At 48.7% G+C, this 144,179-nt stretch overlaps 1 protein-coding gene across 1 annotated transcript; it reads left to right on the forward strand.

The window, feature by feature from the left end:
* Positions 1-1,623: 1,623 nt before the first annotated feature.
* syt13 (synaptotagmin XIII) lies at positions 1,624-92,756 on the forward strand. The gene is made up of 6 exons (XM_086007563.1): positions 1,624-2,135; positions 38,319-38,541; positions 64,184-64,318; positions 70,285-70,595; positions 77,961-78,084; positions 83,643-92,756. Exons 1-6 carry the CDS (start codon positions 1,947-1,949, stop codon positions 83,945-83,947), a joined length of 1,287 nt encoding a protein of 428 aa, XP_085863689.1. The 5' UTR covers positions 1,624-1,946; the 3' UTR covers positions 83,948-92,756.
* The last annotated feature ends 51,423 nt before the right edge of the window (positions 92,757-144,179 follow it).

Raw genomic sequence — 144,179 nt, forward strand, 5'->3', positions numbered from 1 at the left:
CCGTGTTGCCCGTGTACTGTACTCTGTCCTGGAGTACAGAACAGGATCTGTTTACAGTACTGTGTCCTGGAGTACAGAATAGGAGGGGTTTACTCTACTGTGTCCTGGAGTACAGAACAGGATCTGTTTACTCTACTGTGTCCTGGAGTACAGAACAGGACCTGTTTACTATACTGTGTCCTGGAGTACAGAACAGGATCTGTTTACTGTACTGTGTCCTGGAGTACAGAACAGGACCTGTTTACTCTACTGTGTCCTGGAGTACAGAACAGGACCTGTTTACTCTACTGTGTCCTGGAGTACAGATCAGGGTCTGTTTACTGTACTGAGTGCTGGTGTACAGAACAGGACCTGTTTACTGTACTGAGTGCTGGTGTACAGAACAGGATCTGTTTACTGTACCCTGTCCTGGAGTACAGATCAGGGTCTGTTTACTGTACTGGGTCCTGGAGTACAGAACAGGACCTGTTTACTGTACTGAGTGCTGGTGTACAGAACAGGACCTGTTTACTGTACCCTGTCCTGGAGTACAGATCAGGGTCTGTTTACTGTACTGAGTGCTGGTGTACAGAACAGGACCTGTTTACTGTACCGAGTGCTGGTGTACAGAACAGGACCTGTTTACTGTACTGAGTGCTGGTGTACAGAACAGGACCAGTTTACTCTACTGTGTCCTGGAGTACAGATCAGGGTCTGTTTACTGTACTGGGTCCTGGAGTACAGAACAGGACCTGTTTACTGTACCGAGTGCTGGTGTACAGAACAGGACCTGTTTACTGTACTGTGTCCTGGAGTACAGAACAGGATCTGTTTACTGTGCTGTGTCCTGGAGTACAGAACACGACCTGTTTACTGTACTGTGTCCTGGTGTACAGAACAGAACCTGTTTACTCTACTGTGTCCTGGAGTACAGAACAGGACCTGTTTACTGTACTGTGTCCTGGAGTACAGTTCAGGACCTGTTTACTGTACTGTGTCCTGGATTACAGAACCGGATCTGTTTACTGTACTGTGTCCTGGAGTACAGAACAGGATCTGTTTACTGTACTGAATGCTGGAGTAAGGAACAGGATCTGTTTACTGTACTGTGTCCTGGAGTACAGATCAGGACCTGTTTACTGTACTGCGTGCTGGAGTCAGAACAGGATCTGTCATCTAATTATCTGTTTTTCCATTCCCATCTAATGGGATGGAATAGTGAACAGTTAGCTTGGAACACGACCTCTTTGGTCCCGGCTCCACTTCCTGAACCCTGCTTGCATCCCACCACTGTGGCACACAAGCCCCACCAAATTCATCAGGGGGAAAAAAAGTACTTCAGCTGCTATTTATACATCATATTTTACGGTAATTGCCAGGGCCAGTTAAGGAGTTAATGAATAATAAAGTTACCTGCTGCACCATTGCAGTTCGTTTCCCCTGCCAGTTTTCCTTCCTCTGCCAACAAGTGAACAGATCATCAACAAACAGTTGTTCTTCACAGCTCGTCAGCATGTTTGAAATGTTAAATGTGAACAATGATTGTCATTTTGTCGTGGTATTTTAATAACTAAGTTCATCGTTCTCTTTCTTATTGGTTGCCCCAGTTACCTCTTTAATATTGCATCACAAGCCCTGCCTCTCCCACTGACATCAGAGCTCTCTCTGTTCTGAATGAAACAAGCCTTGGGTCCACACGAAGTGCTGCTGCCTCAGTCTCCATCCTACCCACCTGCTTCTGACGGACTCGATGATGGCGGTCCCCAGGATCTCCTCCGTAATATGCTGACTGTCTGTTTGTTTTGTGTGAGGACTGAACTCTCAGATCTGAGCAGTGAAGGATAAGTTCTGCCTTTGGCCAGTTTGCAGGAGCCAAAGGATGCTGCAGATTTCTCCCTGAATGTGAAAGGTAAACGTTAAGCAGAGCAATCCGCAGCCTGCTCTCGAACCGTTGAACCCCTTGCATTATGCAGGTGTCACTTTCGCTGACTGCTCTCGGGACCACACTTGGTACAGCCGCTGGGCTGTTCGCCATCTGTGCGCTGGCCTTCCTGTGCCGCTGTTTCAAGAAGAAGAAAGGAGTCTCCGAAAACCCAGAGAATGAAGGTCCGGAAAGTACTGCGAAGCAGACAAACATTGTGAGCACGGTCCAGCAGGTAAACGAAGGAACTTTTTTGTGCTTTGGGGTTTTGCTGTGTGCGGTCAGCAGTCGCTGAGCTGTTGTCTCAGTCTTTGCAGATTGCCCGAGGAAGGCTTTGAAACTAGATACAAATTGGCATCTTAAAAGGTTTGCTCAGAGAATCCAGTAATTACTGAAGTATCAGAGTCGCTCTCAAAGGCTGTCTGTGCAACAAGCCAAAGATGCATGTTAGTCAGGGGAGTGTTATAGAGAGGAGGCTTCATATGGTTTCTGTGCCCATACAACAGCTGTAAGCTGTGCATCTCACTCAGTGACTCCCATGCCGAGGAACATGCCAAGTTTACACGGTGTTTGTATTACTGATAGAGCCATACTGAGTATGGTTGTCAGAGGTTGTAACCCACCTCAGTGTGTTATAGAGGGACTGTGTTATATGGTTTCTTTATTAGAGTGCCATACACAAAATTGAAGTCAGACAGAGCACTTATGAGGAGTTGCAGACATGGGGCTATGATTCAGGCGGGATTCTATCCCTGCCATGACCCCCAACCCTGCCTTAACCCCCAACACTGTCATAACCCCCAACCCTGCCTTAACCCCAAACCCCGCCTTAACCCCCAACCCTGCCATAACCCCCAACCCCACCATAACCCCCAACCCTGGCATAACCCCCAATCCTGCCATAACCCCCATCCTGCCATGCCCCCCGACCCTGGCATAACCCCCGACCCTGGCATAACCCCCGACCCTGTCATAACCCCCAACCCTGCCATAACCCCCGACCCTGCCATAACCTCTGAACCTGCCATGACCCCAACCCTGACATAACCTCCGACCATGCCATAACCCCCAACCCACCATAACCTCCAACCCTGGCATAACCCCCAACCCTGCCATAACCCCAACCCCACCATAACCCCCAACCCTGGCATAACCCCCAACCCTGCCATGACCCCAACCCTGCCATAACCCCAACCCTGCCATAACCCCCAACCCTGTCATGACCCCAACCCTGCCTTAACCCCCAACCCTGTCATGATCCCCAACCCTGCCATGACCCTCAACCCCACCATAACCCCCGAACCTCACCATGACCTCCAACCCTGCCATGATCATGAGTTTCGCGTTCATGGCGGGTTGCTTGCGGGATTCCTGCCCACAAGCGGCAGCCCACCAGTGGCCCCCCAGGATAATGCAGGCGATGATGAAATACGACTGGAAGAGGCAGGAAGAAAGCTTAAAGGGGGCCACAGCGTGTCCGAAGTCTGGGAGAAGTATTTCACTAAAGACCCCGCTGAGACCAAGGCCTTCTGCAGGCAAGCCATTCCGGGTGAATTGCAGAGAAAGGAGACCTTTACTAGGCCCTCTGCCTCCACTTACAGCATTTTGGGGCCATTCCTGCTGCTACCCCAGGCCTCCTGCCACCTTTCATCAGGCTGTCAGCGGGGCAAACGGAAGTGAAATGGGTCAGGAACCCAGGCTCTGCCCCCACCCCATCCCCTGCCAGAATTTTCATATAGAAATACATAGAATTACTTAGAATGTACAGCACAGAAACAGGCCATTCAGCCCAATTGGTCAAGCCAGTGTTTATGCTCCACACAATCTTCCTCCCAACCCTCTTCTTCTAAGCTTATCAGCATAACCTTCTATTCCTTTCTCCCTCATGTGTTTATCTAGCTTCCCCTTAAATGTATTTATGCTAGTTGCCTCAACTACTCCTTGTGGTAACAATTCCACCCAGTACTCGGGGATATTATTGTATAGAATCACAGATGCAAAACAGAGCTACTTCCTCCACAGAGTACCTGCCCCTGACACCCAATTGCTATCAAGACCTCATCAGACCCTGCCATTCTTTCGGTGAGAGGGAAGGGAGTGCAGGGGTATAAGGCATTCAACATTCAGCAAAGGTGTCACGCCCAGCAACCATTACAAAATGTTGTCATCCAGTCATAGAACTACAGTGACCTGTGAGGAGGTTTCCTCCTTAATAGAAGGAAAAGAAAATTAAATATTAGAAGGAAGTCGGGTGGGTAAGAGAACAGTAACTTCCCATGCACGATGATGGAACTAGAGTGAGTGAAGAGCAGGAGTCAGCCAGCACCAAGACACTCTACTGATTTCTGTTGCTTTGAGGTTTGCAGTTGGGTTGGTCCCGGTACAGAAAGTCAGCTTCAGCACAGTACTGTATCGCTAACAGTTCAATAAAACACAAGCACACTGACTGGGCGTAGTGATGGCCTGGCACCAAAATATCGGACTATTTAATACCTGCCAACAGCAGTGGACAGCTGCAAACTAACAAAGAGGTCAAAGGGCCTGTTACTTGCCAACTGCAACAGTGCTGCCTGTATTGAAGACAAGAAGGGGGCAGGATCCAATTTCTGCCAACAGGGGACTGAGGCAGTGTCAGATGGAACTGAAGGAGGCTGGGTAAAGTACCTGCCCCAGCAGCAATGGCAGTGCCCCCTGTAATGTGGGTCTGAGGGGGATAAGGTGCACGCTTATCTCATCTGCCTATTAGATCATCAACTGGCAAAGTAAAGTGAGTCAATACAGTCTGAAAAGGCAAAGTCATATTACAAACATACGAACAATGACGGACAGAAAAAGACCCTCTGGTCCATCCTGCCCGTCCCACACCACTGCGATGCCTTGTGCATCACAATACATATTGGGCAGCACTGCTGAAAAATAAATGATCAATTTACATTTTTCACAGAAAAGGCTATAAGTAATTCGCTTCGTGGTTCACTACTTTTGAACAGACCCTATTTTAATTAAACAGGTCAATGTGAATCTGTGATATTTAACGTCCTTATGTGGTAAAAAAGATGCAAATATGTAACTAGGACAAATACTGCCCCCTCCCCACCCCAATTTTAACTTTTATCGGCAGGCGTAAAATGGATGATAGCAAATTGAAAACCCATTTTAACCTCAATTTTCTTTTCCATTGAATAAAATCGGTCAAGGTGTAAAAACAGGTGGCCGATTTGCTATCAGCTGTTTTTCTTCATATGATAAAAGTTAAAATTACCCCAACTGAGTGGGAACCACAAGGTGCTAACACCCAGTTCATCCTGTGTCAAGTACAGCACATGCCAAATGCAGAATTAAAGCTCCCATTATACTTTCACAGTACTGTACCTTAACCTTTAAGAGCAACTTCTATGGGTAATGTAGTGTATGTACTTTGCAGAAGGAACTATATTCTGCAGCCCCTGTATACTGCAGTACCAGTAGTGACCACCCCTGTATATAAGCCTGTGCAGTAACTTTGCATAGTAGTTCCAGTTTTGTCTCCACTCAGTAAACACCTGTTGTAACCAGCTCCTGCAGTCCGTGTCTCAATTACACACGGACATAATACTGGCGACGAGCAGATCCGAACTTACCTACAGTCTGCACCACCTCATGGGGATCCATCCCTGAAGCGAAGTTGTCAGAGGTCGAGGCCAGAAGGAAGAAGGAACGAAAAAAAAACAAACAAACAGCAGAAACGAGCGTCGACCGTGGGCAACCACCTCTGATTCATCGGATTTGAAGATTGCAGGAGAGGCTGTCGAGAGCGGGGCTTGGTTATCCTGTCTATGGTGTTCCAGCTAATCGGGCTGGTGGCAGGTAGTACACTGATACTTCCTGGGCTGCGGCGGGCTAGAGCTCGATCGGGTGGCTTTTCAACGGGGCCGAGCAGCGTTGTCAGGAAGAGGAGAGAGAGAGAGAGGGTGGAGCACACAGGGCGCGGCCGGTGCTACAAAGCCGGGCAGCATACAGACCCGAGAAGAGGGAGGAAAGTGTCCCGTAGGGTTTGCTCTGACGACGGGAAAATAAAAGAAATTAGAAGCACAGAAAGCCGCGAGGAGCTGCAGTTTGCCACGGGGACCGCGGAGAGCGGCGTTAGCAGCAGCGCGGGGGGAAGTGCGCGAAGACCATAGGGCGTCACCATCAAGGCATAAAAACGCCAGCAACAGCGCTAGCAGCAGCGGGGAAGACAGAAAGCGTGGGAGGCGCCATTTTAATCCAGCGGGGAAGAAGGAAAAGCGCGGGAGGTGCCATCTTAGATTTCCAAGATGCCGAAGACTGGCAATATCACTGCCTTCGATAATGCAATAGAAGACTGGACCACGTATGTGGAAAGAGTCAAAGTATATTGCAAGGCAAACGAAGTAGCCGATGAGAAAAAGGCATCGGTATTACTAAACTTAATGGGCGCAAGAACGTATGGCCTATTGCGGAACCTGATCACTCCAGCCAAACCGACGGTGAAGAGTTTTAACGAAATTGTTGATATCCTACAGGAACACCTAAATCCTACACCACTGCTGATAGCAGAAAGATTTAAATTCCACAGGAGAAATCAGCATAAAGATGAGAGCAATGCTGATTACCTTACGGAACTACACAAGCTATCAAAGCACTGCCAGTTCAGAGCAGAACTGACAGACACTCTACGGGACAAATTTGTCTGTGGACTCCTGAGTGAAGGAACCCAGAAGAGGTTACTCTCAGAGAAAGAGCTGACGCTGGATAAGGCTTTCAGCTTGGCAGTATCGTACAAAGCAGCAGCAAGGGGAGCTGCGGAAATACAGCAAAAGCCACAGGAATACGGCACCCATGAAATGACACGGGGATTTGAAAAATGTTATCGCTGCGGCAGAACAAATCATGACCAGAAGGACTGCTGGTCCAAGGACAAAATATGCAGGCAATGCGGAAAGATGGGACACATTGCACAAGTTTGCAGGTCTGGAAAGAAGACTAACGACAACAAAAAGGCTACTAAGGAACAGTACAGGAAAGTACAAAAGATGACGGACAGTAGTTCCGAAGACCAGAAGAGCGATAGTGAATCCGGGAACAAGAGACTAAGCTGTCTCAAACTTCACAACGTTATCGCGAAAGAGGATCACCAAACCATGTGGGTCACCCTCACAATAGCAGGGTCCCAAGTCAAAATGGAATTGGATACAGGATCAGCCCTGACCGTCATGAATCGACGAGACTACGAGCGGCTATTCTCACACATATCCTTGAAAGAGACATCCATTGTCTTGAAGACGTATACGGGGCAGAAAGTATACCCCAGAGGGATAATAAGGGTGCCTGTCGAATACAAAGGCAAAGAAATACAGAAATTGTATCTGTACATACTGCAAGATGGTGGACCACCGTTATTGGGACGTGAATGGATCAGAAAGATAGGTTTAGACTGGCATTCCATTCAGGCACTGACTGTGGCTGGTAAAAAGGATGACGATGTCACACCTGGACGATTGTCAGAAATCTTAGCTAACGCTAAAGAGGTATTTCATCAAGAACTGGGAACTCTTAAAGGCGTAACCGCCTCGATAAAAATAGAGGAGAATGCAATCCCCAAGTTTTTCAAAGCAAGACCGGTACCGTATGCAATTCGCCCAGCTGTCGAGGCAGAGCTGGAGAATCTGGAGAATGCAGGCGTGTTATCTAAGGTAGACTGGAGCGAGTGGGCGACACCCATCATTCCTGTCATGAAAAAAACGTTAAACAATAAGTCTGAGGAGCCAAGGAAGGTTCGTATCTGTGGGGACTTCAAGGTGATGGTGAACCCAGTCCTTCACACAGTACAGTATCCTCTTCCAAGGATAGAAGATATTTTCGCCTTACTATCTGGAGGGAAGCGTTTTACAAAAATTGACCTAGCACAAGCATATTTGCAGATGGAGGTTGACGAATCCTATAGGAAGTATCTCACGATAAACACTCACAAAGGTCTTTACCAGTATAATCGACTGGTATTCGGAGTAGCATCAGCTCCGGCGATATGGCAAAGAGCGATGGAACAAGTCCTGCAAGGGATTCAGGGGACCCAGTGTTACTTGGACGACATCCTAGTGACAGGTGAAAATGACAGTGAACACCTTGCCAACCTAGAGCAGGTGCTCACTAGACTAAGAGAACATGGGCTACAAGCCAATCGCCCCAAGTGCGAGTTTTTTAAGAAACAGATATCGTATTGTGGCCACGTGATTGATGAAGAGGGGTTACATAAGTTCCCTGACAAAATTGAAGCAGTAGTTAAGGCTCCAGCGCCTGAAAATGTGTCGCAACTGAGGTCATTCCTAGGATTGGTGAATTACTACCATAAGTTTTTGCCGAATTTGTCCACAATTCTGCACCCACTGAACGCCCTACTACAAACTGGAGTAGCTTGGAAATGGAGCAATGAATGTAAGCGGGCCTTTCAGAAGAGTAAAGACCTAACCACTTCAAGAGAAGTATTGGCTCACTACAACCCATCACTACCGATAAGACTGGCGTGTGATGCGTCTCCCTACGGTGTTGGGGCGGTACTGTCACATAAATTCCTTGATGGTTCAGAGAGGCCGATAGCTTTTGCATCACGCTCGTTAACTTCAGCCGAGCGTAACTACGCCCAGATTGACAGAGAGGCCCTCAGCCTGGTGTGGGGGGTGAAGAAGTTCAGTCACTACCTGCACGGTCAGAAATTTACTCTACTAACTGATCATCAACCTCTTGTCTCCATTTTCAACCCTCAGAAGGGCGTCCCGATAATGACAGCACAACGGCTACAGAGGTGGTCCCTTTTCCTAGGGGCACACCAATATGACATCGAGTACAAAGGAACTAAACAGCATGGGAATGCTGATGGATTGTCGCAACTACCGTTGTCGACGGTGGAAGAAGCACCTGCAGTGGATCCTGTGGAGCTTTCCACTCGACCATAGTCGAATGTCTACCTGTGACGAATGCAAACATAGAAAAGGAAACACGAAATGACCCGACACTCTCCAGGGTCTATGATTTAACGGTGAAGGGATGGCCAGCACATGGCGAACCACTGCTGCCAGCATTCTCGCTGAGAAGAGAACAGCTGTCAGTGTGCAGAGGAACCTTGATGTGTGGATCCAGAGTAGTAATTCCAACCAAATTGAAGGATAGAGTGCTCAATGAGCTTCATGAGGGTCATCTGGGAGGGGTAAAAATGAAGAACTTAGCCAGAGCGTTTGTGTGGTGGCCGGGAATCGATAGAGAAATCGAAGAGATGACCAAGAGCTGTACAGGATGCCAGAAGGTCCAAAACGCCCCACCACAAGCCCCTCTACATCCATGGGAGTGGCCCTCATCTCCATGGCAAAGGGTGCATATTGATTTTGCTGGTCCATTTATGGACTCGATGTTTTTAATTGCGGTGGATGCACATTCAAAGTGGCCAGAGGTAATAAAAATGTCCTCAACCACCACAGAAAAAACTATCACAGTCTTACGAACCATATTCGCCAGAAATGGGCTGCCTGAACAGATTTGCTCTGACAATGGACCACAGTTTGTGTCTGAAGAGTTCCGGAGGTTCTTAAAGAACAATGGTGTTAAGCATTACACATCTGCCCCATATCATCCAGCCACCAATGGATTAGCTGAGAGGTTCGTTCAAACATTCAAGAAGGCTATCAAGGCAATGTGTAATGAAGACATACCCCTACAACACAAGGTGGGTAACTTCTTGTTTGCCTACCGGAATGCGACACATGCGGTTACCAACCAAACTCCAGCCATGATGTTCTTCAATCGAAGACTAAGATGCCGCTTGGATTTGGTTAAGCCAAACATCAGAAGAGATGTGGAGAACAGGCAGTTTCAGAATATGAATGAAAGGCCAACCAGGAGTTTCAAGATAGGTCAACCAGTTTTGGCCCGGGACTACCGCACAGAGAAATGGCAGCCAGGAACGATCTGCACACGGCAAGGACCTCTAATGTATACCGTGGACGTTGGAGAGAGCATTGTAAGACGCCATGCTGACCAGATTCTAGAGTCACTGGAAAACGTCAATTCCACACCACGATCCGATACACCTGGTGATGAAACCGAAGTACCAATTGCATCTACCTCAGAATCGGTGATATTGGAAGCAGACAAACCAAACAATGACGTTGATCCCGAATCAACTTTGCCAGAAGAACCGGATACCCCAAAGAGGCGTTATCCAGACAGAATCAGGAAGCCTCCTCAAAGACTGAACTTATAATTGCTTAACTTCAGCTAATGTATCTAGCAACTGTAATTGTAAATATGTTATTTAATTATTAATCGAATGTTATGTACTGTTTAGCTAAAAGGGGAGGAATTGTAGTGTGTGTACTTTGCAGAAGGAACTATATTCTGCAGCCCCTGTATACTGCAGTACCAGTAGTGACCACCCCTGTATATAAGCCTGTGTAGTAACTTTGCATAGTAGTTCCAGTTTTGTCTCCACTCAGTAAACACCTGTTGTAACCAGCTCCTGCAGTCCGTGTCTCAATTACACACGGACATAATAGGTAAGTATAATTTTTTCATTTCCCTCACCAGCCATCCTTCTGAGCTCATTAATGGCTAGTAATTGCTCAATGGGATAAGTTCAACCCACAGGTAAAGAGAGCGTTAAGCTGGAGGAAATTCGGGGTTTAGCAACAGCCCAGCTTTTGATGTTTTGGGTGTGTATCCTTCATCATACCTGCACATCAAGGCCCCACAGACCTGCATCTTCACACCAAGGCCCCACAGACCGGTACTTTCACACCAAGGCCCCACAGACCTGTACTTTCACACCAAGGCCCCACAGACCTGTACTTTCACACCAAGGCCCCACAGACCTGTACATTCACACCAAGGCCCCACAGATCTGTACTTTCACACCAAGGCCCCACAGACCTGTACATTCACACCAAGGCCCCACAGACCTGTACATTCACACCAAGGCCCCACAGACCTGCATCTTCACACCCAGGCTCGACAGACTGGTACCTTCATACTAAGGTCCCGCAGACTGGTACCCTCACACCACAGCCCCACAGACTGGTACCCTCACACCACAGCCCCACAGACTGGTACCCTCACACCACAGCCCCACAGACTTCCATCTTCACATCAAGGCCCCACAGACCTGCATCTTCACATCAAGGCCCCACAGACCTGCATCTTCACATCAAGGCCCCACAGACTGGTACCCTCACACCCAGGCCTCACAGATGGTACTTTCACACCCAGGCCTCACAGATGGTATTTTCACACCCAGGCCTCACAGACCTGTACTTTCACACATAAGAACATAAGAATTAGGAGTAGGAGTATCTGCTTCGCCATTTAATAAGATCATGGCTGATCTTCGACCTCAACTCCACTTTCCTGCATGATCCCCATATCTCTTGATTCTGCTGGAGGCTCAGCGCGGCGGCGGCGGCAGCAGACCTGCAAGGAACCAGGCGGCGAGGTTTAAAAGCGGCAGCGAGGCTCAGGTAGGCCTCAGAGCGGCGGCGGCGGCAACGGACCTGCAAGGAACCAGGCGGCAAGGTTTAAAAGCGGCAGCGAGGCTCAGGTAGGCCTCAGAGCGGCGGCGGCGGCAACGAACCTGCAAGGAACCAGGCGGCAAGGTTTAAAAGCGGCAGCGAGGCTCAGGTAGGCCTCAGAGCGGCGGCGGTGGCAGCAGACCTGCAAGGAACCAGGTGGCGAGGTTTAAAAGCAGCAGCGAGGCTCATGTAGGCCTCAGAGCGGTGGCGGTGGCAGCAGACCTGCAAGGAACCAGGCGGCGAGGTTTAAAAGCGGCAGTGAGGCTCAGGTAGGCTTACTAGTCTCCAGTCTCCGTACTCAGAGGGGGGGAGAGAAGTAAAAAGTAATCGAAGTGTGACATCACCAAAGAGCAGGCAAGTGATTGGTTGGTGAGTATTTCTCTCTTTTTAAACTTAAACTCTGTGGTTTATAGTTTCTAAGCTCTCTGTGGTGTAGCGGGGACTGTTGGTAAACCAGGGCCCTTATATATACCATTTAACTGTAGTGTAATTGGTGGGATTGATTTCATTTAATTTAATTTCAATTAATTAAAGGGTAAGTCATGACAGGAGAGCTCTGTGCCGTGGTATGCACCTCCTGCACTATGTGGGAACTCAGGGACACTTCCTGTGTCCCTGACAACTATGTGTGCAGGAAGTGTGTCCAGCTGCAGCTACTGGCAGACTGCATTGCGGCGCTGTAGCTGCAATTGGATACATACTGGACCATTGGCGATGCTGAGGACGTCGTGGATATCACATTTGAGCAGTTGGGCACACCGCAGGCAAAGGTTGCACAGGCAGAAAGGGAAGGGGTGACTAACAAACAGAGTAGTAGGTGCAGGCAGGTAGTGCAGGGGTCCCCTGTGGACATCCCCCTCTCAAACAGATATACCACTTTGAATACTGTTGGGGGGGATGGCTTATCAGAGGAAGACAGCAGCAGCCAACTTCCTGGCACCAGGGGTGGCTCTGCTGCACAGAACGGGAGGAAAAAGTGGGGTAGAGCTATAGTAATAGGGGATTCTATTGTAAGGGGAATAGATAGGTGTTTCTGTGGCTGCAAACGAGACTCCAGGATGGTATGTTGCCTCCCTGGTGCAAGGGTAAAGGATGTCTCAGAGCGGCTGCAGAACATTTTGGAAGGGGAGGGTGAACAGCCAGTTGTCGTGGTGCATATAGGTACCAATGATATTGGTAAAAAATGGGAAGAGGTCCTAAAAGCTGAATATAGGGAGTTAGGAGGTAAATTAAAAAATAGGACCTCAAAGGTAGCAATCTCAGGATTGCTACCAGTGCCACGTGCTAGTCAGAGTAGAAATAGAAGGATATTTCAGATGAATACGTGGCTAGAGGAATGGTGCGAGGGGGAGGGATTCAAATTCCTGGGACATTGGAACCGGTTCTGGGGGAGGTGGGACCAATTCAAACCGGATGTCCTAGAGGGAGTGTTTGCTAGTGCTCTGGGGGAGGGTTTAAACTAAAATGGCAGGGGGTTGGGAACCTGAGCAGGGGGACAGAGGAAAGGGAAACAAGGATAAAAGCAAAAGATAGGAAGGAGAAAAACATAAGTGGCAGTCAGAGAAACCAACGGTTTAAATCAAACATGGCCACAGTAAAATAATAATTCTAATAAGTCTAAGAGTGTTAAAAAAACAAGCCTGAAGGCTTTGTGTCTTAATGCGAGGAGCATTCGTAATAAGGTGGATGAATTAGCTGCGCAAATAGAGGTAAACGAATATGATTTGATTGGGATTATGGAAACATGGCTCCAGGTTGGCCAAGGCTGGGAACTCAACATCCAGGGGTATTCAATATTCAGGAAAGATAGGCAAAAAGGAAAGGGAGGTGGGGTAGCATTGCTGGTTAAAGAAGGGATTAACACAATTGTAAGGAAGGATATTAGCTCTGATGATGTGGAATCTGTATGGGTAGAAATGAGAAATACCAAGGGGCAGAAAACGTTAGTGGGAGTAGTATATAGACCTCCAAACAGTAATGCGGAGGTTGGAGGTGGCATTAAAAGGGAAATTAGAGAAGCGTGCAATAAGGGCACAGCAGTCATCATGGGCGACTTTAATCTACATATAGATTGGGCTAACCAAATTAGTAACAATATTGTGGAGGAGGAATTCCTGGAGTGTTTACGGGATGGTTTCCTGGACCAATATGTTGAGGAACCAACCAGCGATCAGGCCATCTTAGACTGGGTATTATGTAACGAGAAAGGATTAATTAGCAATCTTGTTGTACGAGGCGCCTTGGGTCGGAGCGATCTTAATATGATAGAATTCTTCATTAAGATGGAGAATGAAGTAGTTGACTCAGAGATTAGGGTCCTGAATTTAAATAAAGGAAACTACGATGGTCTGAGGCACGAGTTGGGTAGGATTGATTGGGGAATGTCACTCAAAGGGTTGACGGTGGATAGGCAATGGCAAACATTCAAAGACCGCATGGATGAACTACAGAATTTGTTTATCCCAGTTTGGTATAAAAATAAAACAAAAAAGGTGACTCAACCATGGCTAACAAGGGAAATTAGGGATAGCATAAGATCCAAGGAGAGGACATATAAATTGGCCAGAAAAAGCAGTAAACCTGAGGATTGGGAGCAGTTTAGGATTCAACAAAGGAGGACAAAGGGATTAATTAAGAAGGGGAAAATAGAATATGAGAGTAAGCTTTCAGGGAACATAAAAACTGACTGTAAAAGCTTTTATAGATATGTGAAGAGAAAAAGATTGGTGAAGTCAAGCATAGGTCCCTTGCAGTCAGAATCAGGGGAATTTATAATCACAGAAATCACAGAAACCTCACAGTACAGATAGAGGCCATTACGGCCCATCGAGCCTGCACCGACACATATCCCACCCGATCCCCGTAACCCCTGCACCAACACATATCCCACCCTATCCCCATAACCCCACGTATTTAATCACCCTAACACTAAGGGTCAATTTTTTATCATAGCCAATCAACCTAACCCGCACATCTTTGGACTGCGGGTTAGGTTGATTGGCTATGGGGAACAAAGAAATGGCAGACCAATTAAATACATATTTTGGTTCTGTCTTCACAAAGGATGACACAAATAACCTCCCAGAGATGTCGGGGAACATAGGGTCTGATGAAAGGGAGGAACTGAAAGAAATCAGTATTTGCAGGGAAATGGTGTTAGGGAAATTGATGGGATTGAAGGCCGATAAATCCCCAGGGCCTGATAATCTACATCCTAGGGTACTTAAGGAAGTGGCCCTAGAAATAGTAGATGCATTGTGTAGTGTATGTACCTTTAAGAGAGAACTACTTTTACAGCTCCTGTATACTGTAGTGCCGGCAGTGACCACACCTGTATATAAGCCTTGAGCATGCCTCTGTACCCAGGTCTTGAGATTACCCTACTTCAGTAAATACCTGTTGATTGTTCAGTTACAGCATCCGTGTGGTTATTGAAAAACATCATACTCTCAGAATCATGGATCTAACAGTGGCGACGAGTGTTGATTCGAATCTACCTGCAACTCTGCATTTCCCTTCGAGGATTCGCTCCGGGCGGGCGGTGGAAGAAAGTCGAGGCCAGAAGCACGGGCGTCGACCACGAGCAACCGCCCAGTCATCCGGCAGAGAGTGAACATCGCAGGGGAGACTGTGGAGAGCCGGGCTTGGTTCCCCAGCCACGATGATCAGCAATAGACTGACGACAGGTACAGCGCAGACCCTTCCTGGACAGCGGCGGCTGGAGCCAACCGACGGCGGAGAGAAAGCCGAGCAGCGTCGACGGGGTAAGACAGAGGGTGAAGCGCACAGGGCGCAGCCGGGGGTTGAAAACCGAGCTGGGTCGAGGAAAAACAAAACAGAGAGAGAGAGGGTAAAGCAACAGCCGGGTTCAGGACCGAGCGGCGGAAACGGGAAAGGCGCACAAAAAAAATAAAATAATAACGCGCAGAGCACAGCCAGGGCTGAAGGGCTGAACAGTGTCCGCGGGGAGAAGAAGGAAGAGCGCGGGAGACGCCATTTTTAGAAGCCGCAGCGGAGAAGAAGGGCGAGCGCGGGAAGGAAGCAAAGCACGGGAGACGCCATTTTGTGCCAGCGGAGAAGAAGGGGAAGCGCGGGAGACGCCATTTTTGACAGTTAAATCACACCCAGGGGTGCCGAAGAGTGGCAGCATCTCTACGTTCGACAATGAAGTCGAAGATTGGGCGACATATGTGGAATGTATTGAGGTGTACTGCAGGGTGAATGAAGTGCCAGATGCTAGGAAAGCACTGGTTTTGTTAAATTCCATGGGTGCAAAAACTTATGGGTTACTGCGAAACCTAATAACCCCAGAGAAGCCTGTGAACAAGAATTTCGAAAGCATAGTAGAAATCCTACAGGACCATTAAACCCCACACCGCTGCTGATAGCAGAACGATTTAAGTTCCATAAAAGGAACCAACACAAAGACGAAAACAATACTGAGTACCTAACGGAACTGCGCAAGCTATCGAAACACTGCCAGTTTGGAGCGGGACTAGCAGGTACGTTAAGGGACAAGTTTGTGTGTGGGCTGCAAAGTGAAGGAACCCAGAAACGGCTTCTATCAGAAAAGGATCTTACGCTGGACAAGGCTTTCAGTATGGCAGTATCACACGAAGCAGCCGCAAGGGGCGCTGCAGAGATACAACGGAGACCGCAAGAATATGGCACCAATGAAATGTCCTATGGAACAGGGAAGTGCTATCGCTGCGGCAGAACAACACATGACCAGAAGGATTGTTGGTTCAAGGACCAAGTGTGAAGACAGTGTGGAAAAGCAGGACACATAGCAAGAGTCTGCAGGTCTGGGAAGAAAACCAACAGCAAGAAATCTCCACAGGAGAAGTACAAAAAGGTACACAAGGTGATGGACAGTAGTTCAGATGAACAGAAAAGTGACACAGACTCCAGAAGCAAGGAGCTGGGTTGTCTGAAACTACATAAGGTAACCAAAATGGAGGATCACCAGACTATCTGGGTTACACTCAAGATAGACGGAGTCCAAGTGAAAATGGAATTGGACACAGGATCAGCCCTAACAGTCATAAACCAAAGGGACTACAAGCGGCTATTTTCACATATACCCTTGAAAGCTACAGAGATTGTCTTGAAGACGTACACGGGGCAAAAAGTCTACCCCAAAGGAAAAATAAGGGTGAAAGTGATATATAAAGGCCAGGAAATACCTAAAATGGATATATATGTATTGCCAGATGGAGGACCACCACTGCTAGGACGTGAATGGATCCGGAAGATACAATTAGATTGGCATTCCATACAGGCACTGAAGGTTGAGGCCAAAAAGGATGATGACGTCACATCTGGACGACTGTCAAAAATGCTGACTGACGCAAAAGAAGTGTTCCAGGAGGGACTCGGAACACTAAAAGGCATAACAGCAACGATTAAAATAGAGGAAAATGCAAGCCCAAAGTTTCTTAAGGCCAGACCAGTGCCTTATGCGATCAGACCAGCTGTCAAAGCAGAGCTGGAAGGGTTGGAACGTTCAGGAGTACTGTCCAAAGTAGACTGGAGCGAGTGGGCTACACCCATCATTCCTGTAATGAAGAGGTCGTTGAGTAATACGCCTGGGGAACCAAAGAAGGTCCGCATCTGTGGGGATTTTAAGGTGACAGTGAACCCAGTCCTTCACACGGTACAATATCCACTTCCACGAATTGAGGATATATTCGCCTCGCTATCTGGAGGTAAACGCTTCACCAAAATTGATGTAGCCCAGGCGTACTTGCAAATGGAGGTAGAAGAAGCCTCGAAACAATACCTTACGATTAACACTCATAAAGGTCTTTATCAATACAACTGGCTGGTGTTCGGGGTAGCATCAGCTCCGGCTATTTGGCAAAGGGCGATGGATCAAGTCCTGCAAGGGATTCCAGGGACCCAGTGTTATTTGGACGATATCCTGGTCAAGGGCGAAAATGACAGTGATCACCTCGCCAACTTGGAGAAGGTGCTCACCAGATTAAAGGAATATGGGCTACGAGCTAATCGCCACAAGTGTGAGTTTTTCCAGAAGCAGATCTCGTATTGTGGCCACGTCATCGATGAAGAGGGGTTACATAAGTCCCCATAAAAGATTGAGGCAGTTGTCAAGGCTCCAGCACCGGAAAATGTGTCACAACTGAGGTCGTTCCTCAGGCTGGTAAACTACTACCATAAGTTCTTACCAAATTTGTCCATGGTATTACACCCACTGAACACCCTACTGCAAACAGGGGTACCATGGAAGTAGAATGCCGAACGTAGATGAGCTTTCCAGAAGTGTAAAGAATTGATCACATCAAAAGAGGTGTTGGCCCATTTCAACCCAGCACTACCAATTCGTTTGGCATGTGATGCATCACCCTATGGTATTGGAGCGGTGCTGTCGCACAAATTCCCAGACGGGTTGGAGAGGCCAGTAGCCTTTGCGTCTCGGTCACTAACCTCAGTCGAGCGCAACTACGCCCAGATTGACAGGGAGGCCCTCAGCCTAGTATGGGGAGTAAAAAAATTCAACCACTATCTGCATGGGCAGAAGTTCACCTTGCTGACAGACCACCAACCACTTGTCTCCATCTTTAATCCTAAGAAGGGCGTTCCAGTGATGACTGCACAACGGTTACAAAGATGGTCCCTGTTTCTAGGGGCAAATCAATATGAAATCGAATATAAAGGCACGAAACACCATGGAAACGCTGATGGGCTATCGCGCCTGCCACTGCCAACTGTGGAGGAAGCACCAGCAGTGGACCCTATCAAGATATTTTATTCGCCAATAATTGAACGATTGCCAGTAACGAACGTGGATATAGAGAAGGAGACCCGCAATGATCCGACGCTGCTCGGGTATATGATTTGACGGTAAGGGGATGGCCAACACATGGCGACTCACTGTTGCCAGCATTCTCATCCAGAAGAGAACAGCTGTCAGTATGCCAGGGGACAGTGATGTGTGGATCCAGAGTGGTGATTCCACCCAAGTTAAGGGAGAGAGTGCTAAATGAGCTACATGAAGGTCATCTGGGGGGAAGTGAAAATGAAAAGCCTTGCTAGGGCTTATGTGTGGTGGCCAGGAATCGATCGACAAATCGAAGACCTAACCAAGAGCTGCTCAGGATGCCAGAAGGTCCAAAATGCACCACCACATGCCCCTCTACACCCATGTGAGTGGCCCTCCTCTCCATGGCAACAGGTGCATATTGATTTTGCTGGTCCATTCATGGACTCAATGTTCTTAATAGCAGTGGATGCTCATTCGAAGTGGCCTGAGGTGATAAAAATGTCCTCAACCACTACAGAGAAAACGATTGCAGTCCTACGGACCATATTTGCCAGAAACGGCTTGCCAGAGCAGATTTGCTCTGATAATGGACCACAGTTTGTGTCTGAAGAGTTTCGAAAATTTATGAGAAGGAATGGGGTAAGGCATTACACATCCGCCCCGTATCATCCAGCCACAAATGGATTGGCTGAGAGGTTCGTACAAACGTTTAAGAAGGCGATAAAGGCCATGTGCGATGATGAAATTCCACTACAGCATAAGGTGGACAATTTCTTATTAGCCTACCGAAACGCGACACATGCAGTTGCCAACCAGACCCCGGCCATGATTTTCTTTAACCGAAGGTTGCAGTCTCGTCTGGACTTGCTTAGACCAAATGTGCGAAGAAATGTTGAGGATAAACAATTCCAGCACATCAATGAGAAGCCGACAAGGAGCTTCAATGTAGGACAACCAGTCTTGGCCCATGACTACCGAACAGAGAAATGGCAACCCGGAACGATATGCACACGGCATGGGCCATTAATGTACACAATGGATGTCGGGGAGAACATTGTGAGACACCACGTTGATCAGATCTTAGCATCACAGGAACAAGTCAACCCCATGTCTTGCGTACCTGGGGATGTACCCAACACACCGGTAGCATCTACCTCCGAACCAGTAGCAGTGGAACCCGATGAACTAACCGATGAAAAGGGGCCAGAATCGCCTCCGCACCAAGAACAAGAACCTCAGGAAAGGCACTATCCTGAAAGGATCAGGAAGCCGCCCCAAAGACTGAATCTGTAAATGGACTATTGTTGTTTAATGTACATGTTAAAGTGTTAATTGTTATTTGAATATTATGGGTACTACTAATCTAAAAGGGGAGGAATTGTAGTGTATGTACCTTTAAGAGAGAACTACTTTTACAGCTCCTGTATACTGTAGTACCGGCAGTGACCACACCTGTATATAAGCCTTGAGCATGCCTCTGTACCCCAGTCTTGAGATTACCCTACTCCAGTAAATATCTGTTGATTGTTCAGTTACAGCATCCGTGTGGTTATTGAAAAACATCATACTCTCAGAATCACGGATCTAACACATTGCTGCTCATCTTCCAACATTCGATGGAATCTGGAACGGTACCCATGGATTGGAGGGTAGCTAATGTTACCCCACTATTCAAAAAAGATGGTAGAGAGAAAGCGGGGAACTACAGACCGGTAAACCTGACATCGGTAGTGGGGAAAATGCTAGAGTCCATTATAAAAGATGTAATAGCAGAGCACTTGGAAAACTGTGACAGGATCGGACATAGTCAACATGGATTTACAAAAGGTAAATCATGCTTGACTAATCTACTGGAATTTTTTGAGGATGTAACTGGTAAAATAGATAAGGGAGAACCAGTGGATGTGGTGTATTTGGACTTTCAGAAGGCTTTCGATAAGGTCCAGCATAAGAGATTAGCGTGTAAAATTAAGGCACATGGGACTGGGGGCAAGGTATTGACTTGGATAAAGAACTGGTTGGCAGACAGGAAGCAAAGATTTGGAATAAACGGGCCTTTTTCCGAGTGGCAGGCAGTGACTAGTGGGGTACCGCAGGGATCAGTCCTTGGACCCCAGCAATTCACAATATATATTAATGATCTAGACAAGGGAACTAGATGTAATATCTCCAAATTTGCAGACAACACAAAGCTGGGCGGCCATGTGTGCTGTGAGGAGGATGCCGAGAAACTCCAGTATGATTTGGACAGGTTGGGTGATTGGGCAGAAACATGGCAGATGCAATATAACGTGGATAAATGCGAGGTTATCCACTTTGGTGGCAAAAACAGAAAGCCAGATTATTCTCTGAATGGCAATAGATTGGGAGAAGGGGGAGTGCAACGAGACCTGGGTGTCGTTGTGCACCCGTCGCTGAAGGTAAGCATGCAGGTGCAGCAGGCGGTTAAGAAGACAAATGGTATGTTGGCCTTCGTAGCGAGAGGGTTTGAGTACAGGAACAAGGATGTCTTGCTGCAGTTGTACAGGGCCTTGGTGAGACCACATCTTGAGTATTGTGTGCAGTTTTGGTCGCCTTATCTGAGGAAGGATGTTCTTGCCATGGAAGGAGTTCAGCGAAGATTCACCAGGCTGATACCTGGGATGGCAGGAATGATGTATGAGGAGAGATTGGGTCGATTGGGCTTATACTCGCTGGAGTTTAGAAGAATGAGAGGGGATCTCATTGAAACTTATAAATTTCTGACAGGACTGGACAGACTAGATGCAGGAAGGATGTTCCCAATGGTCGGGGAGTCCAGAACCAGGGGTCACAGTCTAAGGATAAGGGGTAAGCCATTTAGGACAGAAATGAGGAGGAATTTCTTTACCCAGAGAGTGGTGAACCTGTGGAATTCTCTACCACAGAAGGCAGTAGAGGCCAATTCATTAAATATATTCAAGAAGGAGTTGGATATATTTCTTAAGGCTAAAGGGATCAAGGGGTATGGGGAGAAAGCAGGGACTGGGTACTGAATTTGGATGATCAGCCGTGATCGCATTGAATGGTGGAGCAGGCTCGAGGGGCCGAATGACCTACTCCTGCTCCTATCTTCTATGTTTCTATGAGTCCAAACATCTATCTATCTCAGCCTTGAATATACTCAAAGACTCAGCATTCACAGCTCTTTGGGGTAGAGAATTCCAAAGATTCACAACCCTCTGGGTGAAGAAATTCCACCTCATCTCAGTCTTAAATGGCCGACCCCTTATCCTGTGACTATGACCCCTAGTTCTAGACTCTCCAGCCAGGGGAAACAACCTCTCAGCATCTACCCTGTCAATCCCCCTTAGGATCTTAGATGTTTCAATGCGAGCACCTATCATTCCTCTAAACTCCAGAGAGTAAAAGCTCAATCTACTCAATCTCTTCTGATAGGATAGCCCTTTCATCCCAGGGATCAGTCTAGTGAACCTGCGTTGCACCGCCTCATAGGCATGTATGTCCTTTCTCAGGTAAGGAGAGCTAAACTGTGCACAGTACTCCAGGTGTGGTCTCACCAAAGTCCTGTACAATTGTAGTAAGACTTCGAGGGGGATAAATTTGGTTGATTAGCGCCTCCTGTTAGTGCCCTAACAGGGTTTGACCTTCCTTGCATCGATTTAGAAGAGACTATGGGGGCTGCACTGATTCGGGGCATCGTCCTGCACCTGCAGAATCGGAGGCATCAGAGACGCAGACAGAGAGTGGCAAACATGGCCAGAGGGAGGAGGGCCAACAGGCCTCTGCACAGGAGACCTTACCCTCCCAGGGTATTCTGGGAGCAATTCTCCTACATTCATATGTCTGAGGAGCAGTGTTTGCGCAGGTTGCGCTTCAGCAAGGAGGTGGTCACTGAGCTCTGCCACCTGCTGCAACCAGATCTGTAGCCTCAACTGAGGACCAGGATGTCTCTGTCGGTGGCAGTGAAGGTGACAGGGGCTCTGAATTTTTATGCCAGCGGCTCCTTTCAAGCATCTACTGGGGACATCGCCAATATCTCCCAGTTCGATGCCCATTGTTGTATCCGGGAGGTGACAAATGCCCTCTATAAAAGGAGACGGCAGTACATCTCTTTCCCCATGACCCGGGCCAAACAGCATGAACGTGCATGTGGCTTTGCTAGGATAGCGAGCTTCCCCATGGTGCAGGGCGCCATTGACTGTACGCATGTGGCATTGCGGGCACCGCATGAAAATGTAGAAGTATTCCAAAACCACTCCTTAAATGTGCAGTTGGTCTGTGACCACAGACAGCTCATACTCGCCAGCAATGCCCGCTATCCTGGCAGCAGCCACAATGCTTTCATCCTTCACCAGATTGGTGTGCCAGACCTTTTCCAGGCACCGCATGACCCAAGTGGATGACTCCTCGGGGACAAGGGTTATCCACTCTGCACCTGGCTGATGACACCGCTCCATAACCCCAACACCCCTGTCGAGCTGCGGTATAATGAGAGCCATATCGCCACCAGGAACATAATTGAGCAGACGATCAGCGTGCTCAAGCAACAGTTCTGCTGTCTGGACCACTCAGGAGGAGCTCTGCAGTACTCTCCTGAGCGAGCCTCCCTCTTCATAGTTGTGTGCTGCATGCTTCACAACCTGGCAATCCTGAGGACCCAGCCAATGCCACCAGGGATTGGTGCACCACCTGAGGAGGAGGAGGAGGAAGAGGAGGAGGATCAGCAGCAGCACCAACGTGGGAGGGAGGCGCACAATATTGCCACTGCAAGGTCTGTCTGTCAATGGCTGATAACAAGCTGCTTCTAGGCCCCTACTCAGAAGATGGCTTCTGGCATGGAGAACAACATTATGGAAAGCAACCCGCACCCCCTATTGCCGGCCAAAGCGGGAATGATTCCAAAGGCCAAAAATGTAAATTTTGAATACAACTTTTTTCTTGAACAAACTCTGTGTGTGTCATTTATTCAGGACAAACAATTAGAAACAAACACAACAAATCATGAATTAACAGAACTGGTTCTCACAAGATGGAGATAAACGCCAAAACAGTAAACAAATGTAATCACATGAACCTCAACCTTTACTTCAAACATTCCCACCATTTATTTAGATCTCCTACTGTTTGCCCTTCGAGGGTGATCTCCATCCCCTGCACACTTCCCCCCTTCCCACCCTACTGCTCCTCCGTAATGGGGCCCCAGTGGCTGCAGCAAGGCTGCTGAATGCCAGATGCTGAGACTACAGATTTCCTTGAAGGACTCCCTCGACCAGCTCTGGGCCTGGAGGCCCCGGCTGCAGACCGCACCAACTGTGCATGGGCGGCAGCAGTCTGGGCTGGCTGTGTTGCAGGCAGTGGCAAGTGCAACAGGGAAGTGCCAGTGATGGGAGCAGGAATGCTGTCATCCTGAGAGAGGACAGCACCTTCCTGCTCGACCGACACACTGGCACTCCCAAGCGGCACCATGAGAGTCCCGGGGCAATGTAGCCGACCCAATGACGATGGCAGCAATCAGTGCTTCAATCTGACATCTGACATGCATGAGAGCAGTCTGAGACTGGATGGCAGCAGCCAGTGACTGAATTGCAGCACTAAGCTGTTGCGTTGCATCGGCCTGTGCTGCAGCAGAATGCTCCACACTCCTAGCCAGTCCATCAATGCTTTTGGGCACCTTTGCCATTGCACCCATGAGCTCAATGTGCATGCTCAAGGTCTGGCTATTCATTTCCGCGATGACGCGCTCCTCCTCTGCGTCCTGTGCAGCAGGACTCGCTTGCCTACTCGCCCTGGGGGGAGATGGCCCCCGAGCTTCCTTATCCCCATGGCATTGCTACAGCCCGCTGGGTCCCGGAGCTTTGTCCTCATCAGACCCTAACTCCCTGCTCCCCTCCAGGAAAGGCATGGTCCCAGTGTGGTCATGGGCTCCCTCGGGAGACGCAGGCAGTGAGGCTCCGGCGTCCTCTTCCTCCTCACCTGGGGTGTCGCTTCCACTGGTTGGTTGAGGGACAGGCTGGTCAGCTGGTGTTCACTATCTGAAAGCAGGGAGGTACAAGAGTGGCTTTTGCATCAGGACAGGGGGGCAGTAAAGGAACAAGGACTGGAGACCTTTAGTAAGTTGGATTGAAAATGTATAAGGCTGGTGTTGTGAGGGGCAAGTGGAATAAGAGAGGAGAGAAAGCTGATGAACAGACCATTGCTGTCCCCAAGGGATTGACCTCTCCAACGGCCACACCATCAATCACCTGGCTGACAGCGATCCTGTGCACGTGCGCCTCCAAATCAGTGAGGGTGTGTAGGTCCGCTGGTCCTCCTCCCGTACGTTGCTACTGGATCCTATTATGAGATAGCTTGGCCTGCAAGAAAAAGGACGGCGTCTGAGTGAATGTGCAGCCATGTGCTTGCCTGATGTGCCTCCCATATTTGAATAGCCCTTAATATATGCAGCTATGTGCTTGCCTGATGTGGCTCACATAGTGGAATAGCCCTTAATATATGCAAGGTGTCGAATGTGCGTGTGTGTTTTATGAGATGGCCATAGATCTTGAATGAGTGTTGGGCATTTGGGGTTTTTAATCCCTCTGGGCACAGAGTGAAGTTGAGATGAAGGGATGCAGAGGTATTGAAAAGCAGCCACTCACCCTGACTGTTGTGTCCGTCAGTAGTAAGACACAAGACTGCACGAGAACGGTACAACAGGTGTTTACTCAACGTGGCTCACTCTGGAACTGAACTGTACAGATTACTACTCAGTGCTATATACAGGTGTGGTCACTGCCGGTACTACAGTATACATGAGCTGTAAAAAGTAGTTCCCCCCTTAAAAGGTATATACATTACAATTCCTCCCCTTTTAGATTAACAGTATCATAACACTCATTTAACAATTAAATATCAAACTAATTACAATTAACACTTTTAACATACAACGTTAGCTGAAAACAGTCCATTTATATATTCAGTCTTTGGGGAGGCTTCCTGATCCTTTCTGGATAGTGCCTTTCTCGAGTGTCTCGCTCTTGGTGCGGAGGCGATTCTGGCACCCTGTCGTCGGTTGGGTCATCAGCTTCCGATGCTACTGTTTCTGGGGTAGATGCGACCTGTACGTTGGGTTCCTCACCAGGTACGTATGGGCAAGGCATGGGGTTGACTTGTTCCTGTGACTCTAGGATCTGGTCAGCATGGCGTCTCACGATGTTCTCCCCAACGTCCACTGTGTACATTAGTGGGCCATGCCGTGTGCATATCGTTCCTGGCTGCCATTTTTCTGTTCGGTAGTCGCGGGCCAAGACTGGTTGCCCTACATTGAAGCTCCTTGTTGGCTTCTCATGGATGTGCTGGAATTGCTTACTCTCAACATCTCTTCGTACATTTGGTCTGAGCAAATCCAGGCGAGATCTTAACCTTCGTTTAAAGAACATCATGGTCGGGGCCTGTTTGGTGACTGCATGTGTCGCATTCCGGTAGGCGAACAGGAAATTGTCCACCTTATGCTGCAGCGGAATGTTGTCATTGTAATAGCCTTTATTGCCTTCTTAAAGGTTTGTACGAACCTCTCAGCCAATCCATTTGTGGCTGGATGATACGGGGCGGATGTGTAATGCCTTACCCCATTCTTTTTCATAAACCTCCGGAACTCTTCGGACACAAACTGTGGTCCGTTGTCGGAGCAAATCTGTTCTGGCAAGCCGTTCCTGGCAAAGATGGTCCATAGGACTGCAATAGTTTTCTCCGTGGTGGTGGAGGACATTTTGATGACCTCAGGCCATTTCGAGTGCGCATCCACGGCTATTAAAAACATTGAGTCCATGAATGGACCAGCAAAATCAATATGCACCCGTTGCCATGGAGATGAGGGCCACTCCCATGGGTGTAGAGGGACATGTGGTGGTGCATTTTGGATTTTCTGGCATCCTGAGCAGCTCTTGGTCAGGTCCTCGATTTGCTTATCGATTCCCGGCCACCACACATAAGCCCTGGCTAGGCTCTTCATTTTTACCCCTCCCAGATGACCCTCATGAAGCACATTGAGCACTCTATCCCTTAACTTGGGTGGAATTACCACTCGGGATCCACACATCAAGGTCCCCCGGCTCACTGACAGCTGTTCTCTTCCTGTCAAGAATGCTGACAACAGTGAGTCGCCATGTGCTGGCCATCCCTTCACCGTCAAATCATATACCCAAGACAGTGTCGGGTCATTTCGGGTCTCCTTTTCTATACGAGCATTAGTTACCGGTAGGTATTCAACTATAGTCGAATGAAATATTTCGACAGGATCCACTGCTGGTGCTTCCTCCGCAGTGGCCAGTGGCAGGCGTGATAGCCCATCAGCATTTCCATGCTGTTTCGTGCCCTTATATTCAATCTCATAGTGGTGCGCCCCTAGAAAGAGTGACCATCTTTGTAGTCGTTGCGCAGTCATCACCGGGACGCCCTTCCTCAGATTAAAAATGGAGACAAGAGGCTGGTGGTCAGTCAGCAAGGTGAATTTCTGCCCGTGCAGATAGTGATTGAACTTTGTCACTCCCCACACTAGGCTGAGGGCCTCCCTGTCAATCTGGGCGTAGTTACGCTCGACTGAGGTTAGTGATCGTGACGCAAAGGCTATTTGCCTCTCTGAGCCGTCCGAGAATTTGTGCGACAGCACCGCTCCAATGCCGTAGGGTGACGCATCACACACCAACCGAATTGGTAGTGCTGGGTTGAAATGGGCCAATACCTCTTTTGATGTGATTAGTGTTTTGCTCTTCTGGAAAGCTCGTTTACATTCGTCACTCCACTTCCATGGCACTCCAGTTTGCAGTAGGGTGTTCAGTGGGTGTAGTATTGTAGACAAATTTGGCAAGAACTTATGGTAGTAGTTTACCAGCCCGAGGAATGACCTCAGTTGTGACACGTTTTCCGGTGCTGGAGCTTTGACTACTGCCTCAATCTTTTCTGGGGACTTATGTAACCCCACTTTATTGATAACATGGCCACAATATGAGATCTGTTTTTTAAAAAACTCGCATTTGGGACGGTTAGCTCGGAGCCCATATTCCTTCAATCTAGTGAGCACCTGCTCCAGGTTGGCGAGGTAATCACTGTCATTTTCGCCCGTGACCAGGATGTCGTCCAAATAACACTGGGTCCCTGGGATCCCTTGCAGGACTTGTTCCCTTGCCCTTTGCCAAATAGCCGGAGCTGATGCTACCCCGAATACCAGCCGGTTGTATTGGTAGAGACCTTTATGGGTGTTGATTGTGAGGTATTTTTTTGATGCTTCTTCTACCTCCATTTGCAGATACGCCTGGGCCAGATCAATCTTAGTGAAGCGTTTCCCTCCAGATAGCGAGGCGAAAATATCTTCAATCCGCGGAAGTGGATATTGCACGGTGTGAAGGACCGGGTTCACTGTTACCTTAAAGTCCCCACAGATGCGAACCTTCCTTGGTTCCCCAGGCGTGCTGCTCAATGACTTTTTCATCACAGGGACGATGGGTGAAGCCCACTCTCTCCAGTCTACCTTGGACAGTACTCCTGAACGTTCCAAACTCTCCAGCTCTGCTTCGACGGCTGGGCAGATCACATAAGGTACCGGTCTGGCCTTAAAAAATTTTGGGCTTGCGTTTTCTTCGATTTTAATTGTTGCTGTCATGCCTTTTAGTGTTCCGAGTCCTTGCTGGAACACTTCTTGCGCGTCGGTTAGGATCTTTGACAGTCGCCCAGGTGTGACGTCGTCATCCTTTTTGGCAGCCACAGTCAGTGCTTGTATGAAATGCCAATCCAGCTGTATTTTCCGGATCCATTCACGTCCCAGTAATGGTGGTCCTCCATCTTGCAATACATACAGGTCTAGTTTTGGTGTTTCCTTACCGTTATATATAACGGTCACCCTTATTTTTCCTTTGGGGTAGACTTTTTGCCCCGTGTACGTCTTCAAAATATTTTTTGTGTCTCTCAAGGGTATGTGTGAGAATAGCCGTTCGTAGTCCCGTCGGTTTATGACTGTTAGGGCTGATCCTGTGTCCAATTCCATCTTTACCTGGACTCCTGCTATCTTGAGAGTGACCCAAATGGTTCGGTGATCCTCCGTTTTGATCACATTATGTAGTTTCAGACAACTCAGCTCCCTGCTTTCGGAGTTGGTATCACTCTTTTGTTCGTCTGAACTATTCTCCGTCACCTTATGTACCTTCTTGTACTTTTCTTTTGGAGATTTTTTATTGCTGATTTTCTTTCCCGACCTGCAGACTCGTGCTATGTGTCCTACTTTTCCACACTGTCTGCACACTTTGTCTTTGAACCAGCAATCATTGTGGTCGTGTGTTGTTCTGCCGCAGCGATAGCACTTCTCTGTTCTGTATGACATTTCGTTTGTGCCATATTCTTGCGGTCTCTGTTGTATCTCTGCAGCGCCCCGTGCTGCTGCTTCATATGAAAGCGCAATGCTGAAAGCCTTGTCCAGCGTAAGGTCCTTTTCAGATAAAAGCCGTTTCTGGGTTCCTTCACTTTGAAGCCCACACACAAACTTGTCCCTTAAGGTATCTGCCAGTCCCGTTCCAAACTGGCAGTGTTTCGATAGTTTGCGCAGTTCTGTTAAATATTCAGCATTGCTTTCATCCTAATGCTGGTTCCGTTTGTGAAACTTGAATCTTTCTGCTATCAGCAGCGGTGTGGGGTTTAATTGTTCCTGTAGTATCGTCACTATGTCTCCAAAACTCTTTTCCACTGGCTTCGCTGGGGTTACTAGATTTCGTAATAAGCCATACGTCTTTGCACCCATTAAATTTAACAATACCGGCGCTTTCTTGTCATCTGACACCTCATTTGCCTTGCAGTATACCTCTATTCGTTCGACATATGTAGTCCAATCTTCGACTTCATTGTCAAATGCGGTGATAGTGCCACTCTTCGGCATTTTGGGTGTTGTTTAAAATGGCTTAAAATGGCGTCTCCCGCGCTTTTCTTCCTCCCCCGCTGCTGCCAACGCTGCTTTCGGTCGTCCTCGTGGCAATGGCGGCGCCCTGTAGGTTTCGCGCGCTTCTCCTGCGCTGCTGCCAACGCCGCTCTCGGCGGTCCTCGTGGCAATGGCGGCGCCTCACGGGTTTCTGAGCGTCTCTCTCCCTCTCCTCGACGCTGCTTGGCCCCTGAACACCGGCTGCACCCTGTGCGCTCTGCCCTCTCTCTCTCTCTCCCGTCGACGCTGCTCGGCCCTTTGCTGTGCCGCTCGGTCGGGCGCTAGCCCGCCGCTGTCCGGGAAGGGTCTGCGCACTACCTGTTGCCAGCCCGTTTCGCTGGACCACCGCAACTGGAAAGCCAAGCCTGGCTCTCAACAGCCTCCCCCGCAATTCTCGAGTATCTGCTGGATGACTGGGCGGTTGCCCGTGTTCGACGCCCGTGTCTCTGGCCTTGACCTCCAATCTACTGGTCTCCAGGAACGAATCCCTGGGAGGTGATGCAGAGTTGCAGGTAGGATCCAATTAGCCTTGTCGCCAATGTTGTGTCCGTCAGTAGTAAGACACAAGACTGCAGGAGAACGGTACAACAGGTGTTTACTCAACGTGGCTCACTCTGGAACTGAACTGTACAGATTACTACTCAGTGCTATATAGGTGTGGTCACTGCCGCTACTACAGTATACATGAGCTGTAAAAAGTAGTTCCCCCCCTTAAAGGTATATACATTACACTGACCACCCGAGTGAGGTCGTTGAACTTCTTCTAACATTGGGTGTGGGTCCTGGGCACCATGCTCCTGGAGGAGACGTGCTGCGCCACCTCCCTCGAGACTCTTCTGTATTCACGTGGCAATGGCCTCCTGCCACTCTGTGGGTAGAGCAGTGCCCGTCGCCGCTCCACAGCGCCAACCAGAGCCACCAAGGCCCAGTCGCTGAAGCGCTGAGCACTTTCCCTGGGCCTCTCCATTGTTGGTTCCAGCAGAATTGATGTACAGGTCTCTCCAAGCCGAGATTCAAGGCTGCAATGAGCAGAGTGTGGCCGGAGAGCAAGATCGACCTTCCTCTTTACTAACTGGCCGGCGTCAGTCTGTCTGTGTTCCATAGCTAACTGACATCACCTGATCTTCGCCGGCGCTCTGAGGTAGCGCCTCACTCCTCGGTGTTAGCACCTTAAGACAGGTGTATAGCGCCTGATTTAGCGCTCCAATCACCTCCAGAAGCAATAGAGGCCAAGTTTGCAGTCGGAGGCAATAATTAGCACCAGGCGCTAAACTTTGCGCCCGGCCGATAATTGTGCCCCAAACGGGGCGATACTGAATTTCTCCCCCATTACTTGTACTCCAACCCCCTTGCAATAAAGGCCAACATGCCATTTGCCTTCCTAATTTCTTGCTGTACCTGCATGCTAGCTTTCTGTGTTTCCTGTACAAGGACACCTAAATCTCTCTGAACAGCAACATTTAATAGTTTCTCACATTTAAAAAATATTTTGTTTCTCTATTCTCTATTCTTCCAACCAATGTGAATAGCCTCACATTATACTCCAACTGCCACCTTATATCCCACTCAGTTAACCTGTCTATATCCATTTGCAGGCTCTTTGTGTCCTCCTCACAGGTTACATTCCCACCTAGCTTTGTATCATCAGCCAACTTGGATACATTGCACTCGTCGCTTCATCCATGTCATTAATATAGATTGTAAATAGCTGAGGCCCAAGCACTGATCCTTGCGGCACCCCACTAGTTACAGCCTGCCCACTGGAAAATGACTGTTTATCCCTACTCTCTGTTTTCTGTCCGTTAGCCAGTCCTATATCCATGCTAATACATTACACCTAACTCCATGAGCCCTTATCTTGCATAGCAACCTTTTATGTGGCACCTTATCGAAGGCCTTTTGGAAATCCAAATATACTACATCCACTTGTTCCCAAGGCCCCACAGTCCTTTACTTTCACAGCAAGGCCCCACAGACCGGTACTTTCACACCAAGGCCCCGCAGACCAGCCCTTACACACCAAGGCCCCACAGTCCTGTACTTTCACACCAAGGCTCCACAGACCTGTACTTTCACACCAAGGCCCCACAGACCTGTACTTTCACACCAAGGCCCCACAGACCGGTACTTTCACACCAAGGCCCCACAGGCCGGTACTTTCACACCAAGGCTCCACAGACCTGTACTTTCACACCAAGGCCCCACAGACCTGTACTTTCACACCAAGGCCCCACAGACCTGTACATTCACACCAAGGCCCCACAGACCGGTACTTTCACACCAAGGCCCCACAGATCTGTACTTTCACACCAAGGCCCCGCAGACCAGCCCTTACACACCAAGGCCCCACAGACCGGTACTTTCACACCAAGGCCCCACAGGCCGGTACTTTCACACCAAGGCTCCACAGACCTGTACTTTCACACCAAGGCCCCACAGACCTGTACTTTCACACCAAGGCCCCACAGACCTGTACATTCACACCAAGACCCCACAGACCTGTACTTTCACACCAAGGCCCTACAAACTGGTACTTTCAAACCAAGGCCCCACAGACCTGTACTTTCACACCAAGGCCCCACAGACCTGTACATTCACACCAAGGCCCCACAGACCGGTTCTTTCACACCAAGGCCCCACAGACCTGTACTTTCACACCAAGGCCCTACAAACTGGTACTTTCACACCAAGGCCCCACAGACCTGTACTTTCACACCAAGGCCCCACAGACCGGTTCTTTCACACCAAGGCCCCACAGACCTGTACTTTCACACCAAGGCCCCACAGACCGGTACTTTCACACCAAGGCCCCACAGACCTGTACTTTCACACCAAGGCCCCACAGACCTGTACATTCACACCAAGGCCCCACAGACCGGTACTTTCACACCAAGGCCCCACAGACCGGTTCTTTCACACCAAGGCCCCACAGACCTGTACTTTCACACCAAGGCCCCACAGACCGGTACTTTCACACCAAGGCCCCACAGACCTGTACTTTCACACCAAGGCCCCACAGACCTGTACATTCACACCAAGGCCCCACAGACCGGTACTTTCACACCAAGGCCCCACAGACCGGTTCTTTCACACCAAGGCCCCACAGACATGTACTTTCACACCAAGGCCCCACAGACCGGTTCTTTCACACCAAGGCCCCACAGACCTGTACTTTCACACCAGGCTGAATGTCCTTTGCCATTCTGTCTCCATCACTGTCACTGAACGCAAATGTACTTGTGTGGCTGAGGAGGATGTTATATGTAATGCTCTTCTCTCAGGCTACCTCTGACCAGCAGTTTAAATTTATAAGCATGGGAAAAAAGGACGACTGTCAGATACCAGTCAGTGGGCAGTTATCTCTCTTTATAACATTTCGCATTATGAGGCAATTTAGATGAGTACACGTCAGCTTTAATGCAGGTCCCCTGCACAGGAAAGATGCTGGGCAGAAACTGGGTAATTGAGTGTAATATCTGATTGCCTCAGGCTTAGTGCACAATGGTTAATCTTTACCTCAAAACACAAATCACTTTTAACACAACAGGATGAACTGGGCAGATCTAATTTGCTGGATCAAAATCTTGAAGCTCTGCAGTGAAATTATATTTTATTTTCCTATTGTGAAGCCAAAGTTTACTTACGGCTCCCTCACCCATCGTCAACATCAGCAGTTCCTAGAAAAGTTTTCTTTTCACAACCAGTTCCAGGACAAACATCTCTCACACCCTCTAAGTAAGGGTACCGCTGCTAATGAGACTAAAATATTATTAAAATATTTTGATCTCAATGGAAATGAAAATCGGGAGAGATGTTTAACGGGCGGCTGATCCAATATCTCCCATTTTACACCATCACCCAAAGTCAAAATTATCCTCACTGTTTTTCCATTCCTCCTTATTCCTGCTTTGCTTTTCTCCTTCCCGTTTGTTATTCTCACGCCCCTTCGTCTTTCTCAGCTCCTTCCCCTCTCACGCTGTTGCCGCTCCAGTCCTATTCCCTCCCCTCCCCTCACTGGATGTAGATGATGCTCAAATGATGATTGCTGCACTGCTGAAACAATTCGACCTGTCATGTGTATGATGTTCCGGGTCAGTATTGGACAGTGTGGGGCGTGAGATTGGATTAATATCCTGCAGGTTTTACTTGATTCGCTCCAAGTTAGGGAGAAGTTTAACAGGGCCGTACTTTCTGATTGATTTGCCTGAGGATTGGTTGCCTCGCTCAGGAGATTGAGTGGGTTTGGTTGAGTGTGGAGTATAGCAATCTGTCCATGGCCAGTGGGTGGGGGAGAGAGGCTGATGGCCCATGTGGGCTTTTATTTGTTCAAACTCGCTTTTGCCGTTAGTAGAATCACTGATTCCTCAATGGTCTGACTGTGTGGGTGAGCACAAGTGTTCAACTGCTGCGAGGCCCTGTGCTCTCCCTTGTCCTTACACACTGTGGGTGCTCTCCCCCTGTCCTTACACACTGTGGGTGCTCTCCCCCTGTCCTTACACACTGTGGGTGCTCTCCCCCTGTCCTTACACACTGTGGGTGTTCTGCCCCTGTCCTTACACACTGTGGGTGCTCTCCCCTGTCCTTACACACTGTGGGTGCTCACCCCTGTCCTTACACACTGTGGGTGCTCTCCCCCTGTCCTTACACACTGTGGGTGTTCTCCCCCGGTCCTTACACACTGTGGGTGCTCTCCTCCTGTCCTTACACACTGTGGGTGCTCTCCCCCTGTCCTTACTCGCTGTGGGTGTTCTCCCCCTGTCCTTACTCGCTGTGGGTGCTCTCCCCCTGTCCTTACACACTGTGGGTGCTCTCCCCCTGTCCTTACTCGCTGTGGGTGTTCTCCCCCTGTCCTTACTCGCTGTGGGTGCTCTCCCCCTGTCCTTACTCGCTGTGGGTGCTCTCCCCCTGTCCTTACTCACTGTGGGTGCTCTCCCCTGTCCTTACACACTGTGGGTGCTCTCCCCCTGTCCTTACTCGCTGTGGGTGTTCTCCCCCTGTCCTTACTCGCTGTGGGTGCTCTCCCCCTGTCCTTACTCACTGTGGGTGCTCTCCCCTGTCCTTACACACTGTGGGTGTTCTCCCCCTGTCCTTACTCACTGTGGGTGCTCTCCCCCTGTCCTTACACACTGTGGGTGCTCTCCCCCTGTCCTTACACACTGTGGGTGCTCTCCCCCTGTCCTTACTCACTGTGGGTGCTCTCCCCCTGTCCTTACTCACTGTGGGTGCTCTCCCCTGTCCTTACACACTGTGGGTGCTCTCCCCTGTCCTTACACACTGTGGGTGCTCTCCCCCTGTCCTTACACACTGTGGGTGCTCTCCCCTGTCCTTACTCACTGTGGGTGCTCTCCCCCTGTCCTTACACACTGTGGGTGTTCTCCCCTGTCCTTACACACTGTGGGTGCTCTCCCCTGTCCTTACTCACTGTGGGTGCTCTCCCCTGTCCTTACACACTGTGGGTGCTCTCCCCCTGTCTTTACACACTGTGGGTGCTCTCTATTATGTCCGTGTATAATTGAGACACGGACAGCAGGAGTTGATTATAACAAGTCTTTACTGAATGGAGACAACCTGGAAACTAAAACTACAGAAGCCTGCTAGGGCCTTTTATACAGGGGTGGTCACTGCCGGTACTGCAGTCTGAGACCAGTTATTCCCTTAAAGGTACATACACAACAATTCCTCCCCTTTTAGATAAACAGTACTTAACATTCATTTAACAAATAAATAATAACTAATTACAATTACGGTTGCTAGATACATTGGTTGAAGTTAAGCAATTATAAGTTCAGTCTTTGAGGAGGCTTCCTGATTCTGTCTGGATAACGCCTCTTTGGGATATCAGGTTCTTCTGGCAAGGTTGAGTCGGGATCAATGTCGTTGTTTGGTTCGTCTGCTTCCAATATCACCGATTCTGCGGTAGATGCAATTGGTACTTCGGTTTCATCGCCAGGTGTATCAGATCATGGTGTGGAGTTGACGTTTTCCAGTGACTCTAGAATCTGGTCAGCATGGCGTCTTACAATGCTCTCTCCAACATCCACGGTATACATTAGAGGTCCTTGCCGTGTACAGATCGTTCCTGGCTGCCATTTCTCTGTGCGGTAGTCCCGGGCCAAAACTGGTTGACCTATCTTAAAGCTCCTGGTCGGCCTTTCATTCATATTCTGAAACTGCCTGTTCTCCACATCTCTTCTGACATTTGGCTTAACTAAATCCAAGCGGCATCGTAGTCTTCGATTGAAGAACATCATGGCTGGAGTTTGGTTGGTAACCGCATGTGTCGCATTCCGGTAGGCAAACAAGAAGTTATCCACCTTGTGTTGTAGGGGTATATCTTCATTACACATTGCCTTGATAGCCTTCTTGAATGTTTGAACAAACCTCTCGGCCAATCCATTAGTGGCTGGATGATATGGGGCGGATGTGTAATGCTTAACACCATTGTTCTTTAAGAACCTCCGGAACTCTTCAGACACAAACTGTGGTCCATTGTCAGAGCAAATCTGTTCAGGCAGCCCATTCCTGGCGAATATGGTTCGTAAGACTGTGATAGTTTTTTCTGTGGTGGTTGAGGACATTTTTATTACCTCTGGCCACTTTGAATGTGCATCCACCGCAATTAAAAACATCGAGTCCATAAAGGGACCAGCAAAATCAATGTGCACCCTTTGCCATGGAGATGAGGGCCACTCCCATAGATGTAGAGGGGCTTGTGGTGGGGCGTTTTGGACCTTCTGGCATCCTGTACAGCTCTTGGTCATCTCTTCGATTTCTCTATCGATTCCCGGCCACCACACAAACGCTCTGGCTAAGTTCTTCATTTTTACCCCTCCCAGATGACCCTCATGAAGCTCATTGAGCACTCTATCCTTCAATTTGGGTGGAATTACTACTCTGGATCCACACATCAAGGTTCCTCTGCACACTGACAGCTGTTCTCTTCTCGGCGAGAATGCTGGCAGCAGTGGTTTGCCATGTGCTGGCCATCCCTTCACCGTTAAATCATAGACCCAGGAGAGTGTCAGGTCATTTCGTGTTTCCTTTTCTATGTTTGCATTCGTCACAGGGAGACATTCGACTATAGTCGAGTGGAATAACACCACTGGATCCACTGCCAGTTCTTCTTCCACCGTCGGCAACGGTAGGCGTGACAATCCATCAGCATTCCCATGCTGTTTAGTTCCTTTGTACTCGATGTCATATTGGTGTGCCCCTAGGAAAAGGGACCACCTCTGTAGCCGTTGTGCCGTCATTATTGGTACGCCCTTCTGAGGGTTGAAAGTGGAGACGAGAGGTTGCTGATCAGTTAGTAGAGTAAATTTCTGACCGTGCAGGTAGTGATTGAACTTCTTCACACCCCACACCAGGCTGAGGGTGCTCTCCCCCTGTCCTTACACACTGTGGGTGCTCTCCCCCTGTCCTTACACACTGTGGGTGCTCTCCCCCTGTCCTTACTCACTGTGGGTGCTCTCCCCCTGTCCTTACACAATGTGGGTGCTCTCCCCCTGTCCTTACACACTGTGGGTGCTCTCCCCGTCCTTACACACTGTGGGTGCTCTCCCCCTGTCCTTACACACTATGGGTGCTCTCCCCCTGTCCTTACTCACTGTGGGTGCTCTCCCCCTGTCCTTACCCACTGTGGGTGCTCTCCCCCTGTCCTTACCCACTGTGGGTGCTCTCCCCCAGTCCTTACCCACTGTGGGTGCTCTCCCCCTGTCCTTACCCACTGTGGGTGCTCTCCCCCTGTCCTTACTCACTGTGGGTGCTCTCCCCCTGTCCTTACCCACTGTGGGTGCGCTCCCCCTGTCCTTACACACTGTGGGTGCTCTCCCCCCGTCCTTACCCACTGTGGGTGCTCTCCCCCTGTCCTTACACACTGTGGGTGCTCTCCCCCTGTCCTTACCCACTGTGGGTGCTCTCCCCCTGTCCTTACCCACTGTGGGTGCTCTCCCCCTGTCCTTACACACTGTGGGTGCTCTCCCCCTGTCCTTACACACTGTGGGTGCTCTCCCCCTGTCCTTACACACTGTGGGTGCTCTCCCCCTGTCCTTACACACTGTGGGTGCTCTCCCCCTGTCCTTACACACTGTGGGTGCTCTCCCCCTGTCCTTACACACTGTGGGCGCTCTCCCCTGTTCTTACTCACTGTGGGTGCTCTCCCCCTGTCCTTACACACTGTGGGTGCTTTCCCCCTGTCCTTACACACTGTGGGTGCTCTCCCCCTGTCCTTACACACTGTGGGTGCTCTCTTCCTGTCCTTACACACTGTGGGTGCTTTCCCCCTGTCCTTACACACTGTGGGTGCTTTCCCCCTGTCCTTACACACTGGGTGCTCTCCTACAGCTGATTTTTCTGCTTTTCTCATCTTTCTTGGCTGAAAGTCTCTGATGCTCTTCCCTTCTGCTGTCCCATCCATGGTGCTCCATCCTATATCCCATGGTATCCCATCCTGTATCCCATGGTGCTCCATCTTATATCTCATGGTGCCCCATGGTATCCCATCCTATATCCCATGGTGTCCCATCCTATATCCCATGGTGTCCCATCCTATATCCCATGGTGTCCCATCCTATATCCCATGGTATCCCATCCTGTATCCCATGGGGCTCCATCCTATATCCCATGCTGCCCCATGGTATCCCATCCTATATCCCATGGTGTCCCATCCTATATCCCATGGTTCCCCATGGTATCCCATTCTATATCCCATGGTGTCCCATCCTATATCCCATGGTATCCCATTCTATATCCCATGGTATCCCATCCTATATCCCATGGTATCCCATCCTATATCCCATGGTATCCCATTCTATATCCCATGGTGTCCCATCCTACATTCCATGGTGCTCGATTTTATATCCCATATCTGTGCTATTGTTGGTGGATTTACACTTTGTACCAATAGCAGAGCAGAGAACAACCCACCCCCTCCTCACCAGCCTCCGGGACCACTTAATACAAAGCGGTAGAACCGGGGCGGGGGGGTTAGGAAGTAAGAAGAAAGCGGCATCATGGGCCAGCAGCACATATTCACAAAAACGTGAAAAACAAGATTCCCAAATATCACCTGGTACCCATAACATGCCAGACTGTTATAAAATGAGTTTCTTAAATGCAAAAGAAGACCTGAATGAAGCTCTTTTTCTTTCATTGCTGTCACAGTTTAGAGTGAAGAAGACAACGGAGCCAGTTCAGCCGAGGACCCGGTTAACATCACCTAAAATCTACAGCCCTAAACCAATGGTAACATCACCGGAATTCATTAATTACACCGACTACACGTTGGGAACGACAGATGAACCTCTGTCAGCTGATAGGGAGGAGGCCGACGTCTCCAGCTTAACGATGGATTCATCCGAAGCACTGTTTGTTATTTCCAAGAATGGTAAGGTGGCAAACTAGAGAGTGAATGGGGTGTTGGGCTTCTCCATTCTTTAACACATCGCAACAACATCATCAATTTTGGTTTATAGTCAGGCCTAAAAAGACTGACTACTTGGTGCCGTGTGTGCACCATCTCACCCAGTGTAAAAGCAGGTGTATAAAGCCATGATTTAAAGTTCCAATAAATTCTAGGGTATGACTTATAAGTGGGTGTAACCTTTTTAAAAACCGAAACAGTAACTGTAGAATTAGATACCGACGTGGACTGTACAACAGATTTTACAAAATGCTGCATCATGTTAATCCCAAGGTGGTTTGCTAGATCCTGTTTTGTCACTAAAGGTTGCCCAGTGCTGCAGTGTGTCTGTGTACTATCAGTGCCATGGTGTGATTCTAACACGCTGAGTTTCTGATTTCAGTTGGGCCGTCATTGGAGGAGCTGCTCAGCAGAGGTGAGGTGCCACTGCTTCCAAGAAGTGAAACAGGGGTTAAAATTAAAGAGAGGGGTTAAAATTCCTTTAGACCCGTTTTCGGGCCTGAAACGAGGAGTCCCAAACTTGAGCTGCAAGCCCGCAGGCCTCATTAATATTACTTGGACGATCTGCCGGCGCGTGTCTCGCCTCCACAGGCAGCGGCCCGAAAGTAAGTCCCAGAAGGGAAGGGATGGAGTGCCATCAAGCTGGCCAATCAGGTGTACTAGGCTGGATTTTAATGGGGAAGGTGGGTTGGGGGCGGCTCCGAGATGGTTGCACCATGGATAAAATGCAGCTCTTCTGGAGTCAATGGCACTGGTTTTGTAGGGTAGACATGTTACTCTCTTTTCTTTACAGTTTTCTCCCCTTATTTACCCCTCAACATTACAGCCAAGAGGGCGGAGCCGGTTCGCCGTTCCCAGGTCACTGTCAAAGTTTCTCTTACCCTGTCACCGTGAGGTACACAAGAATGGCCATGGTAGTGCTGGAATTTCTTTGTCTGATTTTTTCCCCTCTCTATAGCATTACAGCTGAAACTGAAGTTTCTGCACAATGGCCGATTGTATCTGCTGGGCATCATTTCATGGTACTGCTCTTTGGTACTCCAATGTGTTACGCCAACACGTTCCCTGACACTTGGCTCCATTCATGGATAGGACTTGCGAGCCAAATGTGCTCACTAATTGCACAAATATGGAAATTACTGAAATAATTTCTGCCCTCCCCACTCCCAACAGCTTCTACTTGTCTTCTGCCGTTATGTTTTGTTTAAGCTTATTCAGAATATATTCACCTGACATATGGGCCTAGAAATTTAGCCACACAGTGCCCATTTTTTGTGCACTAAATGGCCTCCAGAGCCTCCAATATGGCAGACAGGAAACGCACGCTCATTACGAGTCAGGAATATGCCGCCTGACATATTAGTAAAGGTCACAAAAATCAGCGTGAAGTACCCATGCTTGAAACAGGCATAAGACCATTTTCATATCTAAATAAGGGGCCGAACGCCTGTATGAGGCCCGTCTTCAAGATCATCTGCCCTGAGGCAGCCGGCGCAGGTTGCACTCAGAGGACTACATGTGGCCTAACAGGTAAGGATTTAAAATATGGCTGCCTTTAGTGACACTGGTGTAATTAAGAAGAAATGTAGTGGCACCGCCAGGAAGTGCGAGGGAAATTCTCACCCAACACTCCGCCTGGAATGTGTAATTTGATCCAGTCAGACAGTAGACTGACAGTAAAAGCAGAAAATGCTGGAAATACTCAGGTCAGGCAGCATCTGTGGAGAGAAAAACAAAGTTAATGTTTCAGGTCGATGACCTTTCATCAGAACTGGCAAAAGTTAGAGATGTAACAGGTTTTAAGCAAGTACGGAGGCAGGGGGAAAAAGAACTAAAGGGAAGGTCTGTGATAGTGTGGAAGGCAGAAGTGATTAAATGACAAAAGGGATGATGGTGCAAGGCAAAATGGGGTGGTAATGAGACAATAAGCAAAAGATGGGTCTAGAGGAGCTGTAAATGGCAATAGTAGAACCATTACCAGCACCCACCTGCTGTCTGAAAAAGTGGGAGCAGTGGTTATGATCTGAAATTGTTGAATTTAATATTAAGTCTGGAAGGCTGTAAAGTTCCTAATCGAAACATGAGGTGCTGTTCCTTGCGCCTCGGTTGAGTTTCATGAGCTTCCCCCTGTGCTGCAATGGAAGCTGCCAGATCGCCCATCACATGCGGCATCAGGTCTGGGTCACCACGGTTTCTATGAGAGTCCACTATCCTATGCACAGTGGAAATGATGGGCTCCATGGTGTGCGCAGAGCTCTGTGCAATGTTGGAGGCGGACTCCTCCACGCTCCTTATCATTGCCGAGAGGCTCTCGGGCACACTTGTCATTGCACCTATCATCTCCGTGTGCATGCCCATCACCCTTCATCTAAACGCCTCCCCATCGAGGTCCTCATCTGAGTCCTGTGCAGCAGAACTCGCGCGTGGACACACACTCCAGGGAGCTGGCCCCCGAGCTACCCTTTCCCCCTGGCCTTGCTACAGCCCACTCATCCCCATGCCTCACCCTGTGCAGATCCCACTACTATACTAGCCTCTAAAGAACACTTAGTGCCAGTATCTGAGCTGGTGCCTGCGGGTGAAACATGCAGTGATGTGGTGTGATGTTCCTCCTCCTCTTCTCCCGCCTCGCTCTCTACGGTGCCCTCAGGGACAGGCTGCTCAGCTGCTTGCTCATTATCTGAAAGCATAAAGGCACAAGAGTCGGGTTAAGGTGAGGGGAGGGGGCAGGAAGGGAGAAATGCAGGCTTACTGCATGATTAGCTGGAAAGTGCAAAACACTTGTGGGGTGAGGGGGAAGTGGGATGTGAGAAGAAGAAGTAGGAATGAACATACCGTTGTTGTCCCCAAGGGAATCAACATCACCGGTGGCCACGGCGCCCACCACCTGGCGCCCAATAATCTGCGGCACTCTATTTTCCAGCGCAGATGATGGTTGGCTGTCAGCTTGTCCCCTGCCTGTGCGCTCCTGCTCCCTCCTGTTGTAAGCCACCTTAGCCTGCAAGAGAAAGGAGAGTATGCGAGTGAGTGTGGAGCAATGTATTTGGGTGATGTGCCTGCCATAGTAGAATAGCTTTCATTGTGTGCAAGGTGTGAGATGTAGGTGTGAGTGTTCGTAGGTAGAGATTGTTGGTAGGTGAGTGCTGGGGGTGTGGTGCTTTGGGCAGCGTGAGAAGACAGTGGTTCAGATGGTGGTATGTAGCATTTGTTGAAGCATTCACTCACCCTGACCACCTGAGTGAGGTCATTAAATTTCTTACTGCACTGTGTGTGGGTCCTGGGGACCACAGTGCTGCACGAGACATTCTCCGCTACCTCCCTCCACATGGTGCGGAAGACTTGCGGCAAGGATCTCCTGCCACTTGCCGGGCAGAGTACTGCCCTCCGTCTCTCCACAGCGAACACCAATGCCTCCAATGTTTGATCACAGAATCTGTGGGCTCTATCCCTGGAGCGTGGATCTGCCACGAGTACAGCTGCTTCAGTAGTCCGGCTCGAACAGCCAGCAATGCTGAGAATTAGGTCCTGCAGCATCAATGAACCTCCCCTGAAAAAAGCCTGTGGCAATCATGACTTGCAATTAGACTGCACCAGATATTGGTCCACCCTTTGAGTGTAACGACAATCAGCTTGGGCTTAAAGACTTGAATTGGGACTCCAATCGTTTCTTTGAACAGTGAGCACGAATTTTACATGCAATCTAAAGCATTAGCGTCTGGCACTAATTCTCCAACTTTTCTAATGATACCGCCCATTCCTGGGCTATAATGAATTTCTAGCTCTCTGAGAGTCCTTACAGGAAGCGGGGTGGGAGGAAGTGTAGTCAAGGTAGCTGCGGGAGTCAGTGGGCTTATAGTAGCTATTGGTTGACAGTCTATCCCCAGAAATGGAGATAGAGAAGTCGAGGAAGGGAAGGAAAGAGTCGGAGATGGACCATGTGAAGGTGAGGTAGAGGTGGAACTTGGAAGCAAAGTTGATGAAATTTTCCAGTTTGGGGCGAGAGCAGGAAGTGGCACAGATACAGTGATCAATGTACTGGAAAAATAGGTGAGACCCCGGACCCGAGTAGGACTGGAACAAAGAATGTTCCACATATCCTACAAAAAGTCAAGCATAGCCAGGACCCATAGGGATTCCCATAGCAACAACTTTCACTTGGAGCAAGTGAGTGGAGTCAAAGGAGAAGTTGGTCAAAGTAAGAACAAGTTCAGCCAGGCAGAGGAGGGTGGTGGTGGATGGGGACTGGTTGGGCCTCCGTTCAAGGAAGAAGCGGAAGGCTGGAGGCCATCCTGGTAGAGGATAGAGGTGTAGAGAGATTAGACAGTAATGCACTGAAGTTCACTACATGCCTAATTTTACTGTGCAATTTGATTCAGTCATTGGCAGGAAGGCTACAGAGCTGCAGAAGAACAATGTATAGCGCTGCAACATATCACAGCACTAACATTAGAGTTCAAATAAGGCACAGTCTTACAATAGAGTTCAAACACAGCACAACGCTAACACTAGAGTTCAGACAAGGCACAGGGGTAAGAGTGGAGTTCAGACAAGGCACAGTTTTAACACTTGAGATAAGACAAGGCACAGCGCTAACACTCGAGTTCAGACAAGGCACAGCGCTAACACTCGAGTTCAGACAAGGAACAGCTCTAACACTCGAGTTCAGACAAGGCACAGCATTAACACTCGAGTGCAGAAAAGGCACAGCGTTAACACTCGAGTGCAGAAAAGGCACAGCGTTCACACTCGAGTTCAGACAAGGCACAGCGTTCACACTCGAGTTCAGACAAGGCAGAGCGCTAACACTCGAGTTCAGACAAGGCACAGTCTAACACTCGAGTTCAGACAAGGCACAGTCTAACACTCGAGTTCAGACAAGGCACAGTCTAACACTCGAGTTCAGACAAGGCACAGTCTAACACTCGAGATCAGACACGGCACAGTCTAACACTCGAGATCAGACAATGCACAGTCTAACACTCGAGTTCTGACAAGGCACAGTCTAACACTCGAGTTGAGACAAGGCACAGTCGAACACTCGAGTTCAGACAATGCACAGTCTAACACTCGAGTTCAGACAAGGCACAGTCTAACACTCGAGTTCAGACAAGGCACAGTCTAACACTCGAGATCAGACAAGGCACAGTCTAACACTCGAGATCAGACAAGGCACAGTCTAACACTCGAGTTCAGACAAGGCACAGTCTAACACTCGAGTTCTGACAAGGCACAGTCGAACACTCGAGATCAGACACGGCACAGTCTAACACTCGAGATCAGACAAGGCACAGTCTAACACTCGAGTTCAGACAAGGCACAGTCTAACACTCGAGATCAGACAAGGCACAGTCTAACACTCGAGATCAGACAAGGCACAGCGTTAACACTCGAGATCAGACAAGGCACAGCGTTAACACTCGAGATCAGACAAGGCACAGTCTAACACTCGAGTTCAGACAAGGCACAGTCTAACACTCGAGATCAGACAAGGCGCAGTCTAACACTCGAGTTCAGACAAGGCACAGTCTAACACTCGAGATCAGACAAGGCACAGTCTAACACTCGAGTTCAGACAAGGCACAGTCTAACACTCGAGTTCAGACAATGCACAGTCTAACATTCGAGTTCAGACAAGGCACAGTCTAACACTCGAGTTCAGACAATGCACAGTCTAACACTCGAGTTCAGACAAGGCACAGTCTAACACTCGAGATCAGACAAGGCACAGTCTAACACTCGAGTTCAGACAATGCACAGTCTAACATTCGAGTTCAGACAAGGCACAGTCTAACACTCGAGATCAGACAAGGCACAGTCTAACACTCGAGTTCAGACAATGCACAGTCTAACACTCGAGTTCAGACAAGGCACAGTCTAACACTCGAGTTCTGACTAGGCACAGTCTAACACTCGAGTTCAGACAATGCACAGTCTAACACTCGAGTTCAGACAAGGCACAGTCTAACACTCGAGTTCTGACTGGGCACAGTCTAACACTCGAGTTCAGACAATGCACAGTCTAACACTCGAGTTCAGACAATGCACAGTCTAACACTCGAGTTCAGACAAGGCACAGTCTAACACTCGAGATCAGACAATGCACAGTCTAACACTCGAGTTCTGACTAGGCACAGTCTAACACTCGAGATCAGACAAGGCACAGTCTAACACTCGAGTTCAGACAAGGCACAGTCTAACACTCGAGTTCAGACAAGGCACAGTCTAACACTCGAGATCAGACAAGGCACAGTCTAACACTCGAGATCAGACAAGGCACAGTCTAACACTCGAGTTCAGACAAGGCACAGTCTAACACTCGAGTTCTGACAAGGCACAGTTGAACACTCGAGATCAGACACGGCACAGTCTAACACTCGAGATCAGACAAGGCACAGTCTAACACTCGAGATCAGACAAGGCACAGTCTAACACTCGAGTTCAGACAATGCACAGTCTAACACTCGAGTTCAGACAAGGCACAGTCTAACACTCGAGATCAGACAAGGCACAGTCTAACACTCGAGTTCTGACTAGGCACAGTCTAACACTCGAGATCAGACAAGGCGCAGTCTAACACTCGAGTTAAGACAAGGCACAGTCTAACACTCGAGATCAGACAAGGCACAGTCTAACACTCGAGTTCAGACAAGGCACAGTCTAACACTCGAGTTCAGACAATGCACAGTCTAACACTCGAGTTCAGACAAGGCACAGTCTAACACTCGAGATCAGACAAGGCACAGTCTAACACTCGAGTTCAGACAAGGCACAGTCTAACACTCGAGATCAGACAAGGCACAGTCTAACACTCGAGTTCTGACTAGGCACAGTCTAACACTCGAGTTCAGACAATGCACAGTCTAACACTCGAGTTCTGACTAGGCACAGTCTAACACTCGAGTTCAGACAATGCACAGTCTAACACTCGAGTTCAGACAAGGCACAGTCTAACACTCGAGTTCTGACTGGGCACAGTCTAACACTCGAGTTCAGACAATGCACAGTCTAACACTCGAGTTCAGACAAGGCACAGTCTAACACTCGAGATCAGACAATGCACAGTCTAACACTCGAGTTCTGACTAGGCACAGTCTAACACTCGAGATCAGACAAGGCACAGTCTAACACTCGAGTTCAGACAAGGCACAGTCTAACACTCGAGTTCAGACAAGGCACAGTCTAACACTCGAGATCAGACAAGGCACAGTCTAACACTCGAGATCAGACAAGGCACAGTCTAACACTCGAGTTCAGACAAGGCACAGTCTAACACTCGAGTTCTGACAAGGCACAGTTGAACACTCGAGATCAGACACGGCACAGTCTAACACTCGAGATCAGACAAGGCACAGTCTAACACTCGAGATCAGACAAGGCACAGTCTAACACTCGAGATCAGACAAGGCACAGTCTAACACTCGAGATCAGACAAGGCACAGTCTAACACTCGAGTTCAGACAAGGCACAGTCTAACACTCGAGTTCAGACAATGCACAGTCTAACACTCGAGTTCAGACAAGGCACAGCGTTAACACTCGAGATCAGACAAGGCACAGTCTAACACTCGAGATCAGACAAGGCACAGCGTTAACACTCGAGATCAGACAAGGCACAGCGTTAACACTCGAGATCAGACAAGGCACAGTCTAACACTCGAGTTCAGACAAGGCACAGTCTAACACTCGAGATCAGACAAGGCGCAGTCTAACACTTGAGTTCAGACAAGGCACAGTCTAACACTCGAGATCAGACAGGGCACAGTCTAACACTCGAGTTCTGACTAGGCACAGTCTAACACTCGAGTTCAGACAAGGCACAGTCTAACACTCGAGATCAGACAATGCACAGTCTAACACTCGAGATCAGACAAGGCACAGTCTAACACTCGAGATCAGACAATGCACAGTCTAACACTCGAGATCAGACAAGGCACAGTCTAACACTCGAGTTCAGACAAGGCACAGTCTAACACTCGAGATCAGACAAGGCACAGTCTAACACTCGAGTTCAGACAAGGCACAGTCTAACACTCGAGATCAGACAAGGCACAGTCTAACACTCGAGTTCAGACAAGGCACAGTCTAACACTCGAGTTCAGACAAGGCACAGTCTAACACTCGAGTTCAGACAAGGCACAGTCTAACACTCGAGTTCAGACAAGGCACAGTCTAACACTCGAGTTCAGACAATGCACAGTCTAACACTCGAGTTCAGACAAGGTACAGTCTAACACTCGAGTTCAGACAAGGCACAGTCTAACACTCGAGATCAGACAAGGCACAGCATTAACAGTCGAGTTCAGACAAGGCACAGCGCTAACACTCGAGTTCAGACAAGGCACAGTCTAACACTCGAGTTCTGACTCGGCACAGTCTAACACTCGAGTTCTGACTAGGCACAGTCTAACACTCGAGATCAGACAAGGCACAGTCTAACACTCGAGTTCTGACTAGGCACAGTCTAACACTCGAGTTCTGACTAGGCGCAGTGACGTAGTAAAACTCACTACGCACTTGGTTTGAGCATAAAGCATTAATCAACTTGTTTCAGAACATGGAGGTCTAGTTGTACTTCACTAGTTCCTTGCCTTACAAAATGTCCCTGCTAAGCTGGGGCCGACGCCCGAGTATTTATATTCCTTGGACGGCACCACCAGCTGGCCATCCAGCGTTATTTCACGAGTAGATTCTTGATGAATGATGAGATTTATAACATTCTTCCTGCCTAAAAGATTTGGAAGTCTGACGACTTCCTCTTAGGCGGGTCAGGCAGACCACGAATAGCCGCAGTCTTTTAGATTTTTGTTTATGGCCAGAAGGTACGTCTCCCCGGACTGTGTCTTAGTCCCTGGGCCGCTTGATCCGTACCGGTGGATCGACAGGGCCCGTGTTGCTCTGATCGACCCGAGGGAGGCTGGGGAGATCGTGACTCTAGGTGCGGGTCCCCACAGGCGCAGAACTGGCTTCAACCTGTTGGATAACCGGGGATTGACCAGCGTCCTGGCTTCGGGTGGCCATCCCACGGGGAGCGCTCGGCTCCCCGAGTGGATCCGGTGGGGCAGCTGGCAGATCTCTCGATACCCCAGGTATGGCGTCATCTTCGGGGGAGCACAGAGTGTCGGCATCATCCCCGTGGGTCCCTCTATCGGTTGGGTCCATGGAACTGGCCGGACAGGGAGCCAGGTCCCAGAGTGAAACGTTGGACTCCCGGTCATCAGGGTACCGCACATGCGCGTACGTGGGGTTGACGTCCGTGAGTTCTACCTCATTGACGAGAGGATCGGTTTTAGATGATTGGACGAATTTTCAGAGCAGCACGGGGCCGGGAGCTGCCAACCATGATGGTAGAGACGTCCCATGGGTGGAGCGACGCTGGAAGTTGAAGAATTGCTCGTGAGGTGTGACATTGGTAGACGTAGAAAAGGAGAGACCTGATGGAATGCAACGTGTCAGGGAGCATAGTTTCCCACTGCTGGTCTGGTAGGTTGCGTGACCTCAGCGCAAGACGAACAGCGTTCCAAATGATAGCGTTGTATCTCTCAACCTGTCCGTTACTGATGGGATGGTATGGTGTCGTTTTACTTGTGGCGATTCCCCGTTGGGAGAGATAATTTTTGAGTTCGCTTGACATGAAGGAGGGACCCCGATCAGTGTGGATGAAATTGGCCGTACCGCAAAGGGAAAAGACTTGGTCAAGGCATTTGATCACTGTGGAAGTAAGCATATTGGGACAGGGGAAAGCAAAGGGAAAACGTGAGTATTCGTCCACCATAGTCAGTGACGTAATAAAGACTCACTACGCACTTGGTTGTACATAAAGCAAGGCTTTAATCGACTTGTAGCAAAACATGGAGGTCTAGTTAGTAGTCACTAGCTTCCTGTTTCCAGATCGTCTCTGGCCAAGTTGGGCCCACGCCCGAGTATTTATACTCCTCGGACGGCGCCCTCAGCTGGCCGTCCAGTAGTACTTCCTGAGTTGCTTTTTGTAGAAGTTGCGATTTATGACAGTCAGTAAGTAGATGTTTTGCGTTGAGGAAGGCAATGGCCCTTTAAAGTCAATGTTGCATAGGCTGCATAGCGTGTATGAGCGAGCCATCCGATGGATGGAAGAATTGCGGTTTAATTCCGCACAAATTCTACAGGAGGAGCACGTTCTTTTCACATCTTCCGTAGAAAATGGGAGATTTTTAGATCGCACAAAGTGCAACATACGGGTAACGCCAGGATGGCATAAGTCAGTATGAAGATCCGCCAGAGTCGAAGTTGACATAGAAGAGCAGAATGCCCGCGTGAGGGTATCTGGGGCCACATTCTCTTTGCCGGGTCGATAATGTATGGTGTATCCAAAGGCAGCCAATTCCATCCGCCAGAGTTGTATTTTGTTATTTTTGATCTTAGTGCGTTTCCGGTTATCCAGCATAAAGGCCACGGAGCGCTGATCGGTTATAAGTGTGAAATGGCGACGAGCGAGAAAATGACTCCATTTATGTACCGCTTTGATGATGGCCGTAGCCTCCTTCTCGACAGGAGGATAATGGAGCTCGCTACCCTGCAAAGTTCTGGACAGAAATGCAACGGGTCGACCACCTTGATGCAAGGTAGCAGAGATTGCCACATCCGATGCATCGCACTCGACCACGAAAGGAAGATTTTCATCAATGGAACGAAGCGTGGCTTTTTCCAGTTGTCGCTTGAGGAAGTTGAAAGCTGAAATAGCCGTTGCCTCTAATGGAAATGACTTTGCGTGAAGCAGGGGCTGGATCTTGTCGGAGAAGTGGGGTATCCATTTCGCATAATAGGCGAACATGCCGAGTGCCCAACGAAGAGAGCCGAGATTCGTAGGGGGAGGGAGCTCCTGAAGCGGACGAAGTCGCTCCGGATCCGGTTTGATGACACCGTTGCCCACCCAGTAGCCAAGGATGTTGACTGATGGTACTGATTTCACAGATTTGGACTCATTTAAGGTTAAGTTGCGACGACGGAGAACGTCAAAAATTTTTTGGAGGTTGGCATCATGCTTCTTCTGGTCATGACCAGCAATGATGATATTATCCAGATATGGAAAAGTGTCCGTTAAGTTCTCCTGTTTTACTAGGCTATCCATTGCCCGTTGAAAGACGGCCACCCCATTGGTGACCCCAAATGGAAGGCGACAAAACTGGTAAAGCCGACCATTGGCCTCAAAGGCCGTGTACTTTTTGTCAGAGTCCTTTAACGGCACTTGATGGTATGTGCTCTTTAAGTCAAAAGTTGAAAATACCTTGTAGTTGGCAAGATTATGGACCATGTCATCGATGCGTGGTAGTGGGTAGGCATCCAGGTCGGTATACTGGTTAATAGTTTGCAAGTAATCGATGCAAAGACATTTCTTGCGTTGCTTCAGAGGATTTTTAACAACGACGACTTGAGCCCGCCAGGAAGATGAACATGGCTCAATGATACCGTCAGCTAGAAGGCAAGAGATTTCTGTCTCGATAAAGGATCGATCATCTTGGCTGAAACGTCGTGATTTAGTGACTACGGGCTTGCATCGGGGGGAAAGATTGGCAAACAAGGAGGGCTCATCGAGCGAAGCCGCCACACAAAACGGTACTTTAGAAATAGTAAGCTCCGGCTTTGACCCTCCAAACTCGAAAGTGAGTCTTCTGTGTTGTTTCTGGAAATCCTGTCCCAGGAGCACATCACTGCATAGGTTCTTGGGCACCCCGAGCCGGGTGGAGAAATAAGTGTGGCCATTGAGAATAAGGTCGACAAGACAAAAGCCGGAAGAATTGGTGGTCAGTGTCGTCAGAGCCATTGCAATTTCCCTGTCCGAGGGGTAAATATGCAGTTTTAACTTACTTACCCACTCACTAATGAAGCTGTCAGAGCTGCATGAGTCAATTAGTGCACTCAAAATGTGTCCATTTGCCAAAACCTTCGTGGCTGCATGGGACAGACTTTGGGGAAAAACAGCTGTGATGGGAGGAGGGGCAGTTTTACTCTTGACAGCTGTAACCTTAGTAGTGGTTCTTGGGGGAGGAGCAGTTTTATAGATTGCAGCTGTAACGTTAGTAGTGGCTCTTGGGGGAGGAGCAGTTTTATAGATAGTAGCTGCAAAACTAACAGGCGCTCTCCACCGGTATACCTTAGAAAGGTGGCCTTTCTTACTAACAGCAGCTCTTGACTGGCATACCTTAGAAAAGTGACCTTTCTTGCTGCAATGATTGCAGGTCGCGTTACGAGCAGGACAAAATTTCCTATAATGGAACGCACCTCCACAGAAGAAACACTTCCTTCCAGATTGCCAAGATGCCGCTAGGGTGGGGTCGTCATCAGTGTAGGTTTCTGGGGTAGGGTTGTCATCAGCCGGGTTGGAGTCATCATCCGTGAGGGCTTCCACTCCAGGCCTATCGAAAGAGTCACTAAAGGTGATAGCAGCATCCCATGCACGTGGTGAAAGATAGGTGTCAGCATTCCTCTTTGCTAAGTCCAGAGAACATGCCTGGTCATAGGCAGCCTGTAACTTGAGGGTTTTATTCTCCAACAGACGCTGACGTATGAAGAGAGACGCAATCCCATTAATAAAGGAATGACGAATTAACTCCTCCTGGTACTGCTCAGCTGTAACAGCTTTAAGATTACAATCCTTGCTGAGCCTGCGAAGTTTCTGAAGGAATTCGTCAAGTGATTCCCCGGGCTGTTGTTGAGTTGTGGCCAGTAGATGCCGAGCAAATATTTCATTTGGGGACTTGAGATATAGCTGCTGTAGTATTTGGATAGCGGCGTCATAGTCTACACAGTCTTCGGTATAATCAAACACATGAGGGGATATATAATTAGCAAGCATTCGTAACTTGTTAGGAACATTCTCACCACACTCCTCAAGGAAGTTGTTAAAGGTACGATACCAGTGTTTCCATACCTTAGCGGCTGTAAGTGAATTTGGGTCCAGGTCGAGACGGGCAGGTCTGAGTAGTTTCTCCATGATGGATCGATTACTTGTCTGAGTTCCCTTCTACGGTTCGAGTCGTAGCTGGCTGTTCCCAAATCACCCAAAGCGTGGAGTCGATATCAAGTTGATTAAATTGACGTAATAAAACTCACTCCGCACTTGGTTTGAGCATAAAGCAAGGCGTTCAACAACTTGTTTCAGAACATGAAAGTCTAGTTGTACTTCACTAGTTCCTTGTCTTACAAAATGTTCTTAGAAAGATGGGGCCGACGCCCTAGTATTTAAACTCCTTGGACGGCGCCTCCAGCTGGCCGTCCAGTGTTATTTCACAAGTAGTTTCTTGATGAATGATGAGATTTATAACACACAGTCTAACACACGAGTTCAGGCAAGCGACAGACTAAAACTCGAGTTCAGACAAGGCACAGTCTAATACTCGAGTTCAGGCAAGGCACAGTCTAACACTCGAGTTCAGACAAGGCACAGCGCTAACACCCGAGTTCAGACACGGCACAGTGTTAACACTCGAGATCAGAAAAGGCTCAGTCTAATACTCGAGTTCAGACAAGGCACAGTTTAACACTCGAGTTCAGGCAAGGCACAGTCTAATACTCGAGTTCAGGCAAGGCACAGTCTAACACTCGAGTTCAGGCAAGGCACAGTCTAACACTTGAATTCAGACAAGGCACAGCGTTAACACTCGAATTCAGACAAGGTAGAGCGCTAACACTCGAGTTCAGACAAGGCACAGGCTAACAATCGAGTTCAGACAAGGCACAGTTTAACACTCGAGTTCAGACAAGGCAGAGCGTTAACACTCGAGATCAGACAAGGCACAATCTGACACTCGAGTTCAGACAAGGCACAGCTCTAACACTCGAGCTCAGACAAGGCACAGCATTAACACTCGAGTTCAGACAAAGCACAGCGTTAACAATCGAGTTCAGACAAGGCACAGAGTTAACACTCGAGTTCACAAAAGGCACATGTCTAACACTCGAGTTCAGACAGGGCACAGCATTAACACTCGAGTTCAGACAAAGCACAGCGTTAACAATCGAGTTCAGACAAGGCACAGAGTTAACACTCGAGATCACAAAAGGCACATGTCTAACACTCAAGTTCAGACATGGCATAGAAACATAGAAAATAAGAGCAGGAGTAGGCCACCTGGCCCCTCGAGCCTGCTCCGCCAGTCAATGCGATCATGGCTGATCATCCAATTTCAGTACCCGGTCCCTGCTTTCTCCCCATACCCCTGGATCCCTTTAGCCTTAAGAAATATATCCTTCTTGAATATATTTAATGTATTGGCCTCTACTGCCTTCTGTGGTAGAGAATTCCACAGGTTCACCACTCTCTGGGTGAATAAACTCCTCCTCATTTCTGTCCTAAATGGCCTACCCCTTATCCTTAGACTGTGACCCCTGGTTCTGGAGTCCCCGGCCATCGGGAACATCTTTCCTGCATCTAGTCTGTCCAATCCTGTTAGAATTTTATAAGTTTCAATGAGTCTCAATGGCACAGTCTAACACTCGAGTTCAGACAAGGCACAGTCTAACACTCGAGTTCAGACAAGGCAGTCTAACACTCGAGTTCAGACAAGGCACAGTCTAACACTCGAGTTCAGACAAGGCACAGTCTAACACTCGAGTTCAGACAAGGCAGTCTAACACTCGAGTTCAGACAAGGCACAGTCTAACACTCGAGTTCAGACAAGGCAGTCTAACACTCGAGTTCAGACAAGGCACAGTCTAACACTCGAGTTCAGAAAAGGCACAGCGTTAACACTCGAGTTCAGACAAGGCACAGCACTAACACTCGAGTTCAGACAAGGCACAGTCTAACGCTCGAGTTCAGAAAAGGCACAGCGTTAACACTCGAGTTCAGACAAGGCACAGTCTAACACTCGAGTTCAGACAAGGCACAGTCTAACACTCGAGTTCAGACAAGGCACAGTCTTAACTCGAGATCAGACAAGGCACAGTCTAACACTCGAGTTCAGACAATGCACAGTCTAACACTCGAGTTCAGACAAGGCACAGTCTAACACTCGAGATCAGACAAGGCACAGACTAACACTCGAGTTCAGACAAGGCACAGTCTAACACTCGAGTTCAGACAAGGCACAGTCTAACACTCGAGTTCAGACAAGGCACAGTCTAACACTCGAGTTCAGACAAGGCACAGTTTAATACTCGAGTTCAGACAAGGCACAGTCTAACACTCGAGATCAGACAAGGCACAGTCTAATACTCGAGTTCAGACAAGGCACAGTCTAACACTCGAGATCAGACAAGGCACAGTCTAACACTCGAGTTCAGACAAGGCACAGTCTAACACTCGAGTTCAGACAAGGCACAGTCTAACACTCGAGTTCAGACAAGGCACAGTCTAACACTCGAGTTCAGACAAGGCACAGTTTAATACTCGAGTTCAGACAAGGCACAGTCTAACACTCGAGATCAGACAAGGCACAGTCTAATACTCGAGTTCAGACAATGCACAGTCTAACACTCGAGTTCAGACAAGGCACAGTCTAACACTCGAGTTCAGACAAGGCACAGTCTAACACTCGAGATCAGACAAGGCACAGTCTAACACTCGAGTTCAGACAAGGCACAGTCTAACACTCGAGTTCCGACAAGGCACAGTCTAACACTCGAGTTCAGACAAGGCACAGTCTAACACTCGAGTTCAGACACGGCTCAGTCTAACACTCGAGTTCAGACAAGGCACAGTCTAACACTCGAGTTCAGACAAGGCACAGTCTAACACTCGAGTTCAGACAAGGCACAGCGCTAACACCCGAGTTCCGACAAGGCACAGCGCTAACACTCGAGTTCCGACAAGGCACAGCGCTAACACTCGAGTTCAGACAAGGCACAGTCTAACACTCGAGTTCAGACAAGGCACAGCGCTAACACTCGAGTTCCGACAAGGCACAGCGCTAACACTCGAGTTCAGACAAGGCACAGTCTAACACTCGAGTTCAGACAGGGCAGAGTCTAACACTCGAGTTCAGACATGGCTCAGTCTAACACTCGAGTTCAGACAAGGCACAGCGTTAACAATCAAGATCAGACAGGGATCAGCATTAACAATCGAGTTTAGACAAGGCACAGTCTAACAATCGAGTTCAGACAAGGCTCAGTCTAACACTCGAGTTCAGACAAGGCACAGCGCTAACACTCGAGTTCAGACAAGGCACAGCTCTAACACTCGAGTTCCAACACCAAAAATGCTTATGCTTGGATTTCTAGACCGAGCTGCAAAGTGTTTACATTTTCTAGTCACTGTCCATAGATTTCTGTTTGTTGTATTCACTGAGATGACTCTAAATGTAACTGTTTTGTGTCAGGGTTGCTCTTTGTGACATTCACTTGTTACATTATTCGGGTAGTTATTCATGGATCAGCTTTGCACTGGAATGCTTTTTATAGGCACTGCCTTTATTCCTGGGAAAGGAAGCAGCTGAAGTGTCACTCTTGGTGCGTTGGTGTCCTTGAACCAATGTGTTTGACACACAGAAAAAATTGTTTCCTAAGCACTCTCCCATATATCTTGTGCTCTTTAAGATCATCCATTCAGACATGACCCAAAAAATGTCCAGATCTGCTCTTGAACAGGACATGGACGCAGCCTGTCACAAGCCACTGCTTTAATTACTGTGGATTGGGTTGTGGTTTGTAGCTCCACACCTTTAACTGAAATTCATATCTTCAAATCACTGGCAGCTGTAGGTGGTGCCAACATTGACCTCTTGCCAACCTTCCAGGGCGTACATGATGTGATCAACCACCCCCTAGACCGAAAAGTGTGTTGATGCGGGAACAGGAGGCCACAAGTACAGTCACAAGATTGGTCTATGGAAAACAGCAGTTAGCTGTGTTTTATTTTTAGACAACGGGGAAAAGGTTCACGTCTGGCAAAATCCAAAAAACATATGACGTTCAAACAGAACAAATAAGCCAGGGTTACTTTACCACTGGATCTTTCTCAGCCAGTCCAGGGATCACACCAGGCTCTCACAACCGAACAATATTCCACCCGGGTTCATCAACCCTCTCTGTGGCAGCTGCAAGCCGGTCCTCAACGGCGGCCCTCGGCCCTCGGCCCTCGGCCCTGGCCCCTGGCCCCTGGCCCCTGGCCCCTGGCCCCTGGCCCACTCCTCAGGCACTGGCCCCAGGTACTGCACTAGTTTGCCTTTTAAACTCCTGAGCTAATGGGTAGATTTGCCTCAGGTGTGTTGGAGGTGGGTGTTGCCTTTTTTTAAATTCATTGATGGGATGTGGGCGTCGCTGGCTAGGCCTGCATTTAGTGCCCATCCCTAATTGCCCTTGAGAAGATGGTGGTAAGACGCCTTCTTGAACCGCTGCAGTCCATATGGTGTAGGTACACCCACAATGCTGTTAGGAAGGGAGTTCCAGGATTTTGGCCCAGCGACAGTGAAGGAACGGCGATACAGGTCCAAGTCAGGATGGTGTGTGGCTTGGAGGGGAACTTGTAGGTGGTGATGTTCCCATGCGTCTGCTGCCCTTGTCCTTCTAAGTGGTAGAGGTCGCGGGTTTGGAAGGTGCTGTTGAAGGAGCTTTGGCGAGTTGCTGCAGTGCATCTTGTAGATGGTACACACTGCAGCCACAGTGCGCCGGTGGTGGAGGGAGTGAATGTTGAAGGTGGTGGATGGAGTGCCAATCAAGCGGGCTGCTTTATCCTGAATGGTGTCGAGCTTCTTGAGTGTTGTTGGAGCTGCACTCATCCAGGCAAGTGGAGAGTATTCCATCACACTCCTGACTTGTGCCTTGTAGATGGTGGAAAGGCTTTGGGGAGTCAGGAGGTGAGACACTCGCCGCAGAATTCCCAGCCTCTGGCCTGCTCTTGTAGCCACTGTATTTATATGGCTGGTCCAGTTCAGTTTCTGATCAATGGTAACCCCCAGGATGTTGATAGTGGGGGATTCAGCGATGGTAATGCCATTGAATGTCAAGAGGAGATGGTTAGAGTCTCACTTGTTGGAGATGGTCATTGCCTGGCACTTGTGTGGTGCGAATGTTACTTGCCACTTGTCAGCCCAAGTCTGAATGTTGTCCAGGTCTTGCTGCATATGGACACGGACTGCGTCAGTATCTGACGAGTCTCAAATGGTGCTGAACAGTGTGCAATCATCAGCGAACATCCCCACATCTGTCCTTATGATGGAGGGAAGGTCATTGATGAAACAGCTGAAGATGGTTGGGCCTAGGACACTGCCCTGAGGAACTCCTGCAGTGATGTCATGTGATTGAGATGAATGACCTCCAACAACCACAGCCAACTTCCTTTGTGCTAGGTATGATTCCAACCAATGGAGAGTTTTCCCCTTGATTCCCATTCCCTTCCTGAATTGGAGTGAGAGGGGGACTTTGTCTCCCTCTGGTGGCCACACCGTCCATCCACCAGTAAACTGCCCCCATAGCTCACAATGACAACATATCAACTTTTTAAAAATAATACAAACGAGAGACCGGGAGGAACCATTAACCCCATTAATGCTGGAGGAATCAAACTTCCTGCTGATTGGTTCACCTTGGTTCACCTTTGTAATGTCCCCGTTTTGCTGCCTGTGAAAGTTGGGCAGTAAATGGCACTTTACCATCTACTTAACACACTTTGTACTGCTTGTGCCATACCACAAGGGAGAACGGCTGAGGGAATGTGAGGAAGATCCAGGGAGCGAAATATTGAGGTCCTATACTAAGTTGCTATGACATGAAGCAGTGGGGAAACATTAAGAGTCCTTCTGTTAAAACTATGACAGGTATGGAAAAGAGGAAAGGAGAGGATGTAAGAGAAAGAATTAAAATTAAACTATTTTAGGGAGTCAACCCTTTAGTGATTTATGACATGAAGATAACACATGATACAACCATGCCTTCAACTTCAGTGAACCTTTACTGTAACCTCAGGTCCCCCCAGTTATATGGAGAATATTGGATGGTTGGCAGTAGATTATAACAGGGAAGTGACCCAACCAATGAGTTTGGATAAGCCTTTAAGGGGTATTTTTCTGCCTACGAGTGGACCTCCTATGCTCATGGTATTTTGGGTAACACTGTTTTACAATGATGGGTGCATTATGCCATATGACATACAGGGGAAATGTAGTGCCCGAGTATCAATAATAACAGGTATTTACTGAACAGAGGGTAACTTAAGACTGAAGTACAGAAGCCTGCTATGGCTTTATATACAGGTGTGGCCACTGCCGGTACTGCAGTATAAAATCAGTTCTTCTCTTAAAGGTACATACACAACAATTCCTCCCCTTTTAGATAAACAGTACATAACATTCATTTAACAACTAAATAATAACTAATTACAATTACAATTTTCTCTGTACTATATACATCAACTGAAATAATCATTTATAAGTTCAGTCTTTGAGGAGGCTTCCTGATCCTGACTGGATAGCGCCTTTCTCGAGTATCCTGTTCTTGCGGCGGAGTTGATTCTGGCTCATTGTCATTGGTTGGTTTGTCAGCTTCCAATACCACTGCTTCTGAGGTAGACGCAATCTGTACTTCGGGTTTATTACCAGGTGCACATGCTCGTGGTATGGTTTTGGCTTGTTCCTGTGACTCTAGAATCTGGTCAGCATGGCGTCTCACGATGCTCTCTCCAACGTCCACTGTGTACATTAGCGGTCCCTGCTGTGTGCATATCATTCCTGGCTGCCATTTTTCTGTTCGGTAGTCGCGGGCCAAGACTGGTTGCCCTATCTTGAAGCTCCTGGTTGGCTTCTCATTGATGTGCTGGAATTGCTTATCCTCAACATCTCGTCTTATGTTTGGTTTGAGCAAATCCAGGCAACATCTTAGCCTTCGGTTGAAGAACATTATGGCTGGAGCTTGGTTGGTGACTGCATGTGTCGCATTCCGGTAAGCAAACAAGAAATTATCCACCTTGTGTTGTAGTGGTATGTCGTCATTATACATCGCCTTTATTGCCTTTTTAAAGGTCTGAACAAACCTCTCAGCCAATCTATTTCTGGCTGGATGATATGGGGCAGATGTGTAATGTTTCACCCCATTATTCCTCAGAAACCTCCGGAAATCCTCGGACACAAACTGTGGCCCATTGTTGGAGCAAATCTGTTCTGGCAAGCCATTCCTGGCGAAGATGGTCTGTAGGACTGCAATAGTTTTCTCCGTGGTGGTGGAGGACATTTTGATGACCTCTGGCCATTTCGAATGGGCGTCCATGGCGATTAGAAACATGGAGTCCATAAATGGACCAGCAAAATCAATGTGTACCCGTTGCCATGGAGATGAGGGCCACTTCCATGGATGTAGCGGGGCCTGTGGTGGAGCGTTTTGGACCTTCTGGCATCCTGTGCATCTCTTGGTCATATCCTCGATTTCTTTATCGATTCCCAGCCACCACACAAACGCCCTGGCTAGGCTCTTCATTTTTACCCCTCCCAGATGACCCTCATGAAGCTCATTGAGCACTCTATCCTTCAATTTGGGTGGAATTACCACTCGGGATCCACACATCAAGGTCCCCCAGCACACTGACGCCAGCATTCTCGCCAAGGAGAGAACAGCTGTCAGTGAGTCACCATGTGCTGGCCATCCCTTCACCGTCAAATCATAGACCCGAGAGAGTGTCGGGTAATTTCGGGTTTCCTTCTCTATACTTGAGTTTGTAACAGGTAGACATTCGACTATGGTCACATGGAATATCTCAACAGGGTCCACTGCAGGTGCTTCCTCTACCGTAGGCAACGGTAGGCGCGACAGCCCATCAGCATTTCCATGCTGTTTCGTACCCTTGTACTCTATGTTGTACTGATGTGCCCCTAGAAAAAGTGACCATCTTTGCAGCCGTTGCGCCGCCATCACCGGAACGCCCTTCTTTGGGTTAAAAATGGAGACCAGGGGCTGATGATCAGTCAGTAGGGTGAATTTCTGCCCGTGCAGATAGTGATTGAACTTCTTCACCCCCCACACCAGGCTGAGGGCCTCCCTGTCAATCTGGGCATAGTTACGCTCGGCTGAGGTTAACGAGCGCAACGCAAAGGCTATTGGTCTCTCTGAACCGTCAAGGAATTTGTGTGACAGCACCGCTCCGATGCCATAGGGAGACCCAGCACATGCTAACCGAATCGGTAGTGTTGGATTGTAGTGAGCCAATACTTCTTTTGAAGTGATTAGGCATTTACATTTCTGAAAGGCACGCTTACACTCATCACTCCATTTCCATGTTACTCCAGTTTGCAGCAGGGCGTTCAGTGGGTGCAGAATTGTAGATAAATTCGGCAAGAACTTATGGTAGTAGTTCACCAACCCGAGAAACGACCTCAGTTGCGACACATTTTCCGGTGCTGGAGCCTTGACTACAGCCTCAATCTTGTCTGGTGACTTATGCAACCCTTCCTCATCAATCATGTGGCCACAATACGAGATTTGTCTCCTGAAGAACTCGCATTTGGGGCAGTTGGCTCGTAGCCCATATTCCTGTAATCTAGTGAGCACCTGCTCCAGGTTGGCAAGGTGTTCACTGTCATTTTCGCACGTAACCAGGATGTCGTCCAAATAACACTGGGTCCCCGGGATCCCTTGCAGGACTTGTTCCATCACCCTCTGCCAAATAGCCGGGGCTGATGCTACCCCGAATACCAGTCGATTGTACTGGTAAAGGCCTTTGTGAGTGTTTATCGTGAGGTATTTCCTAGATGCTTCTTCCACCTCCATTTGTAGCTACGCTTGGGCCAGATCAATCTTTGTAAAGCGTTTCCCTCCAGATAGTGAGGCGAAAATATCTTCTATCCGTGGAAGTGGATATTGTACTGTGTGCAGGACTGGGTTCACAGTTACCTTGAAGTCCCCACAGATGCGAACCTTCTTCGGCTCCCCAGGCGTGCTGCTCAATGATTTCTTCATTACAGGAACGATGGGTGTGGCCCACTCACTCCAGTCTACCTTGGACAGCATACCCGAATGCTCCAGACTCTCCAGCTCTGCTTCAACGGCTGGGCGGATCGTGTACGGTACCGATCTGGCCTTAAAAAATGTTGGGTTTGCGTTATCTTAGATTTTTATCATTGCCGTTACTCCTTTTAGAGTGCCAAGTCCTTGTTGGAACACCTCTTTCGCGTCAGTTAGAATTTTTGACAGTCGTCCAGGTGTGACGTCATCATCCTTTTTGTCAGTCACAGTTAGCGCCTGAATGGAATGCCAATCCAATTGTATTTTTCGGATCCATTCACGTCCCAATAATGGTGGTCCTCCATCTTGTAGTATATATAGATACAGTTTCTGTGTTTCCTTGCCGTTGTATTTAACTGGCACCCTTATTTTTCCTCTGGGGTAGACTTTTTGCCCCGTGTATGTCTTCAATACAATGGACGTGTCCTTCAAGGGTATGTGTGAGAATAGCCGCTCATAGTCTCGTCGATTCATGACAGTTAGGGCTGATCCTGTGTCCAATTCCATCTTTACTGGGGACCCTGCTATCATGAGGGTGACCCAAATGGTTCGGTGATCCTCCTTTGCGATCACGTTGTGTAACTTTAGACAACTAAGTCTCCTGCTCCCGGAGTCATTATCACTCTCCTGATCTTCCGAACTACTGTCTGTCAATTTCTTTACTTTCTTGTACTTTTCCTTAGTAGTTCTTGTAGTGTTGGTTTTCTTTCCCGACCTGCAGACTCTTGCTATGTGTCCCATTTTCCCACATTGCCTGCATACTTTGTCCTTAAACCAGCAGTCCTTCTGATCATGGGTTGTTCTGCCGCAGCGATAGCACTTTTCCGCTCCATACGCCATTTTGTTAGCGCTGTATTCTTGTGGTTTCTGTTGTATTTCCGCAGCTCCCCGTGCTGCTGCTTCGTAGGATGCTGCCATGCTGAAAGCCTGTTCTAGCGTCAGGTCCTTTTCCGAAAGTAGTCGTTTCTGGGTTCCTTCACTCTGGAGCCCGCAGACAAACTTATCCCGTAAGGTGTCTGCCAGTCCTGCTCCGAACTGGCAGTGCTTCGATAACTTGCGTAGTTCCGTAAGATAGTCAGCATTGCTCTCATCTTTGTGCTGGTTTCTTTTATGGAACTTGAATCTTTCTGCTATCGGCAGCGGTGTAGGGTTTAGGTGTTCCTGTAAGATATTAACAATCTCTTCAAAACTTTTCTCCATTGGTTTAGCTGGGGTAATTAAATTCCGCAATAGGCCGTACGTTCTCGCGCCCATCAAATTTAATAATACCGACGCCTTCTTTCCATCGGCCACCCCATTTGCCTTGCAGTACACTTCAATTCTTTCCACATACTTGGTCCAGTCTTCTACCTCGTTGTCGAAAGCAGTGATACTGCCACTCTTCGGCATCTTGGGTGATTTAAAATGGCGCCTCCCGCGCTTTTTCTTCTTCCCCAATGGATTAAAATGGCGCCTCCCGCGCTTTTCCTTCTTCCCCTTGCTGCCACGTTGCTCCTAGCGTTCTACAGGGTAATGGCGGCGACCCGCGGCTTCGGCGCATCTCACTTCTCCTTCCCCTCGTTTTATTTTCTCTACGCTGCCCGGTTCTTGAGCACCGACCGCGCCATGTGCGCTCCACCCTCTCTCTCTCTCTCTCTTTCCTCCCGACGACGCTGCACGGCCCCTTTGCAGAGCCGCTCGATCAAGCTCGAGCCCGCCGCAGTCCGGAAGGGTCAGCGCACTACCTGCTACGAGCACGATTTGCTGGAACACCTTGACTGGGGAGCCAAGCCCAGCTCTCCACAGCCTCCCCTGCAATTCTCCGAACTCCGACGGATCCTTGGGCGGTTGCCCGCGGTCGATGCCCGTTGCTCTGACTTCGACCTCCAAGAAGCTTCTTCTCAGGGAAAGATCCCCGTGAGGTGATGCAGTACTGCAGGTGAGTTCGAACCTGTTCGTCGCCAGTGTAGTGTCCGAGTATCAATAATACACGGACTGCAGGAGAACAATAATAACAAGTTACCCTCTGTTCAGTAAATACCTAAGACTGAAGTACAGAAGCCTGCTATGGCTTTATATACAGGTGTGGTCACTGCCGGTACTGCAGTATAAAATCAGTTCTTCTCTTAAAGGTACATACACAACAGGAAAAATTCAGTATCGCCCCGTTTGGGGCACCATTATCAGCCGTGCACAAAGTTTAGCGCCTGGCGCTAATTATCACCTCCGACAGCAAACTTGACTTTTATCGCCCCTGGAGGTGTTTGGAGCGCTAAATCAGGTGCTTCACATCTGTCTTAAGGCGCAAAGGCCAAGGAACGAGGCGCTACCTCACAGCGCTGGCGAAGCTCATGTGATGTCAGTCAGCAATGGAACACAGACACACTGGCACCAGCCAATTCTTAAAGGGGAGTTCTGATGAATGGTCATCGACCTGAAACGTTAACTCTGTTTCTCTCTTCACAGATGCTGCCTGACCTGCTGAGTTTCTCCAGCATTTTCTGTTTTTATCTTAAAGGGGAGGGTTGATCTTGGTCTCCATCCACATCCTGTTCATTGCAGCCTTGAATCTCGGCCTGGAGAGACCTGTACATCAAATCTGCTGGAAAGAACAATGGAGAGACCCAGGGAAAGAGCTCAGAGTGCAGCCCCCACAGTCTCTTCTAAACAGATACAAGGAAGGGCAAATCAAAATGAACCTGCAAAGTGCTGCTCAGTATGCAAAACTCCTTCACACAACGTTGAATCTCTCCAGAAGTCTCTCTCTCTCTCTCTCAGAAAGTGTGGTTCAAAAATGTCACCAACAAAAAAAGGCAGGAAGCGGTCGCCTTTAAATAGCGCCCCCCCAGTCCCTTCCTGACTGCAAAACGCTCCCCTCAACCTGTCGTTGATAGCGGCAATGTCAAGGCAGGGGGCGCCACTCAACTTCCAGTCCGGGGCGCTACCGGGGCGTTGCGCACTCAACTGACGTCACGATCTGCTGGCGCAGGAGATCGTGGCGGTAGTGTTTAGCGACGCTGCAAAATGTCTAGTTAATTTCCTGAGCGGCGCAAACATGGCCGCGCCCGGGCGCTAGTTGGTTTGTGCCCCACTTAGCGCCCTCTTAAGGCGCTAACGGGTGGCGCTACCAACTGAATTTTTCCCCAATAATATATTGTTCTGTGTCTAAAATGCAACTGCCTGATTCTTTAAGGTCCCTCAAGCCTAATTGTAAAACGTTAGGTTAATTAAAGGTCAGGTCAGAATGGGCCAGCAATGTCACTGCTTTTAACATTTTTTAATATACTTTTGATGTTTTAAAATGAGACTCCTGATGTCTGAAGTGTGATGTCTGACATTGGAAGTATGATGGGTGCATGCCAGATGAAAGACCTTTACATACAGATACATATATGGTATATATTGTGATGTTACTGGTTAGCATGATCTAGGGTTTATAGGATATTGGCCTCTCATGCAGGATCTTAGAGATAATCAGTCCATCATGTAGAACTACACATATTAGGCCATGATATAGGGACTTATAGAATATTGGCCAATTCTTAAGACATTACAGTTCGTGATATAGGAATTCACAGGATAAAGTACTGTGTTTAGAGGTAACTGCAACTGGTTAGGTGGGTGGTTGTGGGAAGACCTTAAGGTAAGATTGTGTTAGAAACTTTTGCTTATGCTTTACCCAAACCATAGTTCACTACCATTCCTTCTTTCTATTTAAATGTCAGCTGCCGTTGATGCCGTTTCTCTATCAGACGACTTGGAGAGCGAAATATCTGAGGATTGGATGGAGGCTGTGAAGCTGCATTATGCAATGAAACATAACCATCACAAGTCGGAACTGCATCTCACCATTATTGAAGGTGCAGCGTTGGTTCAGTACTATTAAGAGCACAGTGTAAAGGAGGTGGTTACCTTGAGGAAAAAATAAATAATCACTCGGTTCTGGAGGAGCTGAGTGTTGTTTTGCTATTACTCACCATAATGAGACCCCACACAAATGAACCAATAATGTGTAGTAATGTGACCAGTGTTTACAGACCATGGACGGTGTTGTTATGCTGTGGATTACATCACTATATTGCCTGTTAATAAACTCAAAACACATTACACAAGGTAATGACCTTTCAGCATGGTACGGCCCAATTAGTCCCCCCACACCCAAACATATATAATCAGTATTTGGGATAATAGAGTCATAGAGTTATACAGCACAGAAAGAGACCCTTTGGCCCATCGTGTCTGCTCCGGCCATCAAGCCCTGTCTATTCTAATCCCATTTTCCAGCATTTGGTCCGTAGCCTTGTATGCTATGGCGTTTCAAGTGCTCATCTAAATGCTTCTTGAATGTTGTGAAGGTTCCTGCCTCTACCACCCTTTCAGGCAGTGAGTTCCAGATTCCAACCACCCTCTGAGTGAAAAAGTTTTTCCTCAAATCCCCTCTAAACCTCCTGCCCCTTACCTTGAAACTATGCCCCCTGGTTATTGACCACTCTACTAAGGAGAAAAGTTCTATTTCTATCTACCCTATCTATGCCCCTCATAATGTTGTACACCCCAATCAGGTCCCCCCTCAGCCTTCTCTGCTCTAAGGAAAACAACCCCAGCCTGTCCAGTCTCTCTTCATAGCTGAAATGCTCCAGCCCAGGTAACATCCTGGTGAATCTCCTCTGCACCCTCTCCAATGCAATCACATCCTTCCTATAGTGTGGCAACCAGAACTGCACACAGTATTCCAGCTGTGGCCTAACTAGCGTTTTGTACAGCTCCATCATAACCTCCCTGCTCTCATATTCTATGCCTCGGCTAATGAAAACAAGTATCCCATATGCCTTCTTAACCACCTTATCTACCTGTCCTGCTGCCTTCAGGGGTCTATGTACATGCACGCCAAGGTCCCTCTGATCCTCTGTCCTTCCTAGGGTCCTACCATTCATTGTGTATTCCCTTGCCTTGTTAGTCCTCCCAAAATGTATCACCTCACACTTTTCAGGGTTAAATTCCACTTGCCACTGTTCTGCCCATCTGACCAACCCATCTATATCGTCCTGTAGTCTGAGGCTTCCCTCCTCGCTATTTACCACTCCACCAATTATCGTGTCATCTGCGAACTTACTGATCATACCTCCTACATTCATATCTAAATCATTAATGTACACTACAAACAGCAAGGGACCCAGCACCGATCCCTGCGGCACACCACTGGACACAGGCTTCCAGTCACAAAAACAACCTTCGACCATCACCCTCTGCCTCCTGTCACAAAGCTAATTTTGGATCCAATGTGCCAAATTGCCCTGGATCCCATGGGCTCTTACTTTCTTGACCAGTTTCCCATGCGGGACTTTGTCAAAAGCCTTACTGAAGTCCATGTAGACTACATCAACTGCACTACCCTGAAAATTTGTGTCAGAGCCCCTGCAATCTCCCCCCTTGCCTCACACAGCAGCCTGGGATACATCTCGTCTGGGCCTGGGGATTTATCCACTATTACGCTCGCTTAAACCATTAGTACCTCCTCCCTCTCAATGCTCAAGTATATCACAATCCCCCTGCCTGATTTCTATGCCTACATCGGCCTTCTCCATAGTGTACGCAGATGCAAAATATTCATTTAAAACCTCACCTACATCTTCCGGCTCTACACACAGATTACCACTTTGGTCCCTAATGGGCCCTATTCTTTCCCTGGTTATCCTCTTGCCCTTAATATACTTATAAAACACCTTGGGATTTTCCTTTATTTTGCCCACCGGCGTTTTTTCATGCCCATCTTTGCTCTCCTAATTTCAATTTTAAGTACCCCCCTGCACTTTCTATACTCTTCTAGGGCTTCCACTGTTTTTAGTCCTTTGTACCTGCCAAAAGCCTCCCTTTTTTTCCTAATCCATTCTTGTATATCCCTTGACATCCAAGAATTTTTTTTTTAAGTTTAATTTTCTTTCCACTTTTTTAGGTTTCCCTCCATCAACATCAGTGCGCAATCCAGCATTCTCTGTCTGGCCTCTGCTCATCACATCTCCCTCCTCCCGCCATGGCTGAGATGGGGAACTTGCCATCCAGAAATTCACAGGAGCCATAATACCATGACACAGCGCATTGGTGCACAATGAGCTGTACTGTTGCGTGGATCGGTCACTCATAAAACCATCTTAAATTTCAATCATTGCTTCCAAACAGTATCTAACAGCAATAAACATTTCTGAGGCACGCCATATCAAGAACATTTTTAGGCTAATGTCTCCTTTAGTGCATGGCCTCCCGTTGTTCCAGAATAGCCGCGGATGTAGTGAAACCTTCAAACACAACCATTGGTGTTTCTGGTTTACCATTTGGGAATAGCAATGCTATGATTGGCTACTTCAGCACTGTAATTTCCCATTCCCCCACCCTTGCAGTACACAGAATGTTCATTGCAATTACTTCCCTGCTTCCATTTTCTTCCATTCCCTGGTGTCCTTGTGCAGCACGCCAGCCAATTGTGAGAGGATAGGTAAGTGTACTGACCCGACACTTCCACCAATGCTGCTCTGAACCAGGCATAAGAAATGCATAAGGGTAGCCCAGGGTTATCTCACACTTCTGATTTCCTTGGGAAAGAAAGGAAGGAAATGAGGATAGGCAGACTTGCAATTTATACAGCACCTTTCTCATCCTCAGGATGTCCCAAAGTGTTTGACAGCCAATAAATTACTTTTGAAGTGTAACCGTTGCTGTCAAACATGATTGTCAATTTGTGTGCAGCAAGGTTCCATAAACAGCAATCAGATAAGATCAGAGAGACGCAAACAGAAACAGGCCAATTGGCCTGTCAAGTCTGTGCAGGTGTTTTTCTTCACATGAGCCATCTAGTCTAATGCCATGCCCTTGCTCACTCCTCATGCATTCCTCTTTGTCAAGCAATCCTTTTTGAAAGTGCTTATGAACTCTGTTTCAACAACAGATGGCAGAGAATTACACTTTCTAACCACCCTCTGTGTAACAAAATTTGTTCTAACCACCCAGTTAAATTATTTTTCTGATTATCTTAGTATTTGAGCCTTCCCAGTACTGTGCCGCCAACCAGTGAAAACAGTCTATTATCATTTACCCTCTTATAATCCAAAAATTTAAATAAAGGAAACTACAATGGTATGAGGCGCGAGTTGGCTAGGATGGATTGGGGAACGTTACCTGAACGGTTGATGGTGGATAGGCAATGGCAAACATTTAAAGATCGCATGGATGAACTACAAAATTTGTTCATCCCTGTTTGGCATAAAAATAAAACAAAAAAGGTGACTCAACCATGGCTAACAAGGGAAATTAGGGATAGCATAAGATCCAAGGAGAGGATATATATTGGCCAGAAAAAGCCGCAAACCTGAGGATTGGAAGCAGTTTAGGATTCAGCAAAGGAGGACAAAGGGATTAATTAAGAGGAGGAAAATAGAATATGAGAGTAAGCTTGCTGGAACATAAAAACTGACTGTAAAATCTTCTATAGATATGTGAAGAGAAAAAGATTGGTAAAGTCAAGCGTAGGTCCCTTGCAGTCAGAATCAGGGGAATTTATAATGGGGAACAAAGAAATGGCAGGACAATTAAATACATATTTTGGTTCTGTCTTCACAAAGGAGGACGCAAATAACCATCCAGAGATGTCGGGGAACATAGGGCCTAATGAGAGGGAGGAATTGAAAGAAATCAGTATTTGTAGGGAAAAGTTGTTAGGGAAATTGATGGCATTGAAGGCTGATAAATCCCCAGGGCCTGATAATCTACATTCTAGGGTAATTAAGGAAGTGGCCCTAGAAATAGTAAATGCATTGCTGGTCATCTTCCAAAATTCTATAGACTCTGGAATAGTTCCCATGGATTGGAGGGTAGCTAATGTAACTCCACTATTTAAAAAAGGTGGGAGAGAGAAAACAGGGAATTATAAACTGGTAAGCCTGACATCGGTAGTGAGGAAAATGCTAGAGTCCATTATAAAAGATGTAATAGCAGAGCACTTGGAAAACAGTGACAGGATCGGACAAAGTCAACATGGATTTACAAAAGGTAAATCATGCTTGACTAATCTACTGGAATATTTTGAGGATATAACTGGCAGAATAGATGAGGGAGAACCAGTGGATGTGGTGTATTTGGACTTTCAGAAGGCTTTCGATAAGGTCCCACATAAGAGATTAGTGTGCAAAGTTAAAGCACATGGGATTGGGGGTAAGGTACTGGCTTGGATAGAGAACTGGTTGGCAGACAGGAAGCAAAGAGTTGGAATAAATGGATCTTTTTCCGAGTGGCAGGCAATGACTAGTGGGGTACCGCAGGGATCGGTGCTAGGACCCCAGCTATTCACAATATATATTAATGATCTAGATGAGGGAGCTAGATGTAATATCTCCAAGCTTGCAGATGACACAAAGCTGGGTGGGCATGTGTGCTGTGAGGAGGATGCAGAGAAACTCTAGTATGATTTGGACAGGTTGGGTAATTGGGCAGATGCATGGCAGATGCAGTATAATGTGAATAAATGCGAGGTTATCCACTTCGGTGGCAAAAACAGGAAGACAGATTATTATCTGAATGGCAATAGATTGGGAGAAGGGGAAGTGCAACAAGACCTGGGTGTCCTTGTGCACCAGTCGCTGAAGGTAAGCATGCAGGTGCAGCAGACGGTTAAGAAGGCAAATGGTATGTTGGCCTTCATAGCGAGAGGATTCGAGTACAGGAGCAAGGATGTCTTGCTGCAGTTGTACAGGGCCTTGGTGAGACCACACCTTGAGTATTGTGTGCAGTTTTGGTTGCCTTATCTGAGGAAGGATGTTCTTGCCATGGAGGGAGTGCAGCGAAGATTCACCAGACTGATACCTGGGATGGTAGGAATGATGTATGAAGAGAGATTGGGTCGATTGGGCTTATATTCGCTAGAGTTTAGAAGAATGAGAGGGGATCTCATTGAAACTTATAAAATTCTAACAGGACTAGACAGACTAGATGTAGGAAGGATGTTCCCGATGGTGGGGGAGTCCAGAACCAGGGGTCACAGTCTAAGGATAAGGGATAAGCCATTTAGGACTAAGATGAGGAGGAATTTCTTCACCCAGAGAGTGGCGAACCTGTGGAATTCTCTACCACAGAAGGCAGTTGAGGCCAACGTATTAAATATATTCAAGAAGGAGTTAGATATATTTCTTAAGGCTAAAGGGATCAAGGGATATGGGGAGAAAGCAGGGACCGGGTACTGAATTTGGATGATCAGCCATGATCTCATTAAGTGGCAGAGCGGGCTCGAGAGGCCAAATGGCCTACTCCTGCTCCTATCTTCTATGTTTCTATGAAAGGCCTCTATCAGGTCACCCTCAATCATCAGCTCCAACCTCCTGAGCCTGTTTAATTTTCCACCACAGAGATGTGGTTGCAATTGAGTCCACTTTGGCAAAGGGTATTAAAGTCACGAATTGGTGGCCCAGGACCTCACTAAGGCTGTATACCGGCACTCCAACACCCTCCAGTCCAACACGCCCTTGCCGCACCTCTTGATCCTGCCACCAACTGTCATTTGTAGCATTAAATCTTGTTTCTTTAATGTACTTAAAATACTGGTGAAATGGAGAACTTTGAAGAATCTTAGAGCCCAAAAACTTCTACCGTGCTGGTTACTATATTAGCATCTGGCTTCACTTCATACAAAGCCATCTGCAGGGGTGATAACACCCTGCTATATATACCTATGTGTTCTCATTTATTAAATCCTAAATTTGTTAGATATTAAGCAATATTATTGCCGTCAGCCCACATTCAGACTGTCTCTCTTTTCTCTTAACTTTCTCTTCTTGCTCTCCAGCCCAAAACGTAAATACGGTGGAAAATATGAACTACTGCGATGCCTACGTGGTAGGCGCCTTGGTCACAAAACTTGGGAGGGCCGAGGCTGAGACCTCCATCCAAACCAAGACCCTGCACCCAGTTTGGCAGGAGACTCTGATATTCCCAGTCTCAGAGGAACACGTGCAGGAGGGAACTTTAACATTGGCTGTCTACAGCTGTGATAAATATTCCAGGCCTAACTGTGTGGGGGAAGCTCAGCTCAACCTGTCTGATGTGGCTGTGGATGTAAGAACGGATTCCTGGATCAATCTGAAGACCCCTAAAAAGGTAGTTTTTTTTCCTTCTCCCCAGTTCAGCTTGCTCGCTGAGATTGCAATGTGCGTCATTGTGAGACCTCTGGGACCACAAACCTCTATGTAAGCAGATGCTGCAAGGCTACTCAACCTCTGAATCATTAATAGGACCAGGCAGGCAAAGAAAAAGCATTTGTAGGTTGTGGAAATGTATCTTGATTTTATGAGGACAATTTTTTAAAGGGAAAATGTATGCTATTGAATTGCCCAGTAATCCTAAATGCTATTAAAGGAGATATTTTTACGCTTACTAGTGTCTCTTAGCCACCTCTTGCTGTCTTACTTTATATGGAAAATGACAGACAGGAAAAGACCCTCTGTTCTATCCAGCCTGTCCCACATCACAATATGTACATTGGCCCTGATTAATGTCATACAGTACCTACCTTTTGTACCAGATGAGCTACGCTCCAGCCTAAAACAGATTCAGCTCTCGCTTGAAGCAATTCAGCGAATCAGCATTCTCCGCACGAGCCGATAGCCTTGAATTTTTTTCCAGTGTAAGGTGTTTTTCCCTCGACCCTATTTTGTGGTCTCTCCATGTCTTGCTCCAATCCTGGCCTAGAAGACAGGCTGCTGAGTGCTGACCTGTTCTGAGGCCTTCACCGTTCTGAAACACACTTGTAGTGAGTGCAACCCAGGGGGTGGATTATTCTCCCCTGACACTTTGTCAGGAAAGCCTGTCCTGCACTTGTCACAGCCCCAGTAACAGCATGACTTTGGATTGGGAACTCATTGGGCTCGATTTTAATAACAGATGCGGATTGAGGGCAGGCCCGCTGCTCGGCAGCTTTCAGACCCGCACCTGGCTGCCACCTCCCAGCACTTCCGATTTTGGCTTCATTGGCCTCTTTACGGCCGACATGCGGGTCCCTCCAGGCAATTGCTTGGAGGATATCAGTTTCTCACGTCTGATGACGCGTTGTTTGCATGAAAATTTAAAGGGGCCATGTCCCCTTTGCATGCACATGTCATTGGGATGGCTTGGTGCTGTGGCGTACCGATCACAGAACAGACACAATCCGCTTTCTGGTCCGTAGACTATAAATCAGGCGTCATGCCTTTAAGAAGAATCACACCTTTAAGAAACTCGATCTGCAACATAGTTAAGCCCAGAGCGGGGGAGGAGCAGTCGAAGCTGTGCACTGATGAAAGAGAGTTGTACTTTGTGTAGTCTCTGACTCCATTTTGTGTTCAGCATGCAGCCTCAACAATTAAACCTTTTCTGTTGAACCTCTCCGAATTCAGTATTTTTTGCTAGGAGTACGTAGACTCCTACATTGGTGACCCCGACGCTCAGAACGACTCCTAAGCATAACCATGGCTGACACAAACGCAGTTTCTGTGAAGCTGCCGGAGTTCTGGGAGTACCTGGCCACCGCCTGGTTCCTTCAAGCCAAATCGCAATTCCAACTCCGCGGCATCACCGCCGACGCAATGATGTACGACTACCTCCTCGCCTCCCTGGGCAGCTCCACAATCATGAAAGTCTGGACAACACTACAAAACCCTCCGGAGGAAGGCAAGTATGCACATCTCAAGGCCGCGCTCATTAAAAAATTCATAGCCTCCCAATTCTTGCGCAACTGCCACCTCCTCAACCTCCCGGGCCTCGGTGACTCCACGCCGTCAGACTTGCTCTCACACGTGCTTGCTCTGACCGACGAGAAACCGCCCGACTCCCACTTTCGCACGCTCTTTATCCGCCAACTACCTCCCAGCATCCGCCCGGCGATCGTGGCGTCCAGCCTCACGGACCTCGAGGCCCTGGCCGATGAAGCCGATAAGCTCCTGTCCGCCAGCTCCAACCACGCCGTCACCCCCGACCTGGCCTCCGCAGTGTCGGCGCGCGCTCCACCCTCTATCACGCGGCCACACAGCTCGGCCACGAGGCCCCCCAGGCCCCCACGTCCCCCAAGCCCTCTGACCCAGGGCTACTGCTACTTCCATATCCGGTTCGGCGCACGGGCACGCCACTGCAGCCATCCCTGCACGTTTCCAACCGCCCCCACACCGGCCTACACGATGGCCGTGGGGCAAGCAGGCACGCTGCTGTACGTTACGGACAGCGCCTCCGGATGCCGTCTCCTATGCGACACGGGCGCACAGCGCAGCATCATCCCCGCGTCCACCCTCGAGATCCAGTGAGGCGGCCGCGGCCCTGCGCTGGCTGCCGCCAACGGCACCGGCATCTGGACGTACGGCACCCGCACCGTCACCATCGACCTCGCAGGCCGCCACTACCACTGGGAGTTTATCACCGCCAAGGTGCTCTCCCCGCTCCTCGGTGCGGATTTCCTGTGCACCCACGGCCTGTTGGTCGACATGCCTCGGCGCCGCCTCGTGGACATGAACACCGTGTCACCTGTCCCGGGCGCCATGGCCCCCCCCAACCTGCCGAAATGGCGTGGCAGTGCCGCGCCCGCTCAACGGACGACTACTCAGCACTCCTGGCTGAGTTCCCAGCCCTCACCAACCCGACCTTCTCCGCGAAGGTTGCTAAGCACGGGGTAGAACACTTCATCCCCACCACAGGCCCACCGGTGTATGCCCACGCCCGCAGGCTGGACCCGGCCAAGCTGGACATCGCACGGGCCGAGTTTGCCACAATGGAACAGCTCGGCATCATCCGCCGCTCCAACAGCCCTTGGGCCGCCCCACTCCACATCGTCACCAAACCCGACGGGGGATGGCGCCCCTGCGGGGACTACCGGCGCCTAAACAACGCCACCATGCCGGATCGGTACCCCATACCGCACATTCAAGACTTCTCGGCTAGACTGGCCGGCCGCTCAGTCTTCCCCAAAGTCGACCTGGTGCGCGGTTACCATCAGGTGCCAGTCCACCCCGCGGACGTTCCCAAGACGGCCATAATCACCCCTTTTGGGCTATTTGAGTTCCTCCGAATGCCCTTCGGCCTCAAAAACGCGGCCCAGGCCTTCCAGTGGCTCATGGACTCGGTCCTCCGGGACCTGAAGTTCATCTTTGTCTACCTGGATGACATCCTGGTAGCTAGTTCCTCCAAGCAGGAACACATCGAGCACCTCCGCACCCTGTTCCAGCGGCTCAGTGAGCACGGGCTCATCATCAGCCCAGCCAAGTGCCAATTCGGCCTCAGCAGGATCGAATTCCTCGGCCACCACATCACGCAGGACGGAGCCATTCCCCTGCCCGCCAAGGTGCAAGCCGTCCAGCAGTTCCCCCGGCCTACCACCATCAAAGGCCTCCAGGAGTTCTTGGGGATGATCAACTTTTACAACCGCTTCATTCCCTGAGCGGCCTCCCTCATGCGGCCCCTATACGAAGCCCTCTGGGGTAAGAAAGACAGAATGGTGATCGAGTGGTCGGCGGACATGTTGACCGCTTTCGACTCAACCAAAAAGGTGCTCGCTGACGCCACCATGCTCGCTCACCCACAGCCCAACGCCAGGGTGGCCCTCACCACGGACGCCTCCGACCACATGGTCGGCGCCATGTACGAACAGTGAGTCGACGGGGCCTGGCAACCGCTGGCCTTTTTCAGCCACCAACTGCGCCCCCCGGAGGCCAAATACAGCGCCTTTGACCGCGAGCTCCTCGCACTGTACCCGGCAGTCCGCCATTTTAGATTTCTTCTGGAGGGCCGCCCCTTCACCGCGTTTGTCGACCACAAACCCCTGACATTCACGATGGCGAAATCTGCGGACCCGTGGTCAGCCAGGCAACAACGCCAGCTCGCTGCGGTGTCCGAATTCACCATGGACATCCGGCACGTTTCCGGTCGAGACAACGTGGTGGCCGACTGCCTATCCCACCCCGCCGTCCACGGCGCCCACCTGGCAGTGGACTGTGCTCAACTGGCAGCGGAGCAACGCACCGACCCCAATTTGCTCTCCACACCCACAACCCTCCCAGGGCTGCGACTGACCGACGTCGCCTGCGGCCCGTCCGCCGTCACAGTCAAATGCGACACCTCCTTGGCGCAATCCCGCCCTGTAGTCCCGGCGTCCTGGCGAAAACGGGTGTTCGACATCGTCCACGGCCTCTCACACCCCGGCACCCGCGCGTCCATTAGACTGGTGGCCAACCGATTTGTCTGGCGCGGCCTGCGCAAAGATGTGCGTGTCTGGGCCAGATCCTGCATAGCTTGCCAAAATCCACCAACACGTCAAAGCCCCACTCGAGGAGTTCACCATGCCAGATAGAAGGTTCGACCACGTCCACATCGACCTCGTCGGCCCCCTGCCGCCATCACAAGGTCACACGCACCTGCTGACAATCGTGGGCCGTACCACCCGCTGGCCCGAGGCCATTCCACTGACGTCCACCACCGACATCGCGAGGGCGTTCATCGGTACCTGGGTCGCTCGGTTCGGCGTCCCCTCCGACATGACGTCGGATAGTGGCCCGCAGTTCACCTCTGATCTGTGGGCCGCCATCGCCCGAAACCTCGGGGTGGCCGTTCACCGCACCACGGCTTACCACCCCCAAGCCAACGGACTGTGCGAGCGATTCCACAGGTCCATGAAAGCGTCCCTCCGTACCAGCCTCGAGGACGAGGCTTGGATCGACTGCCTCCCGTGGGTGCTACTCAGCCTACGCTCCGCGGTCAAGGAAGACCTGCAAGCCTCGGCGGCAGAATGCGTGTATGGTCAGCCACTGCACGTGCCCGGAGAGTTCCTGCCCACCGCCACGACCCCCTGGTCGGCTGACCAGCAACGCCGCGCTTTCGCCAACCGAGCACAACAGTTCGCTCCGGTACCCACCGGCCGGCACGGCGAACCAGCAACCCGCGTACCACCTAGCCTGCACATGGCCAAATTTGTTTTCATGCGCCATGACGCCCACCGAGGACCTCTACGGCCCCCATACGACGGACCCTACAAGGTACTCCAGACGGGGAACAAGTTCTTCCTCCTCGAAGTGGGCGGCAGAACTGACAAGGTGTCGGTCGACCGGCTCAAACTGGCGCACCTAGAGCCCAACGAACCCGTTCAAGTGGGCCAACCGCCTAAGAGCCCGATGCGTCCGACCGCACCGCTCCCGACACCAACCGCCAAGAGCCGTGCCATCAAGCCACCACGCCGGTTCGTACACTCCCTACTAGCGGATTCTGCGGGGAGCTGTGTGGCGTACCGATCACAGAACGTACACAATCCGCTTTCTGGTCCATAGACTATAAATCAGGCGTCATGCCTTTAAGAAGGATCACACCTTTAAGAAACTCGATCTGCAACATAGTTAAGCCCAGAGGAGCAGTCGAAGCTGTGCACTGATGAAAGAGAGTTGTACTTTGTGTAGTCTCTGACTCCATTTTGTTTTCAGCATGCAGCCTCAACAATTAAACCTTTTCTGTTGAACCTCTCCGAGTTCAGTATTTTTTGCTAGGAGTACGTAGACTCCTACAGTGCTGTATTATCTAGAAAGGGGAGTTGACAGCGTCTGTTCTGAGCAAAATTTAATGAATGATATTGTTGTTCATATTATTCTAGAAAGAGATTCATGATTTTTTGATATATGACTTTATGATCTGACTATGAAATGAAAAAGATGCCAGATGTGTTCCAATCATTTGCTTAGTAATATTAATGCTTTTTTCTCTTAAAGGTGCTGGGAGCTGCAGGAATGGCAGCCCCAAAAACTAAGGCTGCACCCAGGTTCAATGAGGGCTCCCTCCATGCTCTTATGGAGGGAGTTAGAGGACGTCAGAAGCTCCTCTTCCCTGGAAACGGAAGGAGGAGGCCTCCTCAGCAAACCAAGGCAGCTTGGCTGCAAATTGCTGAGGAGCTGAGCTCGAGGTCTGTGTGCAGACGCACATGGGTTTAGTGTCGAAAAAGGTTTAATGATCTGCTGAGATCACCTAAAGTGTGGCCTCTGTGTTCTGGGAAATGGAAGTTCAAGAGTGAGGGCTCAGGGTGATTTCCATGTAGAATGATGGTGGTGACACTGAGCGCACCACCGTTTATTGGACAGATAATGCCTGGGGTTTGAGACTGTTGGACTTATATTCATCTTCATGTGTCAACCACCTGTGGTTGAAGCGTTAGCTTACGCGAATCTGGCATGGCTGAGTGCATCCCTTGCCTGACGGACATCAATGTGGTCGCCTGCTGCTGGATTGGCCACATCCGGCCCCGCAAGGTGTCACTCCCCGTCCTCCTCCTCATCCTCTTCCTCTTCCTCCAAGGAGGCTGTGTGCTGAGCCACCTGTTCATCCGGCAGCACTAAGCCGCGCTGCTCTTCCTCTGAACCTGATGACCAGGATGAGAGGATGTAAATGGTTCCCGTCCTGTTGTTATAGACTTCAGTTGAGGCAAGAAGCTTGCAAGCGCACACTCAAAGTAGCCTGAAATTATTCCAATCAGTTCAAACAGCAGATGTGTGTCAGCTTGACCAGTCACAAGGTCAGTAGATTCGCAAATTCTTATCCCAAACCTCCAACAACAAAGTTGTTGCATTTGAATGCCAGACATGTTACAGGAGTGCTTTTAAAGTGCTGCACCAACAATGACTGCAGACCATGTCCTCGAGAAACTCAGCTCCTTGCAGCTGGACTGTTTCTGACAAGACGGGAAACGGGAGCCAGAGGCATGAAAATGGGAAACCACTATCAAAATAACAGTCTCTTAACTGCCTTAACTACCTGTCCCACCGGTTGGAGTTGGGTCAGTTTGGGAGCAGCTGAATAGACACTCACGAAAATCGCGTGGAGGCGGGTTGGGCGTCTGAAGCCATTTTTTCCGATTTTCGCAGCTGACCCGCCTCCAAATCCGCCTCCTCGGCTATTAAAACCGAGCCCATTATCTCGTCGATTGGGTGAAGAGTGTGCAGGAATCATATGGGTTTTAAATATTCAGCTGGAGACAATAAATCTACTTTTATGACGCTTAATTAGATTTTTAGCTTTTGCTCAGTGCATAAAATCACCCTTTCAATAACTGCTTAAAAATAATGGAGAATAATAAAATCTTGCCCTGGGCATATGGGACCTGTAAATATGTTTTTCCCTCTTTCTCTAACTAGGACTGATGAGAACCCAATTAGCTTGTGTTCACTTGCATGTGGTTCTGAAGTGTTTATGGGTCCCAGAGGTAAAGCCAGAAGCTATAAGAAAAGGTCTGTTCAGCTTTCAAATTATAGGGCAGTTCAGTGCCAGGAAATTCAATCGAAGATTGAATAAATGTAGCTCTAGTGAGCTGCCCAATCTATATTCAGCACATTACATTGGAATTACAATGTGATTTTTGTCTTAATGTACCTGAGCAAATTGTTCTGACAAGAGAAGAAACTGCTCTGGGAAGCAGATAGTGCTGGTGATGGAGAATTTTTCGAGGATTGTCACCAGTGACTTGTTTTCCAGGACTCAGTAGCGTCGCCTGGTGAGATCTTGCTTTCCATCAACTACCTCCCGGCTGCTAACCGTCTGATTGTTGTTGTTATGAAGGCACGGCACTTAAACTCAGATAAGCTGAAAGATCTGATAGGTAAAGGAGCAATCAACTCATAGACATGCATGTGTAAATTACTTTTAAAACAATTTTTTGTTTGCTACGTTATTCAAGCATTTGTCCATTTGTCCCTTGTGTAAAGCTCCCTGCGCCATGTAATGTCCTCCGACTGAGGTGATTATAAGCAGTCTGCTACCAGGTACCTTGGAGGTTCCTCCAATGGTGACCTCATGAGTGCCTCTTCAGATGTGGCCTCTGCCTGCTGCCTCTTCAGGTAGTTCCCGCTTAGATGCAAACCTAAGTCATACCATTGCCATAACACCACGTGCCATCACATTGGCTTCACTGCCCAACCTTCCAGAGTTTCAGAATACACCTATTCCCCCACCCAACTTTGTTATATCTCTCCAATAAAGGCTGCAGCTGCTTCATAATCTCAGATGCCTCACCATCTGCCATCAGCACTACTCTGAGGTTGGCTTATGGGAGCCAAGCTTGTTGTGAGGTAGAGCAGGCAGAAGCATTTTACCTCCCTCAAGGTGGAGTGCACCATGTCTACGTCTGAGAACTGACAGAAGATACTCTGGTTGCTTTTGGCAGATCAGAGTGGTGGGTAGCCCTAAGGATCAGACCTGAAAGCACCCAGCCATATGTCTAATCCTAATGTTGCTGAGTTAGGGGGCCATTCCATTTTGAACACATTTGCAGAAGGTAATGCTGACAACTGCTGCTGCATTATTAATCCTCTGTGCATTTGACCATTTCTCATTTTGTGTGTACTGTGTTTCTAACTTGCCAACAGGGCCCTGTTATAAAATAGCTCTTACTCTCTATCAACAGATTAAATAAATTGGTACAGGGAAGCTCAAACATTTCCACCCAGCAACAGCATAAACCAAATGCAGTACATGCAGAAATTCAATTAGGGCAGAATACACAAGAATTAAAGTACATCCCCTCAGTAATTTTGGAAAATTAAATGAGTGTTGTAATGTTGGCTGGTAGCACTCTTGGCCCTAGTTGTGGGTTTTAACTCTGCCCCAGGACTTGAGTGCACAATCAAGGGCAATACTCCATTGCAATACTGAGACAGCACTGCATTGTCAGAGGTCTTGTCTTTCGCATGAGGTGCCCTTTGTATGAGACCCTGTCTGCCAGTTAAGGTGCATGTTAAAAGTTGTAGGGTTGGTATTTGAAGGATGAGATCAAATAGGCCAAAGGGTCTGAACCTATCTTGTGAATGACGTATGTGCTCACCCAGGATAGGGGCAACAGTTCTGGGAACTGGCACATCTTTTCCACTTCCTACTTCTGGTGTTAGGTTCGTTGTCAGATGTATTGCACCCAGATTCAGAGTAAGGTTCCATCGGCTCTGTGCCACTGACACGCCTTAGCCCAATTTAGAAGATTGCTTCTGTAACATTTTGGTCCCTGTGACCTCTTGAAGTGAAATTATCACTCTACTTTCAATTAGTGTTATATTACTATAACTGCACACTAGGGATTGGGTTGGTACTGCCCCAAACTCACTTCACTTGGGAGATATACAGGCAGCAGAGGGAGGTGACTTTTGACCCATTAAAGAAAGACTTGCATTTCTATAGCACTTTTCATAAATTCAGGACATCTTATAGTGATTTACAGCCAATGAAATACTTTTGAAGTGCAGTCACTGTTGCAATGTAGGAAACACATCTCTATATATATATAAACCGGTCCATCCGTCTCTCTGTCTGTCTGTCTGTCTGTCTGTTTGTCTTTCTGACTGTCCGGCTATACAATCAAAAGTTATAGAGCGTACCTACACATATGTTATATCAAAAGAAAGCTTATCATTAGGGGACTCTAATAGGCATATTTACTTTTTGGTCAGACAAAAATTGTTAGGACAGTATACAATAAAGGTTCAAAAAACGGCAACATTCCGCTCATTAGCATTGAGTGACGTGATGGTTGACCAATTGTACAGGGGATTAACCTGATGATTGACCAATCGGTGCATCACGGGGGGCGTTTCATTGCATGTGTGGGCGGGCCTAATCCTTCTGAGCTGAGGTGACTGGCCGCCATCTTGATTCCTAACTATTCATTTATTTTTCCCACTTTCTGCATGTTTATTTTCAAATCTAGATTTTAAAACACTATTAAATTGTTCTTAAAAAAAGTTAATTAATTTGTAAATATTTTCTCTAACCGCATTAATTTTACTACCTTTCACCCTTTTTTTTCCCCTCTTGACTCGCTACCTCCGCCGGGCGCCGCAACCTTCCAGGGTTACCCCGCCTGCAGGCCTCGAAGCCTCGGCCTCTCCTCCCCAGCCGCGCCCGAGCTAGGCACCTCCCATCCCACTCAACAAGCGGCCCGCGATCACCGCCATCTTTGTAAAGGCTGGCGGGGCGGCCCTGAGCCGAGCGTAACCACCGCCGCCATCTTTGTAAAGGCTGGCGGGGCGGTACGGAGCTCCGCGGAGCCATCGCCGGCGCTGGGCTCGGGTGCTTTGTGGCCTGCGGCCGAACGGCGGCTGCAAAGCTCGGGCTGCTGGGCTCGGCTGGGCCATGTCAGCGCAGGTGCCCGAGGACCCAGGGCCTAGCCTTCTCCAACCGCCGCCGGCAGCACAACTCTCAACAGTGGCAGAGGGGAGAGGGTCTGCTGGCTCCTCCCCTCCCTTTCCCCCCCCTTCCCCCCACACCCCCTTCCTCCCACAAAGCCCCCCTCCCAAACTCCCCCTTCCCCCCTCCACCCCTTCCCCACCCTTCACCCCTCCACCCCCCCGTTCCCCTCCCCCTCCCTTCCTTCCCCTCCCCCTCCCCCCCTTCCCCTCCCCTTCGCCCCCTCCCTTCCCTTCCCTTCCCCCTCCCCTCCCCCTCCCTTCCCCCCTCCCCGTCCCCCCTCCCCCTCCCTTCCCCCTTCCCTTCCCCCCTCCCCCCTTCCCTTCCCCCCCTCCCCCTCCCTTCCCCCCTCCCCCCTCCCTTCCCCCCTCCCCCCTTCCCTTCCCCCTTCCCTCCTCCCGCCTTCCCTTCCCCCCCTCCCCCCTTCCCCCCATATTCCACCCATTCCCTCCCCCTTCCCCCCACCCCTTTCCCTTCCCCTTTCCCCCCCACCCCTTTCCCTTCCCTCCTTCACCCCCCCCACCCCTTTCCCCCCACCCCTTTCCCCTTTCTCTCCTTCCCTCTCTCTCTCCTTCCCTCTCTGTCTCTCTCTCTCCTTCCATCTGTCTCTGTCTCTCTCTCCCTCTCTGTCTCTCTCTCCCTCTCTCTCTCTGTCTCTCTCTCCCTCTCTCTCTCTGTCTCTCTCTCCCTCTCTCTGTCTCTCTCTCCCTCTCTCTCTGTCTCTCTCTCTTCCCCCCCAGTCTCTCTCTCCCCCCAGTCTCTCTCTCTCTCCCCCAGTCTCTCTCTCTCTCCCCCCCCAGTCTCTCTCTCCCCCCCAGTCTCTCTCTCCCTCCCCCCAGTCTCTCTCTCTCTTCCCCCCAGTCTCTCTCTCTCTCTCTCTCCCCCCCAGCCCCCGTCTCTCTCTACTCCCCCCCCAGCCCCCGTCTCTCTCTACTCCCCCCAGTCTCTCTCTTCCAACTCTCTCTCTCTCTCTTCCAACAACAACATGCCCTCAAAAAACCCTCGGCACCGCCGGGCACTCCAGCTAGTAGAATCATAAAATAGTATAGCACAGAAGGCCATTTGGCCCATTGAGTCTGCAATGGCTCTTTCGAAGAACAATCCAAATAGTCCTTCTCCCCTGCTCTTTCCCCATATCCCTGCATTTTTTGTCCTTCAAGTACTTCTCCAATTCCCTTTTGAAGGCTACTATTGATTCTGTATCCACCACCCTACTAGGTAGTGCATTCCAAATCCTTACCACTGGTTGCATAAAAATGTTTTTCCTCATGTTGTCTCTGGCTCTTTTGCCAATCACCTTAAATCTGTGCCCTCTAGTTATCGACCCTCCAGCCATTGGAAACAGTTTCTCTTTATTTACTCCATCTAAATACATCATGATTTTAAACACCTCTATCAAATCTCCTCTTAGCCTTCCCTGCTCCAAGAAGAACAACCCAAGCTTCTCCAGTCTATCCACGTAACTGTAATCCCTCATCCCTGGAACCATTCTAGTAAATCTCTTCTGTACTCCCTCCAAGGCCTTCCTGTCCTTCCTAAAGTGTGGTGCCCAGAATTGGACACAATACTCCAGCTGGGGCCAAACTAGTGTTTTATATAGGTTTAGCATAACTTCCTGGCTTTTGTACTCTATGGGCTGAATTTTAATGGGGAAGGTGGGTTGGGGGCTTGGGGGAGCTCCGAAGCAGTCGGGAAACCTGGGAGAATGGGTTTCCCACAGGCCCAGCCGACTTTAATGGCAGAGTCCGGTTTGAATGGGAAGCCTCTGTTTCCCACCCGCAGCCAGCCAGATTGAGAGACTGGCTGGCTCCGGGCGGTTAGGCCTGCGGCACTAAGCCGCACAGAGGAGGGAGGGAGGGAGAAATCGCGTGGGTGCCGTGAACGGCCGGAGGAGTCGGGTGTGGGGGGGAGGCCTTGTGGGCGGATCGGATGCCCGAGGTGGGTATTGGAGGCCTCGTGGGGGTGTCTCCGATCGCACGGGGTGGGTTAGGCCGGGACGCTGGATCCAGGAGGTAGGTGTAAAGGAACTTACCTCCTGGATCCAGCAGTCCTCACCTTGCTTTAGGTGGTGGTTTTCATGAGGCGTGCAAAACCCAACCAGCTAAAGTTAAATACAAAATGGTGGTTAAAGCAGAGGTTTCCAGCCTCATTATAACATTTAAATAGACTGCCCGCCTCCTGACAGCAGATTGGCTGTCCGGCCCATCCCACCTCCATTAAAACTGGAAGTGGGCAGGTTGGAGGCGGGTTTAGGTCGAGATTCAGATTTTTAACACTTTAACTACCCGCATGCCCCCAACCCACCCTTTTTTTAGGTTAAAATTCCCCCCATGCCTCTATTTATAAAGCCCAGGATCCCATATGCTTGATTAACTGCTTTGTTAACCTGTCCTGCCACCTTCAAAGATTTGTGCACAAACACCCCCAGGTCTTTCTGTTCTTGCACCCCCTTTAAAATTGTACCATGTAGTGTGTATGGTCTCTCCTCATTCTTCCCAAAATGTATCACCTCACACTTCTCTGCACTGAATTCCATCGACCATGTGTCAGCCCATTCCACCAGCCTCTCTATGTCTTCTTGAAGTCTATTACTATCTTCCTCACTGTTTACTGCACTTCCGAGTTTCATCAGCCAATTTGCGCACAGCAAGGATCTACAAACAGCAATTTAATAATGACCAGATAATCTGTTTTAGTGATGTTGGTTGAGGAATAAACATTGGCAAGGACCAAATGAGTTACCCCAAATTATGTCATTGGCATTCATTTTTTAAACAAAAATATTCAGAAAATAAACTGGCAGAGGAAAAGATGGTTTGATTATTAAAAGAAGTACCATTGCTGAGACTCCTACTGTAAAAGGTGTATCATGAAAAAAGGTTCCCTGGTAAGTTACACCTAGTGTTAGTTTAAGGGCAGTAATGTATAGTTAGAGATTACGTTACCCTGCCTCTGCTCTAATCACTTGTGATTTGCTTCTTGCAGATGTATCAGTCAAACTCACTCTAATGCACCAGTCCTTGAAGCTGAAGAAAAAACATACCAAACGTGTGAAGCACAAGATCAACCCAGTCTGGAACGAGATGATAATGTTTGAGGTGCCCTATGAGCTGCTGTGCAAATCCAGTCTTGAGCTGGAGATGTTGAACCAAGACTGTACAGAGCAAAACCACCTACTGGGCAAATGTAGCCTGGGTCTGAATTCCAGCGACTTAGAGCTAAGTCACTGGCAGGAAATGCTGAACAAGCCCAGGAAACAGATCGCAATGTGGCATAAATTGCATGCATAATCCCCTTCCTGCTCCATCGCATTCACTGGCAAACTCTAAGCTCCAGCCATTTTCCTGAGCCATTGGCCTAGATGGTGCTGCAGCCGATGTTCCCTTTAATTTTGGGGGGAGCACGGCCACTTTAACTGGCTGGGCTGCGCGGCCCATTCAAATTCCCGCGCAGGCAAATTTATTTCTACTTAAAACCCGGCGCACTTCAAAAAATACTTCATTGGCTGTAAAGTGCTTTGGCATGACCGGTGGTCATGAAAGGCGCTATAGAAAATCAAGTCTTTCTTTCTTTCATTCTTAAAGGGAACATTGGCCGCAGCCACTGTTCAGGCGAAAAACGGGCTCATTACGCGCTGAAAGTGCACTGCTTGCCATATTGTTAAAGGCAGAAAAAAGAAGCATTCAGGGCCCTTGCCTGAAACAGGTGTTAGGCCCTTTGCATATGCAATTTGGGGCCTACTACCTGCTTGAGGCCTCCTCTATAAAATTGGGTTGCCCTGAACGCAGGAAAATATGGTCTACATGCGGCCAAACCAGCAGTCCTTAAAGGAACCACTGGAGGCCGCCACTAAAAAGGTAAGTTTCTTGATAAATACTTACCTGAAGGTAGTGCCAAGAGGTGCGGGAGTGTTTGTCCCGGGTCCACTGCAGTACCAAAGCCAGTTGCTGGTCCCTGCTCGGCCCCCTCCCGATCGCACAACCCCTCTCCTGATTGTCCCCTCCATTTCCTGATCGTCCCCTCTCTCTCCCGCTCGTCCCCTCCCTCTCCTGATCACCCGCTTCCTCTCCTGGTCGCTGCCTTCCCCTGTCCTGACCGATCGCCTCCCTCCCTCCTGCTTGCTTCCCCACCTCTCCCAGGGCCTACCAGAGGACCACTGCAGGCGACATAGCAGGCCGATGTTGAATTTCTCTTCACTAGCGAGCTGCCTGGGGATGCCCAGCTGGCTTCTGCAGCTTGCCAGTCTCATGTAAATGAGGCCCGAGGCCCAATATCAGGTGGGCCTTGGGCCTCACATTCCGGCACAGGAATCAGTCTTTGCATCCAGTCTGCACCGGCAGGCCAGCACAAACCAATTTTTAAGTAATCATTTATATGGTAGAAATGGAATGTTCTGATTTGATTAAGATGACACTTCATTAATCCATCAATTGAGGTGTCTCACAGATGCCTGTCTGATTTTGTTTTAGGGTCATAGAGTCATAGAGTTATATAGCACAGAAAGAGGCCTTTCGGCCCATCGTGTCCGTGCCGGCCATCAGGCCCTGTCTATTCTAATGCCATTTTCCAGCAATTGATCTGTAGCCTTGTATGCTATGGCATTTCAAGTGCTCATCTAAATGCTTCTTGAATGTTGTGAGTGTTCCTGCCTCTACCACCCTTTCAGGCAGTGAGTTCCCGATTCCAACCACCCTCTGGATGAAAAAGTTTTTCCTCAAATCCCCTCTAAACCTCCTGCCCCTTACCTTGAAACTATGCCTCTTGGTTATTGACCCCACTACTAAAGGGGAAAAGTTCCATTCTATCTACCCTATCTATGCCCCTCATAATTTTGTACACCTCAATCAGGTCCCCCCTTCTCTGCTCTAAGGAAAACAACCCCAGTCTGTCCAGTCTCTCTTCATAGCTGAAGCGCTCAGCCCAAGGTAACATCCTGGTGAATCTCCTCTGCACCCTCTCCAGTGCAATCACGTCTCTCCTATAGTGTAGCGACCAGAACTGCACACAGTATTCCAGCTGTGGCCTAACTAGCATTTTGTACAGCTCCATCATAATCTCCCTGCTCTTATATTCTATGCCTCGGCTAATGAAGGCAAGTATCCCATATGCCTCTTTATCTGCCTGTCCTGCTGCCTTCAGGGATCTATGTATATGCACACCAAGGTCCCTCTGATCTTTAGTCCTTCCTAGGATCCTACCATTCATTGCGTATTCCCTTGCCTTGTTAGTCCTCCCAAAATGCATCACCTCACACTTTTCAGGGTTAAATTCCACTTGCCACTGTTCTGCCCATCGAACCATCCCATCTATATCGTCCTGTAGCCTGAGGCTTCCCTCCTCGCTATTTACCACTCCACCAATTTTCATGTCATCTGCGAACTTACTGATCATACCTCCTACATTGATATCTAAATCATTAATGTACACTACAAACAGCAAAGAACCCAGCACCGATCCCTGTGGTACACCACTGGACACAGGCTTCCAGTCACAAAAACAACCTTCGACCATCACCCTCTGCCTCCTGCCACTAAGCTAATTTTGGATCCAATGTGCCAAATTGCCCTGGATCCCATGGGCTCTTACCTTCTTGACCAGTCTCCCATGTGGGACTTTGTCAAAAGCCTTACTGAAGTCCATGTAGACTACATCAACTGCACTACCCTCATCCACACACCTAGTCACCCCCTGAAAAAATTCAATCAAATTGGTCAGACATGATCTCCCCCTGACAAAGCCATGCTGACTATCCCTGATTAATCCTTGCCTCTCCAGGTGGAGACTAATTCTGTCCCTCAGAATTTTTTCCAATAATTTCCCTACCACTGATGTTAGGCTCACTGGCCTGTAATTCCCTGGTTTATCCCTACTACCCTTCTTGAACAATGGTACTAACGTTAGCTGTTCTCCAGTCCTCAGGCACCTCCCCTGTGGCCAGAGCGGTTCTGAAAATTTGTGCCAGATCCCCTGCAATCTCCTCCCTTGCCTCACACAGCAGCCTGGGATACCTCTCATCAGGGCCTGGGGATTTATTCACTTTTAAGCCCGCTAAAACCACTACTACCTCCTCCCTCCCAATACTAATTTGTTCAAGTATATCACAATCCCCCTGCCTGATTTCTATCCCTTCTCCATAGTGAACACAGATGCAAAATATTCATTTAAAACCTCACCTACATCTTCTGGCTCTACACAAAGATTGCCACTTTGGTCCCGAATGGGCCCTACTCTTTCCCTGGTTATCCTCTTGCCCTTAATATACTTATAAAACACCTTGGGATTTTCCTTTATTTTGCCCGCCAGTGTTTTTTCATGCCCCCTCTTCGCTCTCCTAATTTCTTTAAGTACCCCCCTGCACTTTCTATACTCCTCTAGGGCTTCCACTGATTTTAGTCCTTTGTATCTGCCAAAAGCCTCCCTTTTTTTCCTAATCCATTCTTGTATATCCCTTGACATCCAGGGTTCCCTGGGCTTGTTGGTCCCACCCTTGACCTTTACGGGAACATGTTGGCGTTGTACTCTCTTTATTTCCTTTCTGAAAGACTCCCATTGCTCTGATGTGGATTTTCCTACAAGTAGCTGATCCCAGTCCATTTTGGCCAGATCCTGCCTTATCATATTAAAATCAGCCTTCCCCCAATTTAGAACCTTTATTTCCGGTCCATCTTTGTCCTTTTCCATGACTACCTTAAATCTCACCAAATTATGGTCACTCTCACCAGAATGCTCTCCTACTGACACATCTACCACTTGCCTGGCTACATTCCCTAGAATTAGGTCCAGTACCGCCCCCTCTCTTGTAGGACTTTCTACATGCTGGCTCAAAAAGCTCTCCTGAATGCACTTTAAGAATTTCGCACCCTCTAAGCCTTTCGCACTCTGCCTATCCCAGTTAATATTGGGGAAGTTGAAATCCCCTACTATTATTACCCTATTATTTCTACACTTCTCTGAGATTTGCCTGCATATCTGTTCCTCTATCTCCCTCTGACTATTTGGGGGCCTATAGTACACTCCCAGCAAAGCGCTTGCCCCCTTTTTGTTTTTAAGTTCTACCCATATGGCCTCATTAGAGGAACCTGCTAAGATATCATCCCTCCTTACTGCAGTAATTGACTCCTTGATTAATATTGCGACACCCCCTCCTCTTTTATACCCCCCTCTGTCTCGCTTGAAGATTCTATACCCTGGAATATTGAGCTGCCAATCCTGCCCCTCCCTCAACCATGTCTCTGTGATAGCAACAATATCATACTCCCATGTGTTCATCAACACCTTCAATTCATCTGCCTTACTCGCAAGACTCCTTGCATTAAAATAAATGCCATCCAGCCTTGCCATAATCCCTTGTGCCATTACATATTTGCTCTGCCTTCCAGGCTGACTTGTTTTTTCCTCTATATTTGGCTGTGCATCACCCCCTACTATAGCTCCACTCCGTATCCCATCCCCCTGCCAAGTTAGTTTAAACCACCCCCAACAGTACTAGCAAACCTCTCCGCAAGGATGTTGGACCCGTTCCGGTTCAGGTGCAACCCGTCCAGCTTGTACAGGTCCCACCTTCCCCAGAAGCAGACCCAGTGATCCAGGAAACAAAAGCCCTCCCTCCTGCACCTACTCTAGCCATGCATTCATCTGCTCTATCCTCCTATTCCTATACTCACTAGCATGTGGCACTGGGAGTAATCCAGAGATTACAACCTTTGAGGTCCTGCTTTTTAATCTGCTACCTAGCTCCCTAAATTCTTGTTGCAGGACCTCATCCCTCTTTCTACCCATGTTGTTGGTACCAATGTGAACCACGACCTCTGACTGTTCACCCTCCCCCTTCAGAATGCCCTGCAGCCGTTCAGTGACATCCTTGACCCTGGCACCAGGGAGGCAACATAACATCCTGGAGTCACCTCTGCGGCCACAGAAATGTCTATCTGTTCCCCTTACGATAGGATCCCCTATCACTATTGCTATCCCACTCTTTTTCCTCCCCGCCTGTGCAGCTGAGCCACTCGTAGTGCCACGGACTTGGCTCTTGCTGCACTCGCTTGAGAAACCATCGCCCCCAGCAGTATCCAAAGCGGAAAATCTGTTGGAGAGGGAGATGGACCCCGGGGACTCCTGCACTACCTTCCTAGTTCTTTTACTCTGTCTGGTGGTCACCTATTACCTATCTGCCTGTGCACTCTTTACCTGCGGTGTGACCACCTCGTTAAACGTGCTTTCCACGAAGATCTCAGCTTTGCGGATGCTCCACAGTGACTCCAGCCGCCGCTCTAGCTCTGAAATGCGGATTTCGAGTAGCTGCAGCTGGAGACACTTCTTGCACATGTGTTCGCCCTGGACACCTAAAGTGTCCCCGACTTTCCACAAAGCACGGATCAATTGGCTTCTAACCGAGAAATCACAAACAAACTGTTTAAAAATCAGCTGTGGTAATCTGGCAGGCGGCCACATCTAAATTTTCAACAGGAAATCTAATCACACAAATGAGTACACTGTAAAATGAATCAGTGACATATATTGAATCTGTTACCAGGCTCCAGTGAGGCAGACTGTTACAGGCCCTGTGATTGAGTCGATGAGTGCTCCAATCCCCGTGATGTGGGGTGTTAAAAAAAATTGGTTTTCCTGGCTGCAGTTCCCCAAGTGCTGAATTCCTGATCAACAAGCACAATACTTTTTACTGATCATCCAAGCAAAACAGTTCTTGGACAAGTGGCTGTAGTTTTATCAGGATTCATCTGTACGTGCTGACGTGAATTGTTTGATCTCATTGCGCTCTGGTCTGAACACAATATGTGCACCATAAATGTTCAACCATCATTATTCAGAGTGTTTACCACTGCAGTGAAGCTCTCCTGTAAACAGTTTTTATTGGGGAGAGGCAGGACAATACTAATGAAAAAAGTTTCTTAATATTTTTGTTACAACCTCAATATTGGGTGTTATGCTAACCTTCAACTCTTTCAAAATAATTGAACTCAGAAGCATGTTAACCTTTCATGCTTCAACTCATTAGGACAAACACAATCATGTTCACATATCCTGAAATCACATCCATTTGATCACTATGTCCTTTGGATTGACATATGCATTGGATATCTGCCATGGTGTTGCCGGATAGTATTATCAGCGAAAGAAAGGCACTGAGCGGCATTGAGCAGTGCATTACACAAGCAGAGCTGTATTGACTGAACAAAGGGGTGTTTATTGACTGAACAGTATTACACAGGGGAACCTATATGGACTGAGCATTGCAGTATACGGGGACCAGTGTGTTACATAGGGGTTGCTGTACGGTGCAGTGGCAAACAACCTTCCTCCATTGTTCATTCTCTTTGACTATTTTGATCAACATCAAATTTTATTCCTGGCAAGTCTGTTGGATCTTCCACTCTCTGGACTCCAATAAGAGCTTTGCTAGGAGCTGTGGAGGAGCAAAGGCATTTAGGTGTCCATGCACATAAATCACTAAAAGCTAATGCACAGGTACAAAAAGTAATTCAAAAAGCTAATGGAATGTTGGCCTTTATCTCAAGAGGGGTGGAATTCAAAAGTGAGGAAGTGATGTACAGAGTCTTGGTCAGACCCTATCTGGAGGACTGCATTCAGTTTTGGGCACCAAACCTCAGGAAGGATACACTGGCCTTGGAGGGGTTCACCAGAATGATGCTATGGGCTGGATTTTGCCAATGGGGAGCTTTTGGAGGCGGGGCTCCCACTTGTCAGGTTTCAGTCCCGCCTCCATCAACTTCTGGCCAACCCACGCTATTTTCCCTTGATTGACCTTGTTAAGCCCGCCCAGCAGGCTTCGTAGGCCAATTAAGGGAAAGCTGGTTACAGAGAACGTCAGCGTATGACATTTCATCTGTCAAACAGATGAATTGCCATCGTTTGACAGCTCTGTGAAGTTTGATGAGTCTTGAATTCAAGACTCATCAAACCTCTTTCTTTTGCAGAAATGAGATGGTTGCTGCATTGGAGAATGCAGCGGCCGTCTGTCATCTCTGCCACGGAGGTGCGAGACTCTCCGCATCCCCAACTGTTGAAGCCTGCAGGAAGAAACAAAGGTAAGTAAACTTTTTCTATCACTTTTCACTCACCTCACATACTCAATATGATAAACATAGTAAAGTGGTGTGAATCATAATTTTTTGATAAACACTCCCACCTGCTCTATTTGAAATGCATAAACTTAATTCAAAGTAGTTTTGTGCTGGAGGCTCATGCCTCCTGGGAACAGGATTCAAAGTGTTAGGTGGTGAGAGATGGAGCCAGCCACCAGCCAAATAAACTGCTTTACTTCCGCAATTAGCTTTTGAGCAATTTGAGACATGACATATAGTAAGTGTAGCAGGCTTGGGAGGAACGAGTGACTTTGGACCTATGGTTCCCAAAGCTCTCTACCACTGAGGTTTTGCTCACCTCATGTTGCAGACTAATTGATAGATTGATTGCCATAATTAATCAACAACTCCATTATCGTTATATCATGCGACTACCAGGATAGTAGAAGGCGAACTTGATGGACCTTGGTCTTTTTTTGTCTAGAGATTTCTGTGTTTTTATGTACCTAGGTTTTATTTCCCCTCAATCTTTTGCTCACTGTACTTCCTTCAAAAGCCCCAACATCCAAATATTCCATTTGCTTCTTGTTTTTAAATTCTATAATTTTGTTGTCTTCCCGTAATGAAAGACCTCTGTCCAGTGTTTTGAACCAAGTTGCGGTACTTTGATGAAATCCAGCTTGTAGCACTAATTTCTTTTTTCAGCATTGGTGGTCAACCGTTGCTTCTCGGTCATGCAATACCTACTGGTAAGACTGCAGCCAGGCTTATGTTCGCCAGTTGGGCTGTAAAGCCTTTCAGAGGCTAAGTGACCGTAAACAAAGCTGACATGTATTTAAGCAAACAAGAAAATTAATCTATGAGCCCGTATTCTTTAATGGCGCTGTAACTCATACGCTGGTGATAGGTGATGTTATCCTTTCCAGACAGGAAAACAGATAAGGAGGCCGAAGAACAATTAAAAACTGCAACAAGTCACTATTGCCCTTTTTCAAAGCGGGGAAGGAAAATCAGCTAACGATTGCCAGTCAGCAGCATCCCCTTCCATGAAGGAATAGGGCATCAGCCAGCAATGTTCCCTGACTAAAATATTTTAGAATATTTTGTACATGGTTTCCTTTTTTTTTTTTTTTTTACACAGAGTTGCTTACATTAAAATAGATTTTTAAAATTTAATTAGTTTAAAAACAAGAATGTTAGCTACAGAGATGAAAGGTCTACCGTAATCCTTTGAAAGGAAAACAGTTCTTTGACAGTAATACGAAACGTGTTCATAGTGAATCAGCAGCCCGTTTTACACCGCACTGGATATTCTTTTCCATTGACTTCAAGCAAAGCAATATGCAAACATATTGATTACAACACTGCTCAAAAGTGAATGTGCCACTAGAAACAATCAGAGTAATTTAACTGAGGAGGCTGCTTTTGTCCCAATCTAAAGAGGGGTCAATCGAGTTAAGGTGCTTTGAAGTGTCAATACAAAGTATGAAATGGCTCAAATGCACATCAATATGCATCAGACACTACAGGCTAGTATTTTTTATGCCTTTATGTTTATAGGCTGTGATTGTTGGCAATGCTCAAGTAGATTAGCTCTATCTCACAGAATGACTTTCGAAGCAGGGCCTGTTTACAAAAATGTTATGAATATTTGTCCAGCTATGAGATAAGGAGGCAGATTATGGCTCTGTGGGCATGCGGTTACATAATTCGCGCAAAGACTGTATTCAGTTTGATCATTTAGGAATAATCTGCAATTTCTTTCTGAAAAGTATTTTTATCTCGAGGTCTACAAGCAAATTTTTGAAGGATCGTGTTTGTCTGCTTAACCTTTCATGAATTTGTTCAAGAGTGCTATTTTTACTGCTTACTGCTGTACAAATAATTATAATTATGAATGAACTGTTCAGTAGTTTGGTTTGCTACAGATAGTGTTTGGCATGGTTGATATAATTTGTCTTCTGAAGTGCTGTACCATGTAATGGAATTTTTGTTTGCTATCTAGTGACAATAAAAACATTCTTTGTTCACTCAAGGTGTGCTAATGCCAGTTTATGTTACGCTTAAGATCATGTTTGATTCATAGGGAATTAAATGGAATCAGATTTTTTGATTGGGTGTGAGAAAAATGTATCTGGAATATACTTGAATTGCAAGAATTCATCAATCATCAGTGCCCCTTTATTTAAGGAATGGAGAATGAGGCTGGAATTCCCTCCTTGAATGGGGAATAAAGCCACTAATATACCTATTTGCCTTGTTTAATTTTTTGGAGTAAATTCCTCTGATTTCCATGAGCCATGAGCCTCCTGTAGGTGAGAAGGTTGGTGGCCATTCACAGCACAAAATTGCCCATAATTCAGCATCAGGTTAGCCAGTCTCATTGAGAGAGACCACTCGGATGGCTGGTGAGGTGAATGGAAATGTCCTACTGATGTGGCAGAAAGTGCTCTTTTAGTTTATGGCCTAGGGGGTGAAGCCCATACAGACCAGAAGGCCTAGGTTCAACTCCCGATTGTGCCGAGTTGCATAATCTCAGGTGGGACAGCATTTGGAGTGTGACAATTAGTTTCAATTCCTCTTTTTAGACAGAGGAAAACTCAGCCAGGGTTCCCACGCAGAAGCTTTACATTTAACCTGTACTGTAACGGTCCAGGAAGTGCTTGATCGAGACAAAAGAGGGAAAATGTTCCAATCCCCAGCTCAACTTCATGAGCCCAAAAAATATAAATTCAATGGGGGAAAGAATGACAGGTTTGTAAATCTGGACCCTATCACTCCATAGCATGCTCGATAGTTCCAATATTTAGCACTGCAACCCCATGTCACACCTAAAACAAAATTGCAAGAAGGAACAGTAATGGACACAGTAGTATAGGGTGTCATTGATTGCACACATCGCAATCCAACAAGTGAGAGTCTAACCACCACCCCTTGACATTCACTGGCATTACCAGCGCCGAATCCCCCACCATCAACATCCTGGGTGTCACCATTGACAAGAAACTTAACTGGACCAGCCATATAAATACTGTGGCAACAAGAGCAGGTCAGAGGCTAGGTATTCTGCAGCGAGTGTCTCACTTCCTGACTCCCCAAAGTCTTTCCACCATCTACAAGGCACAAGTAAGGAGTGTGATGGAATAGTCTCCACTTGCCCGGATGAGTGCAGCTCCAACAACACTCAAGAAGCTCGACACCATCCAGGACAAAGCAGCCCCGTTGATTGGCATCCCATCTATCACCTTAAACATTCACTCCCTCCACCACCGGCGTACTGTGGCTGCAGTGTGTACCATCTACAAGATGTGTAGTGTATGTACCTTTAAGAGCCCCTGTGTACTGTAATACCGGTAGTGACCACTCGGGTATATAAGCCTGTATAGTGTCTTGTATCTTTTAGTTCACCTCCAGACTTTGTTCAGTAAACACCTGTTAAACCAACTCCTGCATTCCGTGTCTCCATTAATACACGGATACAACAGTGGCGGCGAATTGGAAACGGACTTACCTGCAATTCGGGAGCACCTCAAGGAGATCGATTCCTCAGACGAAGGTCGAAGAAAAAAAAACGAGAAAAAAGCTGTGGTTTCACCAGCTAGCTGGGCTGGTGGCAGGTACTGCACTAATCCTTCCTGGGCGGCGGGCTGGGGCTCGATCGGGTGGCTCTGCAGCGGGGCCGAGCAGCGAGTCAGAAGGCGGAGGCAAACAGAGACGGAGGGTGGAGCACTCGGGAGACGGCCGGCGCTGCAAAGCAGGTCGGCGTTCGGACCAAGCAGAGGGAGGGAAAAATCCCAGAGAGTCCGGCGGGAACGAGTCTCCAACTATTAAAAATATCTGTGTAAATAAAAACCGCGGAGAACAGCGTTGTCAGCAGCGGCAGCGGCGGGAAAGCACGGGAGGCGCCATTTTTCTCTCGGCAGGGAAGAAAGGAAAGCGCGGGAGGCGCCATTTTTGATTTTCAGGATGCCTAAGACTGGCAATATTACTGCTTTCGATAGTAATATAGAGGATTGGACCACATATGTGGAAAGAGTGGAGGTATATTGCACAGCGAATGAAGTAGAGGATGATAAAAAGGCATCGGTACTTCTAAATCTGATGGGCGCAAGGACATACAGGCTGTTACGAAACTTAATCACTCCAGCCAAACCGATGGACAAGAATTTTAAGGAGATTGTTGATACCCTACAGGAGCACTTAAACCCAACACCGCTGCTGATAGCGGAATGATTCAAATTTTCAGGAGGAATCAGCACAAGAATGAAAGTAACGCTGACTACCTCACTGAATTAAGAAAGCTTTCAAAGCACTGCCAATTCGTGGCAGGACTGGCAGATTCTCTACGATGCAAATTCATCTGCGGTCTCCTAAGTGAAGGAACACAGAAAAGGTTACTTTCTGAGAAAGATTTGACACTGGACAAGGCTTTCAGTGCGCCTGTATCATACGAAGCAGCAGCAAGAGGAGCTGCAGAGATACAGCAAAAGCCACAGGTCTTCGGCACCCATGAAATGACACGGGGTTTCAAGAGATGTTATCGCTGCGGCAGATCCACCCATGACCAGAGGGACTGCTGGTTCAAGGACAAAGCATGCAGGCAATGCAGAAAGATGGGACACATTGCACGTGTATACCGATCTGGAAACAAAAAATCCACTGACAGAAAAAAAATCAATAAGGAAAAGTACAGAAAGGTACAAATGATGACGGACAGTAGCTCCGAAGACCAGAAGAGCGATAGCGACTCCGGAAACAAGAGACTAAGCTGTCTCAAATTACATAATGTAATTGCCAAAGAAGATTACCAGACCATTTGGGTTACCCTCACGATAGCATGGTCCCCAGTTAAAATGGAGCTAGATACAGGATCAGCTCTGACCGTCATAAGTCGACGGGATTACGAGCGGCTATTTCCGCATATACCTTTGAAAGACACATCCATTATCTTGAAGACATATACGGGGCAGAAAGTATACCCCAGAGGGAAAATAAGGGTGCCTGTTGTATACAACGGCAAGGAAATACAGAAGTTGTATTTATACGTTCTGCAAGATGGTGATCCACCGTTGTTGGGACGTGAATGGATCAGGAAGATACGTTTAGACTGGCACTCCATTCAGGCACTGACGGTGACCAGTAAGAAAAAAAATGATGATGATGTCATACCTGAACGATTAAAAGACATCTTGGCCAACGCCAAAGAAGTGTTTCAACAGGAACTAGGAACCTTGAAAGGCGTCACCGCCTCAATAAAAGTGGAAGGTGCGGCAATTCCCAAGTTTTTTAAGGCAAGGCCGGTGCCATACGCAATTCGTCCAGCAGTCGAGGCAGAGCTGGAGAATTTGGTTAAGGCAAGGTAGATTGGAGCGAGTGGGCAACACCCATCGTCCCGGTCATGAAGAAAACGTTGAATAATGATAAATCTGAAGAACAGACAAAAATTCGCATCTGTGGGGACTTCAAGGTGACTGTAAACCCGGTCCTTCACATAGTACAGTGTCCTCTTCCGAGGATAGAAGATATTTTCGCCGCACTATCCGGAGGGAAACGTTTCACCAAAATTGACTTGGCACAGGCATATCTACAGATAGAGGTTGAGGAGGCCTCTAAAAAGTATCTCACGATAAACACATACAAAGGCCTGTACCAGTACAATCGACTGGTTTTCGGAGTAGCATCAGCTCCAGCTATCTGGCAAAGAGCTATGGAGCAAGTCCTCCAAGGGATTCCGGGGACCCAATGCTACCTAGACGACATCCTTGTAACAGGAGAAAACGACAACGAGCACCTTGCCAATTTGGAGCAGGTGCTCTCTAGACTGAGAGAACGGGGCCTATGAGCAAATCGGCCCAAGTGCGAATTTTTCCAGAAACAAATATCATATTGTGGCCATATAATTAACGAAGAAGGGTTGCATAAGTCACCTGAAAAAATTGAAGCGGTCATAAAAGCCCCAGCACCTGAAAATGTCTCACAATTAAGGTCGTTCCTGGGATTGATAAATTACTATCATAAATTTTTACCGAACTTGTCAACTGTTCTGCACCCTCTTAACGCACTGCTACAAACGGGAGTAATTTGGAAATGGAGCGAAGACTGTAAACGTGCCTTCCATAAATGCAAAGGCTTGATCACGTCCAAGGAAGTGTTGGCTCATTACAACCCATCACTGCCAATCAGACTGGCGTGCGATGCATCCCCTTACGGCGTAGGAGCGGTATTATCGCATAGATTCCCTGATGGCTCGGAGCGGCCGATAGCTTTTGCGTCACGCTCATTGAACTCAGCTAAGCGTAACTATGCCCAGATCGACAGGGAAGCACTCAGCCTGGTATGGGGAGTGAAGAAATTCAACCATTACCTACACGGACAAAAATTTACCTTGTTGACTGACCATCAACCCCTCATCTCCATATTCAACCCTAAAAAGGGTGTTCCCATTATGACAGCGCAAAGGCTACAGAGGTGGTCCCTTTTTCTAGGGGCACGCCAATATAACATAGAATACAAAGGATCAAAACAGCATGGGAATGCTGACGGTTTATCGCGCCTACCGTTGCCAACGGTAGAAGAGGCACCTACAGTGGACCCAGTGGAGATGTTCCACTCAACCATAGTGGAATGTCTACCAGTAACAAATTCTACCATTGAAAAGGAGACGAGAAATGACCCGACTCTCTCACGAGTCTATGATTTAACGGTGAAGGGATGGCCAGCACATGGCGAACCACTGTTGCCAGCATTCTCGCAAAGAAGAGAACAGCTGTCAGTGTGCTGAGGAACCTTGATGTGTGGATCCAGAGTGGTGATTCCACCCAAACTCCAGGATAAAGTGATAAAGGAGCTTCACGAGGGGCATCTGGGTGGAGTGAAAATGAAGAACCTAGACAGAGCGTTTGTGTGGTGGCCAGGTATCGATGGAGACATCGAAGAAATGACCAAGAGCTGCCTAGGATGCCAGAAGGTCCAAAACGCCCCACCACAAGCCCCTCTACATCCATGGGAGTGGCCCTCATCTCCATGGCAAAGGGTACACATCGACTTTGCTGGTCCATTTATGGACTCAATGTTCTTAATCGCGGTTGATGCACACTCCAAGTGGCCGGAGGTACTAAAGATGTCCTCCACCACCACGGAAAAAACCATCACAGTATTAAGGACCATATTTGCCAGGAATGGGCTGCCTGAACAGATCTGTTCTGATAATAGACCGCAATTTGTGTCCGAAGAATTCAGGAAGTTCTTAAAAAACAATGGGGTTAAGCACTACACGTCCGCCCCATACCACCCCGCCACCAATGGATTGGTGAAAGGTTTTGTAGTGTATGTGCCTTTAAGAGCCCCCTGTGTACTGTAATGCCGGTAATGACCCCTCGGGCTATATAAGCCTGTATATTGTGCTGTATCAGTTAGTTAACCTCCAGACTTTGTTCAGTAAACACCTGTGAAACCAACTCCTGCCTTCAGTGTCTCTATTAACACACGGACACAACAGTGGCGACGAATTGGAAACGGACTTACCTGCAATTCGGCAGCACCTCAAGGACATCGATTCCTCAGACGTCCAAAGTCAAAGAAAAGCAAGAAAAAGAAAAAGCTGTGGCTTCACCAGCTAGCCGAGCTGGTGGCAGGTACTACAATTCTCCTTCCTGGGCGTCGGGTTGGGGATCCATCGGCTGGCTCTGCAGCGAGACCAAGCAGCGAAGGCGGAGGCAAGCAGTAACAGATGGGGAGGGAGCGCTCGGGAGACGGCCGGCGCTGCAAGCAGGTCGGCGTTCAGACCTAGCAGAGAGAGTCCAGCGGGATCGAGTCTCCACTTGTAAATAAAAAAAATTAAAACTGCGGTAAACAGCGTTGTGATCGGCAGCAGCGGCGGGGAAGCGCGGGAAGCGCCATATCTTTTCTGCAGGAAAGAAAGAAAAGCACGGGAAGCGCCATTTTTTTTCCAGGATGCCTGAGGCTGGCAACATTGATGCTTTTGATAATGATATAGAGGATTTGACCACATATGTGGAATGAGTGGAGGTATATTGCACCGCAAATGGAATAGAAGATGAAAAAAAAGCTTCAGTACTGCTAAATCTAATGGGCGCAAAGACATACGGGCTGTTACGAAACTTAATCACTCCAGCCAAACCAAAGGACAAGAATTTTAAGGAAATTGTTGATACCCTACAGGAGCACTTAAACCCAACACCGCTGCTGATAGCGGAACGATTCAAATTCTTCAAGAGGAATCAACACAAGAATGAAAGTAACGCTGATTACCTCACCGAATTAAGAAAGCTATCAAAGCACTGCCAATTCGGGGCAGTACTAGCAGATTATCTTTGAGACAAATTCGTCTGCGGTCTCCTAAGTGAAGGAACACAGAAAAGGCTACTTTCTGAGAAAGATTTGACACTGGACAAGGCTTTCAGTATGGCTGTATCATACGAAGCAGCCGCAAGAGGAGCTGCAGAGATACAACAAAAGACACAGGACTTCGGCACCCATGAAATGACACAGGGATTCGAGAGATGTTATCGCTGCGGCAGATCCACCCATGACCAGAGGGACTGCTGGTTCCAGGACAAAGCATGCAGGCAATGCGGAAAGATTGGACACATTGCACGTGTATACCGATCCGGACAAAAAAAAATCAATAAAGAAAAGTACAGAAAGGTACAAATGATGATGGACAGCAGCTCCGAAGACCAGAAGAGCGATAGCGACTCCGAAAACAAGAGACTAAGCTGTCTCAAATTACATAATGTAATTGCCAAAGAAGATTACCAGACCATTTGGGTTACCCTCACGATAGCAGGGTCCCCAGTTAAAATGGAACTAGATACAGGATCAGCTCTGACCATCATAAATCGACAGGATTACGAGCGGCTATTTCCGCATATACCTTTAAAAGACACATCCATTATCTTGAAAACATATACGGGGCAGAAAGTATACCCCAAAGGAAAAATAAGGGTGCCTGTTGTATACAACGGCAAGGAAATACAGAAGTTGTATTTATACGTTCTACAAGATGGTGGTCCACCGCTGTTGGGACGTGAATGGATCAGGAAAATACGTTTAGACTGGCACTCCATTCAGGCACTGACGGTGACCAGTAAGGAAAAAAATGATGATGACGTCATACCTGAACGATTAAAAGACATCTTGGCCAACGCCAAGGAAGTGTTTCAAGAGAAGCTAGGAACCTTGAAAGGCATCACCGCCTCAATAAAAGTGGACGATGCGGCAATTCCCAAGTTTTTTAAGGCAAGACCGGTGCCATACGCAATTCGTCCAGCAGTCGAGGCAGAGCTGGAGAATTTGGAAAAGGCAGGCGTATTATCCAAAATAGATTGGAGCGAGTGGGCAACACCCATCGTCCCGGTCATGAAGAAAACGTTGAATAATGATAAATCTGAAGAACAGAGAAAAATTTGCATCTGTGGAGACTTCAAGGTGACTGTAAACCCGGTCCTTCACACGGTACAGTATCCTCTTCCGAGGATAGAAGATATTTTCGCCTCACTATCCGGAGGGAAACGTTTCACCAAAATTGACTTGGCACAGGCATATCTACAGATGGAGGTTGAAGAGGCCTCTAAAAAGTATCTCACGATAAATACACACAAAGGCCTGTACCAGTACAATCGACTGGTTTTCGGAGTAGCATCCGCTCCAGCTATCTGGCAAAGAGCTATGGAGCAAGTCCTCCAAGGGATTCCGGGCACTCAATGCTACCTAGACAACATCCTTGTAACAGGAGAAAACGACAACGAACACCTTGCCAATTTGGAGCAGGTGCTCACTAGACTGAGAGAACAGGGCCTACGAGCAAATCGCCCCAAGTGCGAATTTTTCCAGAATCAAATATCATATTGTGGCCACATAATTAATAAGGAAGGGTTGCATAAGTTACCTGAAAAAATTGAAGCGGTCATAAAAGCCCCAGCACCTGAAAATGTTTCACAATTAAGGTCGTTACTGGGGTTAATAAATTACTATCATAAATTTTTACCGAACTTATCAACTCTTCTGCACCCTCTTAATGAACTGCTACAAACAGGAGTAATTTGGAAATGGAGTGAAGACTGTAAACGTGCCTTCCATAAATGCAAAGACTTAATCACGTCCAAAGAAGCTTTGGCTCATTACAACCCATCACTGCCAATCAGACTGGCGTGCGATGCATCCCCTTACGGCGTAGGAGCGGTATTATTGCATAGATTTCCTGATGGCTCGGAACGGCCGATAGCTTTTGCGTCACGCTCATTGAACTCAGCTGAGCGTAACTATGCCCAGATCGACAGGGAAGCACTCAGCCTGGTATGGGGAGTGAAGAAATTCAACCATTACCTACACGGACAAAAATTTACCTTGTTGACTGACCATCAACCCCTCATCTCCATATTCAACCCTAAAAAGGGTGTTCCCATTATGACAGCGCAAAGGCTACAGAGGTGGTCCCTTTTTCTAGGGGCACACCAATATAACATAGAATACAAAGGATCAAAACAGCATGGGAATGCTGACGGTTTATCGCGCCTACCGTTGCCAACGGTAGAAGAGGCACCTACCGTAGACCCAGTGGAGATTTTCCACTCTACCATAGTCGAATGTCTACCAGTAACAAATTCTGCCATTGAAAGGGAAACTAGAAATGACCCAACTCTCTCACGAGTCTACGATTTAACAGTGAAGGGATGGCCAGCTCATGGCGAACCACTGTTGCCAGCATTCTCGCAAAGAAGAGAACAGCTGTCAGTATGCCGAGGAACCTTGATGTGTGGATCCAGAGTGGTGATTCCACCCAAACTCCAGGATAAAGTGATAAAGGAGCTTCACGAGGGGCATCTGGGTGGAGTGAAAATGAAGAACCTAGCCAGAGCGTTTGTATGGTGGCCAGGTATCGATGGAGACATCGAAGAAATGACCAAGAGCTGCCTAGGATGCCAGAAGGTCCAAAACGGTCCACCACAAGCCCCTCTACATCCATGGGAGTGGTCCTCATCTCCATGGCAAAGGGTGCATATCGACTTTGCTGGTCCATTTATGGACTCAATGTTCTTAATCGCGGTTGATGCACACTCCAAGTGTCCGGAGGTAATAAAGATGTCCTCCACCACCACGGAAAAAAACCATCACAGTATTAAGGACCATATTTGCCAGGAATGGGCTGCCTGAACAGATCTGTTCTGATAATGGACCGCAATTTGTGTCCGAAGAATTCAGGAAGTTCTTAAAAAACAATGGCGTTAAGCACTACACGTCCGCCCCATACCATCCCGCCACCAATGGATTGGCTGAAAGGTTTGTCCAGACCTTCAAGAAGGCCATAAAGGCCATGGGTAATGAAGACATAAAACTTCAGCATAAGGTGGATAACTTCTTGTTTGCATACAGGAATGCAACACATATGGTTAGAAACCAAACTCCCACCATGATGTTCTTCAATAGAAGCCTAAGATGCCGGCTGGATTTGATCAAGCCAAACATCAGAAGGGATGTGGAGAACCGGCAATTTCAAGGCATGAATGAAAGGCCAACTAGAACCTTCCAGATAGGTCAACAAGTTTTGTCCCAGGACTACCGTACCGAGAAATGGCAGCCTGGAACTATCTGCACACGACTAGGACCGCTGATGTATGCCGTGGACATTGGAGAAAGCATAATAAGGCGCCATGCTGACCAAATCATAGAGTCATCTGAAAAGGGACAACCTACACCACAACTCTATACGCCTAATGATGAAGTAGAGATACCCATAGTATCTACCTTCGATCCGGTGATACTGGAACCCAATGAATCCGACACTGGCATTCAAGCCGAATCAGCCTTGCCAAAAGAACCTACTACACCACCAGAAACTACTACACCACCGAGGCGTTATCCGGACCGAGTCAGGAAGCCTCCAGAGAGACTGACTTACAATTGATTAACTGCAGCAATGTGTAGATTATTGTTCTTGTAACATGTAATTAATGATTACTTAAAATATTATGTACTGGTTGGCTAAAAGGGGAGGAATTGTAGTGTATGTGCCTTTAAGAGCCCCCTGTGTACTGTAATGCCGGTAATGACCCCTCGGGCTATATAAGCCTGTATATTGTGTTGTATCAGTTAGTTAACCTCCAGACTTTGTTCAGTAAACACCTGTGAAACCAACTCCTGCCTTCAGTGTCTCTATTAACACACGGACACAACAGGTTTGTCCACACCTTCAAGAAGGCCATAAAGGCCATGGGTAATGAAGACATAAATCTACAACATAAGGTAGATAACTTCTTGTTTGCGTACAGGAATGCAACACATCTGGTTACAAACCAAACTCCCGCCATGATGTTTTTCAATAGAAGACTAAGATGCCGGCTGGGTTTGATCAAGCCAAACATCAGAAGGGACGTAGAGAACCGGCAATTTCAAGGCATGAATGAAAGGCCAACTAGAACCTTCCAGATAGGTCAACAAGTTTTGGCCCGGGACTACCATACCGAGAAATGGCAGCCTGGAACTATTTGCACACGACTAGGACCGCTGATGTATACCATGGACATTGGAGAAAGCATAATAAGGTGCCATGCTGACCAGATCATAGAGTCATCCGAAAAGGGACAACCTACACCACAACTCTATACGCCTAATGATGAAGCAGAGACATCCATAGTATCTACCTCCGATCCGGTGATACTGGAACCAGATGAACCCAACACTGGCATTCAAGCCGAATCGACCTTGCCAAAAGAACCTACTACACCACCAGAAACTACTACACCACCGAGGCGTTATCCGGACCGAGTCAGGAAGCCTCCAGAGAGACTGACTTATAATTGATGAACTGCAGCAAATGTGTAGATTATTGTTCTTGTAAACATGTTAATTAATGATTACTTAAAATGTTATGTACTAATTATCTAAAAGGGGAGGAATTGTAGTGTATGTACCTTTAAGAGCCCCTGTGTACCGGTAGTGACCACTCGGGTATATAAGCCTGTATAGTGTCTTGTATCTTTTAGTTCACCTCCAGACTTTGTTCAGTAAACACCTGTTAAACCAACTCCTGCATTCCGTGTCTCCATTAATACACGGATACAACAAGATGCACTACAGCAACTCGCCAAAGCTTCTTTGGCAGCACCTCCCAAACCCGCGACCTCTTCCACCTAGAAGGACAAGGGCAGCAGGTGCATGGGAACACCACCAGCTCCAAGTTCCCCTCCATGTCACACACCATCCTGACTTAGAAGTATATCGCCGATCCTTCATCGTCACTGGGTCGAACTCCTGGAACTCCATCCCTAACAGCACTGTGGGAGTACCTTCACCACACGGACTGCAGCAGTTCAAGGCGTCGGCTCGCCACCACCTTCTCAGGGGAAATTAGGGATGGGCAATAAATGCTGGCCTTGCCAGCGACACCCACATCCCATAAAAAACAAATAAAATAAAAAAATCCGAGAACCTCCAGATCAACTAGGAGTATTCGTCAACTGCAAGGGATTTCATTCCATCATTGTTCAGCTGATGTGAAACCAGAAGAAAAGGGTCATGCAGGTCTGAACTAGATTCCATGAGAGCTGCCATGATACTTTCATACTACAGCAGTCCAACATCCCTGTCCTGTTCGTCCTGGAAGCACACTTAAGGCGTGTCTGCTAGGCGATAAAGAATATCCCCTTCAAACCTGCCTGATGACACCTCTGAGGAACCCCGCCAATGAACCTAAGAAGCAGTACAATGCCAGCCACTTAACAACAAGATGTGTCATCGAACAAGCCATCGGCATGCTCAAGATGCGCTTCAGGTACCTGGACAGGTCTAGAGGCACCCTTCAGTTCTCATCATAAGAACGTAAGAATTAGGAGTAGGAGTAGACCATACGGCCCCTCGAGCCTGCCCCACCAAGCAATAAGATCATGGTTGATCTTCGACCTCAACTCCACTTTCCCGCCCAATCCCCATATCCTTTGATTCCCCTAGAGTTCAAAAATCTATCTATCTTAGCCTTGAATATACTCAATAATTCAGCATCCACAGCCCTTTGGGGTAGAGAATTCCAAAGATTCACAATCCTCTGAGTGAAGAAATTCCTCCTCATCTCATTCTTAAATGACTGACCCCTTACCCTGAGACTATGCCCCCTAGTTCTAGATTCTCCAGCCAGGGGAAACAACCTCTCGGCATCAACCCTGTCAATCCCCCTCAGAATCTTGTTTCAATGAGATTACCTCTCATTCTTCTAAACTCCAGAGTGTATAGGCCCAATCTACTCAACCCTCTCATCCCAGGAATCAATCTAGTGAACCTTCATTGCACCGCCTTGAAGGCAAGTATACCCTTCTTCAGATAAGGAGACCAAAACTGTGCACAGTACACTGGGTGTGGTCTCACCAAAGCCCTGTACAATTGTAGCAAGACTTCCTTACTCTTGTACTCCAATCCCCTTGCAATAAAGGCCAACATACCATTTGCCTTCCTAATTGCTCGCTGTACCTACGTGCTAACTCTCAGTGTTTCCAGTACAAGAACACCTAAACCTCTCTGAACAATATTTAATAGTTTCTCACCATTTAAAAAATATTCTGTTGTAGTGGTTCGTGTAGATCGCCACTAAATAAGAGTTTGACTTCGACGAACTATTAACAAGTTGTTTATTTACAGGAACAGACTAATTACAGCAGGTAAGATAGCAGGTAAGATGGCTGACTGTAGGAGCACCGTGGTGTAGGTCTTGTCCCAGCGGGGACTCCACGAGGACTGAGTTCGCAGTCCTGTGGGGAGCATGATGACGTCATCACGTTGTTCGCGTTTCCCGTGCTTAGGGTGTCACGTGATGCGCGTCGTTGCATCGCTGGCCGTTGAGGCCGAAGTCGGGAGGCCGGGCTGTGCCGGTGCTTGCCGCGGGAGCAGAAGATCACGTCGCTCCCGTCGGCTGGCCGTTGAGGCCGAAGACGCTGGGCCGGGCCATGCCGGCGCACGCACATCATGTCGTATGTGACGTGACGTCAGCGCACTAGGGCGCGTCTTAAAGGGGCAATGGCCCCAACAGGTAAGTTAAAAGGGCAATGGCCCCAAAAGGTAAGTTAAAGGGAATTATGTGTCTTTATGTAAGGTACAACCGGTGGTACCGCCACACTGTATTTCTATTCGTCCTACCAAAGTGAATAACCTCACATTTCCCCACATTATACTCCATCTGCCACCTTATTGCCCACTCAGTTAACCTGTCTATATCCCTTTGCAGGCTCTTTGTGTCCTCCTCATAGTTTACTTCCTCACCTAGCTTTGTTTCATCAGCAAACTTGGATACATTGCACTTGTTCCCTTCATTGAAGTCATTAATATAGATTGTAAATAGCTGAGGCCCAAGCATTGATCCTTGTGGCCCCCCCACTAGTTACAGCCTGCCAACCTGAATATGACCCGTTTATCCCTAACTCTCTGTTTTCTGTCCATTAACCAATCCTCTATCCATGCTAATGTATTACCCCCAACCCCATGAGCCCTTATCTTGCATGTGACACCTTATCAAATGCCGTTTGGAAATAAAAATATACACCATCCACTGGTTCCCTTTATCTACCCTGCTAGTTACATCCTCAAAAAACTCTAATAAATTTGTCAAACACGATTTCCCTTTCATAAAACCATGTTGACTCTGCCTAATCATATTATGATTTTCTAAGTGTCCTATTACCACTTCCTTAATAATGGATTCCAGCATTTTCCCAACAACTTATGTCAGGCTAACTGGGCTACAGTTCCATGTTTTCTCTCTCCCTCCTTTCTTGAATAGCAGGGTTATATTTGCAGCGAGGATCTCTGGGATAATCGTTGGGTGCTGTGCTCTGCACAATGTAGGACAGCAGCGAGGACGAGAGGTGGAGGAGGAACAAGCTGCTCAGCACTCTTCATCTGATGAGGATTCCAATGGAGAGGAGGAGGAGGAGGAAGATGGGGCATCCAACAACAGACCAACTATTCACATTGCTGCTCGGGATGCCAGGGATTCCCTAATAGCTTGAAGGTTCTGTTAGTCACTCATACTGGGCCAAAGTAACTATCCCTTGGCTCCTCCACCCCAAGCCCACCCCCTCCCACTGACACAAAGCAATCCTGTAACCAACCATTCACCCATTGCACATATACCAATTGGTCCCCATCAATCTATGCCTTCACAATCATCACCAGGCAATTGAAAAGGCGTGTTGCCACTCGGCTGGCAATAATGGTGAACACGGGAAAGTGGTGCAATTTAATAAATTTAATGTGAGTTGATAAAGAAAAAGGAAACTTCATAACATAGCATTTTCACAAACACCCATGTGCTTACCCTTGGTGAACTACAAAACTTTTCTTTTCCTTTTCCAACCTCCACTACGTGGTGCAACCCCTGTGGCTTCAGCAGAGGTAGAGACAGGTTGCTCTGATCTCTGCTCTGACTTTTGAGTTGCTCTTGGCCGACAACCTCTGATTGTTGGAGCCGTGAGGGCCCCGCCAAAGACTTCTCCACTTGCACCTGTGCAGGGTGATGCGCTATCAATTACTCATAAAAGACGGAGAGTTAGGAGAGTAACTAAAGGCTTTTATTAGCAAAGAACAGGGCATGCCTCTCGTGGTTGACTGGGTTCCAAGAAGGCAGGGGGCTGCAGGTCAATCACCTTTATACCTGGGCCTGTGGGTGGAGCCAGCCGAGACATGTTGAGGCATGCATAGGTACAACAGTGTGCAGCAACAACAACAGTGAATAACAATAACAGTGGTTTACCACATTCACCCCTTGTTTAAAATTGAGTCCTGCGGGGTGAAGTGTACTAAAGGTTCGTGTAAGTAAGTCTATCAGGTGGCCTTGTATGCCGTCCTGATCGTCGTGGTGGCGGCGGTGATGGTGCAGCATCCAACGTTGAATCTGGCGTCTCATTGAGTGGTTGGGTGGTCAATGACGGGTCCTGGGGCTGCGGCATGCCGTCTAGCGGGGTTGGGTTGTGGGTAGTGGTGGATGGCAATGGTAGTGTTTCAGGGGCACCCAAAGGTGTGAGATCTCGTGTGGGGGCTGTGTCCTCCCGCCCGTCTGGGTACGCTATGTAAGCGTACTGGGGGTAGGCGTTGGTAGTGGTGGGTGGTGAGGGAGGTGTTTCGGGAGCACCCGAAGGTGCGAGGTCTCGTATGGAGACTGTGTCCTCCCGCCCGTCCGGGTACACCACGTAAGCATACTGAGGGTTGGCATGGAGGAGGCTCACCCTCTCGACCAGGGGGTCCGTCTTATGGGACCTCACGTGCTTCCGCAGTAGGACGGGTCCTGGAGAAGTCAGCCATGTCGGTAACGAGATCCCCGATGTGGACTTCCTGGGGAAGGAGAACATTCTCTCGTGAGGGGTAGCATTGGTGGCTGTACAGAGCAGTGACCGAATGGAAAGGAGCGCCGCAGGGAGGACTTCCTGCCAGCGAGAGGTCGGAAGGCCCTTAGATTTCAAGTTTAAAAGGACTGCCTTCCAGACCGTCGCATTCTCCCTTTCCACCTGGCCATTCCCCCGGGGGTTGTAGCTGGTGGTCCTGCTTGTAGCGATACCTCTCGAGAGCAGGTACTGCCGGAGTTCGTCGCTCATAAAGGATGAGCCCCTGTCGCTATTAATATAGCTAGGGAAACCGAACAAGGCGAAGAGGTCATTCAGACATTTAATGACCGTGGTACTGGTCATGTCTGAGCAAGGGATGGCAAACGGGAAACGGGAGTACTCATCAATTATGTTGAGGAAGTACACATTGCGGTCGGAGGAGGGGAGGGGCCCTTTAAAATCGACGCTCAGCCGTTCAAAGGGGCACATGGCTTTGATCAGGCTTGCTCTGTCTGGCCTATAAAAATGCGGTTTGCACTCGGCACAGATTTGGCAGTTCCTGGTCATGGTCCTGACCTCCTCGATGGAGTAGGGCAGGTTACGGGATTTGATGAAGTGAAAAAACCTGGTGACCCCCGGGTGGCAGAGGTCATTGTGGAGGGTCTTCAGTCTATCAACCTGCGCGTTGGCGCATGTACCACGTGATAGGGCATCTGGGGGCTCATTCAGTTTCCCGGGCCGGTACAAAATATCGTAATTGTAGGTGGAGAGTTCGATTCTCCACCTCAAGATCTTGTCGTTCTTGATGTTGCCCCTCTGCTTATTATTAAACATAAAAGCTACTGAACGCTGGTCAGTGAGCAGGGTAAATCGTTTTCCGGCCAGGTAATGCCTCCAATGTCGCACAGCTTCCACAATGGCCTGGGCCTCCTTTTCGACAGAGGAGTGTCGAATCTCGGGGCCCTGGAGGGTCCTTGAGAAAAAGGCCACGGGTCTCCCCGCCTGGTTAAGGGTTGCAGCTAGGGCAAAGTCGGATGCGTCGCTCTCCACTTGGAAAGGGATGGACTCATCCACTGCATGCATTGTGGCCTTCGCAATATCTCCTTTTATGAGAGTGAAGGCTGCACAGGCCTCTGCTGTCAGGGGGAAGGAGGTGGACTTGATGAGGGGTCTGGCTTTGTCGGCATAGTTGGGCACCCACTGAGCATAGTACAAGAAAAACCCTAGGCATCTCTTCAGTGCTTTTTGGCAGTGGGGGAGGGGGAGCTCCATAAGGGGGCGCATCCTGTCGGGGTCGGGGCCGATTACTCTGTTCTCCACTACACAGCCAAGAATGGCAAGGCGCTTGGTACGAAACATACATTTGTCCTTGTTGTATGTTAGGTTCAGCCGCTGGGCCGTACGGAGGAATTTCTCTAGGTTAACATCATGGTCCTGCTGGTCGCGGCCGCAGATGGTGACGTTGTCTAGATAGGGGAAAGTGGCCTGGAGCGCGTTCTGGTCAACCATCCGGTCCATCTCCCGTTGGAAGACTGAAACCCCGTTGGTGACGCCGAAGGGAACTCTGAGGAAGTGGTAGAGACGACCGTCAGCTTCAAAAGCTGTGTACTGGCGGTCCTCAGCCCTGATGGGGAGCTGGTGGTATGCCGACTTCAGATCAATCGTCGAGAACACCCGGTATTGTGCTATCTGATTGACCATGTCAGATATGCGGGGGAGTGGGTATGCATCTAGCTGGGTGTAGCGATTGATCGTCTGGCTGTAGTCAATAACTAGGCGCTGTTTTTCGCCAGTCTTCACTACCACCACTTGTGCTCGCCATGGGCTGGTGCTACTTTCAATAATCCCTTCCTTCAGGAGTCTTGCTACCTCGGATTTAATGAAGCTCCTATCCCCGGCACTGTAACGTCTGCTTTTGGTAGCGATGGGCTTACAGTCGCGGGTGAGGTTAGCGAACAAGGAGGGGGGGGGACTTTTAGGGTGGAGAGGCTGCAAATGGTGCGCGGCGGGCGATTTAAAAGCTGCTGGCTGCAGACTGTGAGTGGGGGGAGGGGTCCGTCGTACGCTAATGTGACACTCTTAAGGTGGCACTGGAAATCCAACCCCAGTAGAATGGCAGCGCAAAGATGGGGCAGGACCAGGAGTTTAAAATTTTTGTATTCTGTGCCCCTTACTGAAAGGGTCACTACACAGTAGCCACCGATGTCCGCTGACTGGGCTTTGGAAGCCAAAGAGACCCGATGTCGCGTCGGCAGGACCGGGAGAGAGTAACTGCGCACCGTGTCGGGGTGGATAAAGCTTTCCGTGCTCCCGCTGTCAAAAAGGCAGGTAGTGGCGCGGCCATTTACCATAATGTCCATCATGGACCTGGACAGTTGATGAGGGAGATTGGTCCAGCGTCACGGAGGCCAGCGTATGGTCGAGCGAGTCGATGTGGTCGTCAGATGAGGCGGTGGTTGAGTCCAGGTCCCCCGTGGTTGAAGTTGGAGACGTCCGAGATGGCGGACAAAATGGCGGCGCCCATGGTCCCGATCCCCACGCGGCTGGGGGAGCCCAAGATGGCGGACAAGATGGCTGCCCCCACGGTTCGCACGCGGCGCTGCTGGCGTTAGCGGTTTTACCTTTGCAGGCGCTGACATAGTGTCCTTTCTTCCCGCAGCTGGAACAGGTAGCGTTTCTCGCCGGGCAGCGTGCTCTGGGGTGTTTTGCCTGGCCACAAAAATAACATTTCTGTGCCTTGGACATCGCAGCAGCAGTTGAAGGTGGCGGTCCCATGACCCAAGGTTGTGGCGTCCACGTTGCGGAGCGGTTAAGGGAGAAGGCGTCCATATTCCTGTGGGCCGCGTCGAGCGAGAGCGCGAGGGACACTGCCTTTCTCAGGTCCATTTCTCCCTTTTCCAACAGTCTCTGCCGGGAGTAGTCGGACCTTAGACCCGCAACGAAAGCATCTCGGATCAGTCCCTCCGTGTGTGCTGCGGCTGGTACTTCTTTGCAATCGCAGTCTCGGCCGAGTATCCGTAGTGCCCGTAGGAAGGCCTCCACCGATTCCCCGGGCTGCTGTCTGCGGGATCTTAAGAGGTGCCTGGCATAGACCGTATTTACCGGGCGTGCGTATTGCCCTTTTAGCAGATCGATAGCCGCCGCGTAGGTCGTCGCGTCCTGGATTATTGTATAAACTTGGTGGCTCACCTTTGAGGCCAGGATTTCCAACTTGTTTTCGTCCAGGGTCACAGTTGAGGCTTGCAGGTAGGCCTCGAAGCAACGCAGCCAATGCGCGAATTTGGTAGCCGAACCCACTTCTTGGGGGTCTAGGTCCAGGCATGTTGGTCTGAGGGCTCGCAGCAGCTCCTGTTGCTCAGCGTTTGGTGCGGCAGCCTGCTGTTCAGCGTTTGGTGCAGCAGCCTGCTGTTCAGCATTTGTCGACATTTTGTTTTTGCTAATAAAATTGATGCGCTATCAATTACTCATAAAAGACGGAGAGTTAGGAGAGTAACTAAAGGCTTTTATTAGCAAAGAACAGGGCATGCCTCTCGTGGTTGACTGGGTTCCAAGAAGGCAGGGGGCTGCAGGTCAATCACCTTTATACCTGGGCCTGTGTGTGGAGCCAGCCGAGACATGTTGAGGCATGCATAGGTACAACAGTGCGCAGCAACAACAACAACAGTGAATAACAATAACAGTGGTTTATCACACAGGGGCAGACTCAGCCATCGGGAGAGGAGGCAGGTCGGGTACTGGTTGAGGGGGAGGCAATGGGTGAGATGGGGGAGCACTTTAAGTGGAGTTCCTACTATCATGCCCCCTTTTGCCATCAACCCTTTCCTGGGCCAGCGGCACCTCACTCCTACTTTCTGTGGGGGAGCAGCTTGGTACAGATCAGTGCAGTGCTGTAAGGCCACGGCTATCTGTCATCCTGTTTAAGGTGGAAGACATGTTGGCATCCATAGTCTGCATGGCCATGGTCAGAACCGGCAGGGGCTAATTAGATTGGCGCGATTGAAGTTCTGCGGAGGAGACCACTCTATCCATGGAAGACATCCTCGTAATGACCTGCGACATCAATCCACAATTGCTTATGCTGAACTCCTCCATCCTCTCTGCTGTTATGGACAGTGTGTGTGGAACGACTGCCAGTATCTCACACATTTACTGCTGACACTCTATCATTATCCTTTTCATCACTGGCCCCCGGGGGTTCAGCATCTCTGTTCAGCTGAGCTGAGCTTCGAGAGGAGTGTGCCCTCTGACATGGATTCTCCACAGCTGTCCCTGGCACTACTCTTTGCTCATGCTCACTTGTGAACTGTGATTCACCAGGTGATATCCAACCTAACTGTCTAAGCGGACCCACCAAAGTGGTCGTATCATCTGGTAGAGATGAGACAGATTTGAATTAGTAATGGCATTGTAAAAATGTTGCTACTTAGCATAATTAAGGTGATCATATTTCATTTGGTGCTGAATTCAAGTCAGCATGACTGAGTCTTGTATGAGATGTGGGTTGGAGATATTTAATGCTGTCACCATGGAGATGCGAAGTTCCAGTCTCTCCATCTCCGATGGTCAGGGCCGCAGATATGCCATTGATCTCCATGGCCTCTTCCTCTGCACTATGGTGGGCCACCTCCGGACCACTCCCTCTCCCTTGTATTTTGTACTTTCTTCTCCTGCAAGGGGGAACAACAGATCTATGAGTCTAAGGCATGTGTTCACCTGATGGATGCAGTACATTCGGTGAGGGTGACTGTCAGGCAGTTCCATCAGGATTGTCACTGGTAGCATTTGAGGATGTGTGTTTACAATGTGTGTGAGCTGACTGAGGTGGAATCAGATTGCATAAACATCGGGGTGAGTGGCAGTGGTGTATGGATAAATGGGGACATGTGGAAGTGCATAGAAAGTGAACAATGGGTGCTCTTGAAACTTAAGTGGCTGTGAGGAATGATGAGATGGAGTACGCTTCATAAAACAAAGTGAGCAGGGTGGGGGAAGGGGGAATGCATTACAGGATGTAGGTGAATCTACAACTGAGATCACTTTTCCTGACCTGGTTAGGCCATTAAACCGCTTCCTGCACTGGATCCAGGTACGGGGCACTATAATCCTGCTGATGACCTACTCAGCCACCTCTAACCACGCTTTTTTGGGGACAGCATCAGGTTTCTTCGTGCCGTTGCTTGGGAATATTACCTCTTTGCTACTCCTTACTACACCCAGCAGTACATCAAGTGACATGTCGTTGAAACGGGGCGCAGCCTTTGACCAACTTTACTCCATCTCTAATTTTTTCCTCTCTACTGAAATTCTCCCAACTCCTCCAGATTCCATGATTGCATGGGCCCTTTAAATAGTCCAGGTGAAATCGCATCAGGCGGGTGCGCAGCACACCTGCACACGCACATTGGAGACGTGAAACCTAGAATTAAGATGATGAGCTTTGCCTGCTGAAATTTGACACTCTCATGCGTCCCATGATCTTCCACGTTTCATGCCTGCTATCGCCCCACCTGCTAAAACCAGCCTCTACATTATTGTCAAGCCCAGTGAGTGCATCTTCACACTGCAGTCTGTGTGCAAGCTTTAACAAGCCAACAGTGCTAAATTATTCATTCCAATCTCAAGGAGCTTTCAAACTTTGTTATTACATAAGAGGAAAGGAACATGCTTTTCTGCATCTGCCCAATTGCATATCTCCTGCTACGTGCATGTTGCCCAGAGTTAAAGGGGGAATTCTAACCCCAAAAAACAGGTGGGTTGGGGTTGGGTAGAAAGTTAGGGTCAGAAAAATGAATCCTGACTCCAACCTGCCTACCTCCAGTTTTAACGGAGGTGGGACAGGTGGGGAGGTAGGGCGGGCAGCCAACCCATTTGCAGGAGGCGGGTTGGCGCTTTAAATATTATAATGAGGCTGGAAGCTGCGTGGTGATCCACCATTTCAAATTTAACTGTGGGCGGGCGGGCTGGAGTCGGGGAAGCCAACAGCTAAAGGGAGGTGAGGACTACTGGATCCAGGATGTAAGTGCCTTTCCACTTACCTGCTGGAACCAGCTTTTCTGCCTCGCCAACCCCCCACAATCGGACAGCCCCGAGGTCTCCGATCTCCAATCCCCCCTCCGGCCTTTGAGCTTCGGCCCCCGATCCACCACTCCGGCCTTTCGATCACCTCCTTCCGGCCCTTCACCCTCCCCCCTCCCACCCCCGATCGCCTCCCGACCTCCCCCCTCTGACCCCCGATAACCCTCCGGCCATCTGAACTCCCCGCTCCAGCCCTGATCACCCACCTGATCCCTCCCTCCTTCCTCTCTGCGGTCTGGTGCCGTAGGCCTACCCACCCAACAGCCATTTGGCTGGCTGCAGGCGGGAAACAGTGATTCCTAATGATAATCAGAACCAGCCGTTAAATTCAGCAGGGCCTGCGAGAATTGAAGGCCGATAAATCCCCAGGGCCTGATAATCTACATCCTAGGGTACTTAAGGAAGTGGCCCTAGAAATAGTAGATGCATTGCTGGTCATCTTCCAAAATTCGACAGACTCTGGAACAGTTCCCATGGATTGGAGGATAGCTAATGTAACCCCACTATTTAAAAAGGTGGTAGAGAGAAAACAGGGAATTATAGACCGGTAAGCCTGACATCGGTAGTGGGGAAAATGCTAGAGTCCATTGAAAAAGATGTAATAGCAGAGCACTTGGAAAACAGTGACAGGATCGGACAAAGTCAACATGGATTTACAAAAGGTAAATCATGCTTGACTAATCTACTGGAATTTTTTGAGGATGTAACTGGTAGAATAGATAAGGGAGAACCAGTGGATGTGGTGTATTTGTACTTTCAGAAGGTTTTCGATAAGGCCCGCATAAGAGATTAGCGTGCAAAGTTAAAGCACATGGGATTGGGGGGTAAGGTACTGACTTGGATAGAGAACTGGTTGGCAGACAGGAAGCAAAGTGTTGGAATAAACGGGTCTTTTTCCGAGTGGCAGGCAGTGACTATTGGAGTACCGCAGGGATCGGTGCTAGAACCCCAGCTATTGACAACATATATATTAATGATCTAGACGAGGGAACTAGATGTAATATCTCCAAGTTTGCAGATGACACAAAGCTGAGTGGGCGTGTGTGTTGTGAGGAGAATGCAGAGAAACTCCAGTATGATTTGAACAGGTTGGGCGATTGGGCAGATGCAGTATAATGTGGATAAATGCGAGGTTATCCACTTTGGTGGCAAAAACAGGAAGGCAGATTATTATCTGAATGGCAATAGATTGGGAAAAGGGGAAGTGCAACGAGACCTGGGTGTCCTTGTGCACCAGTCGCTGAAGGTAAGCATGCAGGTGCAGCAGGCGGTTAAGAAGGCAAATGGTATGTTGGCCTTCATAGCGAGAGGGTTTGAGAACAAGGATGTCTTGCTGCAGTTGTACAGGGCCTTGGTGAGACCACACCTTCAGTATTGTGTGCAGTTTTGGTCACCATATCTGAGGAAGGATGTTCTTGCCATGGAGGGAGTGCAGCGAAGATTCACCAGACTGATACCTGGAATGGCAGGAATGACATATGAAGAGAGATTGGGTTGAATAGAGTGGTGAACCTGTGGAATTCTCTACCACAGAAGGCACTTGAGGCCAATTCATTAACTCCTTCTTGAATATATTTAGATATATTTCTTAAGGCTAAAAGGATCACGGGATATGGGGAGAAAGCAGGGACAGGGTACTGAATTTGGATGATCAGCCATGATCTCATTAAATGGTGGAAAAGGCTCGAGGGGCCGAATGGCCTACTCCTGCTCCTATCTTCTATGTTTCTATGTAAACCCGTTCGCCTGGGTTTCCCGAACGCTTTCCAGTTTCCCCCCCACCCCCAAATTAAAATTACTGCCAAAATGTCTTTAAAGTTCAAAATATTTCTGAATTTCATTTTTCAAAAGGTCCTCATCATCCCTAGAGAATTTGACATTTCCCAATACTGCTAACACTTAAAAATAGCTCTGCTTTGAATAAAATGTCCTTATTAATTCCTTTTACTTCATTTCTAACTAATTTTGATACAACCAATTACTGAGATGTTGGGGTAATTTTAACCTCCCTCCTCCCCGCACCCCACCCCAATGATGGGCAGGAGAGGGGGATTAAATCTGATAAAATGTGAAACCCGACACCACCATGATGCGAAGGTACCTACTTGTGGTTTAACAGTGACGGATTTGGCATCGACCAATTAACCTGCTCTGGAGAGGTGGGTTAGTAATTATAATATTAAAATGAGGCTCTGTGCCTCAGATTTTGGGCGCCATTTGCATTTAATGGCTGTAGGCCAGGTCTCAGGAAAGCTGGCAGTGAAAGGGAGGTGTGAGCGGCCAGATCCATCAGGTAAGTGCTTTTCCAGCACTGCTTGTTGGCCAGGAGGAGCAGGAGTGCTTCCCCCGGCCCCTCAAGCAAACCTGCTGCGATCTCTTTCTTCCAATCGATCAGCCAAATCCCCCCTCCTGCAAACGGCCAACCCCACTGCAATCTTTTTCCCCCGCGATCTCTCCCTCACGATCTCTCACCTGCACTCTGAGCCCCCGTGATCTCTCCTCCCCCCAATCTTACCCCCCCGATCTCGCTCCCGTGATCTTCAGACCTGCCTCGTAATCTCTCCCTCCCTCCTCTCCGCCGCACTCTGAGCCTGCCCCCCACGACCACTGATGTTCTCGATTGCCGGGGACCGTGCCCGGCTGCTGTCTTTGCACCGCATGCTTTCCCGTCCATCAGCTGGCCAGCTTCTCAAACTGGCCGGCTGCTGGGCACAAAACAGAGTAAAAAAATTCTAATGAGATCCTGCCATTAAATTCGGCAGCAACTCCACATTCCCAGAATATCCTGGTTTCTCTGTAAATATCAGGGCCACTGTGTCTAACAATAATGTTCTGAGCAACATTTCTTCAACATGTTGTGCAAGAAAACAAGGCTAAAGTCCATAACAATAGTTGGCATTTGCTGGTTTGATTTGTCCCTGTCAGTTCCTCATGTGGTGAGTTTTCAATGTCAAACCAGGCTGTCTGGGAGAAGATGATATTACACCACCCCCCGCCACCTTCGGCCAAGGAAATAGAGAAAATATCACAGAGAGAGGCAAACCCCGGGTCCTCTTCCACTTACATGCGAGTGCTTGGATCGAGACCAGCACTAGCAAAGACTAGGGAACAGATCCCGTGTTCACTCTCCACCTGTGCTCGCAGCAAAGTGAAATGCATTAAAATTAAGATGGCTTCCGCTTAATTAGAAAATAGCCTGACTATGTAGAAATCAATGGTGGCTAACAAACATGCTCCAGGAGAATGTTACATTAATGCTATGGTGTAGGAATGGCTAGATTCCTAACTAAAGGACTGAGGGCGAGTCAGTCTATCGAACAAACGATGTTTAATACTAATCAACAGAGTTTATAAGGAAAACACAGGAGAACTACGTTACAGGTCTGTACTCTTTGCTGGCTCCACGAGGACTGGTTAGGGCGGCTCCCCAGCCTGACGTCATGACATCATCACGTTTTCCCGCCGCTGGAGAATCACGTGATCAACGTGATGACATCATCGCATTTGGTCTCATTCTTAAAGGGACCGCGCTATGTACATGCAATGATATGAACAAAGATACAGATTCATTCTGTAGCTAATAATTTGTTAAAGATAATTATGTACATTAGATCAGAGTCCCCCTGGTGGCTCCGCCACATGCGCCCCCCCCCCAGAATTGTCTTTAACAGTAAAAGTCAATCGACTAGGAGGTCTGACAAGCCTGTCAGAGCGACTCCTGTGTTCTTGGAGTGGACGTTGTTGAACAGCGGGCAGGCTAGCGGATGGAAGCCTTCGGTCTGGCGTGGATGCAGCGGGAGGTTGACCACATCGTGGTGGCTGTGCAGTCTCTACCGGCCGGTCGATGTCCAGGTGTGCCGGTTTGAGACGGTCAATGGATATGTGGTCGGGTTTACCACCGATGTCTACAGAGAAACTCTTGTCGCCTGTCTCCAGTATGCGAAAAGGGCCTGTGTAAGGGGCCTTGAGCGGATCCTTATGGGCATCATGACGAATGAATACAAATTCAGCATTCTTTAGCTCCGCTGGTACGTGTGAAGATGGAAGGCCGTGATGTGAAGTTGGGATAGGCGCAAAAGCCTTGGCTGTTTCCCGGTGGCTGCTGAGTTGTTCGGCTGCGGACTACGGCTCAGTTGGAAGCGGCAGGAAATCTCCCGGTACACGGAGTGGCTGGCCGTACACGAACTCCGCGGCGGACGATTGCAGGTCCTCTTTGGGTGCCGTGCGGAGACCCAACATGACCCAAGGAAGCTTATCCACCCATCCGGCGCCTTGGAGGCTGGCCCTCAGCGATGCCTTTAACGATCTGTGGAAACGTTCGCACAAACCGTTTGCTTGGCCGTGGTGCGGTGAAGCTTGGTGCCGAGACCCTGGGCCACAGCGTTCCAGAGCTCGGAAGAGAACTGTGGACCGCGGTCTGAAGAAATGTCCGCCGGAACGCCGAAACGTGCGACCCACGAGGAGAGGAATGCTCTGGCGACATCAGCGGACGTAGTAGACGCCAGAGGAACTGCCTCTGGCCATCTAGTAGTACGATCGACCATGGTGAGGATGTGTGTCAACCCCTGCGATGGTGGAAGCGGCCCGACGAGGTCCACGTTGACATGGTCAAATCGACGTTCTGGTACTGCGAACGTGGCCAATGGGGCCTTAACGTGACGTTGCACCTTAGACGTTTGACAGACGACGCAGGTGTTAGCCCAGTCGCGGATATCCTTACGCATTCCTCTACAGACGAACTTAGCCGACATTAATTTTTGAGATGCCTTCACGCCAGGATGCGAAAGCCCATGTATGGCGTCGAAAACTTTGCGGCGCCAGGCGACTGGAACGATCGGGCGGGGATCGCCCATGGAGACATCGTAGAGTAACGAGGTGCCTGCAGCGTGGAATTACACATCGGTCGGTTGGAGGCTAGAGGTGTCGGTGCGATACGCCTGTGTTTCAGGGTCGGATGCCTGATCGGTAGCCATGAGGGCATAATCGATGCCCAGCTGGACCGCCCATATGGTCACGCGAGAAAGGCAATCAGCTACCAAGTTGTCCTTGCCAGCTACGTGTTGGACGTCTGTCGTGAATTCTGAAATGAAAGTTAGCTGTTGCTGCTGTCGAGCCGACCACGGCTCGGCGGTCTTGGCCATAGCGAAGGTCAGTGGTTTGTGATCTACAAACGCAGTGAAGGGATGTCCTTCTAACAAAAAAAGGAAATGGCGGATAGCCAGGAACAGCGCCAGCAACTCCCGGTTGAAAGTGTTGTATTTGCGTTCGTTGCGCCGGAGTTGGCGGCTGAAAAATGCCAGTGGTTGCCACGTCCCGTTGACCCACTGTTCCTGCACAGCGCCTATGGCATAGTCGGAAGCGTCAGTGGTAAGGGCGATGGTGGCACCTGGCAGAAGGTGCGCCAACATAGTTGCATTGGCTAGAGCGGTTTTTGTGTTGTCGAAAGCGTTGTCCATTTCGACTGTCCAGGCTAATGTATCCTTTCCGGCCTTGCCTTTGAGGGCCTCGTAGAGTGGCTGCATGAGTCGTGCTGCCTTGGGCACAAAGCGGTGGTAGAAATTCACCATGCCCAGGAATTCTTGAAGAGCCTTGGTGGACTGCGGCCTTGGGAATGCCGTAATTGCTTCGACCTTTGGCTGCAGTGGAATTGCGCCCTCCGAAGTAATGCGGTGGCCCAAGAAGTCAATCTGTTGTAGGCCGAACTGACACTTGGCCGGGTTGATTATGAGGCCCTGTTGGCTGAGGCGCCAAAAGAGGGTGCGGAGATGGCAGACGTGTTCCTCTTTGGTAGAGCTGGCTATCAGGATGTCAAGGTAGACAAAAAGAAAGGGAAGATCCCGCAGGACCGAGACCGTTAGTCGTTGAAAAGCCTGTGCGGCGTTCTTGAGCCCAAATGGCATCCGTAGAAACTTGAACAGTCCAAAGGGAGTGATGACAGCCATTTTCTGGACGTCCTGCGGGTGTACGGGAACTTGGTGGTAGCCACGGACAAGGTCGACCTTGGAGAAGATTGAGTTTCCCGCCAAATAGGTGGAGAAATCCTGTATATGTGGGATCGGGTACCAATCGGGAGTAGTGGCATCATTAAGGCGGCGGTAGTCCCCGCATGGCCGCCATCCACCGCCGGGCTTCGGGACGATGTGGAGAGGCGAGGACCAGGGACTATTCGACCGGCGAATAATCCCCAGCCGTTCCATCGTGGCAAACTCTGCCTTCGCAGCCGCGAACTTGCCGGGTTCCAGGCGCCGAGCGCGCGCGTAAACTGGAGAGCCAGTCATAGTAATGTGGTGTTCGACACCATGCTTAGTGGCCGAGGAGGAGAAAGTGGGCTTGGTCAGCTCCGGGAATTCACCTAATAGGCGAGTGAACTCGTCCGGCGAGGACAACGCGCAGGAGACAGTGTGCGACGTTGCGGAATTGCGGAAGCAAAGGGTGGAGTGGAAGGTGGCCGCGTTGACCAATCGACGATTTCTTACATCCACCAAGAAGCTGTTGGCGCATAAGAAATCCGCACTGAGGATAGCTTGTGAAACCTTGGCTGTAATAAATTCCCACTGAAACCGTTGCCCACCGAAGCACACCTGGACCCACCGTTTGCCAAAGGAACGAATGGCCCCGCCATTAGCTGCCACGAGGGAGAGGCTGTGCATCCCAAACTGAATATCGAGTGCTGAGGCAGGAAGGATGCTACACTGCGCCCCGGTGTCGCATAATAAGCGCTGGCCTGAGAGGGAATCTGTAATGTAGAGGAGCTTCCCGGAATTTCCAATCGCCATCGCGGCCGCAGAATGTCCCTCAGACTCGGTCCTCCTTTTCTGGAGTTGCTGCTGGTGTTGAAGTCGTTTTTTTTTTTTAGGCGCAAAACTGCAGGGAGGGCGGCAGCCTCTGGCTTTCGCGCTGAAACAGGCGTGGTAAAAACACAAGCCGGGGGATAGAGGCATCGGGGCGGCGTTCGCGGGGGAGGGGTGCCTCGTGGCAGCGCAGGATTGCTGCGTGACCGCATAAATCATATCTGCTTCTGCAGCAAGTGCTGCGCAATCTGTGGCTTCCGATCTGGCGAGGGCAGCCTGAACCTGCTCGGGTAGTTGACTCAGGAATAACTCCCGAAAGAGGAAACATTGTGGTTCTGAGCCAAGGAGCGTGAGCATCTGGCTCATTAACTCAGATGGCTTGGAATCGCCAAGCCCGGGCAAAGCAAGTAGCCGGTGGGCACGCTCTGCCTTCGTGAGCCCAAAGACCTGTATTAACCGCGCTTTGAGAGTATTATACTTGCTGTCAACCGGGGGGTTTTCGAGCAGGCTGATGATCCATGAGACCGTGGAGCTGTCGAGTGCGGAGACCACGTAAAGGTAACAGGTCTGATCCGCAACGATGTTTCGGAGATCGAATTGTGCTTCTGCTTGGACGAACCAGGAGGCCAACTGTTGTTCCCAAAACTGTGGGAGCTTCAAAGCCACGGAGTTCGCTTCCATGTTTCATCGCGCTTCGCTTCTTCCGCGAAAATTGTTCACGAAAATTCGGGGTCACCACTGTAGGAATGGCTAGATTCCTAACTAAAGGACTGAGGTCGAGTCAGTCTATCAAACAAACGATGTTTAATACTAATCAACAGAGTTTAAAACGAAAACACAGGAGAACTACATTACAGGTCTGTGCTCTTTGCTGGCTCCACGAGGACTGGCTAGGGCGGCTCCTCCGCCTGATGTCATGACGTTTTCCCGCCGCTGGAGGATCACGTGATCAACGTGATGACGTCATCGCGTTTGGTCTCATTCTTAAAGGGACCGCGCTATGTACATGCAATGATATGAACAAAGATACAGATTCATTCTGTAGCTAATAATTTGTTAAAGATAATTATGTACATTAGATCAGAGTCCCCCTGGTGGCTCCGCCACAATGGGGCTTACAGGCTTGGGAGGGGTGTTTTATTTGCTTCACAATGCTTCTCCTTTCAGTTACTCTCTGCTTTAACCTGTTCCAAACTAGGAATTAATTGTTGCATAGGAAAAGTGGGCTTCAACTGCTAATACACAAGATCTGGAAGACCGGTAAAATATTTGAGAGTCAAACCCCACTTCAGAGACTAAAGCACATCATGTAGACTGACACTACAGTGCTGAGGGAGTACTGCATTGATGGAGTTACTATCTGGCAGATGCAATGCTAGCACAAGCCCATCAGCCTTCTCAGGTGGATGTAAAAGATCCCATGGTATTATTTGAAGAAGAGCAGGGAAATCTTCTCATGTCCTGCCCAACATTTATCCCTCAACCAATGCCATTAAAAAACCGATTATCTGGTCACTCATTTGCTGTTTGTGGGATCTTATTGTACTCAAACGGATTGCCACATTTGCCTACATAACAACAATAAGTGCACTTCAAAAGTAATTGTGCCCCAAAAGTGGCTTCTTACATTTGGCTCGAAGGCTCCATCATAGAGTTTCGTCTCTTCGATGTAATCCATTTACTTTGCCTGATTACAATGAGAATAAAAGGGCATTTCCATGGTAACATTGTAGAACAAAGTGATTTATCCTGTTAATAAAAGATACACGTGCAGAGCATGTTTGTTTCTGATAGCAGGGCTGAAGATTATACCTATACCCTGTGAGACATCCCTGCTCCTCACATACCTTCCCTCCTTTACTCTGTGTATTAATATATTTAATGTAATTTTCTCTATGTACTTGGATCACATTCATTTTTTCCATTTCATGTACAAGAGCGTGCTCTGCCTGACACTCAAGCTCACCTCCAACTCCTCAGGCTTTCATTAAATCTCAGACAGGGCACTAAGTGGCACGTGTTGAGATGCTGTGTCAGATGTTACTAGCTGAACCCACACGATAGCATGCAATGAAATAATGAGGCATTCAAAAAATATAAGTCCCTCCCCCTTCCTCCCAACCCCGAGTCAGGAAAGCACCAAACATATTCGAGGCAACGTTCACTCATAATGCACATCTGCAGTGACTGCGAGTGTGTGGCATTGACGGCATCTACCAGCAAGTATCTGCCTGGTTTCGCAATCAGAGGTCAATGTGTAGCGTAGATACATGAAAGAAAACGGGACAAAAATAGAAGGAATAAAGATGTGATCCGCAAAACTCAATTCAGCAGTACAAAGAATCTGAAGGCCACTGTCTCCATGGTAACCCTTTAAGTACTGAATACTCTTTCAAGCTTTCAATTCCATACAAAGAATGATTTTCTCAGGAAGTCTCAGCACAAATCCCACTCTAATCGGAAGAAAACATGTAAGGCCTTGAAAATGTGCAGAAACCACCAAAGAGTACACGCCTGCAGAATAAATGTCCTTTCCAGGTTTCTTCTTAGGCAGTCCCTCGGCACCGAGGATGACTTGCTTCCACATTAAAAATGAGTTCGCAGGTGACTGATGAGTCCAATGCGGGACCTACAGTCTCTGTCACAGGTGGGGCAGACGGTGGTTGAAGGGGCGGGTGGGTGGAGTGCTTGGGTTGACGTGCGCTCCTTGCGCTGCCTGCGCTTGGCTTCCGCTTGCTCCCAGCGAAGAGACTCGAGGTGTTCAGCGCCTTCCCGGATGCTTCTCCTCCACTTTGTGCGGTCTTGGGCCAGGGATTCCCAGGTGTCGATGGGGATGTTACACTTTTTCAAGGAGGCTTTGAGGGTGTCCTTGAAACATTTCCTCTGCCCACCTGGGGCTCTCTTGCCGTGCCGGAGCTCCGAATAGAACGCTTGTTTTGGGAGTCTCGTATCGGGCATGCGGACAATGTGGCCCATCCATCGGAGCTGATTGAGCGTGGTCAAAGCTTCGATGCTGGGGATGTTGGCCTGAGCAAGAACACTGACGTTGGTGCAATCTTGCGGAGGCAGCGTTGGTGGTACTTCTCCAGTGCTTTGAGGTGCCTGCTGTACATGGTCCATGTCTCTGAGGCATACAGCAGGGCGGGTATCACTGCTGCTCTGTAGACCATGAGCTTAGTGCTGAGTTTGAGGTCCTGGTCTTCAAACACTCTCTTCCTCAGGTGACCGAAGGCTGCACTGGCACTCTGAAGGCGGTGTTGGACTTCGTCGTCGACGTCTGCCCTTGTTGACAGTAGGCTCCCGAGGTATGGAAAGTGTCCAAGGCCTTGTCGTGGATTTTGATAATCGGGGGGCAGTACAGTACTGTGTGGCAGGGGCAGGTTGGTAGAGGACCTTTGTCTTACGGATGTTTAGTGTAAGGCCCATGCTCTCGTACGCTTCGGTGAAGGTGTTGATGATGGTTTGGAGTTCGACCTCCGAGTGAGCGCAGACGCAAGCGTCGTCTGCATACTGCAATTCAACGACAGAGGATGGGACGACCTTGGATCTGGACTGGAGGAGACGGAGGTTGAACAGTTTCCCATTTGTTCTGCAAATTAGCTCCACTCCAGTGGGGAGCCTACTGAGGGTGAGATGGAGCATTGCAGCAAGGAAGATCGAGAAGAGCGTTGGTGTGATGACACAGCCTTGTTTCCCAGACCTCTCCGCCGTCAAAACTACGCTTCCCCACTAGACTAATGATCTAGTGACTAGTGGATCGCGAGTGGAGCTCAGGGCCAGGGATCATGAGAATATCAGTGTTCATTTGATCCTGTGAGAGACATCATCATTCATGTCCAAGGCCGGGACCCAGGAGCAAGGATGAGCCCAGCAGCGAGGTCAAGGCCCAGGAGTGGTGCAGTGTGGACCAGCAGCGGGGTCGGGCCCAGGGAAGGTGCAGCATGGGCCAACAGCGAGGTCGGGAGGACCACAATGCATCCTACGAAACCCAGGCAGAGAGGACCTGTGGGAAAGAGGGAGGAGGACAGTAGCATTATGTTTCCAGGTTTATTTTAACATTCAAACACAGTGCCTGCAGCTTGTTGGCATTGTTGTCAAAACTGTAATATGCATTCAATGCAAAGGCTGCCCCCAACAGGTAAGAAAGAGTCCATCCCCCAGATTATCTTTCTTTTTCCCTATCCTTGAGTTCCTCTCAGCTATGTGCCACCACCCAAGCCATGGATAGCTGTATAGCCTCTTATTGAGCTTCTTCTAATGTGGTTCTTCTGCTGCCTGCTTGCAGACGCACAAGAACCGTCCCCAAGCATCTGCCGTCAACCAGCTGTCAATCAAAGCCCCACTGTCCTTACAACAGCTACGGTTATCCTTACATCTTCCTCCTTCAATGAAGACAGAACACAGTAACAACATAACATAACATAACACATAGAACTTGTTAACATCATATAGAACAAGTCAGTGTAACTAATTGCAGGTAGGTATGAACCTTACCCACACCCATGAGTCCATTAACTGTGTACAGTCTTATCAATCCCTGTCTACAGGTCAAGTTTAACTACAGGCTTTCTGGTGCGCTGTGACCTGCGTGGTTGGACGGGTGTTTGCTGAACCACCCCAGTTGTATCCACATTATCACTATTGTGTCCTTCGTCTCTTTGTGGCATTTCCCTCATCTCGTCTCTTTGTGGCATTTCCCTCATCTCGTCATCCTCTCCGTCCTCCTGAGGCTGAAAGGTCTCTGTGGTTTTCAGTAGGTGCCTCCTGTTTCTGCGAAGCACATTGCCGTTCTCTGTCATGACACTGTATGACCTGGGGGTGACCTGTTGTAGAAATGTGGCTCTTGTAGGCCATGACTCAGGCCCTTCAATGCGGACTATATCCTTCTCCTGTAACGGCACTAGTGTAGTGGCTGTGCGGTCATAAAGTGTTTTTTGTTTCTGTTGTAGCTTACGAGCCTTGTCTGCCCACACCTCATCTCTGTGGTCAGGTGTGACATAACTGGGAAGTCGTGTACAGATTTTCCGACCCAGTAAGAGCTCAGCTGGAGACTTGCCACTTGCTAGCGAGCCCACCCTGTACGACATCAGGGCCAGATATGGGTCAGTGTTGCTGTGTGCTGCTTTCTTTAATAGCCGTTTCACAATCTGTACCCCCTTCTCCGCCTTTCCATTAGCCTGAGGATAGAGCGGGCTGGAGGTTACATGGTTAAACTCATACTCTGAAGCAAATAACTGAAACTCATGACTGGCATAGGGAGGGCCATTATCAGAGACCAGGGTTAGAGGGATGCCCTGCCTGGCAAAGATTGACTTCAGGTGAGTTATCACAGCTCTTGATGTAGTACTGGACAAGAGAGCAATCTACGGATAACTGGAATAATAATCAATAACTAATAGTCTTTTCCTTCATAGTGAAATATATCAGTTCCAACCTTTTCCCAAGGTTGTGATGGGAGCTCTGTGGTAATGAGGGGCTCTTTTGCTTGCTTGTAGTGATACTCCTGACATGTAGCACACTCGCTGATCAACTGGTCAATATCAGAGTTCATGTTTGGCCAGTACAGTGCCTCACGTGCTCTCCTTTTCGACTTTTCTGCACCCAGATGCCCTTCGTATATCCTGTTGAGCATTTCTCATCGCATAGAGGTGGGCACTACTATCCTGTCACACTTAAGCAGTAATCCATTGACCACAGAGAGCTCAGACTGAATGTGATAATATTGTTTACATGACCCTTTCTTCCAGCACTCTTGAAGATTTCTCATTACTTTACTCAGGACTGGGTCCTTTGATGTCTCTGTGACTATCACTGATAGTTTCTCCTGTGTAGCGGGCAATGCTGCGTAGAACATATCCACATGAAGAGCCACATCCTCTTCTGTTTCACTGTTTTGTGTGGCATACGGCGCAGCCCTGGATAGTGTGTCTGCAATGAACATTTGTGTCCCTGGCACGTATGTTAGCTCGAAATCGTAACGTTGAAGACTCATCATCAGGCGTTGTATCCGTGGTGACATGTCACACAGATTCTTCTTTGCGATCCCTAGCAGTAGCTTATGGTCGGTTTCTAGGATAACCTTGGGAAGACCATAGATGTAGGTATGACATTTTTCACACCCAAATGCCAAGCCAAGGCACTCCTTCTCGATCTGCGCGTACCGGCACTCTGTAGCCGTCATGGAGCGTGATGCATACGCCACTGGTCGCCATTCTCCTTCGTCTTCCTGTAGAAGGACAGCCCCTAATCCATTCTTAGAGGCATCTGTGTACACTTTTGTCCTCTTTTTAGGGCAGAAGAACTTCAGTAGGGGTTCACTTGCTAGAATGTGTAGCAGCCCCTTCCATTCTCTCTCATGTTCATGTCCCCATTGGAACTCTGTCTCTTGGTGCAGCAGTTTTCTCAGATGAACAGTTTTCTCTGCTAGGTTTGGAATGAATTTTCCTAGGTAGTTAACCATGCCAAGGGCCCGCTGAACCCCTTTCTTGTCCTTTGGTTTCTCCATGTCATGTATAGCTTTTACCTTTGACTTGTCTGACTGAATCCCCTCTGCAGAGATCTTGTCACCGAGGAATGTGATCTCATTGACACCGAACTGGCATTTGTCTTTATTTAGTTTGAGTCCATACTGCTGTATTCTCTGAAGTGTTTTCTCCAGTCTGGTGTCGTGCTCCCCGAGTGGAGCCCCATACTACCAGATCATCCACGTACACCCGCACTCCCTCCAGGCCCTCGATGATTTGCTCCATTGCGCTGTGAAAGATTTCTGGGGCGGAGCTAATACCAAAAGGCAGACGTTGGTAGGAGTATCGACCAAACGGGGTGTTAAAAGTGCACAGCTTAGCACTTTCTTCATCAAGTTCCAACTGCCAGAAACCATGTGAGGCATCCATTTTGGAGAAGACTTTTGCTTCTGTCATTTCGCTGACTATTTCCTCTCTCTTTGGAATTTGGCAGTGCTCTCTTTTGATATTGGCGTTAAGGTCCTTGGGATCCATGCAGACACGCAATTGATCAGTTTTCTTTGAATTGACGCAGACCATGGAATTTACCCAGTCAGTCGGTTCCTCAATCTTCTTCATGACAGCTAGTCCCTCCATGCGGTCTAACTCTTTCCTCAGTTTTTCACGGAGAGCCACTGGAACTCTCCTGGGTGCGTGAATCACAGGTTGTGCATCCTCTCTCAGTTTGATGGAGTATGTAAAGGGCAGTGCTCCAAAACCCTGAAAGACATCTGCATATTTGTGTGCTATAGTCTCATGAGTCAGATTTGTACTATCTTGGGGGGCACTCTGCACACAGATCTGTTCATTGATAGTATAGATTTGTTTTACCAAGCCGAAATCCACACAGGCCTTGTCCCCCAACCGTGACTCATGTCCTTCAGGCACTATAACAAAGGTCAGAGGGTGAATGTGATTTTTTACCTTAACATTAACCTACACGTTCCTTTTGTTTCAATGCTTTGTCCATTGTATGCCTTCAAAGACACAGTCTTGTTCAGTATTTTAGGTCGCACTTTGAGATTCCGTGCATCGCTCCAACTTATGAGGTTTGCCTTAGCACCTGTATCTAGCTTAAAAGGAACAGTGGTGCCATTTACCAGCAAGAGAGCTATCCAAACTTCAGTCTGTGGTCCTACAGAGTGCACTTCATTAGCATTGTTGCCCTGTTTTGACTTATTTTGCACCATTCCAACAAACAAAGTCTCCGCTCCTGTCTCTTCAGTCGCAATAGCATGCACTGTCTTTTTACCTTCAGTTTTCTCTTCTAAAAAACACATCTTGGCAAAGTGATTCCTGCCTTTACATTTTGCGCAGTTCTTCCCATAAGCAGGATACTCTCTGGCCACGTGTTTATAACCGCACCGTCTGCATTCATAAGGCATCATCGTCTTGAATTTCGTGGGCCCTCTTGTGTCCCTTTTGTGTATCACATCCACTGGCAGGTTTTTTAGCCCCAGGGCGCTCTCTTCTGCTATGCTGCTCCCTTCGAACGTTTTCGTGTGCATGGCTGAGAGTTCACTAGCATGACAAATTTTCACTGCTGCATCCAAATTTAGGTCATTATCTCTAAGCATTCTCTCCCTCACCTTCTTGTTGAGTATTCCAAAAACGACTTGATCGCGTATCATCGATTCCTTCAGGTCCTTAAAGTTGCATGTTTGTGCTTTTATTTTCAAGTCCCTCAAAAAAAATCAAAGGATTCTCCTTGCTTTTGCACATGGGAGTGAAACACGAATCTCTCATACGTTTCATTCTTTTTTGGAATGCAGTATTCGTCGAACCGTTCTATCACCTTGTCCAGATCATTTTTTATCATCTTTGGCTGCAAACGTAAATGTATTAAACAGCTTGATCGCCTGCGAGGCAGCCACTGTTAGCAACAAAGCTACTTTACGTGTTCCAGAGCTAGTCGAAGCGTCAATCGCTGTGAGGTAGAGAAGAAAGCGTTGCTTGAAGACACGCCAATTTTCATCCACATTTCCTTCTAGTTGCAGATTAGCCGGAGGTTTAATTCCTTCCATTGTTGTAGTATGTCCTTATCGTGAGTTCTATAAATCCTGGTACCATGTAATGTTATATTAGTAACGTAATTACGAGTCTCACAAGCAGTTGTTGAGGAGAACCATTTTATTCAGTCTGAAAGCATGGCCAAGATGGCATCGGATCCCGCCCCCGGATATGACATCAGCCGTCAACCAGCTGTCAATCAAACCCCCGCTGTCCTTACAACAGCTATGGTTATCCTGACATAAACTTTCCCCCCTCCCTAGGGCTGCCTGTGGCAGAGCCACCAGGGGACTCTGATCTAATGTACATAATTATCTTTAACAAATTATTAGCTACAGAATGAATCTGTATCTTTATTCATATTATTGCATGTACATAGCGCGGTCCCTTTAAGAATGAGACCAAACGCGATGATGTCATCACGTTGATCACGTGATCCTCCAGCGGTGGGAAAACGTGATGACGTCATGATGTCAGGCTGGGGAGCCGCCCTAGTCAGTCCTCGTGGAGCCAGCAAAGAGTACAGACCTGTAATTTAGTTCTCCTCTGTTTTCGTGTTAAACTCTGTTCAATAGTATTAAACATCATTTGTTTGATAGACTGACTCGACCTCAGTCCTTTAGTTAGGAATCTAGCCATTCCTACAGTGGTGACCCCGAATTTTCGTGAACAATTTTCGCGGAAGAAGCGAAGCGAAACGAAACATGGAAGCGAACTCCGTGGCTTGGAAGCTCCCACAGTTTTGGGAACAACAGGCGACCTCTTGGTTCGTACAAGCAGAAGCACAATTCGAACTCCGAAACATCGTTGCGGATCAGACCCGTCACCTTTACGTGGTCTCCGCACTCGACAGCTCCACAGTCTCACGGATCATCAGCCTGCTCGAAAACACCCCGTTTGACAGCAAGTATAATACTCTTAAAGCACGGTTAATACAGGTCTTCGGGCTCACGAAGGCGGAGCGTGCCCGCCGACTGCTCGCTATGCCCAGGCTTGGCGATTCCAAGCCATCTGAGTTAATGAGCCAGATGCTCACGCTCCTTGGCTTCGAACCACAATGTTTCCTCTTTCGGGAGTTATTCCTGAGTCAACTACCCGAGCAGGTTCAGGCTGCCCTCGCCAGATTGAAAGCCACAGATTGTGCAGCACTTGCTGCAGAAGCAGATATGATTTATGCGGTCATGCAGCATTCCTGCGCCACCACGAGGCACCCCTCCCCCGCGAACGCCACCCCAACGCCTCCATCCCCTGGCTTGTGCTTTTACCACGCCCGTTTCGGCGCGAAAGCCAGAGGCTGCCGCCCTCCCTACAGTTTCGCGCCTAAAAAAAACCCAACATCAACACCAGCAGCAACTCCAGGAAAGGAGGACCGAGTCTGAGGGACGCTCCGTGGCCATGATGGCGATTGGAAATTCTGGGAAGCTCCACTACATTACAGAATCCCTCTCAGGCCGACGCTTTTTATGCGACACCGGGGCGCAGTGTAGCATCATTCCTGCCTCAGCACTCGATATTCAGTCTGGGAGGCACGGCCTCTCCCTCGAGGCAGCAAATGGCGGGGCCATTCATACCTTTGGCAAACGGCGGGTCCAGGTGTGCTTCGGTGGGCAACGGTTTCAGTGGGAATTCATCACAGCCAAGGTTTCGCAAGCCATCCTCGGCGCGGATTTCTTATGCGCCAACGGCCTCTTGGTGGATGTAAGAAATCGTCGATTGGTTAACGCGGCCACCTTCCACTCCATCCCTTGCTTCCGCAGTTCCGCAACGTCGCACACTGTCTCCTGCGCGTTGCCCTCGCCGGACAAGTTCACTCGCCTATTAGGTGAATTCCCGGAGCTGACCAAGCCCACTTTCTCCTTCTCGGCCACTAAGCATGGTGTCGAACACCACATTACTACGACTGGCTCTCCAGTTTAGGCACAAGCTCGGCGTCGGGAACCCGGCAAGCTCGCGGCTGCGAAGGCAGAGTTTGCCACAATGGAATGGCTGGGGATTATTCGCCGGTCGAATAGTCCCTGGTTCTTGCCTCTCCACATCGTCCCGAAGCCCGGCGGCGGTGACGGCCATGCGGAGACTACCGATGCCTTAATGACACCACTACTCCCGATCGGTACCCGATCCCGCATATTCAGGATTTCTCCGCCCATTTGGCGGGAAACTCAATCTTCTCCAAGGTCGACCTCGTCCGTGGCTACCACCAAGTTCCTGTACACCCGCAGGACATCCAGAAAACTGCAGTCATCACTCCCTTTGGACTGTTCGAGTTTCTACAGATGCCATTTGGGCTCAAGAACGCTGCACAGGCTTTTCCGCGACTAATGGACTCGGTCCTGCGGGATCATAGGTTTTTATTTGTCTACCTCGAGGACATCCTGATAGCCAGCTCTACCAAAGAGGAACATGTCTGCCATCTACGCACCCTCTTTCGGCGCCTCAGCCAACATGGCCTCATAATCAACCCGGCCAAGTGTCAGTTCGGCCTACAGCACATTGACTTCTTGGGCCACCGCATTACTTCGGAGGGCGCAATTCCGCTGCAGTCAAAGGTCGAAGCAATTACGGCATTCCCAAGGCCGCAGTCCACCAAGGCTCTTCAAGAATTCCTGGGCATGGTGAATTTCTACCACCGCTTTGTACCTAAGGCAGCACAACTCATGCACCCCCTCTACGAGGCCCTCAAAGGCAAGGCTGGAAAGGATACAATAGCCTGGACGGTCGAAATGGACAACGCTTTCGACAACACAAAAACCGCTCTAGCCAATGCAACTATCTTGGCACACCCTCTGCCAGGTGCCACCATCGCCCTTACCACTGACGCTTCCGACTATGCCATAGGCGCCATACAAGAACAGTGGGTCAACGGGACGTGGCAACCACTGGCATTTTTCAGCCGCCAACTCCGGCGCAATGAACGCAAATACAGCACTTTCGACCGGGAGTTGCTGGCGCTGTTCCTGGCTATCCGCCATTTCCATTTTTTGTTAGAAGGACATCCCTTCACTGCGTTTGTAGATCACAAACCACTGACCTTCGCCATGGCCAAGACCGCCGAACCGTGGTCGGCTCGACAGCAGCGACAGCTAACTTTCATTTCAGAATTCACGACAGACATCCAACACGTAGCTGGCAAGGACAACTTGGTAGCTGACTGCCTTTCTCGCGCGACCATATGGGCGGTCCAGCTGGGCATCGATTATGCCCTCATGGCTACCGATCAGGCATCCGACCCTGAAACACAGGCATATCGCACCGACACCTCTACCCTCCAACCGGCCGATGTGCAATTCCACGCTGCAGGCACCTCGTTACTCTGCGATGTCTCCATGGGAGATCCCCGCCCGATCGTTCCAGTTGCCTGGTGCCGCAAAGTTTTCGACGCCATACATGGGCTTTCGCATCCTGGCGTGAAGGCATCTCAACAATTAATGTCGGCTAAGTTCGTCTGGAGAGGAATGCGTAAGGATATCCGCGACTGGGCTAACACCTGCGTCGTCTGTCAAAAGTCTAAGGAGCAACGTCACGTCAAGGCCCCATTGGCCACGTTTGCAGTACCAGAACGTCGATTCGACCATGTCAACGTGGACCTCGTCGGGCCACTTCCACCGTCACAGGGGTTCACACACATCCTCACCATGGTCGATCGTACTACTAGATGGCCAGAGGCAGTTCCTTTGGTGTCTACTACGTCCGCTGATGTCGCCAGAGCATTCCTCTCCTCGTGGGTTGCACGTTTCGGCAGATATTTCTTCAGACCGCGGTCCACAGTTCTCTTCTGAGCTCGGGAATGCTGTGGCCCAGGGTCTCAGCACCAAGCTTCACCGCACCACAGCCTATCACCCACAGGCCAATGGTTTGTGCGAACATTTCCACAGATCGTTAAAGGCATCGCTGAGGGCCAGCCTCCAAGGCGCCGGATGGGTGGATAAGCTTCCGTGGGTCATGTTGGGACTTCGCACGGCACCCAAAGAGGACCTGCAATCATCCGCTGCGGAGCTCGTGTACAGCCAGCCACTCCGCGTATCGGGAGATTTCCTGCCGCTTCCAACTGAGCCGTGGTCCGCAGCCGACAAACTCAGCAACCACCGGGAAACAGCCAAGGCTTTTGCGCCTATCCCAACTTCGCATCACGGCCTTCCATCTTCACACGTACCAGCGGAGCTAAAGAATGCTGAATTTGTATTCATTCGTCATGATGCCCATAGGGATCCGCTCAAGGCCCCTTACACAGGCCCTTTTCGCATACTGGAGACAGGTGACAAGAGTTTCTCTGTAGACATCGGTGGTAAACCCGACCACATATCCATTGACCGTCTCAAGCCGGCACACCTAGACATCGACCGGACAGTAGAGACCGCACAGCCTCCACGACATGGTCGACCTCCCGCTGCATCCACGCCAGACCGAAGGCTTCCATCCGCCAGCCCGCCTGCTGTTCAACAACGTCCACTCGAAGAATACAGGAGTCGCTCTGACAGGCTTGTCAGACCTCCTAGTCGATTGACTTTTACTGTTAAAGACAATTCTGGGGGGGCGCATGTGGCAGAGCCACCAGGGGACTCTGATCTAATGTACATAATTATCTTTAACAAATTATTAGCTACAGAATGAATCTGTATCTTTGTTCATATTATTGCATGTACATAGCGCGGTCCCTTTAAGAATGAGACCAAATGCGATGACGTCATCACGTTGATCACATGATCCTCCAGCGGCGGGAAAACGTGATGACATCATGACATCAGGCTGGGGAGCCGCCCTAGTCAGTCCTCGTGGAGCCAGCAAAGAGTACAGACCTGTAATTTAGTTCTCCTGTGTTTTCGTGTTAAACTCTGTTCAATAGTATTAAACATCATTTGTTTGATAGACTGACTCGACCTCAGTCCTTTAGTTAGGAATCTAGCCGTTCCTACATGCCTATCGTTTCTGTACATCAGTTCAGACACAGTGATAATCCAATCGGGAATTCAGGAGAAACTTCTTTATCCAAAGGGGGAAAAATTCAGTTGATTTGCACCTCCCGTTGGGCGCAAAGCAACTGGTGCCGGGGCGCGGCGCCGCTAACACCTCCCGCGAAATTCAGCGGGAGGTTAGCGGTGGCAGTAACCGTTAGTGCCCTGCGGCACTGCGCCGCCGGTGATGATGTCATCGCCGTACGCAGCGCCCCACTCGCACCCCGGCGGCGATCTTCAGTAGCGCCCCCTGACTTATCGCCGGACGCTATGTCCGACAGGGTCAGGGGGGCCTACCTGTGGCCGGGGTGGCGCAAATTAAAGGGAAGGTGACAGGTGGCCATTTTTGTTGCTGGCCGCCTGCCAGCACCTGCCCACTTTGCCGTTCCCGGCCTTCTGTGAAGCCTCCCCGCGGAGTGCCAGCTGCACTCCGTGAGCCCGGCATTTCTCTTGAGTGCCGGGATCTTTTGCTGGCCCAGCTGGGCCCTGAGTCGCGCTGCGCTCGGCCCCTCCACTTTAATAAGGGGAGGAAGGCCCGCAGTACCGTGGCACAACGTGCCGCAGATTGTGGAGCTGCCGCACATAGCGCCGCGATATTCACTCGTAGCGCCCCAAGAGGGAGATGGGGCACTTCCAGTAGCGTCCCGCCTCCCTCTTGGGGTGCTACTGGTGAATTTTGGGCATGGGGACACTAACCTTTTGGGGGCGCTAAAAGTAGTTAGCACCCCGAAGGGGGCGCGACTCAATTTTTCCCCCAAAGAGTGTTAAGAATGTGAAACGTGCTACCACAAGGAATAGTTGAGGCAAATACCAAAGATGCATTTAAGGGGAAGCTAGATAAGCACCTGAGGGAGAAAGGAATCAAAGGATGTGCTGATAGTTAGATGAAAACAAGTGGGAGGAGGCTCGTGTGGTGGGTAGCAGTCTGCCCAGCCCCCTCCAATCTTGAAGGTAGATGTATTGCAGTGAACAGCCTGACCTGCCCCTACCAAGCTGAAAGCAGATTTTTGGTGGTGAACAACTTTTGCCCTTCAAGAGGCACTCTGATGATATATAAACCCAATGATGATGTATAGCTAATGGCAGATGAAGGGTTGATATTTAACTACAAATAGCCTGTAAGAGGAGTACAGGAAAAAAAAGCAAAGAAAAAAATTACAAGCATGTGAATCTTGCTTGATGTTTTAATTTCACTGGAAATACTGCTTCCATTTGAAAGTTTATTGACCAGAAGGTTAGTAGCTGGAGCTGACATGACATACGAGATTGTGTAATATTTCTGATAGATTCGGTAACAAAATCATTTCAACACCTTTGACATTTTAATTCAGGGAGATTAGAGCTGGAGATTCTCTTTCCAGAGCATTTTCAAATAGTTGCAAATACACTAGAACACTGTTCATTTTCTAATTATTTCACCTCTCTCAGGTTTCTCATTATTTAGGATTTAGCACAGTAATCCATTTACTGACATATTAGATACATATTTACATAAACTACCTGAAATTTAATTCTACAGCTTTATAAAACAAGCATTCCACTGGTCTAATTTGTTTTTGGATCTTTTGAACTCGGCTCTTTCAGGCCTTCAGCCTGTACCTTTTGATTAAATGAAAGGCTATTTACTTCTCCGACCCTGTGGTCTCAATCAATCTCTGGTAACTAGTTTCCCCATGGCCTAAAGTATAATAAACCCGTTGTCTGTATGCAAAGAGCCCTGAGACTGAAGTTACAAGTCACTCTGACTCTCTCATTCCTGCTGACAGCTATACCTCCCCACTGTCTCCAAAAACGACTTGATTAGGGCAATTTAGTTGCTCCTCAAGTCCAGATCATTCCTACACATCCTTCAGCTCACCTGCATTTGTGAAAATCATTCTGTTTTCATCCTTATACACAACAAACTCTTGTTTTTGTTTTCTCTCCTTCTTTGGGTCTTCCCTGCATCACAGAACATTTTGCAGAAACTGCGCATCACCAGTCGGGTGACTAACTTGTCTCATTAAGCTCACAATGTAGAAAGAGGTGAAATTAAAGGATCAAAAAGTCACATCACTATGAACTCTTGTTTGCCAGAAGCCAGTTTTTCCTGGGTGATTTTTCTGGCATCTCCCGCTTAAAAGCTGAAGATGTTAATAGAAACATGAGGCCTTATTTTCACATTGAAAATCAAGATCAAGCAGGATTTTTTTTAACCTTTTTGTCCACAGCATACCCCAAACTCACGAACTCCTCCACCTAGATGGACAATTGAAGCAGCAGGTGCATGGTAACACGATCACTTCCAAGTTCCCTTCCAAATCACACACTACTCCGACGTCGGACATATATCGCCATTCATTCATCATCGCTGGGTCAAAATCCTGGAACCCTTGACCTAACAGCATTGTGGGAGTACCTTCACCACATGGACTGCAGCGGTTCAAGAAGGCGGCTCTTCTCAAGGGCAATTAGGGATGGGCAATAAACGGCAGCATTGCCAACATTGCCAGCAATGCCAACATCCTGAGAATTAATTTAAAAAAAGGATTTATCTGTTGGTTTAGCTTGGCTTAGGTCACCTGCATTACAGCATGACTGTTGAATCCCCTTGTTAAACATGACAACATTCCTCAACTAAGAGAGTAGACAGTTGACCTTGTTTCAGTCCTCTGTCAATGCTGCCCCTGAACCAACCACTAGAAACTGTGGTGACTCAACAGTTTTCCATCTCTCTTTCTCTGTGGAGAAATGCTTAACATCTACTCAAAGCTTTCTCCATGACTATGTGTATGAGATTGGGAAACATAAATGTGTGAGAAATCACAGGCACAAACCCAAAGCCTACTACTTTGTGTGCAAAACAAACTATGATTAAGTGTAAGAGCTATATGTAACTCACTGCTTCAGAAAAGTGCTAAGACATTTTCCTTCAATGTATTCAACAACAATAACTTGCATTTATAAAGCGCCTTAATGTATAAAGATGTCCCAAGGCACTTCACTTAGGCGTAATGAGATAAAAATGGACGTTGAACCAAAGAAATAGATATTAAGAGGGTGCTTAATGTGGTGATTATTCTTTATGTTTAGTAAGAAGTATTGTGATTGGTTGTTTGTTTCCTGCCTTGGGATATATGTTGTAATCTCATTGGTAGTTGATGTCATGTGATTTGTGGTGGCCATCTTAAATTCAGTTCTTTCCAGCCTTTAGTTGGGACTGGGTGTTGAAAGATGTGCTACAGGATTTTTAAGTTAATAAAGCCTAGATTAGAAAGGCAAATCGATTCTTTATTTCACTTGGTCACAGAGGTTGCTTTTAAGGAGGATCTTAACGGAAGAAATTGAGGTGGAGAGGCAGAAGGGTTTAGGGAGGAAATTCCAGACTGTGGGGCCTCGGCAGCTGAAGGCATAGCTGCCAATGGTGAGGTGAAGGGACAGAGGTAGGGATACAGAAGAGGCCAGAGTATTAGGAAAGGAAATTTTGGAGGTTGATAGAGCTACAGGCGGTTACAGAGATAGGGAAGGGCGAGGCCATGAAGGGATTTAAAAACGAGGATAAGGGTCTTTAAATTGGAGGTATTGAAGGACCAGGGGCCAATGTAGGTCATCAAGGACAAAAGTGATGGGTGAGCAGGACTTGGTGTGGGATAGGATACAGGCAGCAGATTTTGGATGAGCTGAAGTTTATGGAGGATGAAGCCTGGCCAGGAGAACATTGGAATAATCAAGTCTGAAGTAACAAAGGCATGGATGAGAGTTTTAGCAGCAGATGGGCTGAGGCAGATGCGGAGGTAAGTGATACTACAGAGGTGGAGAGCGGCAGTCCTTGTGATGGAGAGGATATGGGGTTGGAAGCTTGGGGTCAAATAGGGCTCCAAGGTTGCGAACAGTCAGGTTTAACCTGAGATAGTGCCTGTAGCAAACATAGATTTTGTGCTGGAGCAAATGATGATGGCTTTGGTCTTCCCGATATTTAACTGAAGGAGATTGCAGTTCATCGAAGACTGGATGTCAGACAATACAGAGGCAGTGGAGGGATCGAGAGAAGTGGTGGAGATGTAGGCCACACTTTTGCCAGCGCAAACACGCCTCCATGTGAGTTTCAAGAGTGTCGGGTCTGCGATTTCACAACAGATCCGACACCAAGTGGTGGGTAAGGGATTTAAGGCACTTGTTAAGTGCATGTTGTTAAATCCGTGAATCTTGATGTATGGTGTCCTTCAATAAATCGACAGAGACTGCAGAAGAACAATCAACAGGTGTTTACTGGATGAGGGTTACTCTAAAACTAACAGTACAGATCCCTACTCAGGGTTTATATACAGGTGTGGTCACTGCCGGTACTACAGTATACAGGAGCTGTAAAAAGAAGTTCTCCCTTTAAAGGTACATACACTACAATTCCTCCCCTTTTAGATTAACAGTACCATAACATTCATTTAACAATTAACACTTCTAACATGCAACATTAACTGAAAATAGTCCATTTATAAATTCAGTCTTTGGGGCGACTTCCTGATCCTTTCTGGATAGCGCCTTTCCTGAGTGTCTTGCTCTTGGTGCGGAGGCGATTCTGCCCCCCTGTCATCGGTTGGTTCATCAGCTTCCGATGCTACTGTTTCTGGGGTAGATGCTACCTGTATGTCGGGTTCATCACCAGGTACGCGAGACATGGGGTTGACTCGTTCCTGTGACGCTAGGATCTGGTCGACATGGCGTCTCACAATGTTCTCCCCAACATCCACTGTGTACATTAGTGGCCCCTGCCGTGTGCATATCGTTCCTGATTGCCATTTCTCTGTTCGGTAGTCGCGGGCCAAGACTGGTTGCCCTACATTGAAGCTCCTTGTCGGCTTCTCATTGATGTGCTGGAATTGCTTATTCTCAACATTTCTTCGTACATTTGGTCTGAGCAAATCCAGACGAGATCTCAACCTTCGGTTAAAGAACATCATGGCCGGGGTCTGGTTGGTAACTGCATGTGTCGCATTTCTGTAGGCTAACAGGAAATTGTCCACCTTATGCTGCAGTGGAATGTCGTCATCGCACATGGCCCTTACTGCCTTTTTAAAGGTTTGTACGAACCTCTCAGCCAATCCATTTGTGGCTGGATGATACGGGGCGGATGTGTAATGCCTTACCCCATTCCTTCTCATAAATTTCTGAAACTCTTCGGACACAAACTGTGGTCCGTTATCAGAGCAAATCTGCTCTGGCAAGCCGTTCCTGGCAAATATGGTCCGTAGGACTGCAATCGTTTTCTCCGTGGTGGTGGAGGACATTTTGATCACCTCAGGCCATTTCGAGTGGCATCCACGGCTATTAAGAACATTGAGTCCATGAATGGACCAGCAAAATCAATATGCACCCGTTGCCATGGAGAGGAGGGCCACTCCCATGGGTGTAGAGGGGCATGTGGTGGTGCATTTTGGACCTTCTGGCATCCTGAGCAGCTCTTTGTTAGGTCCTCGATTTGCTGATCGATCCCCGGCCACCACACATAAGCCCTAGCAAGGCTTTTCATTTTCACCCCTCCCAGATGGCCTTCGTGAAGCTCATTGAGCACTCTCTCCCTTAACTTGGGTGGAATTACCACTCGGGATCCACACATCAAGGTCCCCTGGCATACTGACAGCTGTTCTCCTCTGGATGAGAATGCTGGCAACAGTGAGTCGCCATGTGTTGGCCATCCCTTCACCGTCAAATCATATACCCGAGACAGTGTCGGGTCATTTCGGGTCTCCTTCTCTATATCCGCATTAGTTACTGGCAAGCGTTCAATTATAGTCGAATAAAATATTTCGACAGGGTCCACTGCTGGTGCTTCCTCCACAGTAGGCAGTGGCAGGTTTGGTAGCCCATCAGCATTTCCATGCTGTTTCGTGCCCTTATACTCGATTTCATATTGGTTCGCCCCTAGAAAAAGGGACCATCTTTGTAGCCGTTGCGCAGTCATCACCGGAATGCCCTTCTTTGGATTAAAGATGGAGACAAGTGGTTGGTGGTCAGTCAGCAAGGTGAACTTCTGCCTGTGCAGATAGTGGTTGAACTTTTTCACTCCCCACACTAGGCTGAGGGCCTCCCTGTCAATCTGGGCGAAATTACGCTCGGCTGAGGTTAGTGACCAAGACGCAAAGGCTACTGGCCTCTCCAAGCTGTCCAGGAATTTGTGCGACAGCACCGCTCCAATACCATAGGGTAATGCATCACACGCCAACCGAATTGGTAGTGCTGGGTTGAAATGAGCCAACACCCCTTTTGATGTGATCAATTCTTTGCACTTCTGGAAAGCTCGTTTACATTCGTCATTCCACTTCCATGGTACCCCCGTTTGCAGTAGGGTGTTCAGTGGGTGTAGTACTGTAGGCAAATTCGGCAAGAGCTTATGGTAGTAGTTCACCAGCCCGAGGAACGACCTCAGTTGTGACACATTTTCCGGTGCTGGAGCCTTGACTACTGCCTCAATCTTTTCAGGGGACTTATGTAACCCCTCTTCATCAATAACGTGGCCACAATAGGAGATCTGCTTCTGGAAAAACTCGCATTTGTGGCGATTAGCTCGGAGCCCATATTCCTTCAATCTAGTGAGCACCTGCTCCAGGTTGGCGAGGTGATCAGTCATTTTCGCCCGTGACCAGGATGTCGTCCAAATAACACTGGGTCCCTGGAATCCCTTGCAGGACTTGTTCCATTGCCCTTTGCCAAATAGCCGGAGCTGATGCTACCCCGAACACCAGTCGGTTGTATTGGTAGAGACCTTTGTGAGTGTTGATCGTGAGGTACTGTTTTGAGGCTTCTTCTACCTCCGTTTGCAGGTACGCCTGGGCCAGATCAATCTTAGTGAAGCGTTTTCCTCCAGATAGCGAGGCAAAAATATCTTCAATCCGCGGAAGCGGATATTGTACTATGTGAAGGACTGGGTTCACTGTCACCTTAAAGTCCCCACAGATGCAAACCTTCTTTGGTTCCCCAGGCATATTACTCAACGACCTCTTCATTACAGGAACGATGGGTGTAGCCCACTCGCTCCAGTCCACTTTGGACAGTACTCCAGAACGTTCCAAACCTTCCAGCTCTGCTTCGACGGCTGGGCGGATCGCATAAGGCTCCGCTCTGGCCTTAAAAAACTTTGGGATTGCAGTTTCCTCTATTTTGATCATCGCTGTTATGCCTTTTAGTGTTCCGAGTCCCTCCTGGAACACTTCTTGTGCGTCAGTTAGCATTTTTGACAGTCGCCCAGGTGTGACGTCGTCATCCTTTTTGGCATCTACCATCAGTGCTTGTATGGCATGCCAATCTAACTGTATCTTCTGGATCCATTCACGTCCTAGTAGTGGTGGTCCTCCATCTGGCAATACATATAGGTCCATTTTTGGTGTTTCCTTGCCGTTGTATGTCACATTCACCCTTATTTTTCCTTTGGGGTAGACTTTTTGCCCCGTGTATGTCTTCAAGACAATCTCTATCTCTCAAGGGTATATGTGAGAATAGCCGCTTGTAGTCCCTTCGGTTTATGACTGTTAGGGCTGATCCTGTGTCCAATTCCATTTTCACTTGGACTCCGTCTATCTTGAGCGTGACCCAGATAGTTTGGTGATCCTCCGTTTTGATTACATTATGTAGTTTCAGACAACCCAGCTCCTTGCTTCCGGAGTCTGTATCACTTTTCTGTTCGTCTGAACTACTCTCCGTCACCTTATGTACCTTCTTGTACTTCTCCTGTGGAGATTTCTTGCTGCTGGTTTTCTTTCCCGACCTGCAGACTCTTGCTATGTGTTCTACTTTTCCACACTGTCTGCACACTTGGTCCTTGAACCAACAATCCTTATGGTCGTGTGTTGTTCTGCCGCAGCAATAACACTTCACTGCTCCATATGACATTTCATTTGTGCCATATTCTTGCGGTCTCCGTTGTATCTCTGCAGCGCCCCGTGCGGCTGCTTCGTGTGATACTGCCATGCTGAAAGCCTTGTCCAGCGTAAGATCCTTTTCTGATAGAAGCCGTTTCTGGGTTCCTTCACTTTGAAGCCCACACACAAATTTGGCCCTTAAAGTATCTGCTAGTCCCGTTCCAAACTGGCAGTGTTTCGATAGCTTGCGCAGTTCCGTTAAATACTCAGCATTACTTTCGTCTTTATGCTGGTTCCTTTTGTGAAATTTAAATCTTTCTGCTATCAGCAGCGGTGTGGGGTTTAAGTGGTCCTGTAGGATTGCCACTATGCTTTCAAAATCCTTTTCCACTGGCTTCTCTGGGGTTACTAGGTTTTGCAGTAAGCCATACGTTTTTGCACCCATGGAATTCAACAATACCAGTGCTTTCCTGGCATCTGGCACTTCATTCACCTTGCAGTATACTTCTATGCGTTCTACATATGTCGCCCAATCTTCGACTTCATTGTCGAACGTTGTGACACTGCCACTCTTCGGCATCCCTGGGTGTGGTTAGACTGGCTAAAAATGGTGTCTCCCGCGCTCTCCCTTCTTCTCCGCTGGCTCAAAATGGCATCTCCCGCGCTTTCCTTTCTTCCCGTGCTCTCCGTTCTTCTCCACTGTGGCTCAAAATGGCGTCTCCCGCGCTCTCCTTTCTTCCCCCCGGACGCTGCTCAGCCCTTGAACACCAGCCGCGCTCTGCGCGTTTTCCTGCGCGCCTCTCTCATTGACGCTGCTCGGTCCTAAACCCCGGCTGCACCCTGTGCACTTTACCCTCTCTCTCTTTTTTTTTTCCGTCGACGCCGCTCGGTCTTCAACCCCAGCTGCGCCCTGTGCGCTTTACCCTCTCTCTTACCCCGTCGATGCTGCTCAGCCTTTTTCTGTGCCGTCGGTCGGCTCCAGCCGCCACCGTCCGGGAAGGGTCTGCGCTGTATCTGCTGCCAGCCCGCTGCGCTGGATCGTCGTGACTGGAGAACCAAGCCCAGCTCCCCACAGCCTCCTCTGCGATGCTCAAGTCCTCTCTGGATGGTCGACGCCCGCACTTCTGGACTCGGCCTTCCCCTTTCACTGCTCTCCAGGAGCGAATCCCTGGGAGGTGATGCAGAGTTGCAGGTAGGTTTGAATCCACTCGTCGCCAATGTTAAATCCGTGAATCTTGATGTATGGTGTCCTTCAATAAATCGACAGAGACTGCAGAGGAACAATCAACAGGTGTTTACTGGATGAGGGTTACTCTAAAACTAACAGTACAGATCCCGACTCAGGGTTTATATACAGGTACGGTCACTGCCGGTACTACAGTATACAGGAGCTGTAAAAAGTAGTTCTCCCCTTAAAAGGTACATACATTACACATGTTAACTGCTATTTTGATTGCCTTTTCCAATTTTCCAACATTTTAATCGGATTTCACGACTTTCAGAGATCACGCCAGGTTAAGTGTGTCGGGATGACCAATGAACTGGAACTGCAGTCTAAAAGCTGCACTATCAAATCTGCTCAATTTCAAACGTCAAAGGTTGCTGATTTCACGATTTGGTGGACACATTCTGTCTTGAGGCTGTAAGTGTCTGGTGTTAACTCTATATCCACTGTTACCTGCATTGTCGGACATAAAAGGCGCCCTCACCCTTCACTGTGCCACCTCAAATTGTGAGCATACAAATGGCAACGATGTCAAACATTCATACAATATTAATTTATTCCAACATAATCAAAGAACAGAAACATAACATTGAATTCTATCAGAATACCCAAGTGAATACCCTTGTGATTATTTATATGTCAGCTTTCTCTTATGCATGCTTCTACATTGTGCTACCCCTGTGGCTTCAGCAGATCTAGAGACAGCCTACTCACTTACTTGCTGTGCCTGTTTAGATGCCTTTGGCTGT

Source organism: Somniosus microcephalus, chromosome 15, assembly GCF_052327205.1.
Source record: "Somniosus microcephalus isolate GS21.2 chromosome 15, FLI_Smic_1.0, whole genome shotgun sequence".
Taxonomy (NCBI): Eukaryota; Metazoa; Chordata; class Chondrichthyes; order Squaliformes; family Somniosidae; genus Somniosus; species Somniosus microcephalus.

What these genes read in the sequence shown, in the direction of transcription:
- syt13 (XM_086007563.1), top strand. Translation starts at nt 1,947, where the DNA reads ATGCAGGTGTCACTTTCGCTGACTGCTCTCGGGACCACACTTGGTACA. An exon ending in ATCTGAAGACCCCTAAAAAG is followed by an intron (nt 70,596 to 77,960) that starts GTAGTTTTTTTT and finishes CTTGTTTTCCAG; the next exon opens with GACTCAGTAGCGTCGCCTGG. An exon ending in TAAGCTGAAAGATCTGATAG is followed by an intron (nt 78,085 to 83,642) that starts GTAAAGGAGCAA and finishes TGCTTCTTGCAG; the next exon opens with ATGTATCAGTCAAACTCACT.